The following is a 116,627-nucleotide window of genomic DNA, read 5'->3' as shown; positions in this document are numbered from 1 at the left end:
AGGGACTATGACAAGCGGCCTGGCAAGGACGTGGAGCGGGCGGTGAGTCTGCTTCTCCTGTTCGTCCTGCAACAGGAATCTGAATTCGGGTGCTCCCTCCCTGCGATTTCAGCAAGGCCCTCATCACTTGGTTTCGCTCTCTCGCGTGAACACGTATTGAAGAGTTTTCCCCTTCCAAATGCTTCTTTTCCCCATGTGCGTTTTCCGGGGCCTTTTTGCGTGACAGTTGTGGGTCCCCCTCCGGGCCCAGAAATGCAGAGGAATTTCGACACTTAGCAGGCACTCCGTATCCTGCCCGTTTGGTGTGGAGGTGACGCTCAGTGCCTCTCTCCCCGAATGTGGCTTTCCTCTGTCAACAGGAGCCGCTCCCCAAAATACATCTCCCCTCAACACCTCTGCTCCCTTCTTCTAAGATTCCCCAGGAGTGAAGCATCAAGGTGAGGCCTGTTTCTCCCCTAAGGCTTCTGGACCACAGGCTCTACTCCCAGTCTGCCATCAGCTTCCCCTGCCTCTAATCCCGAGCACCCCACCCCACGCGTCCCTCTGTGCTGGACAGACCCGGGGCGTCTGGAAACTTCATGACTACCACGTCTGGGCTCCCTTTCGAGGGGTGTGGCCTGCATCCATGCCCCCCTCCATCCGTTCCTGGGGCTCCCGCTTGTGCTCTCACGGGAACCAGGGCCAGCGCCCTGGACGCCATCACTGGGCTAGACCATCACTGTCTGACCGAATGTCCTGCCACAATGAAGGTGGTGTACATCTGCGCGATCTGACACACAGCCACGAGAGCGTCTGAAATGTGATCAGTGAATGAGGAAGCCAAGCCCTCATTTTATTTAATTGCCTTTCCATAGGAAGTTCTGAACCACTTTTACCAGTATCCACAACTTGCTGAGACTTCGATCGGGATTGTGTTGAATTTACAGACCAAGTTGGGCAGAACCGAGGATACAGAGTCATCCTTCAATGAACATGGAATAGCTCTCCGTTTATTTAGATCTTCTTTGATTTCATTAATTTTGTAGTCTTCCCCACAGAGATCTTGTACATATTTTATTAGATTTTTACCTAAGCATTTCATGTTTTTGCCAGTGCTAATGTAAAATGGTCTGTTCATTTCAAATTCAAATTTTTTGTTGCTGGTCTTTATTAAGTCAGCTGATTTTTGTATATTAACCTTGTGTCCTGCAGTCTTGCTGTAATTGCTTATTCATTCCAGGGGTTTTTATGTTGATCCTTTGGAATTTTCCTAAATCAACAATCATGTCATCTGTGAACAAAGATGGTTTTATTTTTTCCTTCCCAATCTGTATACCTTTTCTTTCTCTCTTTTTTTTTTTTTGGTTTACTACATTAGCTAGGAATTCCAGCACAATGTGGAACAAGAGTGGTAGTGAGACAGGACATCCTTGTCTTGTTTCATCTTGGAGGGAAAACATCTAGTTTCTAACCACTAAATATGTTAACTAGATTTTTTATAGATGTTCCTCACGTAGTTGTAAAGGTTTCTCCAAATTCCTAGCTTCCTGAGTTTTTTTCTTTTTTCTTTATCATGAATGGGTGTTGAATTTGGCTAATGCTTGTCCTGCATCTATCGAAATGATCCTATTTTCTTCATTAGCTTGTGGAGGTGATCACATTGATTTTCCGATGTTGTCAGTCCCTGACTTGAAATAAATCCCACTTGGTTGTGGGGTGTAATTCTTTATACACATTGTTGGGTTCAATTTGCCAATATTTTGTGGAGGATTTTTGCAATATGTTCATAAGAGATGTTAGTCTATAGTTCTCTTGTAATGTCTTTGTCTGGTTTTGGTTGTTAGGGGAATGCTGGCCTCATAGAACGAGTTAGGAAATACCCCCTCTGTGTCCATTTTCTGGAGGAGATTGCAGAGAAATGATAATTTGTTCCTTAAGTGTTTGGTAGAATTGACCAGTCTAGGCCTGGTGCTCTCCTTTTGTAAAGTAATTGTGGATTAAGTTTCTTTTGATTCAGGCCTGTTAAGATTATCTTTCTCCTTGTGGGCATTTTGGTAGATTGTGCCTTTCAAGCAATTGGTCTATATCATCTAAGTTATCACATTTGTGAGGAAAGAGAGTCATTCATAATATTCCCTTACTCTCTCAATACCCGCGGGATACGTAGTGGCCTCTCTTTTCTGAGAGCCATTGATGTTACAGACGGCCGTGGCCTTCTGGGAGGCTACCCTCCACAGAGGTTTCCAGACGTTGCTGAGAACTCCATCTCATGTCTGCATTCCTGACCTTCCATTCTGCTGACTCTCTGAATTACTCTTGATGCTGTGTGTTAATAAAAGAGGAAAAACAAGGCCAGGAAGCCAGCCTTTTAAAAGATACAACACACTACAGGAGTCCTTTCCCAAATTCCCAAGAGTATCTATTTAGATGTTCTAGACAACCTATGAAAAAAGGGGATGTCTAGCCATTATCACTTTAGCATAAGCCATCTTCACATGAGGAAAAACAGGTCTTCTGAGACTCCAGTTTAAAGCAAAGGAATAATTTCAAAATTGCACTGCACAGTACAAAAGTCGGCATTCCAGTAAAACTAGGGGAAAGGACCCTTTGCAAGGCCTGAGTATAGAAATCCCAAACAAATTAGATATGAAGACTGAACTACAAGACAATTTGTGATTTATGGCTTTAATATTTAGGTGTGAAGTGAAGCCGGAATACTTTGTGTGGATTTTTTGTGACAATTTTATAAAAAAAAAAAAAAAAAAAAGGTAAATTACAAATTGAATGCTGGGGCTGATTCAACAGCCCATTTCATACATAACCTCAATTTTTTTTTTTTTTGAAGATTTTATTTATTTATTTGACAGAGAGAGACACAGCGAGAGAGGGAACACAGGCAGGGGGAGTGGGAGAGGGAGAAGCAGGCGTCCCGCGGAGCAGGGAGCCCGATGCGGGACTCGATCCCAGGACCCTGGGATCATGACCTGAGCCAAAGGCAGACACTTAACGACTGAGCCACCCAGGCGCCCCTATAACCCTCAATTTCAAAATGTGCTCATCAAAACGGCTTTATAAATAATACTTTGGAACTTGGGTACAGAAAATTGGATTAGTCATAATCTTTGGTTCACGACACTTTCAGCATTGGTTCACACACGGTCTGCCTTTAGTTATGTCCAGTGTAAGCATCCTGAACGGACTTACTCTCTGGGCGCCTGGATGGCTCCGTCGGTTAAGCATCCAGTGCTTGATCTGGGCTCAGGTCTTGATCTCAGGGTCACGGGCTCAAGCCCCACATTGGGCTCCACACTGGGCATGGAGTCTACTTCGAACAAACAAAACTGAACTGACTCTCAAGAGCTGGGGGGCTTGACCACATGCACACATGCCTTGCCTCCTCCCTGCTAAGCATACCATCCTTAGTTTCCATCACTACCTTTCTCTTCATCTAAATCCTATAAATGTATAGGACTCGCAAATAAGTGTATCTTACTAAAATCTTTATAGGTGAGCATGTCGTATACTTTGACTTTTTTGCTCACTATACCTCTAAGTTAGGGCTTCCTGTGCCTTCCACGTTGCTGTGTCATTCAGGATCACTAGCTCTGATTACTGCACGATATTCTATTATAAGATTATATCGTATTTTATTCACCCACTCTTCAATGAGACTTGGGTTTTTCTAAGTTTTTGCTTTCTGTAAACACTGCTATGAAAATTGTTCATGTCTCCTGTTATCTAAGTGCAAGTTTTTCTTGGGTATACATTTAGGACTGCAATTTCTGGATTACAGGATGTGTGAAAGTCCAACTTTAAAAGGTAATACCGGGGGTGCATGGCTGGTTCAGTCAGAAGAGCAAGTGACTCTATCAGGGTTGTGAGTTTCAGCCCCATGTTGGACACAAAGATTACTTAAAAACTTCAAAAAAATAAAAAAATAAAAGGTAACACCAAATCTTCTAAAGGACTGAACCACTTTTGACTAATACCAGCAGCTTATCAGAAGTTACGTGGGATCATCCCTCCAACACGACGTACTGCCAGACTTTTAAAATTTTGCCAATTGAGTGGGTATAAAATGGTATCTCACTGTGGTATTGATTTGCATTGTAATTTCTCCCAGTTTGTAACTCATCTTTTCTCTTTCTTTGAAGATACTTTAAATAATATATTAGTGCATAAAATACCTCATTTTCCTTTCTTTTTAAAATTGAAATAGCTGACGCACGATGCTGTATTAGTTTCAGGTGGACATCGTAGTGATTTGACATTCATATACATTCAGAATGCTCACCACGATTAAGTGCTGTCACCATCTGCCATCAGAGTTATCACGATGGTATTGACCATGTTCCCTGTGCTGTACTTTTCATCCCGGGGACTTATTTTGTAAGTGGAAGTTTGTACCTCTTTGTCCCCCCATCACCAACTTTACCCACCTCCCCCTCTCTGGCAGCCACCAGCTTGCTGTCTGTGGTTAACATCTGTTTCTGTTCTGTTTGTTCATTGTTTTGATCCCACATAGGACTGAAATCCTATGGTATCTGTCTTTCACTTATTTCACTGAGCAAAATCACCTCTAGGTCCATCCATGGTGTTGCAAATGGCAAGATCTCATTCTTTTTCCTTATGACTAATATTCCATCGTGTGCATGTACATACACACATCTTTATCTGTTCATCTACTGATGGACACTTTAGGTTGCTTCTGTATCTTGGCTATTGTAGGTAATGCTACAATAAACAACAATGCTTTTATCTTTCTGAGTTAGCTTTCGTTTTCCTTAAGTAAATACTCCACAAAGTATAATTGCTGAATCGTATGGTATTTTCATTTTCAATTGAGGACCCTCCATACTCTTTTCCACAGTGGCTGCACGGTTTGCGTTCCCACCAAGTGTGCACGAGGGGACCGCGTCCTCGCCAACACCTGCTGTTTCTTGTGTTAATTTTAGCCATTCTGACAGGTGTGAGGTGCTATCTCATTGTGGTTTTGATCTGCATTTCCTGATGAGGTGGAGCATCTTTTTATGTGTCTGTTGGGCATCTATAGGTCTTCTTCAGCAAAGTGTCTACTCAGGTCTTCTGCCCATTTTTTAAATCAAATTTTTTTGTGTTGAGTTCCCATTCCGGAGGTTGCCTTTTCATTTTGTTGATGGTTTCCCTCACTGTGTGAAAGCTTTTTAGTTTCATGTAGTCCCAATTGTTTATTTTTGCTTTTCTTGCCCTTGCTTTCTCAGAGTATAGTTTAAGATCTTTTTGGGCTCTTGTGGCTCCAGATTTTAGGGTCATTTATTCTGATTCTGTGAAAAATGCTATTGGTGTACTGATAGGTATTGCATTGAATCTGTAGATTGCTTTGGGTGGTATGGACATTTTAACAAGGTTAATTCTTCAAATCCATGAGCATGGAATATCTTTCCATTCATTTGTATCACCTTCAATTTCTTCCACCAATGTCTTCTGAGTACAGGTCTTTCACCTCCCTGGTTAAGTTTATTCCTAGGTATAAAATACCTCATTTTAATACCAAATTTATCAATAACACTTTCAGTTAATGCTTTGTGTCTTAAGTACCACCCTATCTCACGGCCAAAGAAGTAGTTATCTTTACCTTTTCCCCAAGTTTGAAAATTTTGTGTGACATTTAAGACATTAACTTCCTCTGGCATGAGAAAAGAGTTAATTTTCATCCTTTCCCACACAGATAACCAATTGTTCTAGCTCTAATTTTCAAATTAACTTCCCCGATGTTACATGCCACCTCTTACACCGAAGTTCAGTCTGTGCGTGCCTTTTTCCGGGCAATCTGGTCTATCCCATTGGGAAATGTGTACATCCCTTAGCTAATACCAAGCTCTTTTAATTAACATGGCTTCATGTGAACGAGTCCTAGCATCTGACAGGACAAGTGTCCACCCCCCTGCCCTTTCTTTTCCAAAAACACCTTAGCCCTTTGCTACCTTTTACTTTATAATTGCTTTAACAAGTTCCAGGAGAAAACTTGGTGGGATTTTGACTGGAATTGCTTTGCATCTACAGGTCTATCTGGGGACAGAGGACATCTTTATATTGTCTTCCTAGCCATTAACATGTCTCCCTCCCGGTTTACTGAGGTATTTAGTTATCGTCTCTTGATAATACTTGAGAATTTTTTCTTACAGAGGCCTTGAACATGCATGCAAATATCGAGTGTTTCCTCCGTTCTGCTTCTTAGGAACCTCTGTTTTGACTCACTCTATTGAATACAGGATTTCCAACTCAGTTCTGAACTCAAGCAGGGGCAGCAGGCAGCCTTTTGTTTCTGACTTTAAAACGGAACGAGTTTCCTCTTTTCGGAGGATGCTTGCTTTTCATTTGTTTGTTTGGTTTTACATAGAAACTATCAGCTTAAAGAAATTCCTCCCTAGTTCTAATTTATCAGGAGTTCTCATCATGAATGGGTGTTAAATTCTGTTCAATACTTAACATGAATCTGTTGGGCTAGTGAGAACAGTTTTCTCTTTTTAATCTGTTCATGTAACAAATTAACAGATAACATTTAAATAGATTACATTTACAGATTTTCATGCGAAGCCAACATTACATACTAAGATAGAACTTACAAGTAAAGTAGTGGTAAACAAATTTAAACCTAGAAATTTGTATTGTAAAATACTGCTTTTTACCTGTTTTATGTTTCGTGTTAAAAAAAGACTGGCGGCCAGAGAAGTCTGAAAACCACAGGACAAATGGTCTTTCTCATCCACAATCCTCCAGCTGCCATGTTTGAATTATGCCCTTTCAGTTTCTCTAATTCTACCAGAAAAAGGAGCTCCTAACCAGATGCTAACTCAGTGTGACAGGATGTAGAACAGAGCTAGAAAATTCGATATCTATGTGACAAAAAGCAGTTCTTGGTGTTAAAGAAATGCTGACCCCTTCAACGCAAAGGAATCTAAGATTACAATTTATCGTCATAAGATCAGACACAAATAGATGTGAGAACAGTAACAGGACCTGTACAAAATTAATAAAGTAGAAAACTAAAGGACCAAAAGTTGAAATGAACTACCAGAAAGAAGAGCAGAGAAAGTAATACAAGGGAACGTTATGGTTTTCCTTTTTATTTAATCAAAGACTGGTGGGTAAACATAAATACAGCACAATTACTTCAGATCATTCTTCATATTGTATACACACAGACCGATGAACGTAATCTGAAAGAAACCTGCAGTCGGCAATGAAATGCATACAGCTTTTCCTTCCCTCGCTCAAAAAAATTTAAAAACACACAAACTTAGAATCTCATCAGCACACACTCTCCTGTGACAAATGATTCAGACATAAATAGTGGGTGCAAAGAAACCATATGCTAACATATGCAGAACCTTTGTTAATGAAAACCCAGAAGCAGCCGTAAGGATGAAGATACATTCAGTGACTGGTAACTAGTTGTGCCCTGAGGGGCGCCATCGACAGAGATCGTGCTGCAGAGAAAAGCTATGTACACACACAATGAGAAAATAAACTGCAAGATCAACGCATGCATGTTTAATACTGGAAAAATCACGGCCCTCCAAAATTGCTCCACGTTTGTTATAAAAGCCCTCTGCACTCAACTAAAATTAAAATGATCTTAAAAGGATAATACTTGTAAAGTTTACTTAAGTCTTTTCAGCCACAGAAACTGCAATGGAAATAAATGTTCAGAGTCATTTTCAAAACAAAAACAAAAATCTATTCTTCTGATGACATGCATGATTAAAAGGTCTATGCAAGATACATTGCTCTACATTCCCAATGACTAGGAAAAAAAACCTCAAGTCAATTTTTAGTTTGCAGATGGTCAAAGGATTTTGTATTCCAGCAGGAGTTCAAATCTTCTGGATCTTTTCACCAACAACTACTGGATTTTCTTTTCTGATTTTCTCAGCAGCATCAGCTTTGTAATTGTAAGAGCAATTGTGTACATCGGAGTAACGGTGTACACCACAGTAAACATTTCCACACCGGCATTCAAACCCTGAAAATGGATCAGTACACACACGTGAGTTGGATGGAAGGTCTGTTAAGTTCCTTAGTATCATTAATGTTAAAAATATCATGATTTAGGGCAGCCGTCTAAAGAATCATTCCAGACAGTTTCAGGACCTAGTAACATTTTCAGAATTCACTAGTTGATAGCTTTCGTTTTATTCCTAGCTACAAATAGAGGCTTGTACGCCCAGCGGATCCTCGCCGCTTCTCTGAGCTCAGTCTCTTCACCTGTGACGTGACCACAGCTAGTTCTTAACAAAATCAGGACTGCTACACTGGATGGAAGACACTTCTCAAGCCCACGTTCTAAATGTGAAATAAGCACACTCTCAGAAGGCAACCTGAAAACTGAACTAAGCAAAGGTGTAACGAGACTGCTGGGAGAACTGCTAAGAAACAGCATGCTCTGCACCCTGGCTTCCCGGGCGGACCTCCAGTGCAGAGGCGACCTGGCTCCTGCTGGCTGAGTGAGAGCAGGGCCTGGGGTCCAGAGCCTGAGCGTGAATCCGCTTACTAACGCAGGCAAATTGCTTAGCTCCTCTGAGCCTCAGCTTCCGCATCTGTAATTTTGGAATAATAAATTACTATAGGGATTAAATGAGGAATGTGTTAAACGCTTAACATTTAGTAAACATGCCATAAATGCTATTTATTTTAGGGACATGCCCAAAGAGTTGAAGCCAAAAGAGAGAGAAAGAGAGAGTGTGGATAGTCCATATCAAACCAGTCCTGATTCCCAAAATTAAGATTTTATGGTAGGAAGGAACTGTTGGAAATGGAGCAGAGGAATCAGTATTTCGAATGCTGACATCTGATGGAAGCGTCCTCTACCACATTTTGTTTTTGCTTCAGAAACATATTCTGTAGCTTCACGATAAGGAATAGAAAATGAAGCGTAGAGCAACACCAGGCTGACAGGTTGGACAGGACGAAGTTACTGCGCCTCAGCCTTCCCATCACGAAGTCTGAGAGTGTCTGAGATGCAGAAATACTATTATTTGTTACTAAACATGTATATTTTAAAATACCTGATTCGTTCATGCTTGTATTCTTTAAATAAACACATCTGCCAAAGCATGGGCCCGTCTTCAACACCTTTGATACCAGACCGCACTCCACTTTCCACCCTCTCTACAACCTGTTCCCTGGCCAGAGAAACCTTCCTGAGATCCTGAAACTCTCATCTACTCTTCTCAGCTCTGAAGTCAAATTTTTGTGGAGTATTCAGCACAATGCCAGGCACACAACAGATAATAAATGGATTCTTTCCAGCTGCGCGTGCTCCCCACCGTGGGGCACAGCCCCCGGCAGCAGCCTTCTCAGGGGACACCCCTCTTCCCAGGCCACGTGCTACTGCCGCCCTCCCCAGCTCGGGCCCCTCAACGCGCCCCGTTCTTTCCTTTATCCGACCTTCTGTTCAGGCTAGTCTTTCTGCCCGAAATGGCCCTGTTTCCATCCATTCTAAGTCCTACTCATCGTTCAAGACCCAGCTGAAACACGCTGCCTCCATGACGCTCTCCGTGATGGGCCTCTACTCCCCTTCTTTTACATGAATTAATTAGGATACCTGTCCCTGAACTCCCAAAGTAACCCATTGACTGTACTCAATCTACTTTATTTGCTAAATATCCAGATAATATTTCAAGTATTTTTCTTCCTCCCTTAGTAACAGAACCGTGTAACAGCTCTGTTGCAGTCGTGCGGCGGGGGCTGACGCCTCACAAGGGCTAACTCACTGGGCCCTCACGAGCACCATCATCAGCCATTCTACACAGACACGGTACCTCTCGGCCTGCCAAGTACTTAACTACCCCCTTCCTCCGCAACTTCTGGCTTTGCCACGGCAGGAGCCATGCCTTCCACGGCACCTGGCACTGTGACCCGACCTGTCTAATGCTCTCAAACCCAGCTGGAATGAATTTTTAAAAGAAAATCTATTCACTTCACTTTCAGGTATATAATTAAAGCTACTTTATTTAAGAAAATTCAGAAGCTGAAGTATATCCAGTACTAACTCTCATGGGAACAAAAATGATCTGCACTGAAGCCAGGAACAGTAAGCCATGCATTATTTTAAAATACAATCTTAAGTTTAAACCATTGGATTTAGGCCCTTACCAGTAAGTCCCACTTTCTTCCTGCACATGAAACAGCGATTCTTTTTTTGTTTTGGTTTTTCAAGAGACTTGCTTTGCTCTTCAGATGGCTGTTGTGCCGTATCTGATACTGAAGCTGACAAAAACAGGAAGGTGGTAAAATTTAATCATTCAGTAAGATTTTAATACTGGGTGGTGGCTGTCCCCCTGCCCCACCCTCAGTAGTGATCTGTTACTGGGCGGATAACCGAGGAATCTCTTAGCATGGAAGATGCTACAGTAAGTTACAAAGTAGACATTAATACAACCCCCTTCCCGTTAAATCTATGTACCTATGTTACGCACCTGTGTGCACAGGTGGGCGCACAGGGAATCCAGAACATACACTGGTATGTTAACGGTGACTCCAGAGGTCTAGTGCGGTATTCCCTATTTTTTCTAGTAATTATGTATTCGACCCCCACGCAAATACTAGCTGGGTATTCTAAGGGAGTGTGTAAGAAAATGGCCACAACCCAACTCTGAAATATTGCTGGGGTCAGAACTATGTAGTTTTCTCAGAGAACAAGGACAGAAAGGGCTGAAACCAAGATTAGGTGGAACACTGTGTTTAAAATTCTCAGAATGTTTCACATAAAACCTTTAAAATGTTAGGAAGATAAATTTATTAGAATGTTATAATTAGGATAATAAATTGACGCACGTAAGTAGCAAAACCAAGGCCAGTTGCACCAAGATTCGGTCAAAGCACTGTGCCCACATCTGAACCGATGTGAACCCTCCTGTCCCTCATCCCCTGGCCCTCCCGGACGCTGTCACCGGAGTCAGAGCCTGTCACATGACCCAGCACACGACATCTCGCTCTAAAGCAATGACTTTCTGCAGCCAAGTTCTGGCCCTCTCCGAGCTTCTCAGCATCCAGTCCTCGAGGACGCTCCTGCTCAAGCACTGTGAGCCAGCCCTCTGCTCACGCCATTTACAAACCAATCCAAAGCATACAAAGTCTTCCAATCTCTGGGCTTCTGTCAACAGCCTTTCTGTGTGGAATGCTTTCCCACGCCCCTCCTGTCCCACTCTCTCCCTGGCTTCCTCGAATTGGTCTTTCTTGTTTAAGCTTATACCATCAACTCTTACTCCATCCTCTACCCAACGACTTAAACAGGAGCCTTCCTATGTGCCCCACTAGTACGGCCCACACTATGGTAACGGCCTCTTTGTCCTCACCCGGCCTAGCAGTGAGCTGCTCCAGCGCAGGAGCTTGTCCTCTCCACTCCTGCTGCAGCCTGCCCTGGCACCCCGACCACAGGGCAGGCGCCTCACAAAACCTGCTCAGCTGCATTCCCTCACTACTCACCCACTGCAGTCATGTGCCCCAGCTGCCCCAATGCCATGGTAAGTGAGCCCACCAAGGGCTGGTGGTATCTTACCTCCCATATGAATCTCCAGCACCCATCACAACGAACTACACACAGCAGATGCGCAAGCATTTGACATAATGGATTCTAACCTGCCTATGTTAACTATATTACCTCCCATTTTAACAAAATATGACAAAGACAAAACACCACAAACGAACAAGTAAACTCCACCTAGAAATTCTGAAACCAGATGGGAGACAGCTGTGCTAATATAAACATTTTAAACAGATTATGGACACATAAAACCTTTTATTATTAATAAATAAATATCCTCAGAATGTGAACTCTATGATGGTAGCGGCTGAACGTCTTGCTTACTTATTTTATCCACAGCTCCTAGAACAGTATCAAACAACATTCTGCTATGTGTAAAGAGCTCAAAAATAGTTTAACTTGCCATCAGAAAAGAATCTGTTTATTGTCTCTGAAACGTGTAAGCCATAATATCCAACCTGTTCTCCCAACTGTGATATTCACACAAACTTACATGAACAATGCTTAAACAGCAACAACGCACACTCCAAGAAAACTTTAACAAAACCAGGTGAACTACTGAGGCACAAACTTTGGAATCTGGAAATGGAGGAGAGTGAAGATACGTTTCCCTGCCCCCCCCCCCCCACACTCCTGCACACACACGTCTCAGCCCTAATGCTCTGTCCACAGCAGATGCACAACCTTTAGAGTTAAGGATCCACAGGCAGCCCGAGAGCTGGTGAGCGAGGGCTAGCATCTGAGGCTGATCATCGTCCACTCATGACCCCATGAGACTAAGGTGACCTTCGCTTGCCTCCAGCTACCGACTGCCAGCTTGAATTGAAACATTCACCAAATCAGTTCATGGGCAAGAAGACCTAGTATTGTGTAAACGCCTAGGATTCCCGGAAATTACCCATTTCCTTATATGTGAGATTTAAGACCAAAGCATGCCTTATCAAACTCTTAATCATGTAAAAGGAAACAATTCTGTCTTTTAAAAGGGCCATAAACATATTGAACCTGAAGCCAAAATGAGAAGTGTCCTCAGAACTAGGCAGTTTCTCACAGTGTGACAGGAGAACTGGATACAAGATCAGCTGCTTGCTAATGACTGAGAACAGGCAGCCGCCTACGTCCTATCTGCCGTTCTGCAAGTCTGTTTGGGAGGCCTAGGCATGAAGGCTGGGAAGTAAACTTAAATCCCAACTAGACAAAGTCTACTGGCCAGTAATTTTAAGATACTTCACAAGCCCTCTGGCTCTGGGTCCTGCTAAAAAAGTACACAAATATAACAGTAAGTATATAAACTACCTAGCATTACTTCTGCTACCCTTGTTTGGAAGCACATTAATACACATGATGAATACTAACAAACAACCTGGGAGTCATCTGACAGCAGACACAGTCCCCACGTAATGTAATGCGCACGTCTTCCTCACACAGTAGGACCAGTCCCCCCCCTCTCGGAGGTCAGACGAAGCTCGGTGCTTGGGGGCTTCTGCTCACCACTTACACCCAGTGCTGACACCGAGTGGTCCCTCGACAGACACTTACTGAATGAACATACACTTTTCCAACGACCCACTGGGAGAACATTCATTTTCCTTCTCTGTACTTCATTTTATGCAAAATGAGGGGTTGAACCAAATGATCTTTAAGTTATTCCTAGCTCAAAAATCCTTTACAAAATGACATTTTAAATATTCAAGGGAAAAATAAGCCTTACAGTATAGCAGGGTCCAAAAAAATAGACCAAGCCATAGATTTAATTATATATTTTCCAACCACTGTGTTAAAAAGTATAGAAGGGCAAAATTAATATATATTATTTAAAATGTAATCAGTATTTAAAGTATTAGTGAGATATTTCTCATCTTTTTGATACTCAGTCTCTGAAACCTACGTATACGTTACACTACTAGCAAACAAATATGTACTAAACTAACTTCAGACCGGCCGCCTCTCAAGGGCTCAGTAGTACCCAAGACCAGCGGCCACCCTTCTGGACAGAGCAGCTCTGTGCAGGACAGCAGTTTCTATTAGCAGCTATCTGGGAAAAAGAAGTGTCACATTAATCTTCTTAAAATACAACTTTGTGTCATCTCTAAAAAAAAAACAAAAAAGCAACCAGCCTTCACAAGGCTCTCTCCCCTACCCATGGATTAGAACCGAGTACCTCAGGAATCTTCCATGAGCTGCTTTAAACAACCTTCTCGGCTTTCGTTCCAGCACAGCCCTGCTGAACGGGCCCCTCCAGCAAGTGCTGCCCCCGCCGCCCCCGAGGTGTGCCTGTGTGACCACAGACGGCCCTCTTCACTGCACCTGCCTCCCGCCTACATGAACCACACCGCCTGTGGCGTCCGTGCCTGGCTTCTTGTACTCTGCATGTTTTCACCCCTGCTGTGGCAGGGATCAGAACTTCGACTCCTTTCCCGGCTGAGGAACACTCCGGAGTATGGACAGCCCACATCTCGTTTATCCAGTCCCCTGCTGATGGCCATCTGGGTTGTTGCCATGTTTTGGTAACTATGAACAATGCTGCTATGAACACTATGAACACACACGTTTCTGTGTGGACACGTTTTCAATCCCCTGGGAACTAGGAATGGAATTTCTGGGTCATACGGGTAACTCTCTGACTTTCTGAATTCAATGTGTAACTGCCACACTGTTTCCCAAAGCGGCTGCACCACTGTGCGTCCCCAACAACCATGCACTAGAGCTCTAATTTCTCCATATCCTTCACACTTGACCATTTGCACAGCTTCTTTGGAAAAACATCTATTCAAATCCTTGCCCTTTAAAGAACTGGTCTTTCTATTGTTGGAATTTAAAACATTCGTTATATAATCTTATCAGATCTATGATTCATAAATATTTTCCCCATTGTGTGGACTACCTTTTCGCACTCTTGATGGTGTCCCTTGAAGCAAACAGGTTCCAGTGTGTCTGTGTTCCTCTGGTCGCTTGTGCGTCAGGTGCCCCACCTAAGGAAGCGCTGCCTGAGCCAAGGCCATGAAGACTTAAGCCTGTTTTTCTTTTAAACGTTTTACAGTTTTGGCTCCTATGTTCTAGTATTCTGGTGTAAACTTTTATATAAGGTGTGAATAGAGGTCCAATTTTACCCTTTTAACTATCCAGCATCATCTGCTGAAGCCTACTCCTCCCCTACTGGACGATCTTGGCACATTTGTTGAAAACCAACTGCCCGTGACTGTCAGAGTGTATTTCTGGACGCCGGTCCTACCCCCGCGATCCACAGGAGTGTCCTCACGCCTGCATCTGTAACCTCAGTTACTGCAGCTTGTGGTCAGCTCTGAAACTGGGAATTGTTAGTCTTCCTCAGCTCTGTTCTGCTTTTTCCAAGACTGGCTATTCTCACCCAGACTTTAAAATCAGAAGAAATCTTTGATTTTTTAATCCAGACAGCTTTCTCAAATTTGTCTAACGGGACTGTTCCTCTTGGATTGTTCTGAGCCACCGAGCTGTCCACTCAATTCTGTATGAAGTCAGGATCCCTAAGAGTTGGAGTCTGGGGAATCTAGTTCACTCTGTCAACTCCAGGAGACAATCCCTGTCCACCGTTCTGACAATAACTCAGTCCTCCTAGAACGCGTCACTGATGAAGGGCTCAGCACCTCATCTCATGCTACTGTTGGAAGCTTCGCAAGTCTCTCTTAACCTAAGCCTCCTCTAACTGCCACATCCCTGTGGCATTGCACAGACTAAGAATATCCTTTGTGGTATATAAAACCCATTTCACCTCCATCATTTCACTGACTTCTAGCACCCTGTAAGGTGGATGTGGCTATTACTTATTCTCCTTTAAAAGTAATAAAAAGTATGGCTCAGTGGGGGCGTCAACATATGAAAATAGAACCTCTGGGGCCCCTGGGTGGCTCAGTTGGTTAAGCGCCTGCCTTCGGCTCAGGTCATGATCCCGGGGTCCTGGGATCGAGTCCCGGGTCAGTCTCCCTTCCCTGCTCAGCGGGGAGTCTGCTTCTCCCTCTCCTCCCCGCTCATGCTCTCTCTCTCTCAAATAAATAAGTAAAATCTTTAAAAAACAAAAGGAAGGAAGGAAGGAAGGAAGAAAATAGAACCTCTGATCCAAATTCCATTTCTTTTTCCTAAGGTTCAGGATCTGAGGGACTGACAGGTTAACCAAAGTGAAGCACAATGTGCAGGAAGGCAATCAAGTACGATGGTGTAAAGTGCACCAAAACACTTTAAAAAATGTTTTTAAAACTAGCTTTTGTGGGGCGCCTGTGTGCCTCAGTCGGTTAAGCGTCTGCCTTCAGCGCAGGTCATGATCCCGGGGTCCTGGGATCGAGCCCCGCATCGGGCTCCCTGCTCAGTGGGGAGCCTGCTTCTCCCTCTCCCTCTGCCTGCCTCTTTGCCTACTTGTGCTCTTTCTATCTGTCAAATAAATAAACAAAATCTTTAAAAAAAAAACAAAAAAAACCTAGCTTTTGTGAACTGAAAATCTGACATTCCTAAGTGAGACTACGTGAGGTATTGCTACTTGTTAAATTAGAAGAATAATTACATGAGAAACATGCTATAATATTCAAAGAGGAGAAAAACTCTTCAGAGCCACGAGGACACTCTTCAGCACCACCCGCCTGGTGGCAACAGCCTAATTATAAGCAGAACACCTACAGAGGAAGAAGCTGTTCCAAGGACACTTATCTGAAAACTCCAATAAAGAATGTTAGGAAATGCTGGCTTAGATGCACGGCTGCTACTCATGAACCCTCTCCATGGGATGATCTTCCCATCTAAATCAATTTCCCTGAGGGATGCAAATGGAGTAATACAGGAGGAAGTAGATACTTGGCTGGTCACCAAGGCAGACGACACCACCCTGGCCGTGGGGGTGCTGCACGGCCCAGGCTAGCAAGCACAACAACTGTCCGGGAAAGAATCCTGGCCTGGAGTCGGGTGCCCGGGTTCCAGCTCCAGGTCAAATGACTACAGCACTGGAGTCCAAGACTTCTTCTCTGTCAGTGTTTGTCCATCCACTAAATAGATGGAAGAAAATACTCTCTGCATTTGTTTCTATCAACAGGGAAATCACAAGTAAGTTTATGTTATGAGTGTACGTGCACACAGACACGCATCCACTGACGCATTTCCCCTGCTACTGAGAATCTGCTTTATGCACTTCACGTTTATGAAAAACCTACATTAGTACCTGTTTTTGCTAACAAAGATATCGGCCAAAGAGAATTTTCGCTTTTCTCTTTACACCATTTTAGTTTACAAAACGTTTCACCAAAATGCTCTACTTTTGGATAGCAGGGAAACCTGTATTTGTGCACATGTTTACAATAAAAGAAGACATTCTTAATTCAATAGCATAAGCAAAACCTTTTTAAAAACTAGGTTGTTAAGAAATTTTATGCACTGAAAATGAATCCTCTCAAACTCAGATGAAACTTATACCAGATTTTCCAAAGATTCTGCAATGCTAAAATAATGAATGCTGAGTTTTTAAGAGGTACTTATAAGCTAATACTGGTTTAACCTTAAAAGTCATTGAAATCATACATGAAAAAAGGAGTCTAAATTTTTAAAACCCCTTATGATTTCTCCTCATACAGCTTCAAGACCACCTTCTGCATTCCTGTCCTCAGGGCTAGGTACAGAAAACTACCCTGTTCTCCATACACCACGAATGGTATAAAAGCACTTTACATGGTCATAGGTGACCAACCTCTCTTCATCTTTTGTCAGACTTGTACAATAATTGCTACCGTATCCTTAAGCGGCACACATTTTGTTCACGAGCAACATTCTAAACTTTGTTCCGTCGTGAGATAATAACATCTTCATGATTAGCAGCCTGTTTTCATTTTTCCTTACTTAGCTCTCTGCCCAAACTGCTAAGCAACCCTTGCTTCTAGAAACTCTCCGACGTGGGCACCTGTGGGCTGAAATTAACCAGGGCCCAGATGACTTCTCCTTCCTTTGCTGACTCGTCCTCCAACCTGCTCCTAATTTTAGCTCCTCATTTTTCAACATGTGCCAAGGACATCCAAATAGCAGACATAATACTCATCACACATCTGAATACCAATTATCTATCGACAACCTCCAACAGAGCAAATTCTGAAATGTGATCCCGTCCAACTGACTGAGTGCGCATCCTGTCTGGCCACACCACCCCTTTGAGCCCCCTGTCTAAAGCAGCCGGCCACTGCCGCCGTCACAAAACCAAAAGCTTTACCACCCTTCTCCTACTTCCCATACCCCAGGGATAAGTAAATCTTAGGGATTTTTCTATTTCTTCCCTTCCTAAAATTTTTCTATTTAACAAAAAAATAAGACATTTTCACTTGTAATGTTTATTAATTTACAATAATATGCTACATGGAAGAGAATACTGATGTTGGCCAGACAGTATATTTTCTTGCTATAGCAAAATCTACAAACAGGCCAACTATGCTAATCATTTCTCGGGCGTGAACTCAGAGCAAGGGGAACTAGCCCGCTCAGCCACATTTAAACTTCAGCAAATTCAGCTAAGATGACAAGATACACCTGTGGCCACCATGCGGACACCGTGTTCGACGGAAGGTCTCACTGGCCCGGAGAGCTTCTCTCTCTGAGCCAGGCCGTAGGCGCAGCCGTGGGCTCACCGTTCCCGAGCGTCCTTCCCCAGTGAGCCAGGGTCTCCACACGAGCACAGGCCATCTACCAGGCTCCTCAGTCTCTCTACCGTCTCTGCCGCCGAGAAAGCCTTCCTACATCATTCTGACCCACATGATGGGGATGGAAAGAGTGTGGGCAAGAGCAAGAGGCACCGTGCTGTGAAGACGAGAAACCGAACGTGACGGCTGCCCTCACACCCACACACGGGGAGAGAGGGACGACCGCCAGGCACGTCCAACGGTCTAACGACCCGAGTCAAAAGGTAAGAGATTCCCCCTATGCCGAAGCCGTAGTTGCTTGCAGGGGAAATAATATTTAGGTTACACTGGTAAAAATAACAGTAAAAGAGAACAGTATAATACCACTATTCATTCACTTAGTTCTCAAACTAAACAAATTTACAATTTTCTACATTTACATTGACGACATAAATTACGTATCCGTGTGAAGTGGCTCCCAACATTTCAGTCCATTAAATACTTGAAGATATAAAATATTCTGCTCATAAAGAAAATAAACATAAACATATATTTTAGGCAGGCAATTTAAAAGAATATATGCTCCGAGGACAGTGCCTGGCCTGTAATCCTCAGCTGTTAAGTGAATGACGGAAGTGAGTTAGCTCATGTGCAAACCTTGCAGGTCTTCTGTTTCAGCTCCTGCTTTGTCCACAGATGTACTGTCCACTTGGGAAGATGCTACAGATTCTGATAAAAGTGACTGATTTGATACAGGGCTAGAAAAGCAAAAATACGTAGATTTACAAAATGATCTCCACGCAGGAACAGTAACCAGAGTGACGTAATAAATATGAGTTCAACATATCTAAGCACATCATTACAAGAATGAACACGGAGATACTGTTCTGTAACTTCGCATTAACCAGAGCGCCATGAACCCAGAGACCAGTCTGGACCAGAAGTTCATGGCATCAGCAATAAGAGCAACAGTGAGTGGTCTCTGTGCATGAATTCACCACATGAACGCTAGCTCAGCCACACGTGGCTTCAGGAGCCGGGTTACAACGTGGGAAAGGACGTGCTGGGCAGCGGAACTGGGTGTCCCCCATCACAAACTGGGGAAAGGACTAGAGTAGAAACGTCATCCTTGTTTCCTAATAGCAGAGGACAAGGGAAGCAAGTACTTCTGTGTTTTCAGGCTTCTACATGGCGGGACTTCCGGAGGGCACGGCCCAAGCCAGGGAGCGAGGAGCCCAGAGGGCCTGCAGCACAGGAACTGACCCCCGCAGACAGCGGCCCCGGTGAGAACCCAGCATCTGAATTCAGCAGGAAGCCTCTTCTGACTAGTCAGCAGTGAGACAGATGCAGTGTTAGGCTGGCTGACCTACAGGGACTTGACCTCCCTCTCCTTCACGGCACTGATCAGACAGAGGACACATGCCTCCTCCGTCACCAGCTCGCCAACCGGCGCTCGGAGCCTGCGTCTTACCTGGGCTGCACAGATGCAGGCGTGGAGTCTAGCGGTGACTGGGCATCCGGGACGCTGCCGTCTGTGCACTGGACGGGTAAGGATTCAGACAGACTACTGACAGAAGCTGCTGCAACAGAACCACACTGCGGATTAGGGACTCTGCGCTCTGGGCATTCCGACACCTTGTCTAAAATAGAGAACAGCTATACGCGAACTAGAGTAGACAAATCTTGTTTTACCACACCTATAATATGCTGCTTCATCACTTTAAAAATTTTTCAATAATTTTCCAATAGAAAAAAGGTAACTTAAACCAAGAAAGAAACGACCTACATACTGTGTATGTTCATAACCTGAACTACTTCTCAGGACTGCGGGTCACTCACACCCTCGAATTCACACACATCTTGCAAGTACTAGTGCACAAAGTATTTAAAACAAAAGATGGAGCAGTTGAGGCAAACATAAGTTCAGAATTGAAATCTGTGCTCAGCACGTTAGGTTATTCTTTTCCCTGTTCTTCATAAGGCAGAAATGTAGATGGTGATTTAATTGAAAAACAATTTACATTCATTTGATCTTGGCCTTGAGAAAATTTGGAGAGATTCTGATTAAATGGTTCTAGCTTTTGGCTTGAACACGAAGCAACAATGAGAAGACCCCACACAGAATTTTACATGAACTAAGTAACAGCCTTCACTGACTGCTACACGTGTACTCTGTGAAGCCCACACTCGGAATCCTCCTGATCCTTCCAACACAACCACCGACACAAAAACCCATTTCCACAACCCCAAAAGAACCCTCGGACACACAGAACGCACCCAGAGCTGCTCTCAGTCACTCTGCTGCACCTCTCTTCCCTCACGGCGTACGGCTCTCTCTAAAGTCGGCTGGGACCACCTGTAACCCACTCTTTCCTTCTACAACTATGTTGGCTCCAAAAGGCGTCCCAGGTAAAATAACCGAGGTCCTCATAACGCTCCCTCCTTCACAGCTGACTTACCCAGATACCCCACATACTCCAAGTATGCCTGTGTTTTCATAAGAGAACAGAGCTCTGCAGCACACAGGTAAGGCTGTGGAACGGATTGTTCTGGTTACCTTCAGTGGGTAAGGATACCACTGACAATGAAGACACGTAAGGAGGAACCGTCCTGATACGAATGCAGTAAATACAAGCACAACATGAGAGTAGGAAAAAGTATCCGGTGCATCGTGCTATCCAAATCTATCTCAATGATGAATACCCCTGGGTTTTGACAGAATTACTTACCAGGTGGGCTTATTCTACCATTACTACTATTCTGTCTTTGAAGATGTTCTTTATAGCACACTGAACACATGCCATTTGTACGAGGGTTTCCATAAAATCCGCAGCCAGTGGAACAAAGCATAGGCACTTGGCTGTGATTAGTTTCTTGAGCCATGTTCCTCTGTTGCACACCTGAAATTTACACAGAATTAGTAAAGAATTCAGACAACTGCAGCCATACATTATCCACATTTGCTTTATATAATAATAAAAAAAAAAAACCCACATACACTCCTGCCCTAAATCATTCTATACACCTGTCTCAAGACCTAGGGCTAAGGTAGAGAGAAAAAATAATGACCAAAAGATACAAAACGAACTTTTATCTCCAACCTTCTCTACACAAGAAGGTCTGTACTGGCTCAGAAAATGTAAACAACTCTAGGGATAGGTCTGTTCTGAAGACTCCACACCACCAGAACGTTAAGGAAAACCCTTCAAGGCTAGCTAGTTCAGTATGGACTCCGAATAATAAGAAATACGTTATACGTTTTGCTATATGTTATACTATTAATTTCTAAGCATTAACACTTTTGCTCAAAGTTCACTGAGCATACCTGTATAATTTTTAAACAGAATAGTTTAAAAAGCATTTTACAGAATACCAATGCTGGTGAAGACAGGAAGAAATGGGCAGAATGCGGGGGAAATGAGGAACTGGCCCAAACTTTCTGGCAAACAATTTAGCAATTCACTGTAAGAGCCTTACAAAACTGCCCTCAGAATCAGTCACTCCCCTTCAGGGTCTTCAACGGAACACCTAGGGTTGGTCAGAAGAAAGACCAACACACAAGGGATGTGGTCCACAGCACCATTGATAAATGTTGGTAAATTTCAAATACATGCTCAACATCAGGAGAATGAGTTTTTTTCAAAAGTTATGGGTTATTAAAACATTTTAGTAGACTTTTTGGTGGAGGATAATGCTGATAACAAATGAAAAGACAAAACGTGAAATATACATATGATATGTTGTCAATCAGGACAAAAAGAGAATCTACAATCATCAAGAAGGACAGAAAAGAATGTATCCTAGGACGGCAAAGCTAATGGTGCCTTCTGATTTGCACATTTTTTGAACTTTTAAAATCCTCTTAAATGAAGGTACAACTTGCCTAATTGGGAACGAAATATTTATTTGTTTAAGATGAAAGAGCGGCCATGACACAGGGCTGTCTGGAAACCACACACAGGCGGTCATCAATCACAGCAGATGGAAGAGCCCCATGTGCCGCTTCTCCCACAGAGTGAGGGATCCTTTGGCATGAGTAACATGACAGAAGGTAATACAGACTATTTAAAAAAAAAAAAAAAAAAAAAAACCAAAACCCTCCCAAATGAAATGAAGGTTACTCCAAAAAGGGTGTATGTGTATTTAAAGACAAGTCTCTGCAAAGAACCACCAAATGAGGACAAGGTTTTGCCACTAAAGTTGTCCCGAATCGATCAACAATGAAGGAAAGCATTCAACGTTTATCACTGACAGATTTCTTCTTTATGTAAATTGCTTGAAAAGACTGTTGGGGGTGGTCTGTTGGGGGTGGGGTACTTAACGCAAATTTCAGAACCAAAAACAATAATGCATTTGACAGGATTACAAAACAAGGCAGCTGGTTTTGCATTTGCCTTTAAAAAGAACTATCCTAAAACTACTGAGAGTATTTACAACTTTAGCCTGGGAATACAATTTGGGATGTCGACAAACCTCTTTCTTATTCCATGATGGCAAATCACTTCAGAATCCAATCTTGGCTGCTCTGCTCTCTGGTATGGGTTACTTTGGTAATTCTATAAATATACATATCAAATGAAAAAAAATAACAAAGATGGGATAGAAAAGCTAATGGCAAACATTCTGTGGGGATTTGTGGCCTCTGTTCCCGGGGACAGTGTGTTTGTCTGGTGTTGGTTATCAGGGTAACTGCTCAGGGTCAGGCATGTAGCTAATACGTGATGGAGCTCAGACTCCATTCGGGCAGTCCGGCTCAAAGCCCTTGTTCTAAATTAGTGTTTCTCCAAGTGTGCTTCCGTGGACCCCCAGGGAGGTCAGAACCGTTTCCACGCTAACGCTAACTGGCTATTTGCCCCTTGCACCATGTTGCCTCGTGCACTAGTGGTCACATGCCGGGAGCCCTACCAGGAGAGCAGCCCCAAGACTAGCTGTACCCCGCTCACCACACTCTCACAGCAACACAACCAACCTCATCCCATCTTGAGCCTGAACACACGTCTTGGTAGTATTCAGGGTGACTGAAGTCTGCAGAGTGCGCCTGCTGCATACAGAAGAGTGAAGAGGGCGGGAGGCAGAGACCCCTGCTCAACTGCTCAGGCTGCAAGCTGCCCCAGTCACCGTTTTCATGGAAGAGGTTTTGCATTTCAAGGAACAACTGGCAAAGTCTGGTTATTTAGACTTGTGTCTACAGCAGACATTTTCTCAAAAATGAGCAAAGTGAGCCTGTCACTTCAAGAAAAATAACAGCATTTATTGCCAAAGACCACATTCAAGGAAAAAAAAAAAAAAAAGCTTGACAAGTATCTCCAATTTGTAGAGTTCCTGGTAAGATCAGTGGTGATACTGATGACATGTGAGTGGCTGGTACCCTATCAGCATCTGCAGGATCTGTGTAAGTCCGAGAACCAGTATTTTCCAGGGACCAACGTATGACGGCACAAAATGATTCATCAACAAAGGATCCATTCAAAGTGAAAGACCAATGAATTTTCAAGTAATGGGACAAAAGTTTTTATATACAGTTTGAGATTCTAGAATGCAACTAACCCTTTAAGAAACCACAAATTGCCAAGTTTTGGTATAAGATCTCTATTACCTGAAAAGGTTGTTAAAACATTCCCTCCTTTTCCAATGACCCATCTGTATGATACCAGTTTTTCTTTTGTAACAGATTAAATGCAGAGCCAACTATGAGAATTTTGCTGTTTGCAAAAATGTCTAATGATGCCACTTTTCTCACTAAACCTTTTTGGTGGTGGGCGGGGGTGAGGGAAAGGATGGTTATTTTTAATAAAATATTTTTAAAAATTAATATATTGCAATTTTTCTCAGCTTTCATTTGTAATAGGATAAATATTACTAGGTATAACACACATAAATGAAAGTTCTTCAGGGTCCTCAGTAATTTTAGAGAATATGCAAGTCCTTAAATCCACCACTGTAAACCATGCATTCCCAATGTAGACAGTGTCACCTCAAGAGGACAAACACCAACTCTTTGGGGTAAGGAGGCACACAAAATACCTCACTCTGTATGTATAAAACACAGATATACATGGAATACATAAACAGAAATACAGTATATCTGTGGAATTAAAATTTCATGGAGGTAGAGGCCAATTAGGAAAAACTATTTTAAAAGGCTTTTGTCAGGGAAGAAATAAAAAAAAAAGAGAGAGCTTGAGAAACACTGTTCTAAACCACCATTATCCTGTTGCCTATTAATGATTTTACAGTGGTATTGAGAAGGTGGGAATTGAAGGGACCTTCTCCAGTGGCACAAATAAACCTTTCAGCATCTGGCCAGCAATCACAAGCACCCAGAAAGGGAAATATTCTAGTTCTTTAAAAACACAGTCACAGATGAGAATACAACCACCAAGCTTTTATTCACAATACCTGCTTCTGAACAATAAAATTCAAAAACACGCAGCACTAGCAATTTCCCCAAGCCAACTGCCTTGCACAGCAGCAAATTAACAATGATTTTTGTAAGTTGAGCTTTCTTATTAAAAAACAAAACAAAACAAAAAACCCAACAATTATCTTGGCAGGTAAAAAGCACAAAGGACTTCACAGGCTACTTAAAAAGAAAAAAAAAAAAAAAGACAACCTTATCTATTCATCTTTAGGCCACAAAATGTACCTTTCTGTGAAGACTCACAAAAAAACCACCACCATAAAAGGGTATCTTAGTTTATCCCAATGTGCAGTGGTAAAGATGGAGAAACTGAAGTCCTGCCTTCCCGCTGCTGCACCTTCTTGGCAGGTAAGGACTCTGCGGGGCCATCAGTCTGACACTAGGAGGGAAGAAGGTAGGACTCTGCGGGGACATCAGTCTGGCACTCAGGAGGGAAGAAGGTAAGGACTCTGCGGGGACATCAGTCTGACACTAGGAGGGAAGAACGTAAGGACTCTGCAGGGCCATCAGTCTGACACTAGGAGGGAAGAAGGTAAGGACTCTGCGGGGCCATCAGTCTGACACTAGGAGGGAAGAACGTAAGGACTCTGCGGGGCCATCAGTCTGACACTAGGAGGGAAGAAGGTAAGGGAATGAGAAGGCAGAACAACTCCTTAACTGACATACTGTGAGATTATAAAGCTACAAAGTCAAGGCAGTAAAGAATGAGATTATCAGACATAAACAGAAAAGTTCACTAGCATGGTATAATTTAAAAACAAATGTCTATGAATTGCAGAAAATTCAGAAAACATGGTTTCTGACTCTGACTATTTGTAACGAGAACAAGAGCCAGTTCTGCTCTCTGCCCTGAGATGGTACTGAGCAGTTACTCAGAGCTGGCCGTGGGCCAAGAGCCATGTCTCCGGTGTTTTCTCTCTGGAACCCTGTGCTGTTGGCGCTACTGATGTCCCTGTTTTAAAAATGAGGAACTGATATTCAAAGAGATTTAATAACTTGCCCAAGGTCACATATCTACGAAGCAGCTAGGTCAGTGTCTTTTCCTTTATCTCCTTAAAAAACAAAGAGAATGACTTTCAAAGTCCATCCTGCCCCTACTAAACCTGTAACTTTGTGAGCATTCATGAATTCTTATTCTTTTCATTTAAAGATAATTTAAATTTTCACTCACTTATTCGACCTTAAGATATTATGTAGCTTTAATTAATTTAACCAAGCTCTTGAGAAAATTTGCTTTTCAAGTCTTTTTACCTAAGAAATTCTCGTTGGCATAAGAAACTCAAGATCAAATATTTTAAGACTGCAAAGAAAATTCATTACCAATTATTAAAATTCTGACAAAGGAACAGCAGTGAGTAGATGTAACACAGACTCCATTATTAACTGCAAATACACCTCAATTAAACTTCCTTTCCTCTGTTTTGTGCCCTAGAGTTTGAGTCACCAGGTTCCCATCAGTTTCATTTTAAAATGTCCCATGCGCTTTTCTCTTCCATTCCAAATTCTGATGCTCATCACTTCACAGCTGGGTTAACAGTTTTCTCTTTCTGTTTTGCTGCCCCTCCTACCAACGCATTTCTTTAAATTCTCCTAAAATGCCTAGTTCCCATCATATTACTTCTGTTCCGTTACCATAGGATTGCTCCAGAAAGGAGCACTAGACCTAGCCTGCATGTCCTATATCATCTATTCCAAGTAACCCAGTTTCTCTAGAAAGTGAGGTGCGTGGGGTCAGGCTGGCTTCCGTCTGACCCCCAGCTCTGCCGTGTTTCTCACCTGTCACAGCCTGGACACGTTCCTAAACTTGTGCAAGTCTCACCTCCCCAGGAGGCTGCGCACAGCATGTGTAACCAGGTGAAGTCAGATAACGTATCCAGGAAGCCCGGCAGTACACAGAGCCCGGCACCCAGCACAACTCCGCAAGTGCTCTTCCTGTGCAGCTCCCGGAGGCCCAGGGCCCTCCGCCCTCGTCTGCTGGACACCAGCTCCAACCCCGCCACACTGCCCCTTTCTTGGTGAATGCCCTCTGCTTCTGCACTCTGCCTACAACCATCTTGTCCTCAGGATCCCTTCCAATCCTACTTCTTCTGGGTCCACTTCTGCCCAACCTCGATCCCCCTCTGCTCTCTCCCTAAAGAAGCGTTCATCCCTTTGCAGCACTTCAGCGGGCCATCACTCAAGTGCTTTCCAGCAGACACATCATTTCCCACTAAACTCTGAGTTTCTTCTTCAACACCCCCCCCCCTTTTTCAAGATTTTATTTATCTGAGAGAGAGAGCACGAGCAGGGTGAGAGGCAGAGGCAGAAGCAGACTCCCTGCAGCAGGGAGCCCGAGAGTGGGGCTCGATCCCAGAACCCCGAGATCAGGACCCGAGCTGAAGCAGATGCTCAACCGACTGAGCCACTCGGGTGCCCCCAAACCCCCTTTATGCCTAATATGAATCCCACAAAATATTTTCTTGAGTAAAGACATTACATTATTGTTAGAAGTATTCATGTCAGGCAAAAAATGGTGGTTTTCCATGGAAAAGGGGAGTAAACACTGATGCTGAGTGTTTCACACCCAGGCCTCCTCACTTATATATTGAAGCTGTCCCTCAGAACCATCAACAGTCCGAGCCAGCTGTAAAACACACGGGTATTTCTTCATTTCACTGCTTCTCTCCCTCCTCTGGAGAGAAACAGGTTGGAAATAGAATTTATAATGAGTTCTTCCATAGAAGTTGTGAACTGGCAAATGAGTGAAATCTGACCCACAGCCATGTTTGGTTTGCTAGCACATACTAATTTTTTTTTACAGTTAATTGTTAGTATTCAAAAATTAGGGGACGTGAGGCGCCTGGTGGCTCAGTCAGTGGTAGCGTGTGACTCTTGATCTCAATTCAAGCCCCACATTGGGGGTGGAGTCTACTTCAAATTAAAAAAAAAAAAAGTTAGGGGATGTCACATAAAAATTCCACACTTCTAGCTTCTCCTAAAAAACAGCAAGACCTGACAACAGTGGACTCGCTCCCTAAATTAAAACCCAGCAGCTAGGGGCCCTATCAGATGAGGCCACCTTCACTTTCAGCCGCCTGGTCAGCCTTAGAGCATCAGAGTTTTTCATTTCTAGGTTAACACCTATGACCTCTTCAATTTGGGGTCTTTACTAGTAAGTTCAGAAAAAAAAAATTTTATATGTTGGGTTAAATAAGGGTGCACACTAAACTCTGAACCAAGCACAGAGTCATAAGACAAGGTTTCCCCCTACCCACTGCCTTTTTAATCCCTGGAATACCACTCGGAATTGGCTAATTATCTTTGTAATTACATCAAATGGAGAGCCCAGAAAAGGGCAACGTAGAATTTATGCCAGACTATTTTTTTTGTTTTAATAATACTCAAAAGAGGAACACTCATCCTGGCATAGGTGCTTGAGATTAGTATTTCTTGAGGCACACAGTAACCCCCCGTAGAGTTATGAGCACGTGGATCTACCAGCTATCACATGGGCAACACACCTACGTCCTAGAGGTCAAGAACCTTTGCAGAGATGACAAAAAAAAAAAAAAAAAATTGGGAAAGTTGATAAAGCAAATAGATCAGAAAGTATGACTTGATATAAACTACCTGGGACGAACGCTACTCCCTCTGATAAAAGCAGAGAGATTCTGGATTGGGCTTCCTACTGTATGGAGGCTGCTTCGTGGCTGTGTCTCTTACAGAGGCCCCCACGCCCTAGGTCAGCTTGTCCTTCTCGCTGTGGCTTGGGCTGACAGAAAGGTGCCGTCCAGCCCACGTGAGGGTACCGTCGTTGGGGGCACTATATATTCATTCTTTCCCAGCAAATAATTAATTCATTTCCAACAGACTAGGTTATATATATGGCTTTCACTGGCTGCATTCTGCCCAACAATGTTTAAATCAAGGGTTGTCAAACTTCCCTATAAATGACCAGACAGTAAATATTTTAGGCTTCACAGGCCATACTGTCACTGTCAACAACCACTCAACTTGCTGTGTCCTGCAAAAGCAGCCAAGCAGTACCTAAACCAACGAGCACGGCTGTATTTCAAAAACACTATGCTATGGCCACAAAAATTTGAATTTCATAGAATTTTCACATCACAAAATGTTACTCTTCTGATTTTTTCCCCAACCACTTAAAAATATGAAAACCATTCTTAGCTCTTGGGCTGAACAAAAACAGGTGACAAGCCCAAAGTCTGTCAACTTCTCCATTAAACGAGCAGGTGACTTTAGGGTAAGTGTCACTACAGACGAGGCAGGGAGGCCAGGCAGACACAGGACTCCAGCAGAGGTACTCAACTGTGGGATTCTCTAATCCAAACTGAACGTAAACATTAAGTATTATCTGCTCTTGCTAAAGTCTCATCTCTTAATTAAGTATATGTTTACCAGCCAGGAAGGGAAAGGACTAGAAAAGGCAGTCAGTCTCTCATCTACACCTGTATCCTCAGAGAAGTGCAGCGCCGACGTGAAAAGTGGCAGAAATGTTCTTGGTACAAACCCACCTCTGCTTAGCGTGCGGTCTTCTACTTAACACGGTACCCGAATAATTACATCACCCAGCAGCTGCACCTGGAAGACACCTGTACTCCTGAAATGGGTCGTCCTGGTCTGCCTAGCACGTTCTTCCCTCAGCCCTTCAGATAACAGAACCTCTTCCGTGTGGCAAGAACATGTCATCTGCGTGGGGCAGGCCTCGCTGCCCCTGTCCGGGACCAGACCTGTCCCAGAGGTGGGCGCGTGGCTCACGCTGGGCCAGTCCTCCCTGGGTTTTACTGGTGCTGCTGGGAAAGAGGCCGACAATGTACACCTAGGTGCAGCTGGGGCCCTCTTTGTCACAAGGGAGTCTCCACATGACAATTAAAATAGGGTAAGCAAAGTCAAAATGGGTAGGGAGGGAGAAGAGAGCCAGGATCGAACGGGGACTGAACTCCGGCATCCACCTTGCGGAGCGCAACTCCACCTCTCAGACTTCCCAGTTGCATGAGACAAATCCCGCTTTGGCTTTAGCTTGATTTGGGCTGTTGTCACTTGCAATTCAAAGTCCTTGGGGACGTTAGAATCCGGTACCCCTATGAAACTCCTCCAACTTAAGGGAGTAATCAGTGCATATCAAAATGTAGGTACTCCATTAGTCCAAGTGAGATGCCCTAGATAGTAAAAAAAAAAAAACCACCTCAACAATTCCCAGTGCTTATCGTTCTTTTCCCACATAGAAAAACATACGAGTACGGGAGGGGGGTGGGGGGTGGGATAGGTGGGGGATGGGCATGAAGGAGGGCACGTGATGGAATGAGCACTGGGTGTTACATAAGACTGATGAATCACTGACCTCTACCTCTGAAACTGGTAATACACTATATGTTAAGTAACTGAATTTAAATAAAATTAAAAAAAAAAACCCATACAAGTCCCAGATGTAAAGCTTACACCTTCACAAACTGAACACTGTAACTGGCAGCCCCGTCAGAACCAGAACACCCCCAGTCCCCTCCAAATGCTTCCCCACACCCCTTCCCAGGTATTACCCTTTCTCCCAGTCACTGTGCCGACTTTGCAAGCTCTTCCTGCTCTCCAACTTCTATAAACGGAACCGTAGTGTGTACACATTGTTTCCGAGCTTCAACGAGCCTAACGTGTCCAACTGTAGTCCATTCAAAATTCTTCTGCTATCTAGAATATTTGACTGTACGAATAAACTGCTATTCATTCTAGTGTTGAGAGGGACTGGGAACTTTCCAGTTTAGGCCTATGACAAATACTGCTGTTCTGAACGTGACTGCGTGCGCCTTTTGATATACCAGGAGTGCTGGGTCACAGGGCACACATATCCCCCGCTTTTCGAAGGTTTGTGTCCTGTCACTCAGCTTTACGAAAGATTTACATTAGTACCTGTTTTCTTTGAGAAATCCAAAGATGATTTTTGCTTTTGTAAGAAAAGGCACAAAGCAGAAACAGTGCAGAGTTTACTCTGCAGCAAGCTGCTGCAGGAGCGTGCGCACCCCCCGCCCCGTCGCGAGAGTGGCCCCCCCGAGCCCCGTCCCCAACCACCATACTCAGCGCCTCGGCATCCAGCCACCACGGCCTGGAACTGCATCTGTGAGCATCTGTGCTTCATCTTGGTTTATGCTGTGTATGCGTTAGCCATGTGTCCGAGGTACCAGAAAAGCCTAAGCGACGTGATTTTTTGGGTCTGGGAACGCTCAAAGATTCTTCCATATAAATTAACGGCAATGGCTTCTTCACTGTAGCCTATTCAGCTTCCAAAAGGTTTCGCAGGCATGCTCCACTTTTGGACAGTGGGGAAACCTGCACGTATGTTCATCTTTGGCAGGTACTAACCAGTTTCCCAAAGTGGTCATACAAATCTACGCTCTGCTGGCAATGAAAGAGCATTCCAGTTACTCCGCATCTCACCAGTATGGGGCAGAATCTGCGGCACTGGGCTGAACGGCGGCCCCGGACATGTCTATGTCCTAACCCCTGGAACCTGTGAACGTCACCTTCCAAGAGGGGGAGCTTCCCCTGGATTTCCTTGGTGGGCCTAAACTGCGAGAGTCAGGAGTTCTGACACAGACACATGGAGAAGGGGGTGCAGAGACAGGCAGAGGCTGGCGTGATGAGGCCCCGAGCCAGGGAACGCCCGCAGCCACCAGAATCTGGAAACAAGGAAAGCGTTCTCTCCGGGAGCTTCTCCGCAGGGAGCATGGCATTGCCAACACCTGGGCTGGGACCCTGGGCCTCCAAAACTGTGAGACAATAAACCTTCGCTGTTTCTAAGCCTCCAGTTTGAGGTAAGCCGTCACGGCAGACCTGAGAACCAACCATGTGTCTTTCTAAGTGCGCTCACCGGTGCGCAGGGACGCCCCAGCGGTCTCGTGCTCCCCACCGTCACGAGGACTCAGGCAGCTGAGCACGTCTGCATGTGCTTACTGGGTCCTCCTGTGTCAGGTGCCTACTGAAGGTTTCAGGCATCCTGCTGGACTGACTGTTAACGATCCTGATGAAATGCTCCTGTATGTTTATGCTCAGGGGTTTAGTAAGTCTGTGCTTACTCCACGGTCACGAAGATGTCCTCTATCTTCTCAATTCCAGCACCTCACCTTTCACTACGAAGCCTGCCATCCCACTGGAGTCGGGGTGTTTGCAGGGCATGGGTAGATTCAGATTCATGTGCTTCTGCATATGGCTACCTAATGAGTCTAAAACCATTCGTTAAAGAGACCGCCCTTCCCCACTGCGCCGCGGCCTCACCTCTGTCCACGCACTGCGCACCACGTAGGTACCGAGCCTCGCCCACACAATCACCCCTCGTCCCCCCGACTTTGTCTATGCTGTTCTGAACTACTATAGATTTTGGATATCTGGTATTAGCTCAGGTTCAAATATCTAGCATCCGTTTTATTCTTCCTCAAGATTGTGCTGCTTATTCTTGGCTCTTTGCATTTCCATACAAATTTTAGATTTGGTTCGTCAAGTTCTATTAAAAACAAAACAAAACAAAAGACCTGATAGGATCGTGTTCAATCTCCAGATGTACAAACTACAGCACATGCGTCAATTTATTTAGGTCTCCTTTCCAACGCATTCCAGTGTGCCACAGTGTTCATGAAGAGGTCTCACATATTTTGTTAGACATTCCTAGGTATGTGATTTGTTAAAATCGACTCTAAGCGGTATCTTCTAAAAAATCTCGTTTTCTACTTGTTTGCTGGCAGCCTTCAGGGTGGCCCCAGTGACCCCCAGGCCTCCTGGTGTTCAGGCCTCTGTAGCCCGTTCCCTACGGTGTCAGTGCTGATCTGGACAGTCAACAGAACGCTACACCACCTCCGACCCAGTCACAGAGGACACTGCGGCCACTACCTTGCTCTCTCCCCCTCTGATCACCCACTGGGGAGGCCGGCAACCATGTCGAGTAACTGAGGCCTCTGGCCCAGAGCTGTGTGAGTGAACTTGGGAGCCGATCCTTCAGCCCTGCTCCGTCTTCAGAGGAGGACTGCAACCCCACTGGAGACCCAGAGCCAGAACCACACAGCTCTGCCATCTCCTTATTCCTGACAGAAACTGTGTGAGATCACCCACTGGTTGTTTTCAGTCTAAGTTTTGAGGTAATTTGTTATGTGGCGATTGATAACTAATAGCGTGACTTGTACATAAGTCCCCTGGCTTCTGTTCTTGTCCTCTCCAGTCTATTTTCAACATGGCAGCCTATGATCATGTTAAGATCTAGAGCACATCTTGCTTGCTCAAAATCCTCCAGTAGCTTTCCAATTACCAAGAGTAAACACCAAATTCCTCACCACCATCCACTCCCCCACTCCCTGACCATATACATCGCCAGCTACACCAGATCTACTCCTGTCTCAAGGACTTCGTACTTCTAACGTCCACCCCCCAGACATCCTTACGAGCAGGCTCCCTCACCTCCCTCAGGTTTTTGCTCAACTGTCACCCTTTCGGGGAGGGCTTCCCATTATCACTCTATTTAAAATCGCCCCAGCATCCTTTATTAGCTCCTTTTCAGTTTTATTTTTCTTCAACGCCCTTAACTTCAATCTTAGTTTACTATTAAATTACACTTATTTCGCCTGTCTTCCCCCTACTAAAATGACATCTCAGTAATGGCAGGGATTTTGTCCACTTTGTTCACTGCTGCTTAAAGTAATGTTTGGCACATGGTGGGCATGCAGTATTTGTGGAATGCACGCACGAATGAAGCGGCCTGCCACCTTGCCAGGACACAACCCAGAGTGCTCAGATATTTACCCCAAGGCAAGAAACTGGAATAAACTCTTCCTAAAAAAACGGAATTTGCTGTTTAAGAGACCTAGGTCTGCCAGCAGGGGACACCACATACGGTTACGCAGGGTGTGTACTGAACAAAGACGGCTGGCCTCACGCTCCAAGCCTGTGGATGTCTTTTCCAATTCAGTCTGCTCAGAGAGGGCTTCACTTAGCGATCTGCATACCAAATGTAGTAATTTTATACCTAAACTTAAGCTGCCCTCAATTTTATGTTCTCAAACTGACCTAGGTTTGTCAGATACCTTTCGGGGAGGGCTTCCCATTATCACATACCTTAAAGAATCAAGACACAGTTATTATCTGCACAAAACAACCCCATCTCATTTTGCAAAAGGCGGGGAGGTGACCCACTCATATTTTCCCACCAGGCTCCACATTCATGGGCTTTAATTAGCTTTTCTTCTCCAAAAGACTAATACAAAATACGATCCTTATATATGCAAGATCCATGTGCAAAACCACTTTTTAACATCCTCTCCTCTTTGACCTTGTAGCTTATAATTCAATCATGCAGACTGCACCTCATCCTCTACCCCAACCCCTTCTCAGGACACTCTTCCCCTAAGACAAATCTCTAATACAGCTTTCAATATTTGTAAATGAATCTCTCTCCCAGATTTCTTCTGTTTAATATGGCCAGCCTCCACATTTAAATCTCTTCTGTTCCCCTGAAACTCTGTACAACTCTTTTTATATGAAGAGCTGGCTTGACTATTTCATTTTATTAGCCATTATTTATACAGCGCTTGCTGTACCAAACACTGTTGTGGGTACTTTATACAGACCCACTCCTTTAGTCCTCAGAACTACCCTATGAAGTAGGTACTGTCGCCATCCTCCTTGCACAGATGAGAGAACCGAGGCCTGGAGAGGTCAGGTCCACGGCCCAGGTCGCACAGCTGGTTAAGGGACAGAGCTGAGCCATCCCAGGCTCTTTATCAGTGGTTCCCAATGCTTATCTTCGGACCCCCGGGGACCCTGGAGGTCCTTCAGAGTTCCAGGAGGTCAGACGGGAACTGGCTGTTTGTCTTGCTACCGTGCCGACAGGCCGTGTAAGAGCAACGGGGGCCGAACAGCCGGAGCCTCTGTGGGACAGCACGTGTCACGCTGTCCTGCTCATCACCATGGTCTTCGTCCATATACTCTCACAATAAGAAAAGGCCACTTTCACTTACGAGTATTCTTGATGAAGCAATAAATCTATTACTGTTATTCAATCTTACTACAGATTACAGTTCCTCGTATTCTTTCTCGCTGACACGCTGGCACCCCAGAGCAAAGTCTTCCTCTGCCCGCTTCCCTGACACACGCCCCGTTCAAGTCTGCCCCGGGACACAACCTGGGCACACAGCCCCCTACTCCGTGTCTCATCTCAAGGAAAGGCTTAGTAAGGACACACATCTACACTGATTCCAGGGAAAAAATGGACAGCGACTTAGAGGAATCAACACTGTTCTTTCATATGAATTGAAATACGAACGATGAGTGAATAATATGGTCTGTAAGGACTGAGAGTAATGTAGAAAAGAAAAAACATATTAAATACACAAACCAATTACTTAGTTTGTTCAGGCTTGTATCCCCCGCGGTGCAGATAAGGGGTTGCTAAACTTTTTTTCTAAAGGGCCCAAGAGTAAATAATTTAGGCTTTGTGTACCCTACGATAGTCTGTCATGGCTACCTGACTCCACATTTGTAGTGAGAAAGAAGCTGCCAACATTATAAAAATGGATGGGCATAGGTGTGTTCTAATAGAACTATTTATAAAAAGAGGTGGCCAAAAGGGTTTGTTTGTTCGTGGGCCACAGTGTGCCAATCCCAGTTCTAGATGAAATGCCAGGCACATAGGAAATTCTCAGATAGATGCTGGATGAACAAATGAATGACTTCCAGAATGCTTTAGGTGGAGTATTATCAGGAGAGATATAGCAGAGTTACACAACAGTGAGTCCGTTTTACTTTCTTTTGCCACAGCTCTTCGGACAAGGCTGTCCTGCTTGATACACTTATTGTGGTGCATACTGATCTACCAGGAACTGTTCAGACAGCAGTTATGATCCAGTTCTGCTCTCAAGGATCAAAAGATGTATAAGGACAGGAATATCGGTATGTCATTTTCACGTATCTGCATGGACGTCACATCTAACTCCAGAATTACAATGAGCCCTATCAGCCGCAAAAAACCAAAACGCTAATAAGCAGCACCAAAAATATCGTTTTAGTACTCTCCTTTCATAGGGGCTTTAAAAAAAATAGATGCTCAAAATAATTGCAAGATATTCCAGAAGTTGATTTTTCCTTTTCAGTTAAAACGCAGTACCTTGGGGAGAGGGACAACAAATTTACCGTGAGAAGAGGCATCACTACGAATCACCGCACAACAACTGGACCGACACAGGACAACGTGGTATGTAGTACGGCTCAGTGCGAAGAACAAAGAACGGACTTAATCCTAACGCTGGTTCTGATTCTGCCACCCTCAATTCAGATAAATGGTCAGTCTCTGGTTCCTCATGATAAAATTTAGCGATAACCTGTCTTTTTTAACTTACAGGACTTGGGGAGATCAAATGAGACCATGATCGTGAAACACTTTATGACCCGTAAAGAGTAACAGAAATCTCCGATTCAGTGGCTTTGGACAGTCAACGCCCTGCTGTCCACACCTCGAGGGAGAGCTGCGGTGTCGGGCGCTTGGTGGTCATCGGGCCAGGACTCCTCACCTGCCCACAGCTAACGGCGGGCCGGCACATGAGAGGTGCCCTCACCAGCGACAGGGACTGCCTGCTGGCAGGTCTCTGGACACCCCCGTCAATGCCATACGACCAAGAGTCCATGAGGCCACATGACCGACCTTCTGGACCAAAAGTGAGAGGGAATGGTTTGTAAAAACTCCTCTCAGAAGTTCATGAAAGGACACACTGGTTATTGTGGACAACTGCCAATGAAGAACTCACTAAGGGCTTATCCTGAGTAGCTCCAAGTGTGGGGGAAGGGTAACAGCAAGGATGCGGTCTCACCAGGGCAGCGAGTCCCACGTGCCCGGGACAGAGGAAGGTGGGAGCAGCTCTGCATGCAAACCTGCAGGCCGTGGGGCAGCCTGTCTCAAACTGCATTTAGGGAGCAAGAGTTTATTTCTTTGGAAGTATATGCTCACTCTGGTTAAACAGAGCTATTTAAAAATTATGAAATTTAATTGTAATTTAAATTATGAAATTATTCCCAAGAGCAATTTCCTATATTAATATGTAACATCATATTCCCAAAATACATTTTTATGGTTGTTTGGTAAAAATATTAATATAAAAAGGCTGAAATCAACTATAAAATAAACTGCAATCTTAAGAATTATAACCTTTTGCTTCACTGTAAGACTAGTAATGCAAATTCCAATGCTTAAAATAATTCTGAAAGGGCGCCTGGGTGGCTCAGTTGGTTGGGCGGCTGCCTTCGGCTCAGGTCATGATCCTGGAGTCCCGGGATCGAGTCCCGCATCGGGCTCCCTGCTCGGCAGGGAGTCTGCTTCTCCCTCTGACCTTCCCCCCTCTCATGTGCTCTCTCTCTCTCACTCTCTCAAATAAATGAATAAATAAAACCTTTAAAAAAAAAAAAAATAATAATTCTGAAAAAAAGATGCACAGTCACTAATGATACTTAGCTATGGTTTTTCTCAAAAATATTTTATAAATAGGGCGCCTGGGTGGCTCAGTTGTTAAGCGTCTGCCTTCGGCTCAGGTCATGGTCCCAGGGTCCTGGGATCGAGCCCTGCATCGGGCTCCCTGCTCCTCAGGAAGCCTGCTTCTCTCTCTCCCACTTCCCCTGCTTGCGTTCCCTCTCTCGCTGTGTCTCTCTCTGTCAAATAAATAAAATCTTAAAAAATATATATATATATTTTATAAATAAAAATCTACCACCCACTCCACCCTCAGTATCCTACCCACCAGAAAAAAAACCAGATCCTAAGAAATGTGTCATCATGCTGATTTAAGTGTATCTTCAAGCACTTTAAATGTAACTATCCCCAATGACCTAGGGCTACACGTTAAGTCTACTCACACAGTTGAGGTTGATGGGCAAACAGCTGTCCTGTATCTTGAGACACACATTAGCCTCCTGCCTTCCCTAGCCTCATAAGCAGCTACTTAAAGTTTGAGTTTTATGCAAGAAAACATTGTAAAGCCTTCAGTGTTTTACTGCAGCAGACTTCAGATTCATTCCTGTAACACATTTAACATGAAACAGAGTTGAGACAGTTAAAATTGACTGTGTACATTTTAATTGTCTAAAATTTTAAGGAGTGTTTTCATTATTATAGCTACATAAAAAGGGTTGTTGAGGTAAAATTAAGATATAAAAACATTTCACTTGGTATTTGACACCCATGTATAATAGAGCAATATGTAACTTTACCATATAGATTTTTCTTCACCTGGCCCCAGGCTAGGTGAGCAACAATTACTTTTTATATAAACAAAATAAGCAAAACTAGGTCTTTTTCTGGTTCTCTAAAGTTTAATTTATTTAGCATAAACAGCCAGAACTAAAGAACAACTGTTACAGACAGACAGTCAACGGGGATGACTTCAATGTCCCCAAGAATATCCCCTGGGACCCTCCTGGGTAGGGAGAATGAGATCCTTGGTACTGTTTCGATAGAAATAAGAGCCAGGTTTCTGACATTTACTATGAAAGATTACAGCACATTTACCCACAGATTCAAATTTCTATAGTAGCATTAATTTACCAAGCGTTAGAAGGCTTGTCTGGAAAACAGAACTGCATCCAATCAAAATGTCCTAGAATACGCGGGTAACTACTTCCCCTACATGTATCACATGGGCCTCAAATTTCTACCAAAAAATTTAGGAAATGCTTTAGCACTGCACAGAGTAAACTTACTATTTATAATAGCAACATGGTTTAGAAATACCATGAAAAGTAACATCCCAATACTCAAATTTCACTAATTTTTAAAGTATTACTTAACAGTGAAATAAGCTACTGCACATTTGCTTTGCTATAAAAGACAAATGTTTATTTATATTCTCCTTATACTGTGCATATAAATGATTTAAGAAATAATTCAAGCCTCATAAAAGCTGTAACTTGATGGAGTAACTGTCACACGAGCTGAAGTATTTGTCCAAGAGCCTCCCCGTGCTGCAGCAGAACTTAAACGTCCTGAGTGAGCCTACCGTCAAACACAACAGCTAACAAGTGAATGGTACCAATCTTGGGTTGTAAAACAAGTTTGCTTTCTGTATGGTAACAATAATAAACATCTGATGAGTGAGGACGGTTTAACAGGCCCCAACCTGACAATTTTACATGCACATTTAATCCTCATTCCACCCTAAAAAGTGGGTGCAGTGATGACCAACTCTTTCTAGATTATGGAACTGGAGAGTCTGGAGATGCTAGAAACTTGTTTAAGATCACAGAGCTAATAAGAGGCAGAGATAGGCCTTGAATCCAGATTTACTGGTCTCCAAAGCCCAGTGCTTTGGGCATCAAGCTAGATTACGGGCATCAAGCTAGATTACAGGCAAGAGCAGTCCAGGGTCCTGATGAACCACACCCAGAACGGGAATGCAGACATGGCTCCCCTGGGAAGGGTGGCACTGACGAATGAGTGCCATCATGCAACCAACAGGATGGCTAAATTCAGGAAAGCCATCTCTCACAAGAAACAACTGTGAGTAACCTAGAGAAAAGACAAAAAGGAATGCGTTTTGAAGGGTTCTTAAAGAGGAAAAAAGAGCAGGCTTATCTCATGTGGTGCAAAAGTACAGAATTTGAAACTGTGTGCCAAGTCTCAGAAGACAAGTTCCAGCTCAACACAAGACACTTTCTGATGCTAAGGAATCCAACAGCTGGAACAGACTCCCTCCTAGATTACTGAGTCTGTGCAATTCAATACTTGAACCTCAACTACCACAGTAATAACTGATTCAACCAAAATGACCAAAGCATGACGTAATTCTTGGTGGATGCAGGGTTGACAGGGAATTGTGTATATCGAGTCTCAAAGTTACTTCCCCACCCACTGCTTATTAACGAAAGGAAAAATAATAATCCTTTAAGCGGAAGAACCTGGCAGATACCACATTAACCAAAAGATCAGAAGTGAGTATCACTGGTAACAGGACAGATGGACATGCTGCCTCCTGATGCGATGCACGGAGGAGCACGCGTCACTAGTGGCCCATCCCTGCCAACACTACGGTTCCTAAATTTAACCACAAGGACACATCAGACAAACCCAGACTGAGGGGACTCTGTAAATAAATGGTCACTCTCCAAACAATGTCAATGTCCTAAAAGACAAGGAAAGGCGAAAGAAGTGCTCCTGACTCAGGGAAATAAAGAAGCATGATAACTAAACGCAGTAAGTGATTCTGGGCTGGATCCTGGACCGGAGAAAAATTAATGAAGGAAGGACATGTCGGGAAAAATAGAGAAATCCAAAAGTGGACTGTATTAGAGAATTCTATTAGATCAGTGTTAAATTTCCTTTATTTGATAACTGAACTATCTTTGAAAATACAAGAATGGCCTTGTCAGAATACGTAAATATTAACATGGTAAAGGGACAGGATGCACACAACTTACGGTCACACAGTTCAGAAAAAAATAATACGATAGAGAGTAAGAGTGAATGTGGCCAAGGGTTAACAGTGGGTGAATATTGCCAAGGGGTATATGGGAATTATTTGTATTATCAATGTAACTTTCTATAAATGTGAAATGATTTCAAAATAAAACCTGAGAAAAATAAATATTTGAAGCTGATGTTTCTAAGGATTCTGAATACATAACAAGTGGATCATTTTCCCAATCTGATCTCCATATACTCAAAGTCCAATCCAACAGCAATCCAAAGTCATCTTCGATTACCTATGTCGTGTTCGGGTTTAAAACATCCAATGTTGAGTGCCATTCCACACTGATGACAAGGTGTGACTCCTGGATCTGAGTCAGGTGCATGTCTGCCTCCTCCCAGCCTTGTTACCCTCCTGCAACCTTCCCCAAACCACACTGCAGTTAGAGAAACAGACCTCTCCCATCAAGCAACTGCTATTCTTCAACTGGGAATACAGCAGAAGGGGCGCCTCCTTGCTAAAAACTCCAAGTTAATTCTGCTTATGCCAGGCAGCGAAGCAGAACCAAAGCAGATGCATGATCAACAACATGCAGGGGAAATAGTAAAGCAAACGTCCCTCCCCAAACAAATAAAACTCGATAAAGCCAATAAAAAGCTGACAAAGCACACATTCACTACAGAGCACCTGGAAAAGACAAGCTAACAGAATGTTAATCACTGAGAAGCTAGCCCCCAAATGGGTAATACACAAACATGTTAGTGACATGAAGCCATAAAATAAAGAGGGAGGAAAAAAGGGAGAAAACAGCAAGAGGGAACAGGAAGCAAGCGCGAGAAAGGCCCCACATGAGCACACTGCTAACACCCAGCTCGCCTTCCTCCCCAGTGTCTTCGCGTATTTTCCCTCCACACTTTCACTTCCATTTAGTCTTCTACCGTCCTCTAGCGCACCTACAACTGTAGGGTCTCTGTGAGACTAACAGCTGTAGGAGCACAGCTCTGACTACAGTGTAACGATTTGCATCTTATAACCATACTCCTTTTCTTCTTCCCTTGCTTGTCAAGAGGCACAGAACAATAGTCTCTCTCTGAGGAACAATCTTACAAACAATTCACTTTGGAAAGGAGTAGAATGATAGCACAGATCACTAGCTCATAGTCTAACAAAGAAGGCAGGAATTGGAGGGGTAGATAACCAGCAAATTTAGAAAGTCAAGGCTGAACAAAGATGACCTGGGAAGAAGGGATGGATTTTAGTCTCTTATACTCAATATACTCTCCGTTAGGTACGAGCACGCTGTGGCCCAATATTTACTGTACTTTAGCTAATTCCAGATCAGCTCTGTTACAGAGCTGTGGCCCTCTTCTGGGCAAGCTCTCTACCAGATTAATCTCTGTAACCCAACAGCAAACACTACCTTGTTTAAAGAAGGCACTTTCATAGGCCCTTACAGAATGCCTAACTGCAAAACAGGCAAAGGTACTTTATCCCGACCCTATCCCTGTGTTCGATCCCATTTTCTCAGGCAGCACATTTTCAAATCCTCTGTCCACCGGATCTGTGCACTCGCTCTCTAAATCCTCCTCCAATCTCAATTCAAACTCCAGTTTCTGAATGCTGCAGGTTGATGCCCTTTTAATAAAAGAATCAGAATAATCAACCTTGTGAAAGTTGACTAACTCAAACCTAAAATTTAAATCAATTTTGAACCCTAAATCCCTAATTTAAGAAATACGGGATGTGAGGGGCAGCCAGGCAGCACAGTCAGTTGAGCATCTGACTCCTGGTTTTGGCTTGGGTCATGATCTTGGGGTCATGAATGCTCAGGACAAAGTCTGCTTGAGATTCTCCTTCTCCACCCATCCCCCCGCCAAATAAATAAATCCTAAAAAAAAAAAAGAAATATGGAATGTGTATATGGACATTTGTATGTATACGCACATATCTGGGAGGGCAGGAAGCAAGTTTTCAGGCGTTCCTTGCTTCTAAATCAACTCTTACCTACACTGCCAAGGAGATTATAACATATATTTGTTAGCAAATATAGACGCTTCATTGGTCATGAAGTCAGACCAGCAGAGTCTGCAGCTGAATTTCCAGCAAACCCCTAACACACAGACATATATATATATATATACATATATATATATAAAATCGTAAGCCTTTACCTTTGGCTTCCTATGTAGACCCTTCTCAGACCATACTATGTAGGTCCCAACTCAGAGAGAGGAGGCGCTGTAGAAAGAAATAAAAAAAGGCTCCAAAAAATAAAACTTAGTATGAGGTAGAAATCCTAAGGGGTAGGGGACAGGAAGTACTGCAAAATACCCATGGTTCAACAAGCCCATTTAAAATTTAGCTTATTCTTACAAGTGAGTTTTAAATAAGGATTACCATTTAAGAAGAGGTTTTATAGTTAAGATTAAAGGTAGTAGCTTTTTTCAGGGAAAGGGAGAAGATGAGGAATATAAACAAAGTATAAAGAATAAGAGAATAATAGCTGACAATTCAGCTTTTTCCCTAAGACAAATTTTATCCTTTTGGTCTAACACAGGTTTTTCTGTCTTCCCTCCCAAAACTAAGAGACAGAGACTGACATTTTAACTAGAGCATAGTTCCGACTGCTAGGTTTCTACACTCACGTGCACACAAAGGCTTGTACTCAAATGTTCACAGCAGCCTTATTTATGACAGCCAAGCACTGGAAACAGTCTAGATATCCACCCAATGGTGAACGGACTGGACAAGTTGTGACACATTCACACAATGGAATACTATTTAGCAATAAAAAGAAGTGAAGTATTGATGAACTCACCACACGGGTGAGTCTCTAGACTACTATGCTAAGTTCAAGAAAGACACAAAGGACCACATAATGTGTGATTCTAATCACAGGAAATGCTGGCAACAGCCACCAGACAGAATGGAGGTCCAGGGACCAGGGGTGGGAGAGGAGGTTAACTCCAAAGAGACACAAGGAGACTCTCTGGGTAAGAGACATGCTCCACATCATGATCGTTATGGTGGTGGTTTAAATACATTCATTTGTCATAACTAAAACTGCACACTTAAAATTAGTAGATTTTACTGTATGCAAACGTACATCAATAAAGCTGATTTCTTTAAAAATAATGAAATAGGACAAAAGAAACAGCCATTCTGATTTAAGATGTTATAGCTATGTGAGGTACAAGATAAATATTACAAGTTCCAAGAGGAGCCACATCTTCCTGAAAGTATCTGTGTACTACGTAATTATTTTATTTTTTATATATTAAAATAACTTTCTAAATAATTTCATTTAGATATAAGCAGAGAAACAAAATTTCCCTTTCTTACCTTCTCTATCCACTTCTTTTATCCTCTCAGTACCTTGAAAATGATTTGGTACCTTGAGTAAGATCAACTTGGACTGCTTTTCATTCATTTTTTATTTTTATTTTAAAGTAAGCTCTACATAGGGTGCCTGGCTGGCTCAGTCAGCTGAGCATCTGATTCTTGATCTCAGCTCAGGTCATGAGTTCACGCCCCGTGCTGGGCTCTAACGGTGGGGGTGGAGCCTACTTAAAAAAAATTAAAAAAAAAAAGAAGAAAAGAAAAATAAAGTAAGCTCTAAGCCCAATATGGGGGGAGGGGTGGCGTGACCTCAGGCCCCTGAGTTTGACAGTCACACGCCCCACTGACAGAGCCAGCCAGCACCCCAGGATTGCTGTATAAATAACACACGGTAGTATTTTACAACAAGCATGAAGCATGAATAGGAGCTTGAACAAGTTCACCATCAATTTTTAAAGTTGGGGGGAGGAAGCTTATAATTCTAACAAATTCTACTAAATAGTATTTCCTGGTCCTAGATTTTCAAGTATAACTGACAAGAATTTATTGCATTTCAACAAAAGATACCTCCCAAATAAAGGCAACATAGCTCATTCCTTTCATCAGGAATTGTTTCTGAATGTTTACTGTTTCTTCAGAAAATACAAGAAAGCAGTTTTCTCATACTGCCTTGCTCAATCATTAAAGTTATGTTACAAAATAATTCATGTTCCTAAAGAGTTTTCAATTTCTCAAATCAAAGCTTCCATTAAAAAAAAAAAAAGATCTTTTGAAAAGATCAGTAACCAGTATTCAAATATAAAACCTAAAGATAAACTTATAGTAAACTGGGTAATTTGAGCCAAGAGACTTCTTCAGGAACTTAAAAAGAATTTAAAAGTATTTTTAAGAAAAATTATAATTCAGGGCGCCTGGGTGGCTCAGTCGTTAATTCAGCTCAGGTCATGATCCCAGGATCCTGGGATTAAGCCCCGAATCAGGCTCCCTGCTCAGCGGGAAGCCTGCTCTCCCACTCCCCCTGCTTGTGTTCCCTCTCTCGCTGTGTCTCTCTCGGTCTTATTAAAATCTTAAAAAAAGAAAAATTATAATTCATTTCAAACATTTTAACTTGTTTACCACAAAGTTCAAATGCTCAAAATAATAGCTATTTTTTATGAGTAGCCTTTCAATTTAAACAATTTTTCTCCATTCTCTTAGTATAATGGTCATACCAATATTACCAAGGTAACGATACTCCCAGGCATACACCTTCCGTGAACCCACTCACGCATCTGCTGACTCTCTGCAGAGCCATGAGGGATGAAACTATGTAAGACACAAATCCAGCCTCAATGAGTTAGGTGGGGTTCTTGCTCCCATAATTCTTAACCACTTACAAGTCTGAATAAAATGTTACTACCCATCCAATAAAAAATGTTATTACTGAATAATTGATGTTTTATTTTATTTATTTTTAAAGATTTCATTTATTTATTTGACACAGAGAGAGAGAGTGAGAGAGCACAAGCAGGGGGAGCAGCAGAGGGAGAGGGAGAAGCAGGTACCCCGCTAAGCAGACCCAGACCCCCTGGGGGCAGAGGAGGGGTCGATCCCAGGACTCTGGGATCATGACCTGAGCTGAAGGCAGATGCTCAACCGACTGAGCCACCCAGGCGCCCCTGAATAATTGATGTTTTAAATACCATTTTTAGTTTATTATATTCTGTTCATTGAGAATACAAGAGTTTTTTTTTTAAGTTTCCAACAACCATGAAATCTTTTTTTTCTACAAATCCTTTCATTAATCCCAGTTAACAATCATCTTGCATATAAATACTATCTGTTGAAAGTGGGATAAATATATGGAGAGAAGTAAATAAAAAAACAGCACTGCTAAGAAACACAGCGCATGTTAATACATAAGTCACTTTCCTGGCCAACGTTCAACCATGTAATTCGGCCCATTACGATTGGATAACACTAAGTGTTAGAAGCCATCCGTCTTGCTCACCACTGTATGTCTAATACCTGACACAGCTGCATTAAACAGGTGCTCCAGGTGCTCAAATGCTTACATCATGGATTAACACGTGACGTGCATTTATCCACACCAGAAAAACAAACCCTGAGCCTCTTACAGACCAACCAGAGGAAATTCAATCTCTAGGTAAAAACCAAATTACCAGTCTTTTTCATCTTAATGTTTAGGATCAATCAGGGAATTCTGGAACAGTGTAGAATACACTAATCTGATTTAAATTAGCAACTTTCCTTCTTCCAGGCCATTAAACAGTCAGTAGATTAATCTATAGCAATCTAAAAATAGCCCGCCAGATGATGAGTCTGTGTGTTTAAGGCTTTCTAATTTATCTCCATTCTCTTCAGGAATTCAACAACACCCAGGGGTCACAGTATACAAGTACAATCCATGTAGTAGTCTCTTTTTCACATCATTAAAATATCTACATGTATACTTTTCACCACCTCTACTGCTAAAGCAAGTGCCAGTAACCTGACTGATTTTCAAGTCTCCCTTAACTAGGAACAAAAGTAGAACAAAAGCATATTAGCTTCAGAGCTATTTAGGAGTCGACCCCAGAATCTGCACCGATAGTGGTTTCCACATCACATAGAGATCATCTTGATAATTTTAAGCTCCTATGTTAGTGATCCCTGACTTGGAATTGTTAGGCCTGAATCAGTCATCCCAAGATCAGGCTTTTCTGTTTCTAGACACAAAATAAACTGCTCAGCACCACAGTGTGAAGCTATTGAGCATTCAGCCGAAAACTTTCTAGTTCATCAACAATGGGTCCTATAATAGCTCCTCGGTCTTAAATCTTAAAAAGTCCAACTGGCTCCAGCGCTGGCCTCAATACATTGCTAGGGAGTTAAAGTCCCAATGACCTGGCTTTAAGTCAGCCAAAAGCAAAGACCGAGGAGAGTAGGATTCAAAATTTCAAGAGAAAAGAGAAAAAGAGTTCTCCTGAACTGATCTCTAAAAACATGCATTTCCATATATAACCTTTACATTAGTGTTTCTCAAATACATGGATTAACAACGTCAGAAAATCACGAATTCCTAGGTCCTAGCCCATACCTACTGAATCAGTTTCTGGAGACTGAGACCAAGCTTGTTAGCACTCTAACAAGCTTCCAAGGGATTCTCAGATTCAAGTTTGAGAACCACTATTTTATATACATACTGGTAAATATTATTTTAGCAGAACACAGCAAATACATATTTGTAGCAGAAATCAAAATGGGTTTCAAATCACTGTGAAGCTGGTAACTTTAGAATAATTTTGGTCAACTGAAATTAGGTCAGGGCGCCTGGGTGGCTCAGCTGGTTAAGTGACTGCCTTTGGCTCAGGTCATGGTCCTGGAGTCCCCGCATCGGGCCCCCTTCTCCCTCTGACCCTCCCCCTTCTCATGCTCTCTCTCTCTCTCATATAAATAAAAATTAAAATAAATAAATAAATAAATAAATAAATAAAATTAGGTCAAAGGATGCATCTCAAAAGTAATCTGTCAAAAAACAATGGTTTCCCGCTATAAACTTTGGGGAACCACTATTTAAAATTTTAGGAAGTGCCTTCTGTTGGTTGGACATAAGCAACCACGGTCCGTAAGTAACTACAGTTGCTGGTAGGAACAAGTGATTTTACCTCCCCACCTTTCAGTAACAGGCATGATAACTACAGTAAGAATGGTATTAGCAGACAACTGCTACTCAGAATTTGGGGCAAAAATTTTGAGTAGAACTTTGGGGAGATGGAGGTTCAAGTACACAGGAAGAATTTTTCAAGACGGTATGTCCTGAAGTACTCTACTCCCAGAGTGATGATGGTCCATTTTTACATGCTTTCCTCTGAACTGCTGGAAAGGCACTGTGACAGAACAGGAAATGAGCACAGGGACTTCCAATTTCAGGATTACAGAGTAAAACAGTTTCTCTCATACTCAGGCAGTAACAAGGAAGACAAGAAACAGGAACACAAACTCTGTCTTCAGTATAACAGGAGACAACTGTGACCGTGAACCACAATCCATTTACGATCACAGTGAGTGAGTGAAGGCCTGGCAGATGAATGACTAGAGGGAGGAAAAGCCAACTGGCTGAAAGCAAAGGGATGGATACAGCACAAGCCATTTGCTCTGGAGAGAAACCTGGAAGTTGTTAGAAAAATGAAAATTTAGATCTCCCCTCTGCTCACCAACCCCACTCCTACACAGAAGAGCTCAAATTGCAAACAAAAAATATGTTTCTAAGGCAAAACAGAAGGATCGAAAAACCACTACTTTTTGAAAGCCTCCTTTGTAGCAAGCACTGAACTAAGCACCTGACCTTTCCAAAATTTTCGTTAAGTTTAAGGAATTATAATTTTCAGCACCTCACACATTTAAAGCATGTATGCGATACACACTTCTCAAAATTTTGGAGATACACACTTAACTCATCTTTATTTATATAATCTAAATGACAAAACCAGTCCTCGCTGACCCTTACTCCTCAGAACTGTCACATACAGTGGAAATGCCGTGGCAGCTGGAGGAAAAGAAACACTAGTTTGGAGAGTCAGGATCCCTAGCTCCACTCTCTCTGCCTCAATTATTTTGAGGGTGAGCACCAATCAACACGAGAACATGGTCAACACTACCATCATATACTAAGACAAGACAAGCCCTTCCTCACTGAGAGGGCTATTTTTCGGAGCCAACTGAGAATTTCTTAAGCTTTCCCCGGGTTTCGTCCTTTTTTCACAGAATAGGTAACACGTGTTAACACGCACACAAATGTTTGACATCACAAAACAAAGCTACAGTACATCTACTGTGCCTTTATTATTCCAAGATGTTCACATTTTGCAGAGAATGAGAACGTCTACAGTTAACATGGCTTCTTTTCCTGCTTTTTCTAAATTTCTAGAGCCAACTACAATGCAATGAAGGTTTCCAGCAAAAAGATGAAATGTCATGCCGAGTACATACTCTGATTAGGCAAATGTAAATCATGAAACAGTGAGGTCTGCTGGGATTACGATCGTTGAGAAACGCCGAGCTGTGGCTCCATGCTACAGAAGCTCTGGGACACGGTTATCTCGCTGCCTGCGGGCTCTGCACTTTGGACGTTCCTAAAGACTTTGTCGTCTCTTCTATCTGAACTGCTGAAGAAGCCAGGCCTAACAAAGGACAGCAATACACAAAATCTTTTACGGGAGTACAATAAAAATCCACCTCTTCCTATCAATCAGCTTCCTTTCTGTCTGCTAAAAAACCTGACAGTTACTAAGAATCATGTAACACACAAGATTTCTGGTTGGGATGAAATATGTTTGTCTTCCTAAAGTTACTCCTATGTATTTTTTGTTTTGTCGCAAATTAATGACCACAACCAGCAAGTCGGAACACAATTCTGAGTTACGCAGCTTTCCCACTTTAAGAATTAGGGTGTACTGAAAATGCAAAACAGCTTCTATTCCAATCTGTCCACTGAATTATCACTGCAAATGATGTGGTCTTAACTTGAGAAATAAGCTTTTTGTATCAGCAGAGAGCACCATTTTACATCCAAGAATGTTATCATCTGTTAACAGAAATGGTCACAGTGAGGCATTAAACACTGTGCGGAAAGCTGGGATGTTCCCAGCACAGACGCTGAAGAACAAACCAAGGGTACTGACGACAAAGCAGCAACCCTTGGTGCTATTTTTCTCTAAAGGATTTCACTCTTGATTTTCCTAAGAAATTAAGACAGCATTATAAGAAGTAACATTACAAATTTTACCTAAATCAAACTCATTTGGTGAAAACAATCAGACGACAGGTGCTGATAACCATTTCCTTCAAAAAGGTATTTAATTATTCCAAGAAAGCTAAATTATTATAAGAGTAAAGTATGGCTTGGAGTTCAGTCACACACAGACCAGCAAGTAAACATGAAGATTCCTCAGAGATGCCTGTGATGCTCCCCCTTACCCTCCACACAGCCCCTAGTTTCACGTGCACCCCCTTACCTCATTTACTGTTTAAAAAAACCCCAATCACCTCATAGGTTACTATACACATTCTACTGACTAAAAAGACAAGACTAAAGAAATCTTACTTTGGAAGTATTTGCTTTGATGACTTTCTCTTCCTCCTACTTGCCAAATGGGGTCACGCCTACAGAGACCTTATCTTCTGAAGAAAAACCTAGGATGTGTGATCTAACAACAAGATAGAATAGTCTGTTGGAAAACAAGTACCTTTGAGAGGAGTGCAGGACAGGGCAGACATGTCAGGCTACCTCAAATTTCTGTACTGCTTCCAAATGTGTGACCCTGTATTTTATGGACCCTAAAAAGTTGGTATTTCTGAAATATTCCAGAGGTTTAGAAGGGCAATTAAAAATATTCCAAAACGGGGATGCCAGTTTCATGTGCTTGAACAGTGCCATGGCTCCCGGAACCAGATCTCCAAATCTCTGCACCTGATATCTGTCTCTTTGTGAACGAACCTTTGGTCTCACAGCTCTAACTAGGAGCTCAGAGCAAATGTCTCCCAAATAGGACTCTAGCTCAGACCTTTCTCCAGAGCTCTCTGTTTGCTAACTGGATGTTGGATGTCTCATCAACTCTGCCAGTAAAAAAATCACGGGGTGACGGTGGGGCAGGGTGAACGAAGAGAAGCTGGTAGCTACGTTAGAGGAACAGGACGAGGCACTAACAGAAGTGAGAGGGTCCATGATAAATGCTTTCCCTGTACTGTCTCCTCTAATCTTCACAATATCCCTTACAAGCAGGAACCCTTACCTCCTCCATTCCACAGATGAGGAAACAGCCTGAGTGAGACTATGGAAGCTGCTCAGGTCAAACCGCTAGCAGGCCGGAAGGCAAGGATCTGAACCCAGGGATCTGACTCCAAAACCCAAGCACCTATACATGCTGAAACCCCAAGAAGAGATGAGATACAGATTCTGACAGGTGAACTGTGCTCTCTGGTCAATTCAAGAGGCATTTCCTGAGCACTAAAAGTATGTGCCAGATACTACACACACACAGACACACACACGATTATCTCGATTCAAATCCCTGCTTTACCACTTATTAGCTATGCAACCTGAATAAGTTTCCAGCTTACACAAGCGAGTCAGAAAAAAATATGTATTTATATATACACATATACATATAAAAAGAAAAACAGACAGAAAAAAATATGAAAAACAAATGGGATAAAGAGTACTACTGAGAATCTGGGAAAAAGAAATAGGAGTTCCTTGTACTATTCATGCAACTTCTATGTTAAGTTTGAAATTAAATCAAAATAAAAAGTTACAGAAAAACTCACAGCAGTATCAAAACATAAAAGTATGTGACCTGCGATGGTAGTATTAACTGCTTAGGTTCAGAAGCAGAGTATATAAATGGTTGACTTGGTCCAAGATTAGAAACTAAGAAAGTGATTGAAGAGGGACCTTCAGCTGGAAGGAAGGAGGAAACAAGAGACTGGGGGTTGATAAAGCTTCAGACTAAGTGGTGGGAAAAGGAGGAGAGCTGGAACTGACAAGAGGCTCCAGGCAGGACACTCACCCTTGCGTTCCACGTTAGAGGTGTCTGCAGTTGTCTGACAAGTATAAATTCCCCCCACAATGAGATACCACTCCATCTCTGCCCGAGTAGCTATGCTGACAAAGACTGACCACACCAAGTGCTGGTGAGGGTGAAGAGAAAAGTAAGTTCTCACGCGCTGCTGCTGGGAACGTAAGTGATTGTGGGAACTTAGGAAAACAGTCTGCCATTTCTTACAAAGTTAAACTTGCAGTTATCATATGATGTAGTAATTCCACTTCTGGGTGTCTATGCAAGAGAAACAAAAATGTATGCCACTCAAAAACTTACACATACATGTTCACAGTGGCATTAAGACTAGCCGAAAGCTGGAAACCCCAACGTCCACCAACTGATAAATGGAGCAATAACATGCAGTATACATCTACACAATGAATACTAACCAGCAATAAAAAGGGACAAGCCAAGACCATTTAACAGGGGAAAGGGCAGTCTTTTTAAGAACCAGTGGTGGGAAAACTGGATCTCCACATGTAAAGGAATGAAGTTTGACCCTTACTTTATACCATGTACAAAAATTAACTGAAAATGGATCAAAGACCTAAGCATATAAACTATAAAACTCCTGTAAGAAAACACAGGGCTAAAGATTGGACATTGGATTTGGCAATGATTTCTTAGATATGACACCAAAAACACAGGTAACAATAGATAATTTGGACATTATCAAAATTAAAAATTTTGTCCGTCAAAGGACACAATTAACAGAGTAAAATGGCAACCCACAGAATGGGAGAAAATACGTGCTATTATCGGATAAGGAATTAATATGCAGAAAATAACTCCTACAACTCAACAACAAAAATATCCAACCCAATCCAAAAAAGGGCAAAGAACGTGGATAGACATATCCCCAAAGAAGACATCCCAATGTATGACCAATAAGCACATGAAAAGATGCTCAACATCACTAATCATTAGAAAATGCAAATCACAACCACAATGAGATACCACTTCATACCATCTGGATAGCTATTTTCAAAAAGACAGAGGAGTGCTGGTGGTAGGAATGTAAAATGGTAGAGCCTCTACAGAAAAGTCTGGCAGTTCCTCAGAAAGTTATATGTAGAATTACCACATGATCCAGCAACCCCACTCCTGGGTGTGAACTCCACACCAAAAGATGTGAAAGCAGGAACTGGAACACAATTATTTGTCCCTCAGAGTTACAGCAGCACTACTCACAAGGGCCAAAAGGTAGAAACACCCCAAATGTCTGCAGACAGATGAATGGTTCAACAGAAGGGGATATATACACTCACAAGGGAATATTATTCAGTCTTCAGTAGGAGTGAAAATCTCATATGTGCTACATGATGAATGAACCTTGAAAATCTCATGCTAAGTGAAATAAGCCAGACAGAAAAGGACAAATTCTGTATGATTCCACTTATATGAAGAACTTCAGGAGCACCTTGACTGGCTCAGTCGGTAGAGCATGTGACTCCTAATCTTGGGGTCGGTGTTCAAGCCCCACACTGGGCGTAGAGCTTACTTAAAAAAACAAAAAAACAAAAAAAAACAAAAAAAGAGAGAACTTCAAATAGTCAAATTCACAGAGACACAAAGTAGAATAGTAATTACTGGGCAGCAGGGATGGGGAGTTACTATTTAATGGGCACAGTTTCAAGATGATGAGAAAAGCTCTGGAGATGGACAGCAGTGATGACTGCACATCAGTGTACATGCATTTAATACCAATCAACTATACACTTAAAAATGATTTAAATGGTATATTTTTATGTGTATTTTACCGCAATAAAGATAAAAAAGAAAAAAGGAGCAAGCTAATGACCGATGTTGCAACATGGATGCTGGTGACAGTAGTCAAACTGGAAAGACCACATGAAAATATGTGATTCCATTTACATGTTGAGAAAGAACACATCTACAAGGAGAGAGCAGATCTATTGGTTGCCCAAGACTGCGGCTGGGAATGGGACTTGTTTACAAACAGGCTTGAGGGATCTTTTCGGGGTGAAGGAAATGTTCTAAGTGGAGTGTGGCAGTAATTACACGACTTTGTGAATTTATTTAAAATTACTGAATTGAGGGCGCCTGGGTGGCTCAGGTGGTTAAGCGACTGCCTTCGGCTCAGGTCATGATCCTGGAGTCCCGGGATCGAGTCCCGCATCGGGCTCACTGCTCGGCGGGGAGTCTGCTTCTCCCTCTGACCCTCCCCCTTCTCATGTGCTCTCTCTCTCTCATTCTCTCTCTCCCAAAGAAATAAATAAAATCTTTAAAAAAAAAAAAAATTACTGAATTGAACACTTACTAAATGGGTGAATTTTATGGTATGTAAAGTAGAATCATTAAAAAAACTAACATACTTTCTTGCGTGGGTACAGATAAACCAGCTTTTATACAAACTAGCTCACCTTTTTGGTGAGAATATAAAGTAGTACAACAGTTCTCTAGAACAAGTTTAAAAGACTAAAATATAGTCTTGGACGCAGAATTCCTCTTCTTTGAATTGACCCTAAGAACATCATCATGGCAGCACTGTTTCTGACAATAAAAAATCAGTCCCAAGGTAAAGAGAATACAGGGTGATTCCACCAACTCGGGTGCCTCCCGCTCCCCGTGACAGAGCGCCGCGCGGCCATCAGCCAGGACGTGTGCCCCACGCAGCCACCTCCAGGAGCAGCTCTGCCGCGGCGGGGCCTGTGTCCCTGAGTGCCATCCCGACAGCGGCTGACGCGCAGCAGGCATCCGTGTGGTAAGTGAATAAGGAATAACGACAAGAAAAGACGTCCCAAGACGAAACTGTGATCCCTCAAAAAATTAAACACACATTTGCACGTGCACAGGAAAAAAAGCCTAGAAAGATGTAAAAGCAAAATATCCACTTTCATCTCTAGGTAGCTAGGTTCTGAGTGAATTTTTTTTTTTGGTCTATCCATTTTCTAAATTGTTAATAATGAACATGTATTACACTTCCACAGCTGGAAAACAATTTCAGAGGCGGAGCTACCTCAAGCAGTAAGGTGTAAGGCTTGGTCTTCGGATCGGGTTGCTAAAGCTCTGTGGATACGCAAGTCAAGGGACTTTTAAAAATTTAATGTATTTATTCAATGAGAATTAAGCACTTTCTATGTGCCAGCCACTGTTCCAGGCTGGGAGGAATAGATAAACCCAAATCCCCGCATTCACAGAAGGGGAAAGTCACTTGGATGGCTGAATGGGATAAAGCAGAACTTAAACCAGGTGCCAAATCCTCAGTAAGCATGAGAATGATGTAGAGAAGATAAGGAACAGGAAAGGAGCTAGGATAGGAAGATCACCGGGTTTTTGCTGGGAAGAGTAACGGTCTGCAAACAACAAAGGGAGCTAGAAAACACAGACCTCACGTCCCTTTTAACCTCTTGGTGTGGAGTACGGCATCCACAGCCACCACGTGCAAGAACCACAGGAGAGTGGTGGCCTCTGGGAAGAGCAAAGCTGCAGCCTGGGGCAGGCGACAAAGAAATACTCTGTGAAGAGTTAAAGACCTTGTTCCCTCTAGAAAAGAGCTGTAGAGCAAAAAGGAGAGCACACCGCACTTAGCATGGGAATAAAACAGGCATGGTAGGAATGAACTGACCTCAAAATCCTTCACCAAGTTTAGGCTGTAGCTTAGGAGGTATTTTGAGGCTCAAGGATGTAAGAGGATTGTGATATGGTCCTCAGGTGCTGGGCCAGCATGTCTCATTTATCTCTGTGTTCCCAGAGTCTAATAGAGAGCCATGTTTGCAGGCTAATGGTGTCAAAAACCCTCAATGATTTACTTCAAATTCAACATAGCTCAGTAACTTGTTCCAAAAAATACCTTTGCCTAACTTAATTTCTTCCAAGGGAACTATCATCTGCTTTGCCAACTTGGCTTACTAACTCTAGTCAATTCTGACCTCTCTTCCAAATGCAAATTAGTAGTTAGGTCCTTGATATTTCACATCCCACCCTTTTATGCAATTATACCTGGTTTAAGCCCACATCTTCCCACTTCTTGGCCAGTCATGTCTCAATCATTAGACAGATTTCATGATAAGTCTCAACTAATCTCTTGTCTTCTGAACTGATTTCCAGTAACTACCTGTGTACTCTACTCACCTCCCCTGCCTAACGTTACTAACCAATGAACCTGAACACTAGGTATCTTAAACGGTCTAGGCTTCAACAGATTTAAAGAGAGGCAGAGTGACCTCAATTCAAATTGCAGTTGATTCTTACTAAGCTGTGTAATCTTGAACCCCTACCGCTACCATTTTATCACCAAAGTAAATACTCAAGCAACTATACATGATCAGACCACTCCCCAGATCAATAATCCAATGGCTCTCCATCACTAAGAGAACAGGCTCTGCGGCCTGCCTATCCAGCCTCATTCTCCTGCCATTCTGACTCATGGGGCTCTTGAAGCTCTCAGCCTCTATGCTGTTAATCATCACCTTGCACATGTGTTCTCCGGCTACAAGGCCTACCTATCCCATCCCTTTTATTCACTCTGGTTAGCTTTTAGTATCTTCTTAATCTTAGTACGAGTCCTTCTTCCTCCATAAAGTCTTCTCTCATTCTCTGCTCCTGTTAAAACCTGATGTCTTTTTCCCTTATGTCACTAAACATTTTAATCCTCTGAGTATGTTTCCCCAAGATATCATAAGTTCCTGGCATAGCACCTAGTAGGTGCTAAAGAATCTGTGGAATATTTGTCAATGTAAGTACCACCACCAACAGCTCACAGGGCTAGAAGGTTAAAAATAACAAACATAAAGAAGAAAGGACAGTGCTAAGTACACCACCATTTTTATCTGTACCATATCCACTTCAGAAATTTTTGTAAAAGAAAATTAAGGAAGGTAGAGACAGAATGACTGATTAATAAATCTCTACCAAAAAAAAAATTTGATTTTGAGCTCATAGGAAAGAACCAGAGGATGGGAACTCAGCAGAAGGTGGGGAGAAGGCATGGTCCCATCCTCACAAAAACCCTAGAGAGCTGGAACTCACCGAAACATCACCTGAAACTCACTGGGATAAGGAGTACTCCTTCTTACCTCTCCCAGGAAGTCATCTGAAAGTGGCCTTGAGATCACAATCCCAAAGTTCAGGAAGATTAGTAAAATTAAGATTACCATGGAGCTTCCCAAACAATCCCGGCAGTCTCCCCATCTTGAATATCTTTTCTTCTCCAAGCAATTCTGAATGGCAAGATCATGCACTTGACAAACTGAACAGAGGCCTCTTCTGTTAACCAGCTGTTTGACTTTTTTAAGGGCCTAAACTCTCTGTGCCTCAGTATCATCATCTGTGAAACACAGACAATAACACTCAGCTCATAATAACCGTTGTGAGGACTTGAAAAGTTAGTACGGGAACAGAGGGAAACTTCCTCAAGTTGATAAAGAATATCTACAAAATTCCTGCGGGTGGCATCATACTTGATGGTGAGAAACCTGAAGCTTCCCCACAAAGATCAGGAACAAGGCAAATATGTACCCGCTTTTCAACACAGTACTGAAAGTACTAGCTAATGCAGTAAGACAAGAAAAGGAAATAGAAAGTATACAGATTACAAAGGAGGAAATTAAATTGTCTTTGTTCACAGATCACATGATCGCCTATGCAGAAAACTTGAATCAACAACAACAAAAAACCCTCATGAAACTAATAAGTGGTTATAGCAAAGTTGAAGGATATAAGGTTAATATATAAAAGTCAATTGCTATCTTATACATCAGCAATGAATCTGAAATTAAAAACATAATACCATTTACATTAGCATCCAAAAATGAAATACCTAGGTAGTATAAACCTAACAAAATATGCATACAATCCATATGAAGAAAACTACGAAACTGATGAACAAAATCAAAGAAGAACTAAATAAATGGAGAGATATTCCGTGTTTACGGGTAGGAAGACTCGTATATTGTCCAGATGTCAGTTCTTCCAAAATTAATCTACAGATTCAATGAAATTCCAATCCAAATTCCAGCAAGTTATTTTGTGGATATCAACAAACTGATTCTCAAGTTTATATGGAGAGGCAAAAGACTCAGAATTGCCAATACAATGTTGAAGGAGAACAAAGTTGGAGGGCTGACACTGCCCAACTTCGATTTAGTATGAAGTTATAGTAATCAAGCCATATTGTACTGATGAAAGACAAACAGATCACTAGAATAAAATAGAGAACCCAGCAACAGACCCATATAAACACAGCCAACAGAGCCAACTGATCTTTAACAAAGGAGCAAAGGCAATACAATAAAACAAAGACAGTCTTTTCAACAAATGACGCTGGAACAATTAGACATCCATATGCTAAAAAAATGAATCTAGACACAGACCTTACACCCTTCACAAAAATTAACACAAAATGTATCATGGACGTAAATGTAAAACACAAAATTATCAACCTCCTAGAGGATAACAAAGGAGAAAATCACTTTTGTAATGGCAATTACTTTTTAGAGGCAACACCAAGGGCATGATCCATGAAAGACATAACTGATAAGCTGAACTTCTACTCTGTGAAAGGCAATGTCAGGAGAATGAGTAGACAAGCCATAGAGTGTAAGAAAATATTTACAAAAGACACATCTGATAAAAAGGCCTGATCCAAATATACAAAGAACTCTAAAAAAGTGGGCCAAAGACCTTACAGATACCTCACCAAAGATACAGAGATAGCAAATAAGCATATAAAAAGATGTTCCACATCATACATCATCAGGAAAATACAAATTAAAACAATGAGACAGCACTAAACACCTATGAGAATGGCAAATCCGGAACACTGACAGCATGGAATGCTGGCAGGGATGTGGAGCAAGAGGCACTCTCAAGCCATACTTAGGGGAATGCAAAATGATACACCCACTCTGGAAAACTGAATGGTGGATTCTTACAGTACTAAATACCTTACAACCCAGCAATAGTGGTCTTTGTATGTAAGCAAAGGTAAACCTGGAGGTTTATAGCAACTTTATTCCAACGGATAAAAACTCTGAAGCAACTAAGATGTCTCTCAGGGTAAATGGATTAATAAACTGTGATCCATCCACATGATGGAATATTATTCAGTGCTAAAAAGAAATGAGCTATCAAGCCATGAAAAGACATGGAGGAAACTTAAATGCTTATTACTGAGTGAAAAAAGGCAATCTGAAAACACTACATACTGTGTGATTCCAACTATATGACATCTTGAAAAAGGCAAAACTGTGGAGACCATAAAAAGATCAGTGGTTGTCAGGGCCTGAGGATGAGAGGGTATGGATGAACAGAAGGACTATAGAGGATTTTTAAAGCAGTGAAGTACTCTGTATAATACTACAATGATGGATACATCTCATCATATGTTTGCCCAAACCTACAGAACATACACCACCAAGAGTGAACCCTAATGGACTTTGAGTGACTATGATGTGTCAACGTAGGTTCATCACTGTAACAAATGTACCACTCTGGTGGGGGATGTTGGTAATGCGGGAGGATATGCATGTGTGGAGACAGGGGGGGTACATAAGAAATTTCTTAACTTCCTCTTAATTTTGCTGTGAACTGAAAACTCCTCTAAAAATATTAAATCTTTTTTAAAAAGTTAACGTGTCTGATACAGTGTTCAATAGGAGTTGTGATTACCGATTATTCCTCCCAATACTGCTGTCACCACTTCTCTGCACAGAAGCCTCCCACACCTCACAGCTCATAATCACACCATTCCCACAACCAGAGTACCCTCCATGCCTCTTCACCACCTCAAGAAGCCCAGAAGCTAGAGCTTACTAGTTAAGTGGGAAATTATATGGCACCCAACAAACCAGGAAAACTTTGGTGGAAGCCAGCTATGAGTCTCTTTTTATTACTGTCCACTTTACCATTTCAGAGTTGTCCCTTTTCAGGTGAAAAGAATAAAGCTTTTGCTCTATATCCAAAATGAAAGAAAGAAAAGAAAACAAAAGAAAAAAGAGAGAAAAAGAGAAGAAAAAAGACAAGAAGGGTCTCTGTCACTGCTGTAGTCTCAAACATCTCTAACTTTCTTTTTTTTTTTTTTTTTTTTAAAGATTTTATTTATTTATTTGAGAGAGAGAGAATGAGAGAGAACACATGAGAGGGGGGAGGGTCAGAGGCAGAAGCAGACTCCCTGCCGAGCAGGGAGCCCGATGCGGGACTCGATCCAGGGACTCCAGGATCATGACCTGAGCCGAAGGCAGTCGCCCAACCAACTGAGCCACCCAGGCGCCCAAACATCTCTAACTTTCAAGGCATGCTTCAGATTTTACTTTTTTAGCATTTCCGGACTATCCTAGCTCACAGCGATCTTTCTCCCTGCTGAGCCTCTACCGCAATCATTTGTAACAAACCACAATTTGGCACTCAGTAATCTGTAATATGGACTTATAGTACAGAGAATATTCATATCCCCCAATTTCTTCAAATAGTAAGTGAACTTAAGAAAAGGATGGGTCTTTCAGCACTTTGGCAAACTCACCTGACTAGGTGACTGGGTCAGACTACCTGACTAGCCTCTGTGCACACAGCTCAACAAGATTTTGCTTACTGAAACTATTATTTTAGGCAATTAATGAGACCTTTTCGGTGTAGGTTTTCATTTTAAATAATCTGTCAAGAATAATTTCTCCCACTAAAACTGATTCTATTTTATAAAGTTCTACAGCTATTGAGATTTGAAAAGAGATACACTATACACTTTTAAGCAATTATCTAAAAAATTAAGGAAAACTATTGTGTATTCTCTTCATCAATACTAAGCTTTACATCTTTTCAAATTATATATTATTTTATTATTGTAATATAGAACACTTAAAATTTATTAAATGAACTATTAGTTTGCACTTTTATTATTTAAGAAACTAGCAAAAGATTATTTTGGGTAATAAAATATGGCAAATTAAAACTTTTGGGAGTAGTATGGAATTTCCTGCCTCTAAAATACATGAATACAATACAAAACAATACAAAACAACCCACAAAAACTTCTGCTTTTATAATAGCCAACTATGAATTTTAATTAGAAGTTTATAATTACATTAACTTCCAAGTCCAGTTATAGATTCAACCCCTTTCAAAACCAAATATTTACCTATATTTTTAAAAGTTCTATCCATTTGATCTTTTTCTTTTAACACCACGTCCTTTCTAAGCTATAGATGAAAGGCTTTATTTCCTTGACTGAATAAAGGTCATTTTGCCTTAAAATACGTTGGAGGGGGTGGTGGAGACAGATGAAGAGAAATGAAGTGACATATCTGAAATAAAAGTGATTCCAAATCAATTATGTCTCCATTTACGTCAATTTTCTTTCTACAAAAAATCAGCTGCAGTATTTAACCTGTTGTGATGATACGACGTCGGGTGCAAGAGAACATGAGAAATGCACACCGGGTCTCCAGGAACAGCCGCGGAAAGAGTCCATTACCATTTCAAATAGCTCTGATAAAGCGCTTCTGCACTACGCCTAATCTTCCTCTTACACAGGTAGGTTTCAAGCTTTTATTAAACGTGAAGAATTCAACAGCTTTGAAATTCAAAACCAACTACGTATGGAAAACTACCTTATCTTTCCTACATTTCATTCTTTGATCTTCTTATATTCTGGAGATGCTAAAATGTCTTTTTTGGAGTGTTCCAAAAAATTGTCAAAAATGTTTTTCTGAAAACCCTTAAAGCACTTCTAGACTCTGGCAACAAGTTTTGAGTATGCCCTAGAAGAAGGAACTGCAAATAGTTGGTGAGAAGATGAAATGAAGTGGTGTGGGGGAAAAAAGGGTAGAGAGGCAGGGGCCAGCTTAGGAGGGCGCATGGCTCAGCGGTTAGGAGGAAGGACTTTGGTCCAGCACACTTGCGTTCAAAGTGTGCTAGCCGCTCACCAGCTAAGTCAATCCTGGACAAATTAGTTAGCCTTTCCAAATTCTCTCACTTGTTTAATGCACGTAATAGTACTTACCTCTCCAAGTTGTTTGGGGACTCAGAGAATGCTTAGCACAGAATTAGCTGGTATTATTACTCGTCCTAGGTAGCTAAGAAAGTTCAAAGGACAACAAAGAACACTAAAGAATTTTAAGCAGAGAAAAACGGACACAATCTCACAGTGAAGAAGGTATTGTAGAAAGCCAAAACTGGAAGTGAAGATGAGTTAAGAGACTGTTTTACTAATCAAAATGAGAAGCCATGGACTCTAGATACTATGGATTTAAACTGATAGGAGGGATAGAAGGCTGGCTCAGTCCATCGGGTGTGCGACTCTTGATCTCGGGGTTGTGAGTTCGAGCCCCACGTTGGGTGTAGAGACTACTTAAAAGTAAAATTTTTTAAATTAAATAAATAAATAGAATTGTTAGGAGGCTGAGGCTCACTGGGTGCGGAAGAAGAAGGAAGAATCAGAACAAAACCCAGGTTTTGCATACCACCCATTTTCTGGGACAGGAGGGAAGAAAGGATTGCAGGATACTGCTGCGAGGGCGACAAAAGGCAGTTAAAATTTAGCCTTGCTGAGTTTCACATAGGTATGGAAGAGAGACCTTTGTTAGCTGGATGAACATGGGTTTCAAGATTTCAAAAACTCTGGATTTAAGATACAGATCTTAGAACCATTACTATGTACGGGCAGTTACCTGAAGATGTGGTCCTGGAGATCACCCAAGAAGGATAGCCTGAGAAGAATGTTAGGGTCAGAATCCTATGAAATTTCAATACTTAATGGTTATAAAGAGGAAACACTTGCAAAGGACAGAAATCACAAAAAGAAGCCCGAGCAACATCATTAAACTCATGGGAAGAGTTTCAAGAAGGAAAAAGTAGTTAATAGTGCTAAATTTTACTGAGAAATCAAGTACATACTCAACAAAAATCCAGTGGTGGGGGAGGAAGGTGCTTATACTGGGGAGAAAATGCAAAAGGTATAAAGAGAGATAGATGGATCTACTCCCTTTTACCCAAAAAAAAATGTTTCAAGTTCATTTTTTCTAATGACATCCAAACACAAAAAATCAGATTAAGTCAAACAGGTTCCCAGACATCAATTAATAAACAAGCACTTCCTAAAAGTTATCAAGAAAAATTACTTCCTAAAACATTTACCTACTTTTTATAAAGAAGCCACACAGGAAAAACACTGCAAAGCTGTAAAGTCCCTCTATCACACAGAACAAAGAGACCCTGTAAATACTAAGCCACTGCTTCTAAGTTCTCTCCAGTTTTACCAACTTACTGTCCATTAAAATTTTACCTTATGTCATTAGAGGAAAAAAATCACTGTATTCCCCTTGAATGGAGACTAACAGTAGAAGTTCTGAATACATTTAATATTCCCTCTTAGATCATTTTTTTCCTAATCCTTAACGAATAAAACAGAGCTATCACTATTCTTATCTTGCCTCAATATTAGCTCATTTAAAGCGTTTTCTTCTCCCTCTAGAAAACTGGCTTCTACTCTGAATAAAACCTATACACTGAAAGGCCGCTACTCCCTAGTGCTGTCAACCAGAGAGCAGTACGGTAGACGTGGCAGAGGTGCGCGCCCAATTACAGACGCTCACTTCTCTAAGTGCTGGCATTCCCAGAGCCCTAGGGCAGCAGGTCCCCCACTGAAATGTGATCCACAGCTAAACCTGCAAAGACTTTATTAAAATCGTTATATTTACAATTATCTTCATCTCTATTGTAGCAACAAGATCAGAATGTTAAGACTGAAAAAAAATGAAATACATTTTCTCAAAATCAGAACAAAGGAAAGATTTGTGATATAAATATTTAAGCACCAACACAAATTGTAAACATTCAAGTGAAACCCAAACAACCGTTCTACTCATGAATGAAGAATTTATCTGTGTTAAGTTCTGATACAGCCACAAAATTTAAATGCATGGAAAATGTGTTTCATGGTAACTATTTCACTAATTACAACTGATGAGTTTTAAGTCCTTCTCCTCCACTCCAAATGTTAAGAAAAACCCAATTGTCTAGAAAACTCAAACTCTTCACCTGTTGGCAAACAAAACAGACATTTTTAAAAAAGCTTTCCCTTGAAACAAACACAATGACCAACAAAACAACATTAAGCTCTGGAAGTTGGAGACACGATGTTATCAGTAATTGGAAAAATTCACAGAAAATAAGTTAAACTGCAGCTGTGCTCAACTACTTTGTGTCAGCGCGTTAGAGCTTCACCCACCATTTATCACAGCCTCCCATTCATCAGTTAAACTAGTATTTTTAATTGTCTTGAATTTTGCTTTAAAACAACTTTTTAAGTTTATTCTGGAACATTAGTTAACAAGTTCATATCCTGAGCAGTTACGGCCCAGCCCACTGAACACACTAGCTGTTAAGAGCACATGATCAGCAGTCACTGACCAACAAAGGGTGTTCTTACAGACAAAAAACACGGGTCTAGTGCTGCTATGTGAGTGCACCGTTGTCTTCTCACATCTAATGGAAAACCTATGAAATACTGGAAAGGTGCTGATATACCATTTTAAAATGTAGATCTACACATACTAATTCTGTTTCTCTACCATATAAAAAAAACCAGGACTGCACCAACAGTGACAGAGGCTGTCCACACCTGTCAGAGTCAGGTGATGTGAAGTGGCCCTGCTGTAGCCCTTCCCTACAAATGCTTCTGAGATCTCCTTGTAAGAAATTACTTCTTCCAGGAAGTGCTCACTAGAAGAGGCACGTACTAGAAAACCTTGTCTGAACAGCAAGGCCAGTGTAAAACGTTAAGCCCAGTACTTACTGACAGCAATACATGTAATAAGTAAATTACCCAATGAAGATATAATCGCTCACTTAAGCAGGTAAAAATTTTTCCAATTTCTTCAGCTCGTTTTAATGTCCAGAAAATGACTTTATATTCATCTACATCTTGGAAAATGGGATTTAAAATAGGTTATTAGTTTAGGCAAAAACTGATCACCCAACCGGAGAGCTTCAGAGGCACACTTTATTACAACATTTAAGGGGCTACCCATTAGAGAAATTTTGAAGCACATCCTGCTGGTGGCAATATAAACTGGTATAACCTTTCTAAAAAGCAATTTGGCTACTGAAGTGTTCATATCCTTCGATCTAGGTAAGCCCACTCAGGGGATTTTTCCAGAAGAAAAATCTTGGGAAAAAAAGAGGAAATGTTTTTAAATGTACACAAAGAAGTCTGTTTAACACAATGCTATTTAAAATGGTGAAAAATTAGGAATAATCTAAATGTAATACAGGCAAAAGACTAAGTCAATTAAGGTCCTACTAACTTAAGAGAATTATACAACTAAAATTAAAACAATTTTAACAGATGACACAGTTTAGTGAAATATAAAACTACAATTTACAATTATGGGAAAAATACAAGAATTTGGTAAGGTACAGAAGAGGAAAAAGAAAAAATAAGAGCACCACAGAGTGATGTTCTTATGGGTATATAGTGACTTTTCCTGATTTTATCATTACTATTATTATTATTATATTGTTTAAGCAACAGAACGGAAAGCACACATTTAAAAACCTCTGCATGAACTGAAAGGCGTAGCCCAGCAAATACAGCTCTACCGGCTGAAATGCTCAGCAGGCACTTGGGCCGATTATTCAGATGAACTCTTACACCTTTACTTCTAGGAGCTCAAAGGGCAACAATATGAAGAGAACAGTCTCTAAAGAACACTCTGGTAGTGAAACATACCATAATTATTTCATAAGTTAAGAAATGTCAGTAGATTCAGAGATAGTTTCCAAAGTTTTGATAGCCCACCCACAGCTCTGCACCCATTCCCCGCTCCTGTTGAGGCTGTTTCTTAGGTCCACGCCTGGAACAGATGGAGTTTGAATGAAGAAGCGAGTACTTTTACCTTGCGCTACACAGAATGAAGTCAATGAGCTCCTCAACAACAAATCCGGGGCACGCGAAGGATGCCAGCCCGCTGCCCCGTCCGGAGCACGCTGCAGTTGAGGGGGGTGCTGGGGTGAGTCCGGGGCACACCGTAGGGGGAGGGGCTGGGGTGAGTCCGGGGCACACTGTAGGGGGAGGGGCTGGGGTGAGTCCCGGGCACACTGTAGGGGGAGGGGCTGGGGTGAGTCCGGGGGATACTGTAATGGGGGAGGGGCTGGGGCAAGTCCGGGGCACACCGTAGGGGGAGGTGGTGGGGGCGAGTCCGGGGCACACCGTAGGGGGAGGTGGTGGGGGTGAGTCCGGGGGACACTGTAGGGGGAGGTGCTGGGGGTGAGCCCAGAGCACACAGTAGGCGGGGGGGTCCTGGGAGTGGGAGGGAAAGCCCCGGCGGCGCCGACCAGTGACCGCACTCGCGCCCGAGCCCCCGCCGCCCGCCCTCCCGTGGATTCAACGACCCCCTGAGTTCAGGGGCACGACCCCCTCCAGGTGTGAGGGCGAGGAAGCCCGTTGCTGGAGAGGACCCCGGCCCCCACGACCTCTAACCACACGCAGGCTCTCAACTAGAGATCCTGACGAACAAAGTCAAGTTTGATCCTCTCAACACCTATTTCCTGTCCAAACAGCCCTTTTGTTCTGCTTCCCTGCTTAATGTTAATGTTCGGTTTGCATCAGAAAATAGCACAATGACAGAACCTAGCACACACAGAAGCATAAAGGAGCAAAAGTGTAAAATAAAGGATTATTAGAAGATCGGAACAAAAATCCTACCACCAAAACCTCCACAATTTTCTGTTTGCTTCCCCTCAGATTAACTTCACTTGAAGCTGTGCTCCACGGCAACCAAGCTTGAACGGCAGGCCCCGCCCCCTGCAGTCTACTGGCCGACGAGGACACGCCCCGCCCCGAGCGCGAAGCTCGTCGCTGCGATTGGACGCGGCTGACATCCATTATTTTAAAGAACTTTTCCTTGCTAGCAGGTTCGGTCGCACCTGCCGAAACCCCCGATAAGCTGGTTTCTTAAAGGGACCGTAGGCAGTGTTTCGGTTTCCCAGGGCAAAGTGTTTGCTCACTCTTTTGTCTGGGTAAAAACGCACACACCGAGGCGCCGCGACCAAAGTCTGACAGCCGCAGGGCCCACCTGCAGTTCTGGGACCAACTCTTCAAAACACGATGCTCTTAGCCTACGTCATTTTAGGTTCTACACAGCCATGAAGGTAAAGTGAAGCTCTGTGTAAGACACACTCCCTTTACAATAGAGTTCACAGGTTGTCTGGAATTTTTCAAGTGGCAACAGAAAATCCACTGCAAAATTCTGCCAAACTGAACAAAAACAGTATTTTCTCTAAGACTTAAAAATAGGATCATTTAAGTCATGGAAAATAGCCCTGAAACACTAAATGCAAAATACTCATTTCTGCACCACCGAAGTTACTGCTACTCTGTCCTCAGCATCATCGCAGGGTAAAAATTGGGGGGCCCCAAACTCTGGTATTTCTACTGAAAAGTGCACACACATCTACAGGTCTGACATGTCTGCCTCGGTGAGCGCAGCCAAGGCAAACGGACATCTACAAAAGGCCAAGGCGACCTGCCCTGAGCGCAAGTTCTCAGTGAAGTTCAGGATGATTTCAGTTGTTTTATTTTTAAATTACTGCTGCTTTTTAATCAAGGGTAGGCACGATTTTGCAGCCTCCTTGGGCATTCCTTAATTTAAGGGGCCGTGAGCAGCCCGGAGTGCAGCCAAAGGCAGGGAGACTCCTCTGAGAATACTGACAGTAAATGTCACCTGGGGAGATTCCAAAGACATCCCACGCAAACACGGGCCTTTATACATTACTAAGTTTGCTGTATTTTATTATGTTTATTTTAATTAGAACTGCTTAATAGCTTGGCCAATCAAATATTACTCTGACATTAATCACTACCTGACTGAATGGCATTTAACTTGTTCAGTAAAGTCTAATTTTCACCCCTACCAAAATTTTAACTGATTTATAAAAATAAATCCAAAAAAGTAATGCAAATTAAAGTGGTTTCTTCTCAAAAATACTTTCAATAAGTTTATATAAAAATTTTTAAAATTAAATGTACAGTTTTCAAAGTTCAAAACCTTGCAAGCATTTTTCCTGAAAGAAAATCCATATATTAGAACAACACAAAGCCAACAAACTTGTTTTGAATACAAAGAGAAGTCTGTAGGAAACTGAAAATTCACATAATTGCAACTAGACATGAATATGGAGTAATACCCTGCAGAAGCCCAAACAGCTGCATCATCTATTATGCCTTTTAAGTGGACAAATTGAAAGAGCCAATTCACAGAGGCCTAGTCCCAAGATGCTTTGCAAGGATTCACTGCTCTGAATGCCCAGTACTTTACGAGTCAAGTTCAGGTTTTCTTCCCACTGTGTGGACACTCTCGCAAAACAACACTGGAAGCAGAAGAGGTACAGGAGCAAATAACAGAAAGAATACATAATTCGAGTTACAGCATAAAACTTGGAAGAAAAAAAAAAAAAGGTTTAAGATGGCCAAAATTTGACAGGGCTATAGAAAAAGAGATGGCAAGCTTTTATATCTTAAAATTTGGCAAGCATAAAATTAGTAGACAGTTACGGGAACGAAAAAACCTTTGCTCTGACATCAATTTTCCACTTCAGAGTTAATTATTTGTATAAAACAGACACGTATTACATTCACTAAAATGACACCAGGACCACTCTCAATCTATAACCAAAAAAAGAAATACAGACGTGGTTATACCAGATTATTCAAAGATCTCTAGGACCTACTTGAAAGAACTTCACAGTGATAAATATTATTTTAGGTGGCTCACAGGTTAAAAATAAGGAGATTTTATTCCACTTCTATATCAGTAGCAGAAGAAAACAGCAAAAATAAATAAAAGGAAAGCAACATCACAACTGAGATTATTTGAAAACAATACTGCTTCACAGAAACAAGAAGCCTGCAAAAGTTCCAAGGTTCCCTGATTGCATGTGACAATACAACTTTTTGAACATCAAGTATTCAAAGGACGTACTGTGTATTCTTGGTGGGGGAAGAGCTCAGAAGCCTTCCCAAACCTATCAACTAACAATGTAGATGATAACAAGCCAGAACAACTTGGTCTCATCTCACTTTAAAAAGACCCTCTATAAGGAGTAAGTACCTAGACTATTAGGATTAACTTCGGTAGGTACAGAACAGGGTGAAAGCTTCCTCAGAATTTTAAAGGACTGAGAACAACTCAAACTATTCTTCTCACAACAGAAATTAATCCTTGGCATCACCCGTGGGTGCTAACAGGTGGGTTTATGCAGTAATTGATAAAAGGCCCAGCCTGACATTCACGAAGCATGACCAGGTCACTAAAGATGTGGTCTCAAAACCACTATCTAATAGAGAAAAAAAAATTAGAAAAATATTTCCTGACAAATACACATTGCTTATAAAAGCGAGGCATGTATTTGTTTGTAACTCCTGCCCTGTGTCTCCCAATTCATTAAGGGAAAACAACACAAGGGGAACACTGGGAGCAAGAGGGAAGGGTAATGGCCCATTCAGCAAAATACTAAACACAAAGGAAATATGAAGGAAACAAAGGGATAGGAAAGCATAAACCAAGCTGAGGTATCTTTCTATAAGACAATAAATTATTTTTAAGTCTACAGGGATAAACAAGGTCACCAGAAATGTAAACTAAAAAGGAACAGGAATCACAGTATCGAGATCAAAGTATAAGGAAAAAGCATTCCCAATACTCAGTTATTAAGACTTAATAGCCATAAATTTTCATGTGCCAAGTGACATACCACCGCGAATCTAAGTAAACTGCGAGACATAGAAAAGTGATGGAAAACAGATCCGCAGACTCTAAGTTCCCTCCTCTCTCCTTAGCAGCCTAAGCTAGAAAAAAATAAACAAAAGATGAAAAAATAAATGATCCACTCTAATTATTTGATAAAATTAATTTTTATATAGCTATCAAAAGAAAAGCTTCTTTTTTCAACAGTCATGGAAATTTTTAAAGAATTATAGCCACAGACAATGAACAATTTTGAAAAGCACAAGCTGAACAGGTAACATCCTTTGATGACCACACAGTAATGTTCAAAGTTAACAGAAAAGTTTATGAACTCATCAAAGGTTCAGAACACCTACTGCATGCTGGGCTGGGAACCGCCAGCTGCTGTGGACTGTGGAGACTTAGGGTCTGGAGTCAGACCACCGTTGTCCCACAGCGATGTCATGGGAACCACGGGTAGTTTTCAGTGTTCTCATAGCCACATTACAATGTTAAAACAGTAAATTAATTGTAGTAATATATTTTGCTTAACACAAAACATATAAAATACCATTACTTCAATATATAATCATTCTTGAATTGAGATTTTTTCTTTTTTTTGTAGTAGAAATCCAGTTCATATTTCATACTTATGGAATCATTCAGACTTGTGATATTTCAACAGCCAGTGGCTACTTAACTTTATATCTCTGCTGTCCAGTACAATAGCCACTAGCCACACGTGGATACTGAGCAACTGGTATGTACTAGTACGACTGAGGAACAGAATTTATAGTATTACTTAATTTTAATGGATTTAAATAGCCACAAGTGACTATCTACCAGCTTGGAAATAACAGCTCTCGTGAAAGAAACATAAAACAAGTGATATACACTTAATGAATTGCAGTTATTACAAGCATTTACAGAAGAAATGTCCGATATGAAATGAGTAAATATAGCCAACAGAGGGCTCAACCTCTTTTGCCAGCATTAAGGAAGGACTCTTCAAGGAAATCACAATTAAGCAAAAGGGCACAGCATATGCAAAGGTCTTGAGTGGAGAAAAACTGGAAAATACAGTAGAAATAATGAAGGAAAGTACCAAGGGGTGAAGTCATCTTAAATTATTCGTAGGAGATTGATTTGGGTCACAGAATCCAAACAGGGTAGGAACGCAGAGAAGTGGAAGCAGCCCTATCTCTTGGAAATAATGTAAGTCTCCCCAAGAAGTCTTGCTGGACCCACACTACTCACTCGGTGAACCCTAGTCATTCCACTCTCCTGTCAAATCCTAAATCAAGCCAGGCTCTTCTGTCCTTTTTGTGCTAGCAGTTCCCTTCGCTTGAAAAACTTCCCCCAGCTCTTTCTTGATCTTAGAATTCAAAATCACAGTTCCAAATTTTCTATAGGACAAGCTTCGGGCTCAAAACTGTTTACAAGGCAATTTTTACAAAAAAAGAAATTTGCAAAACAAACTCAGTGTGCCATTGTTATATTATTTTTTTTAATGTTCTGACAGATCCAGGAAACTCTTAAAGAAATTCCCCAAACAAACCTTGGTCCCACCATTAAGTTTAAATATTACATCCTCACAGAGACATTCTCAGGACATCCAATTAGCACGTGCCAATCTCTACTGGCACACCATATTTCTTTCCTTCCTAGCGCTTGTCAACATCTGAAAACTCTTTCTTTGGTTTGTTAATAGCCTAGCTTTCCCAGAGACTCGGAACTTGGTGAAAGCAAAGGCCCTGTGCGTTCACCGTTCACCATGGAGGCCTCAGCACTGGGCACAAAGTCCAGGCAGCAAGGAGCAACGGCAGCGATGAGGGACAAGTAAATAAATACAGATATTTTTACATGTCAACATTTAAGGAATATAGCTAAAACTACACGCAAAGGAGAATTTAATGGCACTAAAATTTTTTATTATACAACATACAGAAATAGAGTTTTTTAATTTAAAAATTCAAAACCCAAAAACAACCTGCAGACCCTAACGAACCAACTAAAAAACTGGAGAACAAAGCAACAGCCAAAAATTTGGGGAGGAAAAGGGAGGGAGATTAACAGTAACAAAATGAAAACACATTATTACTCCCAACTCCTAAAACAATGTGCACTGGTATCAAATCATGAACACTGAATAAAAGCTAAAAAGAGCCAAGTATATAGTATATAATAAAGGTAACTTTATTTCAATGCAACAAGAAAAAGATTTTTGTTAATGGGGCTAAAACAACTGATTAATTATTACGGACAAATAAAGGAAGTTATTTCACTTCATGTATGATGTCAAAACAAATCCCAGAAGAACAGAAAGAGATAGACATGAAAACGAAACCATAAAAGAACTAGAAGAAAACAGTTATCTGGGCAGGAGAACCCAATAAATATGAAAGTAAAGTAGCCATAGAAAGGAGATATTAACCTAAATTTCTTAAAAGGTAAAAACCCTTTCAAGTTAAAATAAAAAATACCCTAAGCAAATAAAAGACAGACAAAGAGCCAGGGAAAGTATCTGCGGGATGTGACAAAGGGCTGCTATCCTAAATATATAAAAGAATAAAAAGGGTATTGCGAATATAGAACACTGCCCCAAATGAGCAAAAGACAAACTAGAAGATACAATACCCATCTCTCCACTCGTCACCATAATTAATCTAAGAAATATATAATCAGGGCGCCTGGGTGGCTCAGTTGGTTAAGCAACTGCCTTCGGCTCAGGTCATGATTCTGGAGTCCTGGGATCGAGTCCCACATCGGGCTCCCTGCTCAGCAGGGGGTCTGCTTCTCCCTCTGACCCTTCCCCTCTCATGCTCTCTGTCTCCCATTCTCTCTCTCAGATAAATAAATAAAATCTTTAAAAAAAAAAAAAGAAAGAAATATATAATCAGGGGGCGCCTGGGTGGCTCAGTCGTTAAGCGTCTGCCTTCGGCTCAGGTCATGGTCCCAGGGTCCTGGGATCGAGCCCCGCGTCGGGCTCCCTGCTCGGCGGGAAGCCTGCTTCTCCCTCTCCCACTCCCCCTGCTTCTGTTCCCTGTCAAATAAATAAAATCTTAAAAAAAAAAAAAGAAAGAAATATATAATTAGTCTTATGAAAAGGGAAGGCAGGAAAGAAAATATTCAAGCATTGGCAAAGATATGGAGGAAATGTGTATTCTCTCACATTTTTTGTCAAACTTTATACTGGTTTGGTCAACTTTATGTTAGGTAAATTTTTAAAAGATCTGACAATATTTATAAAAAGACAAAAAAATGTTCATATACTTTGACTCAGTCACTGTAAGACAGACTGAATCCCAAAGAAATAAGAAAATGGAGAAAGACTTAGCTCTTCACCACACTAATAGTGGAAAAAGGATGAAGCAACAAGTCACATGACAGGTGACTAATTACAGTAAGATGAAATGCTATGTGCCCTTACAGAATCCTATGTATGTGGATCTAACTTCTGCCGTCCAGGGAGAGACAATAACCAAATAAACCACTTCGGATGACAGGTTCCATAAGGAAATGAAGCGGAGTCACAGGGTCAGGGAACCTGGTCTGCGAAGGCATCTCTGAAGCAACAACATAGGACCAGACATACGACTGGATGTGCAGAGAGAAAAACACAGTAGTTTTACGGAAACAAGCGCAGCATGCTCAAGAATCCCAAAAAGACCAGTACAGCTGGAGGTGCATGAGTCAGGGTGTCAGGGGGAAAGCCCGCAAGGCTGGGTGGTCTAGAGCGGCACCATCCAACCCACAGCCACAAGTCAGGTGTGGCTAGCTATTCGGCACATGAAACATGGCCAGTCCCCGATGCACTCTAAGTGGAAAATATATATTGGATTTTGAAGACAGTCTGAAAAAAGTATAATATCCCATTAATAATTTCTTATGCTAATCACTTAATGAAATCATAATATCTTGGGTTACATAAAATATATCTCACCTGTTTCTCTTTTTTTTTTAATGTGGCTATCAGAAAGTTTTAAAGATTTTACTTATTTGAGAATAGGGTGGGGGAGGGAATCTCAAGCAGACTTCCCACTGAGTGTAGAGCACTACATGGGGGCTCAATCTCACAACCATGAGATCATGACCTGAGCCAAAATCAAGAGTCAGATGCTTAACTGAGCCACCCAGGTGCCCCTGCTATCAGAAAATTTTAAATTACTTATGTGGCTCCCATTATATTTCCATTGGACATTGCTGGTCTAGGGTATAGGTGCCATAGTAAAAAGTTTTAATTTTATTTTGTGTATTGTAAAGTAATCGGAGGGTGTTGAGCCTCTAATTTACACATTTAAATGATTGTTCCCCCATAGGAACAGCACATAGACTGCAAGAGAGTGAGAGCTGAAGCAGGGACACCAGTTAGATGACTACTATTACCATCCTGGGTACAACAAGGTGTTGAGATGGATCATATTTGGGATAAGCTTTGAAGGTAGAGGCAACCTAGTATTGTTCAGAATCCCACTTCCAATTGTTTAGAATATACACAAACAGAAAGACTGGGGGTATACCTGCTGAAGCTTTAGCAATGGTTATTTAGGGCGCCTGGGGGGCTCAGTTGGTTAGGCGACTGTCTTCGGCTCAGGTCATGATCCTGGAGTCCCGGGATCGAGTCCCGCATCGGGCTCCCTGCTCAGCAGGGAGTCTGCTTCTCCCTCTGACCCTCCTCCCTCTCATGCTCTCTGTCTCTCATTCTCTCGCTTGCAAATAAATAAAATCTTAAAAAAAAAAAAACAATGGGGGCGCCTGGGTGGCAGTTGTTAAGCGTCTGCCTTCGGCTCAGGTCATGATCCCGGGGTCCTGGGATCGAGCCCCGCATCGGGCTCCCTGCTCAGCGGGAAGCCTGCTTCTCCCTCTCCCACTCCCCCTGCCTGTGTTCCCTCTCTCGCTGTGTCTCTCTCTGTCAAATAAATAAAATCTTAAAAAAAAAAAAAAAAAAAAAATGGTTATTTATTCTTTGTAACTTTCTATTCCTTTTAAAAGTGTGGGGGGAAAAACACCAAAAACACATTGCGCTTAATACAAAAAGGAGGCTTTTTTAAAGCTTTTAAGCAGGATAAATAAAACAGCCCTACCAAAAAAAAGCACCCTCATAGCTGTCTGCACGCTACCCATGCTGGTTACAACAACAAAGCATCTCTCCTCCTGCACCTTTAAGAACAAGTTATCGGAAGCTATCTATAAACTCCCATTACTTACACACACCACTTTCCGGAAATTAATACTGCTCCCTACCTTGTCAGTGCACTGCTGTCAGCGTGGTAAATAACACATCACTCTAGAAGCACCTCTTGGGGCACTCACAGATCTGAGGCTAAGGAACTAAAAAGTACTTAAACGTGTGGTGAGCATATCCTAACACCCACCACACACCTTGCTCCAAAAACGTCCAGGAGGACACCCTGCATGTCATCCCACAGAAGAGCACCCTGGTCCTAATGCTTTTCCTCAACGGCTCTGCCATTGGATAGGGGCTTCCCTTAACCACAGTCTGCAAAGCTGGAAGGACAGGCGGAGGGCAGGTCTCTCTGACACAGCATGCTAAGGAAGAGAAGTTTTAGGTAATGTGCCGGAGATGACACAAAGGGGGGGGCTGGCACACAATGATTTATTTTACACCCAATCAAGTGTTTTTTGTACTTATATTTACTTTTGCATTGAAAAAGTAGAGAGCAACTGGTGCCTGACTTCTCCCAGTGTGATTTCAAAGGGAAAGATTCATGCTCCACACACAGGGACAGGAACCTGGGTTTCCTTAAACGCTCAGAAACCACGGCCCAGTCACGGCGGCTCGGGTCTCCCCCGAACGCCCACACCCTCCTGCAGCCACACTGCTCTCGAGGAAGCCGTGCAGGCGGGCGCCGGGAGCGGGAAACAGCATGCCGCGGGCCCCAGCGGCGGGGAGCCGGGAGCTCTACGAGCCACGACTCCCGGAGGGCGAGCACAGGGCTGCACGGTCACCAGGTCACCCAGGGCCCCGGCTGCTGTCACCAAGCTCGGAAGAAGAGCGCTCCAGCAGACACACAACCGTGATGAAGCGGTACTTCTGTAAAAGGCAAGGCCGTGCTGCACACGACACGACTGCACCGAACTGATCCGCGCGGTGAGCGGCGGGGCGCAGACAGTAAGACCCCGGCGAGCACCGCCGCTGTGCGCGCGTGCCGGCTCCGGGGGGGGGGGGGGGGGGGGGGGGGGGGGGCAGTCGGCGATGCTCTCCTCGCGCCGCCCCTCCGTCCTACTCCTCAGGGCCCCCTGCTCCAGGGCAGCTCGCTGCTCGCCGGACCGCCCGTACGGAGAGGGCCAACCCCCGAGAAATGCTCACTGCCCGCGGGCCCCCACCCCCGCCGCCCCGGCACCCCTGCCTGCCCGCATGACACCGTAAGACGCGCAAGCAGCAGAGGGCAGAGGCAACCTGTTGCATAAACGTAAATGCGCGTCTTTTGCAGAAAAACAGCATTTTCCCCTTGAAGCTCTGGCCCGTGAGTCACGGGCAGGTAATTAGCCCCGGGCTGACCTCGGGGGTCACCGTAGCTCTGTCGGGAAAAGGAAACTCCGACTGGAAGCCTCGCTCGGGGCCTCAGGGCCAGCACACAGGGCGGGCTCCCACGGCCCCACAACTGTCAGCGCGCACACGAGTCCCGGGCGCCCCCTCCCGGGCCCTCCGCCCCCCCACACACCTAGGCGGGCGGCTGCAGGGGAGGGGGCGTGGGGGCGCTCGGGACCCCCGCCCCCCCACACACCTAGGCGGGCGGCTGCAGGGGAGGGGCGGTGGGGGCGCTCGGGACCCCCGCCCCCCCACACACCTAGGCGGGCGGCTGCAGGGGAGGGGGCGCGGGGGCGCTCGGGACCCCCGCCCCGCCCCCACCAACACACCGGGGCCGCAGGAACGCGCCGTGACAGGAGGGACCGCCCCCAGCCGGGGCCGCGGGCGCAGCAGGTGGAGGCCCGCTCCCCGCCCCCCGCCCGCCAACTGCTCGGAGCGGAGGCGGGGGCCCCGCGAGCGCAGGCCCCGGCCCGCCCGGCCCCCCGCCCGCCGTCCTGGCTTCAGCCCGCCCCCCAGCCCGGCAGCGCCGCGGCCGCGCCTCAGCCGCGCCTCAGCCGGTGGGGGAAGGGAGCGGCTCCGGGCCCCCGGCCCCCCCCAACCTCCTCAGCCCCCTCGGCCCCCCGGCCCCCGGCCCCGGCCGCGCTGCTCACCTGGCGGCGGCCCTCCCCGCCCGCCTGCCCGCCGCGCTGCCCGCCGCCGCCGGTCGCCGCCGGAGAGTGGGGACAGGTGAGGCCGCCGAACCCCTGCTCGCTCCGGGCCCGCCGCCGCCGGCCCTCCGTCCGCTGTTTATTAAACTTTTCTGTTTGGTTGTTCGGCCTGTGACGCGACCGCGGGCCCGAGCTCGGCGATTGGCCGGCGCCCCGCGCTGACGCGGCGCCCCGCCCGCCGCCTAATTATTACCGGCCGGGCGGGGCCGCGGGGCGGGCTCGCGGGGCGGCGGGGGCGGGGCCCACGGCGCGCGGCGATTGGCCGGCGCCCCGCGCGGGGGCGGGGCGGAGCGCTGGGAGCCCTCCCCCTTCCTCGCGGCCGGGCGGGCGCTTCCTCCGCTGGGCTCGCGCGGGTACCGGCGCGTGGGCCGGGGGCTTCTGGCGGCTGGCCTCGTGTCGTGTGGCCGTCAGTGCGGGCCCGTCCGCTCCCTCGCCGTGCGTTCCCCCTGTCTGTCCCGCACAAGGGAACTCCGAACCGGCCGCACGTGCGACCCGGTGCCCCCAGCCCGGCGTGCGCACGGTGCCACGCGCACGGGCGCGCTGTTCCACACGCGCCCTCCTGGCACCCGGTGCAGCAGAGCGGGGCGGGCGGCGCCCCAGCGTTGGGGGGCCGAGTGCCGGCGGGAACGGCGCCGCCGGAGCGTCTCAGCCCTCGGCTCACGTCCACAAGCGGGAGCCCCGAGACACAGCCGAGGACCTTCTGTCGTACCTTGAGAGGGGGCGGGGCCGACAGGTAGGAGCTCACCGGTCTCAGAGGTCCTCTCTGTTTTTAGACCTGATGTTTTATCCACCGTGAAATTGTTACATTAATTCTGATGTTCAAAAAATACAGTATCAGGATCTTAATTATCTTGATTACTGAGCTTTCTGGTGCCCCCGTACGTTTTAAGCTTGAAGCGAGCATCCCCGTGTCCTCAGCGCCTCGGAGTCCCGCTTTGGGGAGAGGGACTTCGGCGGGACTGGCGGGGTAAGGCTGGGTCTTTCGCAGATGGGCCCTGGGGCAAGAAGCGGCCCACCCCTGAGAAGGTGCGGGCCGGAAGGGAGCCCTCAAGGAGAAGGGGGCATTAGGTTTGGGCAGCGGAGAGTGCGTAAGGCTTGGCCGTGCTGGGAGCGGAAAGCAGCATTTTCCTGCTCTCCTGAAGAGGCGGGAAGGTGGAATTCGGGGTTTGAAGAACAGTCTGATGTGTTGTGAGGTCACCCACAGGGCTTCAGGGCGAGGTGACAAATGCCTCGTGTAAAGTTGGGCCTGCTATCAGCAATAGGAGGGGGACAGTCCCAAACTGGAGGGAGCTGGTGCGGGGCGGAAAGCTACTCAAAGGGTGTTTTTAACAGTCATTCAAATTTAATTTTAAACACAGACACACAAACGGTGGGTTAACCCAAGAGAAGGAGGTTTTGTCCAAGGATCTCATCTCTGATAATGGAGACCAGGTTATATTGGAGGCTAGAGAATGTTTTAGGGTCAAGTATTACAAGTCTTAAAAGCCAAATTGAGTGTTTGACTTTGCTGGGTGGGAAATGGGAAGCCATTATAGAATGAAAAGGACTGTGGGAAGGGAAGGAAGTGGTGGATTATAACAATTTGGTGGGTTCTGCAGGTACTAGGAAGAAATTTGCAGCCTGGGGTTCTCTCAACTATTCACTGCCCTCTTGTCATTGCAGAGTAGAACTATATGGAAAGATTTTAGGTTTTTGGCCACGGTTCACATTCCTATTAAGACACATTTTTGGCTCAGTGACGGTGAGCGAGACCCACAACCTCCCTGGGTCTCAATTTTCTATTAGTATAGGAAACATCAGTGAACAAAACAAAGATGCCTGCCCTCGTCGATTGTTCATTCTAATGGGCAAAACACGTAATAAGTATTTGTGTCATGAGTTAGAAGATGGTAAGAGGTATACACAAGACAATGTAGGCCAGGTCCAGGATGGGGGCCGGGTTGCGGTGTTAAACCCAGTGGTCAGGGTAGGCATGGCTGGGAAGGTAAGGTTTGAACAGAATTTTAAGAGGTGAGGGTATAGTCCTATGAATGACTGGGAGAAGAGCCTTCCAAACTGAGAACGGTTATGCGCCGGGCTGGAGGCAGATGAGCTGGGTAGATGCAGCTACGAACATTTGTCTACAAGAGTTTGTGGGCGCATACATTCTCGCTTCTCTTGGGGACGTACCTAGGAGTGGTGCTTCTGTTTGTCACTTGAGGAACTGCTAGGTTGTTTTTCCAAAGGGGATGCACTATTTTACATTCCCACCAGCAAGGAGTGAGGGTTCCAGTTTCTCCACACCCTGGCAACACCTGTGAAGGGCTGTCTTCGGATGATAGCCCACCCTGGTGAGAATGAAGTGGAATCTTGTGGTTGGGATTTGCATTTCCCTGATGGCTAATGATGCTGAGCGTCTTTTCATGTGCTTATTGGCCTTTTATAGATCTTCTTTGGAGAAATGTCTATTCAGATCCTCTGCTCATTTTTAAATTGGGTTATTTGTCTTTTTAATTTGGGGCTGTAAGAGTTCTTTACATATTCTGAACACAAGTCTCCTATCAGATATATAATTTGCAAATATTTTCTCTCATTTGTGGATCTTTCGTTTCACTTGATTGCTGATATCATTTGAAGCCTAGAAGTTTTTAATTTTGCATTATCCTTTTCTTAAGTCCTCCCCTCCCAACATCCAATTAGTCACAAATTTAACTGATTCTGCCTTAGAAATCTCTCTGAAATGTACCCCCCACACTGCCCTGTGTACCCCCTTATTATTTCTCACCTGACTTTAAGCAAAGCCTCCAGTCCTATTCGCTCCTCTATACCCCACCCAGATGGTCCTCCAGCTGCTTCCAGAATGATCTTTCTGAAACACAAATTGAGCAGGTCAGACATCTGTGGGCTCCCCATTCCTGCTGGAACTGTTCTCAAACTCCTTCAATAAGAGTACCTGCAGCATTTTAAAAATTCAGATTGCAGGTCCACGATCTGGACACAGTGAATCAGAATCTCTAGGGGAAGAGCCTTGGCATCTATTTTTAATAAGCCCCCAGGTGATTTTTATTCTCAGAATAGTTATGCCTACAACAATGGTTCTAAACCAGGGGTGATTTTGTTCCCCGGGGGACATTTGGCAATGTCTGGAGACGTTTTTGGTGGTGACAACTGGGGGGGGGGCGGTGGGCAGCTATCACTTTAGTGTGACACTAGGGCTGCTGCTAGACATCGTGTGGGGCACAGGGCAGCCCCCCGCCAAGAAACTGTCAGCCCTCAATGTCAGTCATGCCACACTGAGAGCCCTGGCAGTATTTATAGGAGATAAAATATGAACTTCTGCATTTGAGTCTGGCCGATTGGTCCCCAGCCCTATGAAAGATGTATCGCTCTGTAAGAACCATCGCCAACTAAGGGGCTTAAAACAACGATTTACTGTTTCTCAGGACTCTGCAGCTGGCCTCGCTGTGCTCTGGCATGGAGAAGCTGCCGGGGACTGTTGAGCTGTACGCCTGTTCAGTTGGGTCTCTGGTTCCGTGTGTGTTTCAAGGCATGGAGGTTTGGGGGGTACAAAGGGTGTGAGCTTGGATGCCATTTCTGCAGTGTTCCACTGATCACAGAAGGTGATCAAGGGGTAGGGAAACAGATTCTACTTTTGAAAGCAACGAACTTGCGAGGAAGTCGTGGCCATGTTAATCCACCCACCAGCCTACCTTTTCAATACTGTCTCCAGGGCCCACCTCCTTCTAACCTCAGTGGGCACCTGCCAGGGCCAGACCAGACTCAGGCTCCAGGCAGTATGGGAGGGAGTACCCTCAGAAAAACCTCACACAGACTCGCAGTAGCGCTTCTTCCGACGACTCCTCATCAGAGTCTAGGCCAAAGGTTTTAGTCTCAGGACCCTCCTACATTCAAAAATTTCTGAGGACCCCAAAGAACTTTTGTTTATGTCGGTTACATCTATCAATATGTACCGCATTAGAAATTAAAAATGAGATGTTTTAAAAATAAACATTAATTTAAAAACAGTAGTTAACAACCTTTTTACCTGTTAAAGAACATTTTCAAATGGAAATTAGCCATATACACATCAGAATACGCGTCAGTAGGAAGACACCATGTTACATTTGTGCGCAGAAGGCCGCCTGATGCTCAGATTTGTTTTTTCATTCTTTCTGTCGCAGTATCACACCTCACGTAGCCTCTGCAACACTCCGTACACTCATAAGAAAGAGGCAAATCATGACAGTATTATAGTGAAAACAGTTCTGACCTCACAGACCCCCTCAGAGGGTTTCAGAGACCTGCAGGGGTCTGTGATCACACTTGAAGAACCATCCAGGGTTCTTCTCCCAACTGGCCCAGGCCAGCAGCTCCCTCAGCTCCGTGGACACGCTTCTGCCCATCTACTGACATTCATTACATTCATTTGTCAGCCCTTTTATGACCTTACCCTTGTGTGCGCACTCTCTGCTTACCCCCCACCAAACTCCTACTCATCCCTCAAAACCCACTGTAAGTGCCTGCAGCATGCTGAAGGCTTTCTTGACTCCTACGGGCAAAATTAGGACTCCTCCTTTATGTGTTGTCACACACTTTACCCTCCTTCTGCAATAGAACTTACCCTGTGAAATTGAAACTTACCAGTCTGTATGTTTGCCTCCTCTCTAATTAGACCAGAAACTTGTTTTTCTGAAGTTTGGGATGGTTTTTTTTCATATTGGAATGAGATGCAGGTTGTAAATCGATCCCTTTCCAAACCACTAACCAAGGATCCTGACAAATGTTTCAATCCTCCCCTTCCTCCTGGTTTTGTTTGAGGCCTCCTTTATCATATTCTAACTTTTTGTACATAGTAGATTTTAGATCTGGGCTTTTCCACTTACCCTCTTACTCTGCCTCAGCCATATGTCTGGTTTTTACCTTCTTACTCTGCCTCAGCCATATGTCTCGTTTTTACCTTCTTACTCTGCCTCAGCCATATGTCTGGTTTTTACCTTCTTACTCTGCCTCAGCCATATGTCTGGTTTTAAGGAAGACCCGTGGTATGTGAACCCCATGGCCTCAGAAGAAGTTTTAGTGTCTAGTGGAGTCTGTCCTTCCATCTACTATTGCTCTTTCTCTTCTGAACTTTATTGGAAATTCTGCTCCGTTTATGCCTCCAGGTTAACTTTGGCATAATTTTGTCAGTTTCCAAGAAATATCCTGCCAGGATTTTAACTGGGATTCCATATGCCTAAAACAATTTGGGGGAGCAGGGAGAGAAGTGTGTACCTTCACAGAATTTGGGTGGCCCATCAAGAGGTCTGCTGGGGTTTTCCTTTTTCATTTATTTAACTTAAAAAAGACTCTCGACATATTTTGTTTCCTTAATTTTATGTAACTGAGTGAAATATTAAAGAGGAATGCACACAATCATAGTATTTCTTGCTAATAATTCACTTAGGTATATTATGCTTTGTTGATACTGTAGATAAAATTTCATTTTTTCTTATATTTTCAAACTGATCATTGATAATATAATTGCTACTTAATGCTATGTACCTTGTTTTATACCTATTTAACCGACCTTTTAAAATAGTCTTTAATAATTTTTCAGTTGATTGCTTTGTTTTTTATCAAAATAGTATATTGCCTCTTCCTTTACAATCTATATACTTTTTGTTTTATGTCTTACTGCTTGCAGGCAGGATTGTCAATAGATGACACTATGAACTAATTTCTGACAAATGCTGATTTCTTTGGAACAAACACCGTTTTAAAAAAATGATGCTAAGGGAGTAGCTTTTATGCTTCTATGCAGTGTGTCTTAGAAATGGCTGTTGAATTGTATGGCTGAATTTTCCCCATCTGTGAAGACCATTGCGAAGATCATTTTCATATTTTATCTGTAGTTGCAAAGTAGCAGATTAATAGGCTTACTTATGCTGATTTTTCTTTACACTTTCTATTTTCATCTTGATCTGACTTGCTTTGTTACGAGTTAATACAATTGGACTGTTTTCCTGGCCACAGTTATATTGCTCAGTTTTAATTTATAAGTTGGTGCCTGAATTTATACATCAGTCTTGTGTCCTTTTGGCTAATGTGAGTCTGCCTGTGAGAAATGACTCTGATGACAAAAGTAGCATTTAGAGATACAAGACAGTTACCACATCAGGATAGGGAGTGCTGCTCCCATGAAGCCTCGGGGGACACCCCATTGGCCTCATCCAGGCAGGATGTCCTAACAGCACTGTGATGGCTGAGATGGCCATTCTCTGCACCTAGCACTCTCCTAAATCCCACCTGTGTATCCCTTTTCTTCATTCTAATGGTAATTGCTAGGCTAGGCTCCTAAACTAGAGTTCAAAGGATCGGCTGGTTTTGTTATCATTTTTAAAACATACTATCTTGTATTTATTTACCAATTCTACTCTTTTTTTGTAGCTTCCAATTGATTTAAATACTTTTCCTTAATTACTGTTTTCCTAATAGTTTCATGAGGACATTTCCCCCCTTCTCCTGAAACCGTACGGTGGAAGTCTGTTTTCTTGTCATCTGTCTGATACCGTGCAGACTTCAGGACAGTGAACTTGCCTCCGAGCTGTGCCCTTTTCGTGTGCAGGTCCCACACTGATTTCCACGTTGGCTTTGTCTCTCCTCCACGAGGCTCCTCTCATTTGTATTTTCAGAATTTTACTTCTTTTTTTTTTTTTAAGATTTTATTTATTAGAGAGAGAGCACGAGCAGGGAGGAAAGGGAGAAGCAGGATCCCTGCTGAGCAAGGAGCCCGACACAAGACCCGATCCCAGGACCCTGAGATCATAACCTGAACCGAAGGCAGACACCCAACCGACTGAGCCAGCCAGGCGCCCCTCAGAATTTTACTTTTAGCCCATCTCAGGCTGAGGAACTGTGCGGAAGAGGACACGATAGCTGAATATGGCGTGGTACCTGGGGTGGGCTTTGGGAACAGACGACGGACATGAAGAACTGAGGACGTCTGAACCAGGTGTGAGCTGCAGCTGGGAATAATGTGTGTGTCAGTGCCCATTCACTGATTGGGACACGGGGACCATAGGATGTCACTAGCGGGGGAGAGTGGGTGTGCAGTATATGGGATCCCCCCGTACCATCTTCAGCCTTCTCTATTAATCGAAAAGTACTCTAAAATGAAATTTTTATTGAAAGAGCAAACGTCTCTGGCCCCTCAGACAGCCCTCAGAACCTGTTTGTGAAGGGCTCCCATGCAGCAGTGATGGGCTTTGGCTGGGCCTGGGGCCAAGAGACCTCACCACTGGCCACTTACTGAGCAGGATGCTGGATGCCCTGCCATTGCCAGGAAGGCAGTGCTGAAGGAGACAGGTGCTGGCTGGACACCCTGTTTTCCCCAGCTCTGAGCCCTGAGAGGCTGCCCCACACGGACTGCCTCCAGGAGCGTCCTTGTCCTTTGGCCTCCAGTTGTGGTGGGTCTGTGGGAAACGGGGAGGAGGTGGGAGGGAGAAGTAGCCCGAGGTGGGGGTGCTTATTCTTGGGTTGAGCCCTTCTGGGTCACAGAGGGGAATGATCATCTTCTATCAAAGGCCCCAGCTCCTTTCAACGTGGCCTCTTGCATTCAGCTCCTCACCCACGTTCTGGAAAGAGTGTTCCCCTCCAGCTCTTATCAGCCCAAAGCACAGCTCTCACTCAGTACTACGGGCGTCGGGCTTATCAGTAGCACCTGGCAGCTCCCGCAGACCCCGGGTACCCTACGGGTACGTGCTCAGCCTCGATAAATGTTCATCTGATGAATGAATCAGCCAATGAATCACAGACTGGTACAGTTCCCAGAGACCCCTGTGACGTGGGACCAAACAGCCCCGTGCTTAGAACGCGGGGAGGTCGGCGCTGGGCTCAACCGATGGCTCTTTTGCTTAACCAGACACGCAGTCTGGGGCAAGCTGTGCAAGTTGTCCAAGCTTCCATTCCTTCTCTTTAAAGTGGAGATCGGGGGCACCTGGGTGGCTCAGTCGGTTAAGCGACTGCCTTCGGCTCAGGTCATGATCCCGGAGTCCTGGGATCGAGTCCCACATCAGGCTCCTGGCTCATCGGGTAGCCTGCTTCTCCCTCTGACCCTCTCCCCTCTCATGCTGTTTCTCATTCTCTCTCTCTCTCAAATAAATAAATAAAATCTTTAAAAAAATAAAAAAAATTAAGTGGAGATCGGGGCACCTGGGCGGCTCAGTCGGTGAAGCATCTGCCTTCGGCTCAGGTCATGATCCCAGGGTCCTGGGATCGAGCCCCACATCAGACTCCCTGCTTGGTGGGAGTCTGCTTCTCCCTCTGCCTCTGCCCCTCCCCCTGCTTGTGCTCGCCCTCTCTCTCTCTCTGGCAAATAAATAAAATCTTTTTTTTTTTTTTAAAGATTTTATTTATTTATTTGACAGAGAGAGTCACAGCGAGAGAGGGAACACAAGCAGGGGGAGTGGCAGAGGGAGAAGCAGGCTCCCCGCCGAGCAGGGAGCCCGACGCGGGGCTCGATCCCAGGACCCTGGAATCATGACCTGAGCCCAAGGCAGACGCTTAACGACTGAGCCACCCAGGCGCCCCTAGATAAATAAAATCTTAAAAAAAAAAATAAAGTGGAGATCATCCTATTTTCTTCATTAAGTTGATTACATGAAAAACAATTTATGCAAAATGCTTTAGCAAAGTGTCTGGCACAAAGATAAACGCTCTGTAAACAGTAGTTATGCGTGCTGTCTCACCCAGTCATGGCCGAAATCTGATGGTCTTGTGCAATAGATAAACCAGGAAGGACAATTAACAAGCAAGCTAAACATACTTGGCAAGCAGAGTGGTAAACACGTCCCACCCTGCAAGTAAGCAAAGGAACTCTAGGTAAAACAACAGTGAGACACCATGTCTTGCCTCCAAAATGAGAAAATTGCTTTAGTAATACTTAGATTACTTAAATATTGGAAAGGACACAGTGAATCAGGGACTCTCAGTCATTCAGCTTGGGGCTCAAAATTACCAGAAAGCAGTAGTTTTTTTGTTGTTTTGTTTTGTTTTGTTTTTTAAGATTTTATTTTAGAGAGAGTAGGGGCAGAGGGAGAATCTTAAGCAGACTCCCTGCTGAGCCCGACGTGGGGCTTGAGATCATGACCTGAGCTGAAACCCAAGAGTTGGACCCACAACCTGGCTGAGCCCCCCAGGCGCCCTTGCAATAGTTTTAAATTTAAAATTCACCTACTTCTGTCCCAGTAACTGTGTTTTTAGTAGTCGAGATCATAGAAATGCAGAAAAAAGTTTGAATGAAGAAGTTTCTGACCCCATTGCTTGTAATAATGACAGACGGGCAGCCAGCTGGTTAGATAGACAGGCAGATGATAGATAGATACAGAGAAACAGATAGAAAACCACCTAAATAACCATCAGTAGGAAACACCTAACTAAATTAGGATATAGCCATTCTGTGAATGGCTACGTAGCTGTTGAGTCCAATCAAGTCCATCTCCAGGGTTGTTGCGTACTGGGGTTCAGGTTGTGCACTGCATGAGGGAGCCACAGCTAAAGGAGCTTCAGTGATGTCTTAGACACATACTGAGAAATGAGAGCTCGCAGGTCCTCATATAAGTGAGCACAGACAGGGGCGCCGGGTGGCTCATGCAGTTGAGCATCTGCATCTTGGTTTCAGCTCAAGTCATGATGTCAGGGTTGAAAGAGTGAGCTCCTCGTCAGGCTCTTCACGCTCGGCATGGAGTCGGCACGGAGTCAGCTTGTCTCTCTCCCTCTGCTCCTCCCTCTGCTTGTGCTCGTGCTCTCTCTCTTTCTAAAATAAATAAATAAAACCTTTAAAAAAATTAAGTGAGGGGCACCTGGGCGGCTCAGTCGGTTGAGCATCTGCCTTTGGCTTGGGTCATGATCTCAGCATCCTGGGATTGAGCCCCATGTTGGGCTCCCTGCTCAGCAGGGATCTGCTTCTCCCTCTCCCTCTGCTCCTCCCCTCCACTAGTGCTGTCTCTCTCTCTCAAGTAAATAAAAAAGTCTTTACAAAAAGTAAACTAAGTGAGTGCTGTCACACGCGGCCATGCACACGCTCAGTGGTGCACACGTGTGTGTGTAGTTCAAGCCTGTCCCATGTGTACCTGTGAGCCTCCTCTTCTTGCTCACCTGCTGCCCCAGGTCCTGCCCAACTGTGAATCTGACACAGACTCCTCATCTGGAGATGGAGCGTGCACTCTGGAAGCGCAAGCCCCTGGCATCCAGGGAGTTCAGGGTGTACGTGGGGGGCAGAGCGTGAGTGTCTAGGTGCACAACGAGGCTGCTTCCCGCCATGCACTGGAATGCGCCTGGCGGAGCGATCAGACCGTGCAGCAGCTCGCTCGCACCAATATTGTATGTGAGGCGAGAGTGCCTTTTTAAAACTCTGGTAAAGGGTAAGGGCATCGGGCAGGCAGGCAGAGGCCCTGCTGACTTCTGTGTGTGTCCCAAAAGCAAGTTGCAGGACACTAGGCACAGTGTGGTTGCAGTTAGGTAAGTAAGTATGTACGGGAAGGTGAGTAGGGAAGAGATGGACCGCCGGGGCAGGAGAGTGGGTGGGGAAGCTGGGAAGGCAGATTCTGAGACGATGCTCTTTTCTCTTCTCTGTATTTTAAATGTTTTGCCATGTGAGTGTATGCACATATTGCTTGCATAGTTTAAAAAGTACGTTAAAATCAGGAACGACAGGGGCAGCTAGGTGGCCCAGTCCGCTGGGCATCCCACTCTTGATTTCTGCTCAGATCCTGATCTCAGGGACCTGGGATCGAGCCCCGCGTCTGGCTCCGCGGTCAGCGGGGAGCCTGCTGGAGATTCTCTCTCTCCCTCTGCCCCTCCCCTCACTGGCTCGCACATGCTCTCTCTCTCTCTCTCTCTCAAATAAATACATCTTTTAAAAAAATCAGGAATGACAACAACAAAGAAATGCCGGCATGAGTTTCAACAGCTGGGACTGCTCAGCAGAATACGGCAGCTTACAGAGTTTGCAAGCCCCCTCCAAAAGTTCCGTGAAGAAAGCAGAAGAGAAAGTTCTGTGAATATGAAAATTCATCAGTAATACATTCAGGAAAAAAGTCAAGTCCCAGAACAGCAGTCCGTTAGCGTCATACATGTGTTAAAAATACAGACACATGTGTCCGTTTGCATATAATAAACGCCTGAAAAGATAGATACCAAATGAGCAGAAAAGATAGATATCATCTCTGAGGGGTAAGAGAAAGCTTACTTTGAAATGTTCAAGTTTTTTATCGTGAATAGGTATGAATTTTGTATTAAAACCTAAATTGTATATAAACAGATATAAGTTATATGTGTTCGTATTACATAGACATCTACATGCCTAGGAAAATAGATGAGAATATCATATACCACATATTTAATAGTTGTCTCTGAGTCATGGGATTGGGGATGATTATTACTAGTGCCTTTTTTTCATGTATTTTTCATATTTTCACCAATGAGCTTGTATTTTGAAATCTGAAAAGAATTTTTTTAAAAATCAGAATGTTAAAGAAAAACCTAATAAAATTCTATTGTATGATCACTGGTTGGTGAAAGTAAGTGAAAACTTTGTACGTGGAAAAAAAAATCTGGGAAAAACTAGAATTTAGTGGAAATTGGGTATGACATATTTTTCTTCCTCTTCTGAATTTTCCACATTTACTATTATGAATGAGTATTACTCTGGTGCTAGAAGAGTGTAATCTTTTCAAAGTTCTTTAAAGATGTATTTATTTATTTTAGAGAGAGAGAGGGAGAAAGAGAGAGAGACAGAGCACCTGCGAGCAGGGGAGGGAGGGGCAGAGGGAGAGAAGCAGACTCCGTGCTGAGCGCGGAGCCCGCCATGGGGCTCGATCTCATGACCCTGACATCATGACCTGAGCTGAAATCAAGAGTCGGATGCCCATCCGGCTGAGCCACCCAGATGCCCCTCAGTGTTCTTAGTAGTAGTGAGGTGTGCTCAAAGATGGTCCTTTTAGAGATGAAGACACTCGCAGACCCGCAAGGATTTTGGCCTCAGGAGGTGCCACCAGGGGCCCGCCCCCCAGCAGCTGGGAGCCAGGGCTTCTCCCCGCCTCCCTCTAAGCCACATGGAGTGAGCACACGTCCCTCCCTTCGGGGAGGCCCCCATGTGGCCTCAGGTGCTGACTGTCCTATTCTGTTTGGTGCGAGGGTGACCCAGGTCGGCCGCCCGGAAGCGATGAAGCAGGACGACCGGTTCGTTCCAGTCTGCCAGGGACTTCCCCAGTTTGGGCGCCTAAAATCCTGCCTCCCAGGACATCCCTCAGGCCCAGAAGAACTGGGCGGTTGGTCACCCTGCAGTGAGCTGTGACTCCAAGACACCGAGCTGGGAAGTGGGAGACGCCACCCTCCTGCCCCCGACTCCCCAGCCAGTGAGTCAGCTCAGCTGTCTGGGCCTTGGTTTGCCTGCTCTGACTCTGCCCGAAAGGGCCATTTCTGGGGACAAAGGACAACAGCGCCTGTGGGACTGCATTCTACACTGAGGCTGTGTCCACACAGGGAGTCAGAATGGTCAGGCCAGACCCTACCCCGGAGGGGTCAGCTGGACCCATGGAGGGATGCCCCAGCTTTCCCGTCACAAGTGGCCCTCCGTTCTCCTCCTCGACCCCCACGAGCGTGCCCACCTGGAGCGAGGTATGGAGATGAGTTCTCCAGAATTACTCACGAGCCCAAGCCAACACATCTGCTCTGGAGAGGATGTGACTCCGGGCCTGCTCTAGTGTAGAGGGTGCTACAAACTTTCTATAAAAGCCTGGGATGGGCGCCTGGGTGGATCAGTCATTATGCATCTGCCTTCGGCTCAGGTCATGATCCTGGAGTCCTGGGATCGAGCCCCGCTTCGGGCTCCCTGCTCGGCAGGAAGCCCGCTTCTCCCTCTCCCACTCCCCCTGCTTGTGTTCCCTCTCTCGCTCTCTCTCTGTCAAATACATAAATAAAATCTTTAAAAAAAAAAAGCCTGGGATGGTTGATTTGACGTGTCCACGTGGCTGAGCCATGGAGCTCAGATACTTGGTCAAACATTACCCTGCAGACATTACTCTGTGAAAGTGTTTCTGAGTGATATTAACATTTATATTGCTTTGAATATTTGGATTGAAACATTTATTTTTTTAAAAGATTTTATTTATTTATTTGACACAGAGAGAGAGAGCAAGAGAGCACAAGCAGAGCGAAGGGCAGGGGGAGAGGGAGAAGCAGGCTCCCCGCTGAGCAGGGAGCCCCATGTGGGGCTCGATCCCAGGACTCCAGGATCATGACCTGAGCCGAAGGCAGGTGCTTAACCAACTGAGCCACCCAGGCGCCCTGGATTGAAACATTTAAATGCTTTGAGTAAAGCAGATTGCCCTCAGTAATGTAGGTGGGCCCCATCTAATCAGTTGAAGGCCTGAATAGAGCAAAGACCGGACCTCCCCCAAGCAGGAAGGAATTCTGCCGTAGATGGCCTTAGGACGTGAACTGCAACATAGGCTCTTCCCTGGGTCTCCAATCTGCCAGCCCACTCTGCAGATTTTGGATTTACCAGCTTCCATAATCACATAAGCCAATTCCTTCAATAAATGTCTTTGTCTCTTTCACACACCCACACCCACACCCCATTGGCTCTGTTTCTCTGGAGGGCCCTGACCAATAGGAAGCCCAGCTAGAAAACATTTTAGACTCTGCGGGTCATGCAGTCTCTGTCACATGTCCTCATCTGTCACGGTGGCTCGCAAGCAGCCACAGACAGTTTGTGAAGGCGTCTCAACCTGGGCACTGTAGACACTTTACCAGATACTTCTCGGTTGTGGGGACCGTCCTGGGCACTGTCAGATGCTTAGCAGCCTCCCTGGCCTCCCCACTCTGGAGGCCAGGAGCAGCCCTCGGTGTGAGAACCCAGCCTGTGCCCGGGGCCCAGAGCGACCCGCCCGCCCCCACTGAGAACCACTGTGTACGGGGATGAGCCTGGCTGTGTCCCAGAGAAACTCGTGACGAAATAAGCGGTGAGTTGGATTTGGCCTGCCGGCCGTAGTCTGCCAGCCCTACTCGGGGCGGTGGGGACAGCCTTCACCGGTGAGGACTCGGGGCTTTGCAGGAGGGGACACGTGGTTAGAGTGAGGGGGCGCAGCGGGAGACCCGTAATGTCCCACAGATCCCCTTCCAGGGCTTTGCACGCAGCCAAGTCCAGGCCAAGGAGCCTGGCTGCGTCTCCGGTGGGGGCTGTCGGGCAGGCGCCGGCGCCCTGGTCTGGACGTTGCCCTTGCTGTGCTGAGGGCGGGCCGAGAAGCAGCTGCCGCTCTCGTGTGCATCCCGGCTGGGTTGCAGGGTTGGAGAAGACGGGGCGTGCGGAGCCTGGGCCGCCCTCGGGGCTGCCTCCTCTCCCGCCATTCCCACCGCCGTCCATCGGGCGCGGAACGGTTGCTGAATCTTTGCGAACGATCTTCACTTGGCGGCCCAGGCAGACGAGCCTAGTCCATGTGGCAAGCGGTGGTTTCTCTGCTCCCCGGCGGCGTGCAGATGGATGGGCCGGGCGGAGGAGGCGGCATCAGGCCCCTGCGGGGGGACCGAGGGGCCTGCCGCCATGGGGCCCACCATAGGCGACCACTGAGGCTGCCACGGAAGGGTTCGTGGCTGTGCGCTGGGCACAGCGCACTCCCTGGAAGCTCCGGTTAGTAGGAGCTCCGTGGTCATTTAAGTCCCAACAGGAAGCTGTTCCGGGTCACGCTCAGGGCTCAGGGCAGGGGCACTGCGCTCCACTCCCGTTCTGCCTGCGGGGCGGACAGCATGCAGCCGCTCTGACAGGAGCCCAGCTTCCGGGAGCCCCGGGAAGCAGTGGAGCCGAGTGCAGGGGTAACCGGGCCACCCCACCGGGCCGGCCACCCACAGCACGTGGTGGTCAGCCACGGACTCCAGCGATGGTTGTCAGGCTCCGGTGTGTGCCAGCGTCCCCCGGGGAGGTCACGGTCCCCCCGGCCCCGGCCCACCAGCGAGAAGCGGGCCTGGGCCTTTGTGTCTCCACCACGGGCTCTGGGGGGTCCTGACCCAGCCGAAGTTGCAGAACCCCAGGTTAAAGCCTGGCCGGCATGGGTAGCATTGGCGTCTCCTGAGAGCTGGTCAGACATGCACTCGCCTCTGACCCTCCAGGACCTGCTGGCTTCATAGGGCCTTGTCGACAAGACTCTTAGATCTTTCTGTGCAGCTTGCACTTTGGGAAGCACTAGGCTGGAGGTGGGTGGGCCCCCAGAACAAGGCCCCGAGGCCCCAAGAAGGAACCCAAGCTGAGCAACGCCGGCCACCAGGATTAGCTGGGGGCAGGGTCACCCATCTGAGGTGACGGGGACACAGAAGAGTCCAGTGAGACGGAATGAGCTCCCTGGCGGGGAGAGGAAGGAGCGGTCTGCTCCTCAGGGACATGGGTCCTGGGTCCGGGGCAGCAAAGACATCTTAGGACACGTCGCAGGCCTGGACCGCAGCCAGAGCCCAGTGGCAGAGGCGCCACGGCCCATTCCATTTGCAGGGACTCTCCCAGGCTTCCCTGCTCCAGGCCAGCAGCTGCCCGAATCCTCTGTCCCCAGGCTTTGCTCTTTCCCAGCCCTAAGCTCAGCCTTCAGATCTGATGATGCAGTCCAGCTTCTCTGTTCTGCAGGTCCTGATACACAGCTACACTCACTGGTGGGTGCCCCAGGAGGTTCTCCCCAAGACCCCGCCCCTGCCCCATGTTCCACGCCAGCATTGGGAGTCTGGGTGCGGAGAGTGTCTTTGAAAGCCCCTCGGCAGGTCCTGATAGAAACACCTCTACCTGACTTGTCTTTCCAGGCTCCCCACCCTTGTCCTCCAGGCCTGCCCTGCCAGCTCTCCCCTGCTCCTTAAGGCAGATCACTGCACTGTCCCTGTTGTTCCCCTGTACCCCGCCCACAACTTGGCAAATAGTCCCTTTCTAAACAGATCTTCCTCATGTTATCCTAGTTTGAGCAAGCCCCCTGTGGGACCCTGCTGGATAGAGCTGGGGGGGAATAGTCACTTCCTTCAGGAGACCTGTCACCCCAACCCCAGGGATGCCTGCTAAGCTCACCAGCATCCTAAACTCACCAGCATCCTAAGCTCACCGGCATCCTAAACTCACCGGCATCTTAAACTCACCAACATCTGGGCATCCAGCATAGGAACACGGCACTCACGACAAGGGGTTCACTTCCTTCTAAGAGATGAACATGTGGGGCAAACATCCTAGGTAGGCAGGCCCAGACCCGGCCAGGAACCGGACACTGGAAAGGGAGTGAACATCCCATCAGGGCAGGTTTCAGCAAAGGCTAAAGGCCCACGTGTGTGCAGAATGCGGCAGGATTCCCTTCCTTCCCCGGCTGGGCCCGGGCTCAGTGACCCAGAGGGTTCCTTCCATCCCAGAGGCTGTGAGTCTGCAAACGGCCCCTGCTCCTCCCCGCCCCCGCCAAGCCCCCTGGGACGCCAGGGCGCAGGGCATGCGGATGGCACGTGTGCTGATTGGGAAGGAGAAGAGGAAAGACTGGCTTCTCGTGGTGCCTCTTTCCCCTCCTCAGCTGGCTGCTTGTGACCCTGGAGGGACAGCTGGTGGGGTGGCGACAGGACCCCCAGGAGCTGCCGGCTCAGAGGTTCAGGAAAGCCAACGTACAGGTTTTCCAGGGGAGACGCGGGGCGAAACAGGGTCCTCGGACCGCGGGCGACTGGGCAGGCGAGACGCTGGAGGTGGGCCCAGGGATGGAGGCCCAGCCCCGGGCTGCGGGGATCTGGCAGGGACAAGGGAAGGCTGCCTGCTGGCAGGCTGCTGCTGCCAGTTACTGGCCCAGGGGCCTGGGCAGCTTTAAGAGCCCCGTGGGCCGGGGAAATCAGAGGGCTGGGTTCCAGGCACTTGGGTGTGCCCGGCGGGCCCCTGGGAGGGATGGGGGTGGGGGGCCTGTGTCCAAATTGCAGCAGACGAGACTTGAGAAGGGAGGTGTGTGCCCCCAGGGCCCGGCCGAGTACCACCCGCAGACGGGATTCGGCTCGGTGCTCTGACCCGGGAGATGCAAGCCACTCTCAGCCTCGTATTACCACGTGTACACGGCATTCCAGGACGCAGAGCGGCCCCCTCCACGCACACGGAGGCATCAGGAGCCGGGCTGCCTGCAGACCCCCCACACCTGCCAGGTCCCACCAGTCTTTCACACGCACTCAGACCCACAGACCCAAAGCCTGCACTTGGACTCCCAGCAACCAGCCCAGGTATGGTAACCGCAGCAGACAGGTAGGTATCACACTCCACCTCGATCTGAACCCTGCAGCGTCCCCAAACCAGTGCTGGGACAAGATCAAGTCCAAGGTTATTCCCGCCCAGGACTGATGTCAACCCTTTACTCACAAGCACCAAATAAAAATGTCACAGCATCTTATAAAACAACAATTTTTTTTATATATAAAGATTTTTATTTATTTATTTGAGAGAGAGCATGAGCGGGGAGGAGAGAGAGAAGCAGGCTCTCTGCTGAGCAGGGAGCCCGATGTGGGACTCGATCCCAGGACCCCGGGACCATGACCTGAGCCGAAAGCAGACACACAACTGACTGAGCCACCAGGCGCCCCTAAAACAACTACTTCTGAACTACTTTTTTAAGTGCCCCTAGGCACATGCTTCTAATTATTTTTAAAATCTGGCTTTCCTTGAAGGGATATAAAATACTGATCTTCCATTACTCTACGTAAGCGTTGTCTGAATTCACGATAATCACAGCGTTGGCTGCTACCTCAGTGAACTTCTACTCAAAGTCTACGATGAGCACCAGACCACGCACCAGGAGTACGGGGACCCAGGAGAAGGTCTGCGCTTCCAGAATCTTCCAGAATCCCAGTCTCCAGCGAGAGTTCTTTCCACCAAGCACCTCCCCGACACCAGCCAGATGTCCTACAATTAAATCAATTCTCACGCTGCCTGGAGACAGCATCAGACTCCACAGGTGAAGGATTCTCCACTGAGCGGAGAGACCAGAGCACCGCTCACCCCCTCCTCACCGAGCTGCTTCCCCAGGAGCCTGGAGCCTCGAGCTGGCTGCTCAGGTGGGGTGGCGCCCGGGAGCAGCGGGCTCTCCACCTCCTGCGGGAGCTCGGGCGGCCCTCCCTGCCTCCGTGAGGCCTGACTCAGCAGGCCAGGGGCGGCTGGGTCGTCAGGGAGCAGGTCTGTGGCTTGGATGGGGGCCTCAGGACATGCCTCTCCCTCTGTCAGCCCCGACCCAGACCGCCTCCTGCCCAGGAGCACATGGGGACCCAAACGGTGCGACCGAGGGCTCCGACGGCAGGTGACCAGCCATCCCGGCTTACCCACAGCGGAACCGGTCCTGGGCACGCCGAGGCAGTTGGTCACTCTGGGACGGAGTGATGAGGTCCTAGGATCGAGGCCCTCGGGCAGCTGGGCGTGCGGAGTGGCCAGGTACCGAGTGAGGCCGTTGCTGGCCCCGCGGCCAAGGCCCTGGGCTGGAGCCCTGGAGTGTGAATGCCGCGGGCTTAGTGTGTTCCCAGCTGCTCTGAAGGACCGCACACCTGGCTGTTTGGGAAACGAGTAGTAGTTAGCAGCATCTCCGACCCGAATCCCTCCAATTCTGGTTCATTGGTCACTCTGGTACATGAGGAAGTGAAGTCCGGAAAGCACCAGAGGTCGAACAACCCATGATTCTGGCCTGGGAGTCTGCTCCCAGGGTCCCCTGGGTGCTTTGCTCTCCTCTTACCCCAGATTATGTGTGTCCTTCCCACCCGATTCTCCTGCAGGACCTGGCATCCGGTGACTTCGTATCCAGCCCCTGTTAGGCACTCAGTAAACGTTTATGGGGTCACCGCACAGAGATGCAACGTAGCTGTGGCAGAAACGAGGAACCAAAGGGCAGAAGGCAATGGTGAAGCTGATTGTTTAGAAGGATGCTAAGTCAAAACAAGAAGACTAGAGTAGACACAATAGGAAGTCTGGTTTCGGGCAAGCAAACAGGAAGCATTCACACAGCACCTCGCCGTCTTCCAGGGGGCTTGGTGTCGCTAGACTTCCCGACAAAGGTTCTGTTTGCTGAGGGGCCTCCCCACCAGCTGGTCTGACCACCAGATCCTGGGCTCACGCGCTCTTGCTGGCCATTCATTCCCCCAACGCACATGGGCCGCATCCCACAAGGGAGCCCTGGGCTCCCCCAGGCACTTGGTGGGACACGGGCTGGGCACAGAGGCAGATAGAAGGGAGTTCCGCACGCCAGGGGTACAGGTGTCCCAGGGGAACTCAGCCCCCCCCCCCACACACATACACACACACACACACACACACACAGCCATAATGCAGGAGTGTCAGGTGTGGGTGCTTCCTTCTGGAGACCATGGCGTCACCTGACAGGTGTAAGCCAGAACCTTCAGCAGCCAGGCTGTAATCCGTGTGTCGTGAGCCCGCCCTGTGGCTCCTCCTTGAATCCCCTGCACCTGTGTCCTTGCTCACCTCCACTGGCTCTGGCCTTGGCTACGACGTGACTCTCAAACGCCACGGGCATGCGTGCGCTCCACTTGGCTCTCTGCCCCGTCCGTGCCGACCGACGCTGGCGGCTGACTCAACATTTTACTCACCCCCAGCTCCGCCCTCTCCTGCCCCACTGACTTTGATGCTTGGTGTTTGCTGCTGCGCTTACCAACCCATTAAGTATTTATATGCTATGCTTCATCTGCAGCGGGCTGGGTGCTGGGCTCTACTGGTAAACAGGACAAGTTCCTGTGGGACTCCTCATGGCGAGCAGTAGGACAATAACCAGTCGGTCGTACTCAGCGAGCGACATGCTGTGCTGGGCGGAAGCGCCTGTGGCCATGGGGTGGAGCAGGGGTTGGAGGGGCAAACCTGGAGCAGGGAGGCCGTCAAGGAGGCTGCAGCTCTATTTCCTGGTTCTAGATTGTGCCATGAATTCTAGCTTCATGTCCGTCTGCCCCCATCACCCATCTTTTCACTTATTCATTTATTCATTGGCTCATTCACAAACTATTGAAACACCTGTTATGGGCCAGATGCTCTGCTAGGTCCTGGGAATACAACGATGAAAAAGACTGGTTCCTGTGCAACATCGGACTTTCAGGATCCCAAATGGGGCCTTCTCCTCCCTGCTTCACTGCTCCCTCTGCTTGGAAGATCTTTGTCCCTCCCACCACCCCCTTGCTGGTTTACCACCTCCATCCTTTAGACCTTAGCTCAAAGGTCACCTCCTCAGGGAAGGGTTCCCTGGCCTCTTGACCAGTTGAAGGCCCCATTATGATGCTCTCATAAAAACCTGTCATTTTCTTTCATAGCACCTGTAATTAAGTATTTATTAGTGGGACTATTTCATTAATGTTGGTCCTCCCAATCACATGTGTCGGAGACTCATTTATTATAGTGTTTTCACTGCCTAGCACATGGTAATGCATTTAATAAATACAAATTGGATGGATGGATGGATGATTGGTTGGATGGATGGATGAATGTGTAATTGGTTGGTTGGATGGGTGGATGGATGGATGGATCAATTGATGATTTAATGGATGGATGAATGGGTAATTGGTTGGATGGATGGGTGGTTGGATGGATGAACTGGAGCTGAGTTATAGTGAAGGCAGTCTCCAATTAGGAGACTGAGTCAGGGAAAAAAAGAGGTGAGAATCAGTGTATAAGCCAAAGCAGTAGAAGTGGGAAAGCTGAAGAGAGGATTGGCAGGAAAGAATCTGTAGGATTTGGCCTCTGGCTGAATGTCAAGAGTGAGGCAGAGTGAGGCAGAGGGAGGAAGGCGAGGTGATGACCAGGATTCTGACTGAGAGCTGGGGAGATTGAAAATAAAAGCGAGAGCGGGTGTGGAGGTGTGGGATAAAGAGGATGACCTGCCAAATTTGAGATACTCATTGAGGCAATGAAGTGGAAATTTTAAATTCTTTTTGGCCGCTGTGAAAGTTAGGATAACACCAGCTGCTCTGAGAAAAGAGGTCTATAATGCCGGTGGCCTAACACAAAGTTTTTATTTAAAAAAAATTTGTTTTGGTCCCCATGATGGTCCAGTACAGGTATTTGTGGTCAGCATAATGGCATGCCAACACAGTGGTTTAGGGGTCCAGGGTCCTCCCGTCTTGTGGCTCCACCATCTCCTGGGCCTTGGAGCCAAGTGGGAGGGAGACAATAAAACACACACCTACCTCTTAACTGCCATGGCCCCAGAGGACCACCAAACATCCAAACCCTCTTCCAAACTCTGTGAGGCAGAGCCCACCTGCCGCCATACAGCCAGCAGTCCAGACTTGCTTTCTCAGACTTCCTTGAGTCCAGAGCATGGACGCATGCCCAAGGCCCTGACGTTCAGACACGTCTCCCCCACACTTTGATTTGGAAGTTAACGACTCTGCGCTGCAGCCAAGCAGAACCCATTCAGGGACGGAGGCCGTGGCCAGTGTCAGAGGCTGCCTGCTACACCCACTATTCAATGTCCACGCGACTGTGCCTGGGTCCTCTGGTGGCAGTTCTGAGGCATGATCTTTGATGCTGTTCTTTGCTGTGTTGACTGCTTGTCCTTTCAGAGTTTCTGTGAGCTTCTTAATATTTTTTTAAATGATTTTTTTCTGCTTACGTTCGCCAGAGGTGTTTTCTGTGGCTTGCAAGTAGACAGACCAAGTATAAATGTGCAGTAGCGGTTGGATTAGCAGCGGTATGGCCTGGGAGCCCGGGGCCAGAGCCTTCCATGGAGGTGTCTGCAGCCATGGCGGTGGGCGGGATGGCTCTGGGAGTCTGTGTCACAGCGGTGGAGGAGGGCCTGGCCTGCAGACTTGGCACAGGAGTGGGGACAAGGAGCTCACAGTGCAGAGAAGGAGCATCGTGGTCAGCCCCGTTCCTGGCCCCCCGAGGCTCTGCCTGGGGTTTGCTGTTTGGGAACTCAACCCCTAGTCCAAGAAAATAAATCCCCTTTTTCTTCAAGCCATGGTGACTTCCAAGGGATTTCCCCTTCCTTCATGAATGACGGAGGCCCTGGAAGACTTCTGTCGTCGTGATGGCAGTTACGTAGAGTGAGGGCATCAAGTGTGTGGCATCTGTGGTGCCCTCAGCCTCACGGTGGCACTCGGAACCCTTCTCAACACGGGTCCCCAGATGGCCCCAGTCCACTCATGGGCATTGGCTCACGAGATGTAGCCTGCTGGCCTGCTTGGGCCGATACCTTTCCAGTTTACCTGGTATTCAGTGTGCATCATCTCATTTGCTTTTCTCAACGGCCTTGCAAAGGGCTTGGTACCAGGCCTGTTTTATAGATGAGAAAATGGCTATCTCAAGAGGTTCAGTGACTTGCCCCGAATTGTACACATGTGTCATGGGAGACTCAGGATTTGAACATGGGGATCTCTGTGTAAATCCCAAGGATACCAACAAGGTATTCCTCCTCTGCATGTCTTATAGGTTGTAAGGGCTTTTTAATACATCTCAAGGGACGGACGGGGAAGTCCAGACCAGTTGCTTAGCCTCTTGAGATGGCCCAGCAGGTCATATTGGTTTATCGGCAGCTGGGACATGGGATCACGTACTCAATAAGCAGCTGCAGCCTCCCAGCGTCTGCTTGGAGTTTGGGCAAATGTTTGGTTCTGTGTTCTAAAAAGCCATGGGTGTATGCCAACGTGGTAGAGAACAGTGATCTTAAATGTCCAGAAAGATGGGCCTTGAGCATCCGGAAGGATGGATCATGGGGAGTAGAGCCATAACCACTGAGATTTAAGGACAGAATTTTGTCCAACAATTCATGTTTTTTTTAAAAAAAGCAAATATGTCTGGTCCTTTAGGGACACATATCAGGCCCAGTGAAAGGCCCCGAACCATGCGTGGTAGACACATGGATGAATACACACACCCATCCTTACTGAGAGCCTGGAGCTAAAACTGGCATTTCCCAGACTCCTGTAGGGTACAAGATGTTGAGTTAGTTTCTACCACCCAGATGGACTGCGTGTGACGTTGGGTTCCGTGGGCAGAAGAATGTGGCAGGGATTGGGGCAGGGGCCACATGGAGCTGGTGGCTGCTGGTGGCTCCCCGGTTCGGGGGTGGCTTCTCGGGGATGGCTGGAGTCGAGCTCCCTGCTCCTGAGGATGCTTGATCATGCACAAGCAGATCCGTGGCCGCGCGGTTCTGTGTTGTGGTTTGGGGAGTCCTTCCTGGAGGCGCATTCCTGCGTCTGTTTGTTTAGTCCCTGCAGTGATTCTGTGATCTGTCTTTAACCCTTAATAAATACCTTTCTGTTCAAACTGGCCGGGGTAGATTCTGTGGTCTGCAGCCCAGAATCCGACCAACGCCCCACGCCTGGGAGGAATGCAGTGGGGTCCTTGCTGGTAACTCGGGCTGTCCTGGAGGCCCGCTGAGCATGGGGCCCACCTGCTGCCCTCCCCAGGGACTGGGATAATGCTGCTGCTCCGGGTCCCGCTGAGTGGGTGTCCTTTTCTGAAATGGAAGCCCATGGCCTCTGGGAGTCTGCAAGCATCCAGCTGGGGAAGCAGGTCCTGTCACTGATAATCCTGGTGCAAAGGAAACAAGAAGGAAAAAGGGTCCATTCTGCTTCTGGAAAGAAGGTGGCGAGCCCTACTTTGAGCTCACAGGGGCTGCTGCTGTCTCTGATCCTGCTGTGCCGTGGTTGGTGGTGTGCATGCGTGTGCGTGCGTGCACGTGTGTGTGTCGACGCGCACTTGTGCGTGTGGTCGTAACTGAAGGACCCGTCCTCTGGGGAATTGATTCAGATTAAAGACTGGGCTTGTCCCTTGTTCATCACGGCTTCTGTGTGCTGTATTCTGATGCTTTGCTGTCTTGAGGCCCCTGTGACCCCACAGGGACTGTCCTTCCCAGGCCTGGCCAGGTCCCTCCTGGAGACAGTAAACAAGCACCTTTCAAATGCGAACCCGCCCGTCCAGAATCCACACCCTCCACGGTCCCCTCTGTTGGGGCCACTACCCACCTGTCCTAATTACCCCAGGACCCCATACCAACCGACTAAGGACACCCCCTATTATGCCCAGAGACGGCTGAGATCATTCGGATTAGCCCATCATAAGCCTTCTTATGCTGCCTCATCTCTTCCTTCCCGTGGAAACCACAGTAAAGGTTCCTGCCCCAATTTCCACCCCCCCCGACTCCCCTTGCCTGCTGACCATCCCTGGTGCCTCCATGCTTGTCTCCCATGTGTGCCCTTCTCTCGAGATCTATGAATATAACACACTATTTTTTTTCAATGGCACTTGACTCCTGATCTGTTGGCCCTGCCATACCCCCAAAAATCATAAAACCCACATTTTAAAACACTCCTCTGTTGATTCATCTGTCCATTTAAGGACTATCTACTTAGGCCTCTTAAGTGTCAGGCATGATTCTAGGCGTCAAGAACCGAGGGAAGAGCACACGTCTGTTGCTGTCTTTAGGAAGTACAGTTAGGGCAACAAGCATGAAACAAATCATCACAGGGCTACGTGTATAATTAAAGAACAGGACACGTTCTATGAAGAGAAAAATTATAGGGTGCTGTGTGAGCACAAGGGGGCAGGATGTGGCTTCTAGATTGAAGCCTGACGTGTGGCCCAGGTGAAGAGTGTAGAGAACATCCAAGGAGGGAGAGCGGTATGTGCCAAGGCCCTGGGGCAGGAGAGAGTACGTGTTAGAGGCGTGAGAAGCCTGGGGTGGCCAGAGCACCCCACGAGAGAAGGAGCTCCTGTGAGCCTGGCAGGAAGCCTCAAAGGGCAAAGGAAGGACTTTGGAATTCTTCCTAAAAGTAACCACATGCCTTTGAAGGGTTTTAAGCAGAGAGCTGTCTAGTTTACTTTTTTGAAAGACACTTGGCAGCTGTGGATGGATTACAGGGAGGGCAGAAGGGGGAGCACCAACGCGGAGTGCGGGGAGGGCTGGGGGGCAGGAGAGGTCCAGGAAAGGGGTGAATCTGCGGTTAGAACCAACAGCATTGGTGTGGGGCTGGATGTGGGGGTGATGGAGAGGGAGGAGGGGGGAGGCCACGTCGCAGCTCCACCTGGACCTCCGTATGGCCCAGACAGCCTGACTTTCTCCGTGTGACCAGCTCTGCCGGCACACGTCTCTCCCCAGGGGTCGGAGCGCCGCCAGGAGAAAGATGAAAGCATCTCTCCACCCGTTTCCCTCTCTGCCCCTGGACCTCAGCCGCAGAAGGACGGGGACGGGGACCTTGCCCTGAGCTTTCCTCTGCTGCCCTGACCCCCCAGACAGAAGGTTCCCAAGGGGAGGAAGGAGCTGCAGGGTGATAGGGTATGAATTTTCTCCTTTCTCCCATCTTTAATGCTCCTTGAAAGACTCATGTAGGGGCGCCTGGGTGGCTCAGTTGTTAGGCGTCTGCCTTAGGCTGAGGTCATGATCCCAGGGTCCTGGGATCGAGCCCCGCATCGGGCTCCCTGCTCAGCGGGGAGCCTGCTTCTCCCTCTCCCACTCCCCCTGCTTGTGTTCCTGCTCTTGCTAGCTCTCTCTATCAAATAAATAAATAAAATCTAAATAAAAAAAAAAAAGAAAGACTCAAGTACCCTTTTTTGGAGGGGTAGGGGAGTCAGGATACAACAGCCTTCCCAGGACTACCGAGACACCTCCCCTCCAGGGAGTGCAAATCCAATAATGGTGTTTTTAAAAAACGGCCCCCGACTTGCCCCCTACTACCCTACCTACCCCCTGCCAACCCATGCGTGGAGAACTAGTTTTTCTGTTGCTGAAGAAAGGAAGCCGGCTGGTTTTAAAAAAGCAAATCTATGGAGGCAAAATTTACATATAATAAAATGCATCCATTTTAAGTGTACAATTTGAAGTGGGTTTTTTTTTTCAGTTCAGTGGGATTTTACAAGTGTCGACACCCGTGTAACCACCAGCCAGGACGCTCAAGATAGAGAATATTTCCATCGCCTCAGAAGGTTCCTTTGAGCCCTTTGCTGTCCATTCCCGGCCCCGGGAAACCACTGATTTGCTTGCTCAGTCGTTACAAGATCAGCTTTGCCTGTGTGAGAATTTTATATGCATAGAATCCTACGGCATGTCATTTTTGGGTGTCTGGCTTCTTTCACTTAGCATCATGTTTTAAAAACGTCCCCCCGGGGTTCTGTGTATTAGTAATGCATTCTGCGTTATTGTCGATCAGCGTTCCGGGGCACGGATATACCATTTTGTTTATCCGTTCCCCTGATGAGGGGCATTTGGGTTGTTTCCAGTTCAGGGTAATTACGAAGAAAGCTGCTATGAGCATCTGAGCACACTTCTTTGGGTGGATATATTTGTGTTTGAGTAAAATACTAACAGTGGAATTTTGAGGTTGCACAATAAGCTCACGTTTAACTTTATAAGGAGCTGCCGAACTTCGTTTATGATCTTGCTGTCTCCTGTCCCCGCCCGCCGGTCGTGAACATCTCGATCCTCCTGCGTCCTCGCCATCCCCGTGCTCTGACTTTTTTTGTTTCTTGTACTGTTTTTTTTCAGCTGTTCTAGACGGTATCAAGGGGTGGGTTCGTCTTGTTATTGAGTTGTAAGAGTTCTTTACACATTCTGAATACAAGTCCTTTGTCAGATAGATCATGCGTTGTGATTTTTTTCCCTCCCAATCTGTGACTTCTTATTTTCTTAACAGCCTCCTTTGCACATTTTAAATTTTGACGAAGCCCAGTTTATCAGGGGTTTTTTTTATGGTGTAGGAGACCTGTTTTTTTTTGGTGAAGTGATTAGAGTTTTCCCGATAGAAACTCTAGGGCTATTGTAAGAAAAAAATGAGAGAATGAGGACTTTGGTCTCTAGGGGTAAACAAATGTGGGTAAGGGGACACCTGGGTGGCTCAGTCGGTGAAGCATCTGCCTTCGGCTCAGACCATGATCTCAGGGTCCTGGGATCGGGTCCCACGTCAAGCTCCCGGTTCAGTGGGGAGTCTGCTTCTCCTTCTCTCTCTCTCAAATAAATAAATAAAATCTTAAAAAAAAAAAAAAAAAAGAAATGTGAGCAGGAATTGGGGGGAGATTGGAGAGGGAGAAAAAATGAGGAGGGAGGTTCCAGATGCTCAAGCCCATAGAAATGACGGTAGTAACTCGTGTTTATTGAGCACTTACTATGCTCCAGGCCCCGTTGTAGGCTTTCCACAGCAGCCCCGTGGAATAGGTACTGTTACTATCCCTGTTTTACACATGGGGAAACCAAGTCACAGGGTGATTAAGTAACTCGCTCAGGGTCACACAGCCATGAAGTGGCAGAGCCGGGATTTGAACCCATGTGCGCTGGCTCCCAGCTCTTAACCAGCGTGCTTGGCTGTCTGGTCAAGTGGGACCGCTGCCTGGTGAAGACGAGGCAAACAGGCTGAGGAGGGCCTGCTTCGGGCACTGTGTGTCGGTTGCTGCCCTCCCCGGAGTACCCTGAGGCTTCTGTCCCAGTGGGCTGCCCCGCCTCACCCAGGAGGGAGCTGCCCTGATCTTCTGGTTCCGCCAGCTTCTGTGCTTCCATTCCTGCAGGTAGACCTGCTGGCCACGCTTTGTAAAGATGCGAAAACACCGTACAGAGTAAAGATGCGAAAACACCATACAGAGTAAACGCATTTCAAAAGATTGCTTGAAGAGACAAAAAATTTTCCCCGCTTAACTTCGTCACGAGGAAAACCTGCACATTTTGAGATTATGACAGTGTCTGGTGCTTCATCATGGAAAGAACAGCTGTGTCTGAGCATCTGCCGATACATAGTTGATGTAACAGAGAAGAGACTAGAAAATAGGAACTGAAAAATTATCAAGTCTAATTAAAACACTGCACTGTCCAAAGATCTAAGGTTTAAAAAAAAAAAAAAAGCCTTCAGGTGGTTCAAACCAGCAGACACTTAGATGTAATGGAGCCTGAAGGCTCAAAATGAGAGAAATGAGCTATTGCGAATATTAAAGAATTCAAGGGTTTGCTAAAGTTCGAAGCGAAGGTGAACTTTTAATTTGATTCACTGTCGGTGAGGTTTACACGAGACCCCTCGGCCATAATGACCCACATGTTTCACGGAGATCTGTCCTTAATGGATGATCTCTAACTCTCTATGTGGACAATTTTTTTTTTACTTAATAGTTTTAAATTATATTCTTTCCGTCACATGGTAATGATACACGACCGGATTGCATTTTAAGCCATTTATGTCTCGTTTTCTCCAATGTCATGCAAAATGTTTTAGGGAATTAAATGAGGCAGGGCCAGCTTTGGAAGGGGAGTTCCAGTCACATGGGGGTTTTCCAGTGACACCAGTGAGTCTGGAACGATGATCTCCAAGTGGAGCAGGTGAAAAGCGTCAAAAACCTGCACCTGGCACGCCTGGGTGGCTCAGTCGTTAAGCGTCTGCCTTCGGCTCAGGTCATGATCTCAGGGTCCTGGGATCGAGCCCCACATCGGGCTCCCTGCTCAGCGGGAAGCCTGCTTCTCCTTCTCCCACTCCCCCTGCTTGTGTTCCCTCTCTCGCTGTCTCTCTCTGTCAAATAAACAAATAAAATATTTTAAAAAGAAAAAAAACCCTGCACCTGGATGCGCCCATGGGGCACCTGCTCTGGAGACCAGAGGGGATGATGCTGGGAGGTCGGGGTAGTTCCAGGTGAGTGGTTAACCCCTGGGAACTGTGGTATGGCGCGGATGGGGGGACACGTAGCTCCCAACATTTCAACTGAGTTTATTCACACCACACCAGCATCCAGACTTCCCGGGGCAGGGACGGAAGGTGTTGGCCAGAAATGTAACTGGACGTCACACAAGATGGAGTATATTGGCTGTGCGGCTGGATTCCAGCGTCCTGTTACTCTGCTACGGTGGGAACGTCCTGTGTTGCTTTGATTCGATCGGGATGAAGACTCAAAGAGACAAGCTCAGGGTATCATTTCTCGCCCAGCAGAGCCTGGGAGATATGGCAGGAGTTCTTGCACGGACTTCCGCCCAGGAAGGGAAGGTGGGAGCCGGTGCGATCCCGAGACCCAGGCAGGATGCAAGTTCTGGGAGAGCAGGGGCCTGAGCAGAGATTCTGGTCCCTGTGACAGGGGGACTCTGGGATGTGGGATCAGCGGCCTCACCTCCTTGTTCTGAAGCCCCTCGATGCCCCTGGGGTCCCTAAGTCTTCCAGTCTGCGAAGGGAGGCAGCGGGGAGCCTGGAGGGTGCTGACGTGCTCGACATGATGCTCCACCCAACACGGCCTCCTGCGCCCGGGTGTGCACTCACCTTCCAGCTAATTGGAAGGGTGTTTGTTTCGACTTAGTTTTACTCATCTCATGATGGGAGAGGAGGTTTTCCAAGATGTTCTGCCAGTCCAGGAAGTCTGTGGCGAGGGACTGAGGTGCAGGGGAGCTGGGGAGGGGGCCTGGAAGAAGCCCCCGGCACCTCGCATGCGTCTCTACTGTGCCTCTTGACCCTGCCGTCCCTGGGCCCACCTGGTAAGATCTTTGGAACAGTCTGGCCTTTCCATATGTCGGAGCAGGTGGAACCTGCCCCACCCATGAGATCACCTCATCCTATTATAAATTACCATCATGGCTTAATTCTTTCGCCATCCTGGGCAGGGCCTCGGGAGTGACGTGGTGGAGGCGTGAGGCCAGGCCGTAGCTGATGTTTGAGGAACCCTTCCTGCGTGGGCATCGCGCTCTCTGGCTTGCTGGGCACAGGGTGGTGTGGGGTGGGCTGGGGTGTGCGGGGTGGGGGGAGAGGGGATGGCTGGGGGCGTGGCGAGAAGCCCAGGACGTGGTGATGCTCCTCTTCCGGAGCCTCGGGCCGGGGCTTCGAAGGAAGCGTTGCAGAGACTTGCGTCTGCTGTTGGAAGAGTGCGTGCCCCGCACCATCATGTAGCATGGTCTCCAGAATCAAGTCCCAGGTCCTTACGATAATTTAAAAAAAAGTTTTTTTAAAGCTTCAAAATTACAGGAGAAAGTCCTCTCCAGGAGGCAGAGCTTTGTGCAAAGCCGACGGGATGTCCCTTCCTCCCCCAGAGGCAGCACTGCCTCGCGCACGTCGTGGCCCTCTGGGCTGGGTGCCCGCGTGCGGACACACCTTCCGGTCTGGGGTGGTGGCTCTGTTCACGGGCCCTCATCATCTGGCCTCGAATTCTCCTCTGGCGCAGTCGGCATCCTCGGGGCGGGCCCTGCAGACGCCCCTCCCGCCCCCGCCGTGCCCCCCGCTCTGTGGGCCTGAGACTTCCGTGATGCTCTTCTCTCCCGGTCTGTGAGACCCCTGCCCCCCGGCGCCACGCGTGAGGTCCTATGTATTCTTCTCTCCCCCCTGTAATTCATAAGCCTCTTTAAAAAATATTGTGAAATGTCACCCTCCCTCAGAAAAGTGCGTTAAACATAAACCCCCAGCTCCGGGGGTGATTATGAAGCAGATGCCCGAGTAACCGGCAGTGGGGCAGGAAACAGAACATTCCGGGCCCCTCACCGGCCCACGGCCTCCTCCCACTTCTGCTTCCCCTCCGCCCACGGCCTTCTGTAATCACAGTCGTCTACCCCCATGGCGCTGATTTTTAGGGAGACCACTTCCCTGCCTTTTTCCTTTACTGCACAGGAATGCAAGCCTGAATTCTGCGTTTGGCTTTGCCCGTTCTGCACCGTGGTTACATGTCCCTCCGTGGGCACGCGTGCGTCTTGCTTCTGGGGCTCAGTTTTACGCCCGTGAGAGTCACCTTGGGTGCTGTGCGCAGCTGCGGGTGGTTCACTCGGCCTGCTGAATGGATTTCCACCGTATAAATAGACCACCCATGGTGGATCCGTTCTACTGTGGCGGGCATCGAACTCTCTCTAGCGTCTGCAGTTACGCACAATGCTGCTGTGAGCACAGAGCACATCTCGAGCTCGGTCTGCGTGCATTCCGCTGCTGTAAACCCGGGGGTGAATTCTTGGGTCTCAGGGTGTGCATGGGTGTGCATGTTGTCAGCTTGGACACATCCAGCAAACCAGCGATCAGTTATATCAACTTACAGTCTGATCAGCAGCGGATGCGAGCCGCACCTGCCCTGTTCTGCACCAGCACTTGGCGTTGTTGGCCTAAATCTCAGCCATTCCGGGGGGTGTAAAAGCTTCATCCTGCATCCCCCTGATGATTCGTTAGCTTGAACACCTTTGCATATATTTATTGGCCGGCGAGTGGGGTGCTCTATCGCAAAGTCTTATTTGAGGCTTTTGCTCACTTTTCTGCTGTGTGTACTGGCTTTTTCTTTCTATATTCTGTATATATATACGTATATATGAAAAATGCACACATATTGTATAGATATGTATATAAAAGACTAGCACATAAAAACACGCTTATATTTTATACATATACATATACACACATACATCTATAAACACTTCATGATGCATACATCTAAAATATGTGTATATCCACGTGCATACACATACGTATATGTAATCAGTTCTTTGTATAACATGGATAGGATGCTCTTTGTCACCAGTGTTGCAAACATCACCACCCAGGCCTGTCATTCTCTTAACAGATGGTTGGATGAAGAGAAGTGTTTCATTATTATGTGATCGAATTTTCAAGTAAACCATAGATACCAGTCCATTCCTTCTAAATGGTGCAGCATGCATATGAGGAGCTAGAATTCCATATCCACTTATAGTTTGTTCTCCTGATGTAAACTCTACGGACAGCGAAGCGTGTGTGAGATCCCTCCTGATCTGAGCACATTCGCTCAGTTTGGACCAATGCGTACACAGAGCCCAAACCCCTATCACGTTACAGAATATTCTCTTGCACGGTTTACAGTCACTCCCTACTTTTGCCCTTTTGAGATGACAACATTTCTGATTTTTTTTTTTTTTTTTTACAGCGGATGCTGTAGATGGGATGAGACAGTGTTTGCTGTTTCTGGAAGGCTTTGTTCACTTAGCGCAATGTTTCTGACATGCATCCACGTTGTTGCCTGGATCAGTCGTTCATTTTGGTTTACCACTGACTAGTATTCCTTTCATGGATGCACTCCAGTTTGTTGACTCAGGGGACACCTGCTCTGTCCCCAGTTTGGGGCCGTGATGAACAAAAGCTGCCATGAACATTCTTTAGGAAAACTTCATGTAAACACATGTTGTTGTTTCTCCTGGGGACACACCTCAGAGTGGGAATGGGAGTCATACGCATTTTTCCTTTACAAGAAAACGCCCAAGTATTTCCCGAGGCGGCTGTACCATCTTCCATTCCTTTCAGCAACCTACAAGAATTCCAGTTGTCACACCTTCCCGCCAACATGTGGTAATGCCAGTTTTTTGTGGGCAAAATACACTTAACATCAAACTTACCATTAGCACCTTCAGTGCACCCACAGTGTTGTGCAAACCAGGGTCTAATCCCAAACACCTCGTTACCCCACATGGAAACTCCTCCCCAACAGGCAGTCATGCCCAGTCTCCATCCTCCAGCCCCTGGCGGACACTGAAATGGAGTCACAGGCCATTGAGGTCACGGTGACTTGCCATGCCTGATTTTGTCCACCCCACCTCACTATACTCGTTGTGTAGGTATCCTGCGTCCTTCTATTGTATGGCTGAATAGTGCTCCGTTGTTTGGGTAGACCATGTTTCATTTGTTTGTGCCTCAGCTGACGAACATTCGCGTGGATCCCACATTTCGGTGGTTGTGCATCACGCTGCCGAGGACACAGTTGTGTTTGCACATCTGTTTCCAATTTTTTTGAGTCTCTACCTGGCGTGGAACTGCTGGGTCCTATGATCATCCCGTGTCTCCTATAGGTATTTATGTCTATACTCCATGTTAGATCAAGGAAGTTCTCTTCTAGTATTAATGTACTTTTTTTTAGCATTTTTTTGTTAGAGGGGGGAGGGGCAGAGGGGGAGAGAGAATCTTTTTTTTGTTAGGGGGGGAGGGGAGAGGGGGAGAGAGAATCTCAAGCAGACTCCCTACCCAGCACAGAGCCCGACATGGGGCTCGATCCCACAACCCTGAGACCATGACCTGAGCCAAAATCAAGAATCAGACGCTTAACTAATCAACTGAGCCACCCAGGCGCCCCTTAATTTACTTTTTAAAAAATCCAGAATGCATTTTATCAAAAGTTTGTCTGCATTTATGGACTTGATCCTATGATTGCTCTTTTTATCATGTTCATTTGGAGAAATACACTCAAAAATTTTTAAAATATTGAACCGACTTTGAACTCCTGGAGGAAGCTTCACAAGATGTGTGTGCATCACAATTACTCTGAGCCTCTCCGATGTCCTGGGCAGAATCAGTAAATGCCGCCGTGGGAGAAACAGCCCCAAGTGCTTTGACTCCCCGCTTGCCTCCCCGTCTTATATCTGGGCCCAGTCGTGTTTACCACCTTCTTACTCTCTGCGGCCACCGAACAGGTGTGCTGGTGGCTCTGATGAAGAGCCAGTCTAAGTCACTTAGTGCACCATCACGGGACATGGAGCTCCAACTCCTATATGGTCTGCAAAGCCCAGCTCAAATGCCACTTCCTCTTTAAAATCCCTCCCTACTTCTTGACCTGCATAGTCATCCCTTCTCATGTTGTCTGCCTTGCCAGGTTTTAAGCCCATTGAGGCAAGGGACACGTTGTGGTGATCTTTATGTTTATAGAGAGATTGGTATTATATAGTATGTGTTTAGTAAATGTTTAGTGACCTAAATTAACAAACCCTTCAAGAGAAAATAAAGCAGCAGAACAGGAAAAGCCTGAGAGGTCACTTAAGTTCTATAGTGGGTTTTTTTTTTTTTAAGCCAACAAAACATTTTTTTCAAATGAACTCTTTCGTGGAACCCACCCCATCAGGCCCGTACAAGCAGAGGTGCTCTGAAGGGGGGGGCTGTTGGGGGAAACATAGAGCCCCATCCCTTAGCTCCCTCCGTCCCCGTGGGGGTCCCCAGGGCACCTCTGTAGAGATCTCATGCCCGCAGGTAGTGGATCTGGTCGAGCACCACTTTCCACCGAGGAAGCCCAGACGCCCAGAGGGGGAATGTCTGGCCCCCGGTCACCCTGAGCTGTGGGCTGAGCTGGAGCGAACCAGGCCGGTGGCTCCAATACCCCGGGGCCCTTGCTGACCGCTCACAGACCGCATTGCGTCTCCTCCCCTCATCGGTCAGGCGGGTTTAGAAAAGCCAGGCAGGAGGGAGCAGCCCCGTTCGGGGCAGGGGCTCCAAGGCGGGACACGGAGGTGTCTGTCTCCAGCTTGCGGCCGACTCTGCCTCTCGGGGTCTCAGCTTCCCCTTCTGTGAAATGGGGGCAGAGGTGGAGAGCTGGTCCAACCTGCAGCATTCTGCGATTGTCTCCACTGGCAAACACCCACATGTCCGATTCAGTTCCCAGGGGGGTGTTTCTCCTTTGGGGGTGCCACACGCTTAGCCTGTTTCTTATGCTCCGTCTGAACCCTGATCGCTCACCACACTGCTCTGCTTGACCTCCTTCTGCCCGGGCCACCTGCCCGCCTGCCTGTGTGCAAGCCACCGGCTTCGCGTGGACGGTCCCTGCTCCCGGCCCGGCTTCTGCCTGAGACCCTCCCGCGGAGAGGTCAGCGGGAAAAGCACTGAAATGCTTAACTTTCGAATTTTTTGTAACTATGAGATTCAAGGTGTCGAAAACTTCTTTTGGATGCATTATCATTACAATTACTAGTACACAAAATAACATAAATGTATTTATTATAAATCTTTATATAAAAGTGTACACTCTTATTGGAAATTCACCTCTTAATTAAATAGTGCTTTAAAAATGATTTCTTCTCTTTGTTTCTATATCCACGGATGAATATTTCTTTCTGTGAGGGTTCAGCACCAATTTGCCTTTTTTAAAATGTCTTTTATGACCTTCAGTACTGAGAAACATTTTGTTATTATTTAAGGAGGTAGGAAGGAGAGGACTTTAGTTATGTAAATGTCATTCAATTAGTAATCTGCCAAAATCACATAGTGATCTGTCATCAGAATTGCTTTTCTTTTTTTTTTAAAGATTTTATTTATTTATTTGACACGGAGAGAGCACAAGCAAGGGGAGCTGTAGAGGGAGAGGGAGAAACAGGCTCCCCGCCGAGCAGAAAGCCCAATGCAGGACTCGATCCCAGCACCCTGGGACCATGACCCGAGCCGAAGGCAGACGCTTCACTGATTGAGCCACCCAGGTGTCCCTGCCATCAGAATTGCTTGGTTATGGCTGGTTACCTGATTTGTTCCTAGCATGTCCTCAACAGAGACCCCAGCACTGTGAGCTGGGCTTTGCTAGCACCTGCAGGTTTGCACCCCCTGGGGGAAACGCACCATGGTGGGGGGGCCAGGGGTGCAGGCAGGACGGGAAGGAGACCTCCCCAAACAGCGTGCGTGACCCCAGGATTTTGCTGGAGCTCTGTGTCCGAGTGCCCTTTGAAAAGCCCCCGGGTACCCTCGGGAACGTATACTTCACGTGTACCTGGGTTTCCTTCCTCTTTGGCCCGCCTCCTCGGTCTCGTGTGTGGGGTCCCCTCTGACCAGCTCACAGACTGCATCAGGGCTCCCCTGAGTACTGCCCCATCCTCTTGTCTAGTCCCACAACCCCTCCCCCCTTCCCCCTGGGTGATGGTGATGGCTTCCAGGAACTGTAAGTACGTGAATGACCCCAAATCCTTGCGTCCAGATGTCCAGCTGTAACCTCTCTCCTGAGCTGCGGACCTGCTGGACCGCTCCCCCTCAAGTGTCCGGTCCACATGTCCCCCTCACTGTGCTCCAGGCAGATCTTGCACCAAACGTGCCTCAAGGCGCGTGTCCCTGACCCACGTGACCCTCCAGTGTCCTCACGCCCTTGCCACGGCCCACTGTGGTTCTGCTTCTGGACTGCCTCTCATCCACCTTCTTCTCTCCATCCCCGTGATCTCTGCCTGGGTTTGGGTCCCGGGCATGTCTTCTCTGGCTACAAAAGCATCCTCACCAGCTTCCATCACTCCTAGTCTCCTCCCGCCCACACTCTCCTCTGTTCCTGCAAAGTTCTTTCTAGAATGCAGATCTGACAGCGTCAGCGCCTTGCTTCAAGCGCCCCCCCTTGTATAAGGTCTCCTCTTGACACATGGCGTGAGACCCTTTAGGGTCTGGCCTCTGCCCACTTCCTGCCTCGGTTTCTCTGGCCGCTGGGCCCCCCAGCACCGGTTCTGCTCCCCCCCAGCGCAGCTCTCTGCCGGGCGGTCTCTCCTGGAAGATTCCGGTACGGGCTGGCGTGTCCGAGGCTTTCCAGCGCACCCTGCGTTCCCCCCGGTCCGCGCACGGCGCACGGCTGTCCCCTTCACTGTGGTGCACGACTCGGGGGCCGTGGCTTCCCTGCCGGACGCCCAGGCTTCAGGAGAGCCTGTCCCGGACCGGGAATTCCCTCGGTTGCGAAGGTCGTGGGCCGCACACACAGCAGACGCGGGCGCTCGGGCTTGCAGAGTGAGGAGCCCCCCCGGGGCCACACGGGTCCTGGCCACTGCAGCACCCGCCACCCTGACCTCGGCCCCCAGAGCGAGGGCTGGAGGCTGAGGCTTCCTGCCTCGGCTGCCACCCCACGTGGGAGCACTAGGTGGCGCTCCGCGGAGGCGCGGGGTGTTCTCTCCGGTGTGACCGCGGCCGGGCCGTGCTGGACCCCAGTGACCCCGGGTCGGGGACAGGCCCCCGTGTCACGGTGAACAGAGCTAACACATCTTTGCCCTGGCTGCAGTCCATGTGGGAACTTTAAAGATGTCCCCGCAGCGTCTCATCCATGCGTCTGGCAGTGATGCAGTCCCGGGCCTCAATCCCGACTCGGCTGCGTCTGGCCGCGTGACCTGTCGCGTCCTGGGCGGCAGATTCCTGCTCCGTGACTCGAAGTTTCAGATGAGGTGCGGTGTGCAGGGTAGATGCGCCGGAAATACTCGTTTCCCTCCCCAACACCCTCCCACACCTTAGGTCCCTCCTCGATGCGTCCTGCTGTGTCGTTTCAAGGCAGCTTCTCCGTCTGTCCTGTTGCTCCTTGTTCCAGCCTGGGGACTCCGGGCGGGGCTGCGGCTCGCGGCAGGCGTGCGGTCCTCCTCCGGGACCGGTGCCCTCTTCCTGGGCCGGTTCAGGACCCACATCCCTCAGGTCGGAGAAATGTGATAAAACCTGAGGTGGTACTTTTGCTGCCCCGGACCCCAGAGGCCTTTCTGCCTGCACACGCCGTCTGGGGGGGCCAGGCAGCCCGCCCGAGTCGTGTGGTTGGGGGGGCAGCCCTCCTGTGGCCCCCGTGGCCTCTGTGAAGACCAGGGCAGCCCCTCAGGGTAGATACATGGTCACCCTGGGGTGGACAGGCGCTGGAGGGCTGGGACTTGCCACCCTGGCTGGGCTGGCCGGGGGCGGGGGGGGACAGGGCCAGAGAGGGTGGGGGCTGGGATGCCCCCTCTGTTTGGGGGTGAGTCTGAGTCCCTGTAACCCTGCCAGCCCCTCTACTCCTGGGAGAAGAGCTCAGGCATCTCCCCTGGGGGGCTCTTCCTATGTCCATCCAGGTGGCCCAGGTTCCATCTGGCTGAGGGGGCCCTGGGCAGGCGGGCCTGCGTTGTGAGCAGCTCCCAGGTGAGGTGCGTCCCAAGTGCTAGAGGACCCAGAGTCCATCATGAAACGGGGGCCGCCCCTCTGAGCGCTCGCACCTCCATTCCTGCACCACGGTCCCTAAACGGGCTCAGCTCCGGCAACGGGGCTTTCCCTCCTTCAAGCCCTGAGAGTTTTCCCATCTGTGACATTTTTGTTCACATACGCGATAGCTCAAATGACTTGAGAAATGGGAAGTGGGAATAGAAGATTCTGGAAACCCCCGTCCTTCCAAGCTTTTCTAATGCCGGAGCCGGGTGGCCGGTGAAGCCGTCTGCGGCCCCGGGCAGAGGCGGGGGCTTCAAGAGTGACCCAGGAGGGGAGTTTCCTTCAGAAGTCACCCTTACTAGAACGGCTACTTCTCAAGGGCACTAGAAACGAGGTCGTGAACACACATTCAGTGGAGCTCCTAGTCTTTTTGTTTTTAATTTTTATTTCAATTTTTTAAAGATTTTATTTATTTATTTGAGACATAGTGAGAGAGCGCACAGGCAGGGGGAGCGGCAGAGAGAGGGAGAAGCAGGCTTCCCGCGGAGCAGGGAGCCCAACGCGGGGCTCAATCCCAGGACCCCGGGATCATGACCTGAGCCGAAGGCAGACGCTTAACGACAGAACCACCCAGGCGCCCCTGGTCCATTTTTTTTTAAAGGTTACAGGTGGAAAGATGGAGGCCCGGACGGGAACATGGGCCCAGGAAGCCCGAGTTTGAGCCTGGCCTGGAAGCCGGGCTGCAGAACTCCCAGGGTCCGGGCTCTTCCGCTGCAGGCAGTGAGGGGCCACTGAGCGCAGTAGCAGGGCCCGCTGAGAGGGGGGAACGATCCTGAAGCCCTTAGAGCGTGGGGAAGCAGCTCGCACTGCCACGGAGCTTTCCGGTTTGCGAGAGCCCCGCGTGTTGAGCCACCGTCGAGGAGAACGACGGGTGTTCTGAGGATCAGCCCTATGGGAAACTCCGGAAGGCCGGGGGCTTTACATCTGTGGGAGAGCCAGGACCGGCATCCTTGTTGCCGAACGTCTTCTCTGGCCCCGGGCCTCTCCCCCTGCTGCGCTGCGTCCCTGCCAGAAGGTGGGATGGCTCCAGCCTGGTCCCCAAGCATCACTTGCAGTCTACGCTGAAGAGGAAGAAGCACAAAGACAGTGGCTTTGGGAAGGGAGGAAATCTGGGATCCTTTAAATATCTGGTCACTGCTGACCGGGAGGTGATTTCTGACTCAGGCCAGGGCGTGGGGACCTCTTGCCGGTGGGGCTGAAGGTGACACAGGCGGAGCGAGGGACACGGCATTCCGGAAGCCTTTGGGCAGGAAGGGCCTACAGGCTTGATGGGAGCACGTCTTGGCTGTCCCCACCATCCTGAGGGGCCGGGAGAGGGGTTGGGTAAAGCGAGGGCCCTTTCTGGGGACTGAGGCGGCCAGGCCAGCCCTGCCCACGTCATTCTGCAAAACACCATATCCGCATGTGTTCTAAGTCCCAAGTGTGTGGCTTTCCAAGGTCCTGGACGCGAGCAGAGCCAGCTCTGGGGAGGACGGCGCTCCGGGCTCTGGCCCCGGCGGAGGTGGGGGTGGGGGGTGGCGAGCGGAGCTGGGCCCTGACTGAGGGGGGCGTCTTCCCAGTCAGAACGGCTCCGTCTGCCCCGCGGTCATCAGGAATCTCCTCCTCGGTGTGAGGAGCAATCAGACGAGCTCTGGGTCTCCCTCTCACAGCCAAGGTCGCCGATCAACCGACACAGAAAAGTCGCCAAAAGGCAGCGAGCTGCAAAAGCCCAACACGGTCGACACTGGCGTTCCCAGAGCTTCCTGACAATCTGGCGTTGGCCTGCCGTGCGCTCCCGTCCAAGGATGCTCGGGGCCACCTCCGCGGCGCCCGTCACGGGCGTTTTCCTGTCACAGTCGATGCATGGTCTGGCCTCCCGCACGTTTACAGTAGCTGTGTGTGCACGAGGGTGCGTCCGAGTGCATTCTGTGGGTGACTGCGCGCGCGTGAAAGCTTATGAGCGTGCATGGGAGTGAGTGCGCGTGCGAGTGGAGGGGAGGAATCAGCAACGTACTAGCACGTGTTTGGTGATTTGAGGAGGTAAAGAACTTCCCTGCTGACTTGACGCCCTTTCTCCCGGCTCTTCCTCCTCTCCTCCCCAGAATGTCCCCCCTTGCACTGGCCTTCTCCGCAGTCAGGTGGGTGCGACCCCACAGCCGTACTTCCGGGCGCGGGCCCGGGGAAGGAGAGCGGGGACTCGAGCTGGTGCTTGCACACCCACGTTCACAGCGGCGCTGTTCCGAACAGCCAGCAGGCGGAGGCCCAACGTCCACTGACAAGGGAGTGGATGACGGAAATGCGGGCTGTGCACACGATGAATTCTTGTTTAGCCTTAAAAAGGGAAGAAATTCTGAACGGGCCGCAGGATGGACCTTAAGGAGGGTGCACTCCGTGGGACCCACCGTGGTTCCACGTCCAGGAGGGGCATTAGGGGCAGGAAGTAGCGTGCTGCCGGCCAGGGCCTGGGGTAGGCGGGGGGAGCAGGGGGTGCAGGGGGGGAGATCACTGCACAGCTCGGGGTTCCCATCCAGGAGGAGGAGAACGTTCTGGAGGCGGATGGTGGGGCTGGATGCACAAGGGTGTGCGTGAGCCCAGTGCCATGAGCTGCACAATTATAAATGGTCAGATGGGAAATGTCATGTGACGTCCGCTCCCCCACACCCACGTACACACAAAAGTCTAGTGGACTTTCTGCACCAAGACCCTGTCGAAGCTGGTTGTGGCATGAGTCTGTCTGCTACAGAGTCCGAGAGTGGCCTCCTGGACGTGCCGCTCGTCCTGGGAAACCTCCAGGCCCGGCCTTGGTTAGGAACTCTTGTTCCATCCCACAGGCCCTGATGATTATTTCGTGTACCTTTTACTCTGAGGCTCTGTAAAGCGAGTGAATGCGAGGCAGGCAAGGCCACATCCATGCTGGAAAGCGCGAGGGTGGGCACGCGGCTCACCTCTGACGCGGGGGTCTCGGGAAAGCACGGAGAGGTGCCCTCCACCGCCCCATCTGTACGGGATGGAACAGCTGGACCCAAGGGCTTGTGGGCACGAGGACCCTCTCTCTCCACGTGTGGGTTTCCTTCATGTTCGCCCCCTTCCTCTCCAAAGCGACACAGCCCCTGCGGCCCCTGGGCCCCGTCTCCAGACCCAGCTCGCTCACTGTGTCTCAAGACCTCAAGCCTGTGGGCGGGAGGCTCTAGTTGGCTCTGCTAAGGTCAGAGGCCGACCCCTAGATCCGTCAGCTGAATTCAGGGGTCGGGACGGTTCA

The 116,627-nt window shown here is 46.4% G+C and overlaps 1 protein-coding gene across 5 annotated transcripts; it reads right to left on the bottom strand.

The window, feature by feature from the left end:
- Positions 1-7,069: 7,069 nt before the first annotated feature.
- On the bottom strand, positions 7,070-66,801 carry ZFAND6 (zinc finger AN1-type containing 6). 5 transcript variants are annotated; one of them, XM_032391869.1, is made up of 7 exons: positions 65,545-66,801; positions 22,597-22,679; positions 20,853-21,023; positions 19,595-19,703; positions 18,781-18,881; positions 10,117-10,230; positions 7,790-7,984 (listed from the first exon to the last, which is right to left on the bottom strand). In XM_032391869.1, exons 3-7 carry the CDS (start codon positions 21,004-21,006, stop codon positions 7,836-7,838), a joined length of 627 nt encoding a protein of 208 aa, XP_032247760.1. In that variant the 5' UTR covers positions 21,007-21,023; positions 22,597-22,679; positions 65,545-66,801; the 3' UTR covers positions 7,790-7,835. The 5 variants fall into 5 exon arrangements, with proteins under 5 accessions (XP_032247763.1, XP_032247762.1, XP_032247760.1 ...); XM_032391867.1 differs by lacking the exon at positions 22,597-22,679 and adding an exon at positions 37,415-37,575 and having other exon boundaries at positions 65,545-66,800; XM_032391870.1 differs by lacking the exon at positions 65,545-66,801 and adding an exon at positions 23,093-23,840.
- Between the last annotated feature and the right edge of the window lie 49,826 nt (positions 66,802-116,627).

Source organism: Phoca vitulina, unplaced genomic scaffold (assembly GCF_004348235.1).
Source record: "Phoca vitulina isolate PV1807 unplaced genomic scaffold, GSC_HSeal_1.0 scaffold65, whole genome shotgun sequence".
NCBI classification, from domain to species: Eukaryota; Metazoa; Chordata; class Mammalia; order Carnivora; family Phocidae; genus Phoca; species Phoca vitulina.
This window is presented reverse-complemented; position numbering and strand designations above follow the sequence as displayed.

What these genes read in the sequence shown, in the direction of transcription:
- ZFAND6 (XM_032391869.1), bottom strand. Translation starts at nt 21,006, where the DNA reads ATGGCTCAAGAAACTAATCACAGCCAAGTGCCTATGCTTTGTTCCACT. An exon ending in TGGTAGAATAAGCCCACCTG is followed by an intron (nt 19,704 to 20,852) that starts GTAAGTAATTCT and finishes GTTCTGTTGCAG; the next exon opens with CAGCTTCTGTCAGTAGTCTG. An exon ending in CCTGCATCTGTGCAGCCCAG is followed by an intron (nt 18,882 to 19,594) that starts GTAAGACGCAGG and finishes TTGCTTTTCTAG; the next exon opens with CCCTGTATCAAATCAGTCAC.